This window comes from Ictidomys tridecemlineatus, chromosome 4 (assembly GCF_052094955.1).
Source record: "Ictidomys tridecemlineatus isolate mIctTri1 chromosome 4, mIctTri1.hap1, whole genome shotgun sequence".
Lineage (NCBI taxonomy): Eukaryota > Metazoa > Chordata > Mammalia > Rodentia > Sciuridae > Ictidomys > Ictidomys tridecemlineatus.
This window is the reverse complement of record NC_135480.1, coordinates 102,546,510-102,686,181: the sequence shown is the minus strand read 5'-3', so window position 1 is coordinate 102,686,181 and position 139,672 is coordinate 102,546,510. Positions and strand designations below refer to the sequence as shown.

The 139,672-nt window shown below is 51.0% G+C and overlaps 5 protein-coding genes and 2 long non-coding RNA genes across 19 annotated transcripts; 4 read left to right on the top strand and 3 right to left on the bottom strand.

Moving 5' to 3' along the window:
* Positions 1 to 19,643: 19,643 nt before the first annotated feature.
* Positions 19,644 to 33,724, bottom strand: LOC110598450 (uncharacterized). Of its 2 annotated transcripts, none has more exons than XR_013437941.1 (4): positions 33,480 to 33,724; positions 29,433 to 29,581; positions 23,837 to 26,132; positions 19,644 to 19,988 (listed from the first exon to the last, which is right to left on the bottom strand). It is a non-coding gene; the product is annotated as an uncharacterized LOC110598450 (long non-coding RNA). The 2 variants fall into 2 exon arrangements; XR_013437942.1 differs by having other exon boundaries at positions 25,718 to 26,132; positions 33,480 to 33,720.
* Positions 33,725 to 74,494: 40,770 nt separating this feature from the next.
* Positions 74,495 to 80,554, top strand: Thy1 (Thy-1 cell surface antigen). 2 transcript variants are annotated; one of them, XM_005328377.5, is made up of 4 exons: positions 74,495 to 74,649; positions 77,899 to 77,953; positions 78,442 to 78,780; positions 79,275 to 80,554. In XM_005328377.5, exons 2-4 carry the CDS (start codon positions 77,917 to 77,919, stop codon positions 79,385 to 79,387), a joined length of 489 nt encoding a protein of 162 aa, XP_005328434.1. In that variant the 5' UTR covers positions 74,495 to 74,649; positions 77,899 to 77,916; the 3' UTR covers positions 79,388 to 80,554. The 2 variants fall into 2 exon arrangements, with proteins under 2 accessions (XP_005328434.1, XP_040141307.1); XM_040285373.2 differs by lacking the exon at positions 74,495 to 74,649 and adding an exon at positions 74,867 to 74,979.
* An 11,546-nt stretch (positions 80,555 to 92,100) lies between these two features.
* LOC144377206 (uncharacterized) lies at positions 92,101 to 110,643 on the bottom strand. The gene is made up of 2 exons (XR_013437940.1): positions 110,378 to 110,643; positions 92,101 to 94,594 (listed from the first exon to the last, which is right to left on the bottom strand). It is a non-coding gene; the product is annotated as an uncharacterized LOC144377206 (long non-coding RNA).
* Positions 94,447 to 120,201, top strand: Usp2 (ubiquitin specific peptidase 2). Of its 7 annotated transcripts, none has more exons than XM_013360004.4 (14): positions 94,447 to 94,583; positions 102,092 to 102,927; positions 114,313 to 114,363; positions 115,212 to 115,335; positions 115,541 to 115,652; positions 115,748 to 115,858; positions 116,048 to 116,112; positions 116,558 to 116,661; positions 116,749 to 116,829; positions 116,961 to 117,039; positions 117,598 to 117,705; positions 117,881 to 118,001; positions 118,453 to 118,532; positions 118,852 to 120,201. In XM_013360004.4, exons 2-14 carry the CDS (start codon positions 102,133 to 102,135, stop codon positions 119,031 to 119,033), a joined length of 2,013 nt encoding a protein of 670 aa, XP_013215458.2. In that variant the 5' UTR covers positions 94,447 to 94,583; positions 102,092 to 102,132; the 3' UTR covers positions 119,034 to 120,201. The 7 variants fall into 7 exon arrangements, with proteins under 7 accessions (XP_013215458.2, XP_077903288.1, XP_005328431.2 ...); XM_013360003.4 differs by lacking the exon at positions 94,447 to 94,583 and adding an exon at positions 96,616 to 96,722; XM_040285372.2 differs by lacking the exon at positions 94,447 to 94,583 and adding an exon at positions 99,273 to 99,370.
* A 7,011-nt stretch (positions 120,202 to 127,212) lies between these two features.
* Mfrp (membrane frizzled-related protein) lies at positions 127,213 to 132,175 on the top strand. Of its 4 annotated transcripts, none has more exons than XM_040285370.2 (13): positions 127,213 to 127,493; positions 127,607 to 127,709; positions 127,818 to 127,931; positions 128,021 to 128,173; positions 128,301 to 128,514; positions 128,887 to 129,017; positions 129,141 to 129,266; positions 129,512 to 129,588; positions 130,157 to 130,305; positions 130,750 to 130,880; positions 131,012 to 131,146; positions 131,297 to 131,466; positions 131,951 to 132,175. In XM_040285370.2, the coding sequence occupies exons 1-13, from the start codon at positions 127,440 to 127,442 to the stop codon at positions 132,173 to 132,175; spliced, it is 1,782 nt and encodes a 593-aa protein (XP_040141304.2). In that variant the 5' UTR covers positions 127,213 to 127,439. The 4 variants fall into 4 exon arrangements, with proteins under 4 accessions (XP_040141304.2, XP_021584163.2, XP_077903290.1 ...); XM_021728488.3 differs by lacking the exon at positions 131,297 to 131,466 and adding an exon at positions 131,708 to 131,859 and having other exon boundaries at positions 127,216 to 127,493; XM_005328372.4 differs by lacking the exon at positions 131,297 to 131,466 and adding an exon at positions 131,732 to 131,859 and having other exon boundaries at positions 127,218 to 127,493.
* A 694-nt stretch (positions 132,176 to 132,869) lies between these two features.
* C1qtnf5 (C1q and TNF related 5) lies at positions 132,870 to 134,803 on the top strand. Of its 2 annotated transcripts, none has more exons than XM_013359954.4 (3): positions 132,870 to 133,012; positions 133,301 to 133,557; positions 133,907 to 134,803. In XM_013359954.4, exons 2-3 carry the CDS (start codon positions 133,344 to 133,346, stop codon positions 134,422 to 134,424), a joined length of 732 nt encoding a protein of 243 aa, XP_013215408.2. In that variant the 5' UTR covers positions 132,870 to 133,012; positions 133,301 to 133,343; the 3' UTR covers positions 134,425 to 134,803. The 2 variants fall into 2 exon arrangements, with proteins under 2 accessions (XP_013215408.2, XP_005328427.3); XM_005328370.5 differs by having other exon boundaries at positions 132,873 to 133,012; positions 133,284 to 133,557.
* A 1,601-nt stretch (positions 134,804 to 136,404) lies between these two features.
* Rnf26 (ring finger protein 26) lies at positions 136,405 to 139,214 on the bottom strand. The gene has a single exon (XM_005328369.4). The coding sequence runs from the start codon at positions 138,611 to 138,613 to the stop codon at positions 137,312 to 137,314; it is 1,302 nt and encodes a 433-aa protein (XP_005328426.1). The 5' UTR covers positions 138,614 to 139,214; the 3' UTR covers positions 136,405 to 137,311.
* Positions 139,215 to 139,672: the final 458 nt, after the last annotated feature.

The following is a 139,672-nucleotide window of genomic DNA, read 5'->3' as shown; positions in this document are numbered from 1 at the left end:
ACGATCACCAAGCCATTGAACCTTCTTGGGTCTTGACCTTTTCATCTTTTTTTTTTTTTTTTTTGGGTACAGGGATTGAACCCAGATGCATTTAACCACTGAACCACATCCCCAGTCCGGTTTTTTTTTTTTTTTCATTTAGAAGTAGGTTCTCGCTGAGTTGTTTAGGGCCTCATTAAGTTGCTGAGGCTGGCTTTGGGCTCACAATCCTCCTGCTTCAGCCTCCCAAGTGGCTGGGATTACAGGTGTGCGCCACCATACCCAGCATTTTCATTATTTAAATGGAGATAAAGATATGTCCCTTCATCAAAGCATTATGGTGAGAATCGAATGTGACAGTGCTTGGAAAGGTGCACACAGCGTGTGAATGTTAGGTGTGGCATCTGTTGTAATAATCCTTAAGCATGGTATTACCATACCTGTATGACATCACCCAGCTCCCACACACATCCACTTTCAGGGGGTCCTCCGACCTAATTGCCCCTTCTTGCTTCCCCTCCTCGGGCCTGGGGAGGGACAGGAATGTGAGTGGGTGCCCCTTGGGAGTAACAACCCGTCACCCACAATGGATTCCCCAAGTAGCGCCATCACCTTCAGCCCCTGCTCAGCTCCCCAGCTTCCACAGTGGCAGCAACAAGCTCCTGCCTTGTCAGACAAGCCCGCATCTCCCTAGAACATGCTGTAAGCATAATTACTCATCGGGGAGGTGCAAGGCTCCGCCCTCACCACCGAGCTGCTGCCACCACCAGATCACTGTGTTATTGCTGCTACAGCAGCTGAAGGCTGAGCTGCCCTGGGCCAGGAAGCAGGAGCAGCCCTCTAGCTAAATAAGGCCAGGTAGGGCCAGGTGTCACAGACCACAGGTCCTAGCGGTGAGTAGGAGCCTCCACTGGAAACCTGGAGAGAAGGGATTCCACTGCTCAAATAAACACAGAGCCCACCTCTTCCCCTTCATCACCCTCCAGCAGCCCCCAACTGCCACCTGGAGGGCCCCCAGCCTCTGGCTCCTCCACTCCCTCATGTGGATGGGTCCCTTATAGGCCTTACCATCCGCCTCTGCCCTTCGGGTGTTACCTGTATCTCAGGTGTGATACCAGCCCCAACCTGGGCATGTGGCAGTGCTTGGAGGTGCAGACCAGCAGTGGGTGGGGCCCTTCCCCAGAGCCAGGTGCAGGGCTGGAGAGCTGCCACCTCCCACACACTGCCCCAGCACCCACCTGCATTCCCAGGAATCCTCTCCAAACAGCCCTCCAGGAAGGTGAGTTTCCCTGCCTTCCCCTCCTCTCACCAGGCTGCTGGCATGATTGACTTCACACCACAAATGCCATCTCTCCCCGCCTCGGAGTATTTCCCAAAGGAAATGGCCACATCCTGGGCCCAGCAGAGTCTGCTTCCTCCAAACACTTGTTCCTAAACGGTGACCATTTCTAGGGAAAGGTGGGGACACTGAGCTCAAGAGATGGGGACACTGAGCTCCCAGTCAGGCCCTGACTGCTTTCCTCTTCCTTTGGGGGTGGGCATAGTCAGTGGTGGGGAGAAGCTGAGGCTGTTGGGAGTCCCTGGGGTGCAGCCCTTCCAGCTGGGCTGCAAAAGGCAGCGAGGTAGCCTGAGCTGCTCGGCTGCTTGGCCTCCAGGAGTCTTACCCTCACAGGGAGCAGAGGCTGGGGAAGGAGGCAGATTCTTTTTCCTCTCACTGTGTAGAATAATCACCAGGGGAAAATGGAGTCATGCCCGTCCCCCTCTCCGCCCCTCCTCACACCCTACCCTCTGCTGGGCTGGGCCCCATGATGACAACTGCCAACGGGGCCTACAGGATGGAGCTGTCCTCTCTGTCCTCTCATGAGCCAAGGTGCCTCTTCCCAAGCACTTCCAAGCCTGTTCTGGAACCAAGACCCCTGCCCCCAGAGATTCCCTGTTTGGTGGTATCTCAGGGCGATGCCCAGACCCAAACCTGACCCATCAGTTCATCAGTTCAGGACTAGAGGACACCTACCGCAGGGGCTGGGCCCTGCCTCTGAACCCTGAATCCTGAGCCACATCGCCCTCCTCCCCACAGAGTCCTGCTCTCAAAAGTGTGACCGTTCGAGTGGGCAGGCTGCATTGAGACAAACGGGGCTGTGATTAGCCTGCCATCAATATCTCTTAAAGGCCCATTCTCTCAAAAGCTGGCAGGCCCCTCCAGCTCCCTCACCCTCCCTGCGCCAAGCAAAGACCCCCTCAGCAGCTCCAGGCTCTGTCTCTCTTGCCTTCGTTTCTGCTCTGGTCATATCAGCCAGATGGATTATGTCTTATTTCTCTTGGATTTGGCTGCAGGAACCAAACAGCATTTAAGGCCATTGATTGTTCAAAAGGCCAAGTGTATAATGTACCAGAAAATTAGTTTGGAGTGCCCAGCAGGGGGGCAGCTCTGCTCAGGGCTCAGATTTATTCTGCTTTGATGGGCCAGGAGGGGGGTGGGGTGGGAGCAGCCTACCCTTTAGTCTCTTCGGTGCTGGAGGCCGTCCTCTCTTGTGGCCAAGCAGTGGCCAAGCACGGTTAGTTCACACAGGTGAGCTGCGGTGCGCAGCGCCGCTCCTTTGTGTCAGCCCCACCCCACAGGGCACACTCACAGGACACACACCGTGTTAGGAAAACATGCCTACACACATGCACGTACTCAATGACAGCGCGCACCTACCCTCCTCGTATGTGTCCATGAGACTCTGGGAATCCAGATCAAGGGCCTTCCCTACATGCGAGGAAACTGGTGCCTAGAAAGGTGTGCGATGATACTAACCACCCAGCCAACTGTCTGCTCAGCTAAATGGGTGCAGGACCATGGACAGCTCCCCAGCTCCTCCCCTTCCTCTCTGAGGTTGGCTAGTTGAGCCGCCCCAGCTCCACTCACAGCCTGCTGGAGTCCCTTGGGAATTACAATAACCGCTTTCAATTCTGAGTGCCTAGCTCGCACCACTCATGAGCCAAACTCTTTGTATGAATCATCTCATGTGGTCCTCACAACCTCCCAGGACGGGCATTACTAGTCCCACTCTACAGATGACAAAACTGAAGTTCCCGGAGAGTAATTACTCAGTAAAACTGAGAAATCTCTAAAAGTTTTCACTGAGCTTGTCTTAAACCACAGAGGGCACCTCCCCCCAGAGCCCACATTAAGTTGTATATACAGAGTATAATATGACTATAATTTCACCAGATAGGTTTCCAACCGCCACCTAAATAAATAAATGCATGCATAAATAAATAAATAGCAGAGGAAGAGAGATTGACACCTGTCAACCCACCCCAGCAATTCCTCAGCGTCAGCCCATTACCCACTTCCTGTCTCCACTTGGGTCAGCCCCCACAGGTGTGATGGAGACAGGAAGTGAGAGCTCAGCTGGATCCTTAAAAATTAAGTATTTCTGCTTTTCACGTTGTGGTGCCTGCAGTGAGGATTTCTCCACTGTTACTTGCAGCCATGTAGTCCAAAGGCCTGCTGTGGTCCATGCAGGTCTCTAGACACAAGAAGACAGCCACAGCCATGGCACATGGCAAACGGGACAGTGACCTCAGTGAGATGAACTGGCCCCATAACATGTGTCCACTGGAGACGCCTGAACTCTGCAGGCTGCTATACATGTTTTTGGAGCCTGTTCTGCTCCTGGGCTGGGAGGGTTTGCTAATGGAGACGTCTGTGTGAGGGTGGCAGTGATGTGGCCCAGATTTATGCTGTCACTATCCATCTGTCATTCCATCTCCAAAGCCCTGGTGGCCTCTTACCTGAAATATGTGAATGAGGCTTCCAACAGTGAGATCAAAGGCGTCCCATCCAGAATTAGCAGCCCCCGCTGGAGCTGCCACCACACCCACACTCATCCCCATCACTGAGTCCCAGAAGGGTGAAGGTTCTGGTGCCCATGCTAGCTACGAAAACTCCTACCAAGAAGTCCATCTCAAGGATCGGGGTTCACTTTTGAAATAAGCAAGGTGGGATTTAGGGCTCTAAAAAATAGGAGTATTTCTGATGACTTAAGTTCGAGGTCAAACATTGGCAAAGTTAGAGGAACTTGCAAAGGGGAACTTGGACAGATCAAAGATGTGGTCCAAGTGAAACAACATGAAAGACATGGGTTGTGACAAGCTCACCAGGTAAGGATGGGAGGAGAGCCAGGGCACTACCTGTTGCAACCGTCCAGCTTCTTTCTCTTCCCTCTTTGGGACCAATGAAGATGTTGAAGAAAGTCAAAGACTCAGTTGGTTGAAGGAGACAATTAGCAGTGATAACCATGGCAGAAGAGCACAGCATGGGCAAGAAAACAGAAAAGGGTTTTGTAAAAAGGTTGAGCCTTGCTCATGCGCAACACACAGAAGAGAGGGCAGCTGCATTCAGTGAGTTTTCCAGGTAAAGCCAGGCCAGGGAACCACTGATGCCCTAGCTTACCTGAGACCAGGGAGCCAGCCTCTGCCAGGGTAGCTCAACTCCCTAGGCCCCAAAGTGGCTTCAAACACGAGGAAGAATCCTGGGTCCTTTGGATCTAAGTGCCAGTGTCCCCTTTCCCCCACCTCCACTCCCCATGAAATAGCCAGGCAAGATCCAGAAACACTCAAGAATTATCTGCACAGAAGCAGAGACTCCTGGTACAGTGCGTGTGTACTATTAAGAAATCTTTTTAAAGTTTTTTTTGGCCCAAAGCAGAATCTCCTACTCTGATGCCTCATTTTATTCTCCAGACTTGAATCCAGATACCTTTGGGATGTTAAAGACACAGTCCAGCCTGGAATAATAAACATTTGCCAACATTTAGGACCGTGTGCCAAAGGGGGTTCTGAAACTGCCTGGACAGTGGACACCAGACTTCCCAAGTGAACCACATTAAAAGAAACAGTCCTCACTCAGATGCAAAAGCTCCAACATGGGAGGAAAAGACTGAGTCTGACTTTTTTTAATATATATATTTTTTTTAGTTTTAGGTGGACACAATATCTTTTATTTTACATATATGTGGTGCTGAGGATCGAACCCAGTGCCTCGTGCATGCTAGGCGAGCGCTGTACCACTGAGCCACGACCCCAGCCCCTGAGTCTGACATTTTTTTTTTTTTGTACCAGGGATTGGACCCAGGGGCACTTAACTACTACTGAGCCACATCCCAGCCCTTTCAATTTTTTATTTAGAGATAGAGTCTTACTAAGTTGCTTAAGGTCTCACTAAAATTGCTGAAGCTAGCTTTGAACTTGTGATCCTCCTGCCTCAGCCTCCTAAATCCCTGGAGTTACAGGCGCACTCCACCACACCGGCCCTGAGTCTAACCTTTTATTGTCATGTGAGCAGCTGGCCATTAGAAGTGCATCCCAGCATCCTGTCTGACATTTAGTGAATCATTGCCCAAAGGAAGTGAGATGACAAGATGGCTTGGTGAAGTACATCCCGTCAGGACACCTGGGCTTGAGACTGGCTCTGCCTTTTATTACATGGGCCACCAAGGACCTGAACTTGAGGCTGTTTTGTTTTCATTCATAAAATGGTAACAGCAAGGTTATATGTGGTAGGAGACCGAGTCTGGTGCCTGCCACGTGGTATGTATTTAAAATATGTTAGTAGATTTCTTGGAGGGAAATGTGTCAGGGCTCCTGGGTTAGGGCCTGCGAGTTATTCTGAAGCCTTCAGAGAACAAGAGTGAAAATGGGCTTCAGAGAACCAGAGAAGAAGGACTTAGTAGGGGAAGGAGCACACCTGACCTCAGGCAAATGCTTTGTCTGGGTTACATCTTAATCACAGAGGTACAGGAAGGAGGAGGGGTTTCATCATCAAAATTAACCTAGGAGCCAAACTCAGCAGGAGAAAGACAGCATAGCATTCTTAGACATTCTCTAGTATCATCAGTACTTGCTGCAATACACTGCAGCAAATAGCATAGTTAGACAAGAGAAAGAACTTCCACAGAGTCTACTAAATCCTTCAACAGTCTGGTGAGAGCAGCGCTAGAGGTCTGCAAAGCTAGAGGAGACAAGAAAGAGTGTGGAGGCAGGGGAATGGATGAGCTGAACTCATCGGGAGCTTACCTCTTCCATCCCCGAGATACAGCAAGTCAGATCTATCTTAAGAGCAGCTTCCCAGCGTCAGGAAGGGGCTCTGTGAAGCCCCGGGAAAAAGCCACTGTGGCAATTTAGTGGTGAGCAGCAACACTAATGAGTGCCAAGAATAACAGTGGCTTCTTAATGGAGCCCTTAATGAAGACTCATTTCGGGTTTTATTAACGCAGAGAAAAAGCACACACTCTTTTTTCTTGAGCTCTCAGAAAGTGAGCTAAATAAAGAGCAGCCCAAACACAAGGCTGAGCCCATTTCTCCGGGTGCTGCTTGGGATGCCCGAATAGGTTTTGGGGAGTGGGGTAGGAAAGGTGGGCTCCAAGCCCTGAACCCCTCTTGGCCCTTTGGATAATCTCTGAACCTCTAGATCACACATGATCTTAGGGGAAGATCTCCAGCTAGACCAGGTTCTGCAATTCCATGGCAAGCTACAAATAAGAACACAAAGGAGACCCATCCCCAAGGTGGGGGCGGTGATTTTAACAGACAGATGCTTCTCATAAAATATTTAATTAGAAAGCAATCCCTGCAGGACTTTCTCATCATGAAAGACCAAAACCATGCAGCCCTCCACAGTAAGATCTAGGCCAGGTCACCCGGCTCAGTGGGGATCCCCTATCACCAAGTATGGAATCTCCATCGGCTTTAAGTACAGCAAGAGGAATTCAGGTTGGAGCTACCAAAGAACCTAGAGTTCTAGAAATACAGAACTTTAGGACTCGTAGATGACCTTGGGCGTCTAGTCAAGTCTCATGTTTTAAGAGGAAACTGAGGCCCAGAGAAATTAGAAACTCATTCAAAATTCAGTTGGTTGTGGGGCTGGGGCTGGGGCTCAGCACACTTGCCTGGCATGTGTGAGGCACTGGGTTTATTCTCAGCACAGCATATAAATAAAATAAAGTTCCTATCAACAACTTTAAAATTTTAAAAAATAAGAAAAAAATTGGTTCGTTGTGGCTGAGCCATGCTCCAGCACTTCCCTCAGAACACCGCCCGTACCCCTTGCTGGATTTCCATTCCCAGGTCTACAGAACCTAATAGTTATCCATCCTTGGGGGCTGAGCCAGCATAAGCAAGATGGCCTCATGGGGTACATCTGGGCTGGTGTCTTGAAGCATCTCTGATGTTCTAACATTGGCCCAGAACTAAAGGAGGGCCTTGCACAGAGCAGGTGCTCAGTCTCCCCTTGCTGAATAAAATAGGAGATGCCCATTTTGTAGATCATTGACTCCCCTAAATTCACATGGATATAACACAAGGCTATCATCCCCAAAGTGCTCCACTGTTGTCACAGCCACACTTGTAAGCCTTCCGCCAATAGATCATGCACAATTGCTAGGTTAATAAAATGAATAACCTGGGAGCCTTTGGGGGGGGGATTTTTTCCCATTTATTCCCTCCAGAATAGAAACTGGGTCTGCTTGATGCTTAGGGAAACCCAGGACAGAAAGGAGCCAGTCTCTACCTAGGAGGACCCAGGCAGATGGGGAGTAGCTACCCACCACCACTGTGCACACATGCACACACACGCACACACCCACACACACAATAACAGTGCAATTGCAAGTGAGTGCTGTGTTCACACTTTTCTAGGTTCTCAACGCACTTATTTCTCATTGAATTCTACAACCTCGTTGTAAGGTAGTTATTATTTTGCATTTCCTAACAGAGCAGGAGAATGAGACATGAACAGAGACACCAATGTCCTAAGCTAATTGTCCAAAGTCACAGAGCAGGAAGCTGGTGGAGCCGGGAGGTGAAGCAGGGCTGCCCTACTTGGCTCATGCACCTGTAAGCTGTGCAACTCCGTATCCAGGGGACGCCAATCATTGCTACAGTTGGGCAGGGAAAAAATTCTGGAAGATCTCCCAGACAAGGTTCCCTGGGGACTGAGAAAGGTGAGGCATAGCTGGGAGGGCCTCACTGAACAGTGGAGAAAGTGCCAGGAGAGAAGCTGGCGTTTAGGCGCACCTGCTGCATGCCGAGCTCTATGCCACCTGGCTCCCTGAGCATCTCATCCTCTGAGGTCAGAGTTCGGATCCTAAAGGATCTGGTTCAGAAAGGGCAAGTGACTTTTCCAAAGTCACACACCTAGTAAATGGAAGATTCAGGATCTGGAGTATGCATGTCTCCAACAGGAGAAGACAAAGCCACTGGCTTGACTGAAGGGGACAGCAGATGCTAGGGACAGAGTAAAACCAGCACAGAGGCCACCACTGGAGACCTCTCTTTCCTAGAAAGTGCTTGTCTTGGGAGTCTCGGTTTCAGAATGTCAGGAGAAGGGGTCAGATGTGCCTAGACCCATAGACACTTCTTCCTGCTGATTCTGCTCCTCGTCACCCAGGAGGGCACATGAAGATGACTAAGGAACCCGCAGATAAAATTCCATTAACATGCAAGGGGACTGCTCGGCTTTTAAGCACCACCATGGCCACTTTAATCTGTTTTCCCAGAGAGGTTTATGCCCCATCTGCTCACAGAGCCCCTGGCACAGCACCGCTCACCAGCGACTGCTGTCCGTGTCCCCACCAGCCACCAGGCACAGCCTGCCAGCAGCAGCAGGAGCTTTGGAAGGCACACAGATCGATGTGCGGCTCCCCCAGCTGCCGCCTCAGCCTCCTTATACAGAGCTGGTCATGCCTGCTGCCCGGACTGCCGCAGCACTGGGGAGCCGGTGCCCGCTCCCTTCGAGACTGCCCTAAGCCAGATCACCACGTGGCCCAACAGCCATTTCACCTCCAATCAGCGAGGGAGGAGAGTCACTTGGGACCTGGATCTGCACCCAAAGAAGAGAGGAGCTGGTGAGAACTTCATCTCTGGGAAGGGCCAGGGAGGGGAGGTCCTGGGGAAGGTGGGGAAGGTCAGCGGCTCTGGTGTCGGGGTGGCTTGGAAGAGGCGGCGAGAATAGCCCAAGGAGGTCCTGAAGGCAGAGGGACAACAGGGCCTTTTGGGAGACCAAAGTGGCAGTTGCCAGGAGTCAGATCCCCTCTGCATCAGCAGGACCTGGGAAGATCCTCCAGCCTCCCTGAGCCCTTGGTGGGGAAATGGAAGCCCTTGGAGACAAGGAAAGCTCTCCTTCCTAAAGGGCCCCAAAGGAGACAGTGACAAAGGATGGAAATGCCCACACTACATCCGCTCAAGTCCTCAGTGTGCTATAGGGAAAATGGCACCAGGGTGACAAGTACATACCAGGCACTCGCTCTGCCCCCTGCAGCCCCTCCCAGCCCCCCACAGCCCCCAGGACCCTCCCTCCTCTCCAGGCTGCCATCTGTCCCTCCCCTGAAGCCTCCTGTATGAAAGTCATTTTCCTGCCCAACCCCCAAGCCCCGAAGGGCAGGACAGGGCCTGGTGACCCCCGTGACCCCAGCACACACAGCGTAGAGACTGGCAAGTAGCAGGTACTTGGCGCCTGTAATCTCAGCAGCTCAGGAGGCTGAGGCAGGAGGATCATGAGTTCAAAGCCAGCCTCAGCAACTTAGGGAGGCCCTATAACAACTCAGCAGGATCCTGTCTCTAAATAAAATATTTTAAAAGTCTGGGGATGCGACTCAGTTGTTAAGCACCCCTGGGTTCCATCCCTGGGACCAAAAAAAAAAAGTAGCAGTTGCTCGGGAAATGCCTGTGACTAATCACTGAGAAAACTTTGTTCTTCTTCCCCCCTCGCCAGAAATACGACAGATGACCCAGGATCAAACTTCGAATGGTGTCTTTGGCAGGGGATTCCTCCTAGTGTCTTTGCTCCCATGAAAAGGAAGACTTCACCCCTCTGTTTGAAGTTCTTAAAGGGACCCCTTTTTGGTATTTCCTCCCCTCCTTCTTCCTGCCAATTCCAAGACAAACATCTGCCTCCTTGCGTGCGGCATCCCTTCCCCTGGGCCTGCCCGCCCCTGCCCACCTCCCCAGCTCCCCTCGCACGCACGCACGCAAGCCAGCCTGTAGCAGGGAATGTAATCAGGCCTTTCCCAGGACGACACCCCCCTCTGTGCAGTTGGGCTGCCCGTCCAACGGGGGATAATTTATGGAAATGGGTAAAGGTGTTTTAAATTATTCAATTTAAATGTAAATAGGGGAGATGGTCTCTCTGAATAAATTGTCTTATTTATGTTCTGCCCGACTCCCCTCCCAGGGAAATACGGAGCAATCTGGAGCCCTCTGGAGCTCAGGGCCCTCCTTTCTCTTTAAATAATGGGGAACTGATCCACGCCCCTGGGGGACAATGATTTGAAGGCAGAAATATCCCTGACAACCACTGCCCCAGCTGGGGTCATGGGACATGTCAGGGCTCCCCAGAGGCTCTTACCCCCACCCTGTCCCAGGTGAACTGGGATGGGCCAGGCCACGTGTGCAGAAAGCAATGCCCCATCTTTGTTTGTCAGGGAGTGGCCCTGTCCTAAAGGGCTCTGTCCTCCTCCTCTTCTGTCCAAGGCCTCTTTCCATCTGTATCCCAAGTGGCAGATGGCAGCTGCTCTGCCCCTCCCTCTTTCACTGTGGGTCCCCTATTCTTGCAACACTTCTGTCCTAAACAGAGACTCTAGACACAGGGCTGCCTTGAAAGGAAAGCCCTTCCTTACTGAGCCTCAGGGATTGTTTCCTGTGCCCGTGGGAGGGCATCTGAGGGTGAGGAGAGGGACCATTCTTTATTTAGCCCCTTCAGCCTTGAGGCGGTGACCACCACACACATGAGCAACCAAGGATCCCGTCATTGCTTGTGGGTACTCAGGGATCAAGGGCAGAAGAGCCGACAAAGTGGCTTCCATCATGTGGAAACTTGCTAGCTCTGGAAACTTGCAGGTAGGGCAGAATTCAGGGCTGGTGTTATCTAGCACCTGGTTTGTTCTGGAGAGATCCTTTTTATGACTAGAACACAAGGTGGCTGGGGCAGGTAAGGGCCTTAGATTGACCCCTAGTGATGTTCAGAGAAAACTGGAGGAGCTCAACACTCAGAGGGTCTTTCAGAGGTGAAAAAGAAGTCTTCCTCCACCCCCAACAAAACATTCTGCTTACGTCATGTTGGTCAGTCTTGACCAATTGCTGCAAGGAGTTTAGACCGATCAGGTTGTTTAGGCACTGCGGATGGGGCCAGGGCAAGTGTATGGAAAGAAATGCCCTCCCAGAAGCCTGGGGAGGTCTTGGAACAAAAATGGAGAGGAGCAAGTGGGACTGGAGGCTGGATAAACAGCATCCACTGTATGACCCCTGAGTAAGTGTGTCGGGACGATTGAAATCAACACATCTTTTCATCATTAGCCCTGTTTGTTTCAACCCTCCCTTCTTGAACTGGGTCTCAATTCTTTTTGCCTAATTCCCCCCACATTCCCCCCACACACTGGAGCAGAAAATCAGACTGATGGCCCAGATTGCTGACTATTTAGACTGGTCCACACAAGGCACAAAGATCTGTCCAGATGCCCTAAATCATTCCCAAGATGTCCATAAACTGTCTACTTTGTGACAAACATGGCTAAGTGCAAGAGGTTCATTGGCACCAGAAAAAACGAATAATAATAATAATAATCCTGGTCCCTAGTCTGTGAACTTACCATCCTTGTATTGGACTTTTCCATGTTTGTTATTGATGCTTTGGCAGAAAACGTCCTTGCTGTGTTTGGCAGCTTCTATTTTAAGAGTCACACCCTCCTAAGGTGGAAAGCAGAAGCTCCATTACCCAACCTCCTTTGCAGCTGGAACACAGGCACATGACTCAGACTCTACAATCAGACCCACTCATCAGAGACGTGGCTCCATAAGGGAGGAATGTCAGGAGGCGGCCATGCCCAGAATCCATCATGCTGACAAGGGTGGTGATGGAGGTGGTAATGGGGTAGAAGCGACAACAGGATTAAATTTCTGGAAATTTAAGCAAAGAGGGAGTGACAATGTGGGCAGAGGCTCCTCTGATGACTGAAGGGACAGCAGCAGCAGCAGCAGCTGTGAGTTCCTAATCAGCCTGGTTCTTTGTAGTGGGCATCCTGGCTGGAAACTGAGCTTCTGCTCTGGCTTGCCAGCCCTCCCTGTGGGGAAGTGAGACGTGCAATATTCTCCTAATAAATTCCTTTTCTGCTGTGTCAGTCAAAGTCAGTGCTACTGCTATGGTGACAAACCTTGACTGTCTTAGGGCTGCTGTAACAAAATATTATAGACTGGGTGATCTATAAACAACAGGAATTTATTTCTCATTGTTCTGATGACTGGGAAGTCCATGATCAAGGCCCCAGCAGATGTGGTACCTGGTGAAGGCTTTTGTGTTCATAGATGGCATCTTTAGCAGTGTCCTTACATGGTAGAAGGAGCAAAGGGTCTCTCTCGGGCCTCTTTTATAAAGACACTGTGTTAGTCAGCTTTTTGTCACTGTGACAAAATACCTGGGAAAAAAAGCTTAGCAGTTGCAGAGGTCCATAGTTGAATGGCCCCATCGCTATGGGCCTGTGGGGAGGCAGAACAACTTGGTGGGGAGGGTATGGGGGAGCAGAGTTGCTCACCTCATGGTGGTGAGAAGCAGAGAGAAAAGGAGGAAGGAATGGGGACAAGATATACCCTTCAAAGGCACACCTCCTGTGACTTAATTCCGTCAACTGAGCCCCACCTCCTAATAGCCCATTCATCTATGAACTCATCAATGGATTAGAGCCCTTATGTCCAGTCACCTCCCCAAAAGCCCACCTCTGAACATTGCTTCATTGGGGACCAAACCTTCAACATATGAGCCAAACTCTGACAGGCACCAATCCCATTTTTTTTTAAGACCCTGCATTCATACCTAATCAGCTTCCAAGTCTATACTCCAAATACTATCACCTTGAAGGTGAGGACTTCAACATATGAATTTAAGGGGTACCCATTCAGGCCATAACACTGACTGATGCAGGAGCATGCCCCAATCTTGGTGAGAGACATTCCTTCCAAAGACCCAGTCCAGCCGGGCAGGGTGGTGCGTGCCTGTAATTCCAGCAGCTTGGGAGGCTGAGATGGGAGGATCTCAACTCAAGACCAAAGACCCAGTCTGCGTGGCCCCTTATCCAAATTTTCCTGAGCCCAGGTATCTTGTTCATGCCACTATTTGGGGAATCCTCTCTCCCCCTTCCTCTCATGCTAAACTACACTGGGCTCCTTGAGATCTGAACCACATCTTTTCCATCACTACATCTCAGGTCAGGTCTCATTCAGAACCTGGAACACAATAGGTGCTCACTATAATTTTTTGCTGATGATTATTGCCACTGTATTTATTATGTGATATCAAAAAGCCCACATAAACTTGGCTCTGGATAGAACAATATAGAGAGCATCCCATACCCTGTAAGTCTACCTTCTCCAGAATTGGCCTCTAAGTTCACTTCCATGGGCTCTATGCACTGCAGCCCCCCGTCAGAATGTCTCTTAAAATACCAGAGCAGGTACGTGCTCTGCCCCAGGCCCAGTTCCCAAACCATCTCTGACAGAAGGCCTTGCACTGGCTCCTTCCATCCAGCTTGTCCTATCTCAGTCTTCCCCAACCCAGGCAGCCACAGACATGTCTGTCTTGGACATGGTGGTCTTGTGCAGAAGGCCCCTGGAGAGACATACCCAAATGGGATATGTTGCCAACACAGATGCGTCCCTCATCCTGGCAGCCCTGAACACACATCCCCACCCCCTCTGCAGGAAGAGCCAGAAAAAAATGGGCATGTTTTCTGGAATCAATTTCACGCCCTTGGGCATGATAAACCACCACCGAGCAGAGAGCAGCCCCAGGGAGGAGTTCCCGGCCTTGGGTATCTGAGCGGTGTGTCACTCTGGGAAAAAGAAAACCTGACTCGGACCCTCTGCTCCACACGCCTTTCCTCCGTACTCTGCTTTGCTTGTTGCAGACTCACACTAAGCCTGGCCGCACCTTCCTGGGCACCAAGAAGCCAGTGGCCCTTCCACTCACCCTGGCAGCACCCGGTCTCACATCAGCAGAGGAGCCTGGGCAAGCCCAAGGCAGAAAGCCACCGGCCATGACCTTAGCAATAAGCACTAGACCTCAGATGGAGCCAGACCACCTGGGTTCGAATACAACTCATGGCTTCTCACTCTGTGTGTCCTTGGGCAAGTTACCTAAGCAGTAATGACTGCCTGAGATTCTTCTCAGGATCAAACAAGACACTGCTGCATAGGGTTTAGAATGGCGCTTAGTGCCTAGTAAGTCTCAATAATGTTAGTCTTTATGATGATGAGGATATTATTGTGGCTCACTGCAGGCAGGAAATTCTTGGTTCATCTAATCTGAATCCTGCCCACTGCCTTTTAAGGCCATTCCAGCTTGTTCTATTCCCCATGGTTCTGGAACTCACAGGTCCCCAGGGCGATGTAGGAGGAAGAATAATGGTCTGGTAGCAGAAGAGTTATGTTCAAGCCTCATCTCAAGTCTATTAGCCATGATTCTTTTTAAATCCAGCTGGCACAAGACAGATCCTAAATACATGATCACTAGCTGTGTAGACATGCATGTGCGGCTCTTCTCCCACCCTCGACTGAACAGCAGAACACCTTCCCACAGAGCCAGGGTGAGGATTAAGTCTGACGATAGCATCTAAGCCGAGGTCGTGTGGTTGGTCAGGGATGCTATTTTGACGGGAACCTGCTCTCTGGGAGAGCAATACTAGTCCCCCAAGGCTCCTCCCTCTGAGGGGAGACAGTGACTCCATTTCTACAACCTCCACCAGAAGTCTAACTCAGTAAAGTCCATGATGCTTCTTCAGCCCAAACAGCATTTATCTATGGTGGGAAACCAACATCAGATATTTCCAGACGTGAGTAAGATCCCTGAGTCCCCAAGATGAGAGCAGCTCTCCACAGTAGAGCGGTGGTCTAGGAGGAGATGGGGACTCTAACATTGACATGTGCACCGTACTCTACAGTTACAAATGCTTTCTCCGTGGCTCACCAAGTGCTTTGACACCCAGTTGTGCTGAAGGGGAAAGTAGCCCACACTGGGGGCCAATCTGCAGAAAATGGTAGCGAAGGCCGTGAGTTTATGTTGGAACCAATCTGCTCAGTCCCGTCCATCCCATTATGGACTCCACAGTCCTCCTGTGATGGTGTGAAAGGCCCTTACAGACCTTCTAGCCCGATGCTAAGCATAAGGCTCTGAAGGGGCAATTTCCCAATAATAGCCATCTCATATGATCATCAATTCTAATCCAACTACTTCTTTCCACCAATGGGAAAACTGAGGCGGAGAGAGAAGTAGTGAGTAGCCCACAGTCACCCAGCTCAGGTGATACAATGGACCTGCTCACAGAAGAACATGAGCTCATCTCAGAATACCAGGCCAGGAAGAATCCTAGCAAGTCATATGGTCATACCTTGCCAAGTCCTTTCCTGGCAATCAAAGCCAAGTGCTCATACTCAGACCTCAGAGGACAGGAGACAGAGACATTAGAGGTGGGATATAGCAGACTGATTGCAGAAATGTCTTGTATTAATCAATTCTTTGTTACCACAATGAAATATCTGAGAAAAGCTACCTTAAAAAGTAAATAAGTCTTATTTAGCTCACACTTTGGGAGGCTGAACATGCAAATGCCCCAAACGCAGGTTTTGGCTAGGGCTTCCCCCTGAACTGTGTCACTTCATGGTGGATTGCAGTGGCGTGTGCAGGAGCAAGTGGTCCCTTTGCCAGAAAGGAGCAAGAGAGCTGGGTGGGGCAGGCTTGAGCTTTTTGTCACAACCCCACCCTCCTAGGTCAGGGCCCCCCATGACCTCCCACTAGGTCCCACCTCTTAAAGGTCTCACCACCTCCCCTTACTGTCACCCACATTCCCATACTGTCACCCACATTCCCATACTGTCACCCTTGGGATGAAGCTTCCCAAACATGAAACTTTTAGGGAACAACCAAGCCATTTCCTAATTACAGCAGTCCCCAGATCTTCCCTCCTTTGTCACATCCCTCTAGCGGTTGGGGTTGGCTCAGGGGTGGAGTGCCTCCCTAGTATGTGCAAGGCTCTGGGTTCAATCCTCCGCCCTGGAAAAAAGAACGAGGAAACCACTCCCTTAAAAACCAGGCAGCAGCCCTCTGCAATGTGGCTTTGCAGCTTCTCCCAGCAGAAAGGGAGTCTGTTTCTTCTGCTAAGGAATCGGAGCTGCCTTGTAACTGGCTGGGACAGTGAGCCAGTTCCAAGGCTAGACCACCAGAAGCTTGGTGGCCTTCATTCTGACTAGGACCCATAGTACCGTGTGAAGAGCCTGAGTTAGCCTGCTGGAGGAGGAGGAGAAACCGGGGAGAGGCCCGCTGTCCTGATGCATTCTGTGAAGGCCGTGAGTTTATGGTGTTGAAAAGTGTCCCCCACAGCCCATGTGGTAAGACCTGGTCCCCAGCCCCTGGTGCTATTGGGAGGCAGTGGCCCCTTGAAGAGGAAGGATCTAATGGGAGGTTTTTAGATCACTGGGAGCATGTCCTCGAAGGAGACATAGGACCCTGGTCTGTCCCTCTTTCTCTGCCTTTGGTTCAGGCCATGGGGGGAGCAGCTTCCTCAAGCACATGCTCCTGCCAACAGGGCCCCAAAGCAATGAGCCAACCAACCAGGGTCTGAAACCTAGAAAATTATGAACCAAAATGAACCTTCCCTATCTTTCAAGGTCCTATTTCAGGTATTTTGTTCTAGTAACAGGAGCTAACACCCCACCCTCAGCCAGCCCATGGACAGTTGACCCCAAACCCAAGAGCCCATCCTAGATCAGCATAGGTGCCCCCTCACCCCACAGCCAACCTCAGGTCCTTGAAAGATCCCAGGTAAGACGAGAAGAACCACCAGTTAACCCAGAGTCTCTTGAGGAATCAGAAATCTTCCTGTTTTAAATAACTGAATTTGGGGATGGTTTAAGTACTAGTAACAGTGGTACTTCAGAAGAGGCCCAAGCCACAGCCCACAGGACCTTGAAGGAGGGGGACATTCTCTGCCAAGAACCCAATTGAGCTTCTGCCTCCGCTATCCAGTTGCTAGTCCTGGGACCCCCAGGGCAGGTAGGGTCCGTTCTAACCTCAGCCCCACTCTCTCCACCATCTTGACCCCTGCCATGCCAACACTTGGCAGTTCCCAGGTCGGGGGAGGCCGGGAGCTGGGCGCAGGAGAGCAGCCCTGAGCGTGGGGCCCTTCACAGCCAGGAAGAGCTCCCTCACAGACAAAGCCCTGGGTGGGATTTCCGCAGTGGAGAAGCATCCAGGGCCAGACTCCCCCACCACCCAGAGGGAGCAATCAACCCCAGGAGCCGCAGCACGGCCGCTTGACATTTGATGGGAGTCATTATCAGACACTTATGCCCAATCAGGCCTCAAGTGCCGCCAGGCCCCTCTGCTGCCTCCTCCTTCCAGGGAGCATTACTGGGAGGAGGGGAAGCGGCAACCCACCCAAGGTTGGGTGGAGGTCCTCGGCACCCCTCCTCAGACTCCAGCCCCTCCTTTCCTGCTGAGGCCCCCAGGGGCAGAGTCACCAGAAGCCGGAGGAGGGTGACTCCAGAAGAAGGAGGCTCAGCTCCCAGGTCTTCAGCAAGGCCAGGCCACAGCCAGGCTCAGAGGGACACACATGCGGTCAGAACTCGGATGCCTGCTGGACCCAAGAAGGGCACCGCCTCCCAGGCTCATGCCTCTGGAGGTCCTGAGCCCCCCGACTGCCACCTCCCCTCAGCTTCTCCCTAGAACACTTTCCAGAACCCACTCGCTGCAGCCACAGCCCTGTCCAAAAGAACCAAGGCTTGGGAGTCTGATGGCCAGGACTCCCGGATTCCCGGAGGAATGGTCAGGCAAGACACCTCTTTTGCTCTGAAAAGAGAACAGCGATCCCCACTCCCAGACCTCTCTCTGCTGGAGGCTGTCAAGAGAACCATTTTCTTTAATGTACAGGAAATCACTTGATAAACTATAAAATTAGTGTTGGGTACAAGCCCTAACTGGATAGCCACAATATAGGCAAGTTCTAGGGAACCAGGCGCAGGTGTGGGGGTGCCTCTGTGTGTGTGAGCGTGTGCGTGTGCATGCACACATGTCTGCATGGGTGTTTTACTTCATGCCTCACAGCCCAATACCAGTATTTCTTGGTTTGGAACCACCTGTGTCTCTGTTTTGGTAATGAACCCATTGTACTGACGTGTTACATCCTGAAGTGTTGAGCTTCTAGAATAAAGGAAGTCCAAAAGCTCTGTCCTGGGTCTCGACAGTGTCTGTAGGAGGCACAGAGACATGCACAACTCTGCTGTGTCAAAGAACCGAAGGACTCCAACAACCAAATGTGAAATATAGAGAAAGAGACAGGAAGAGGGTCATGAAACAACAGATCCTGAAAGCAGTCAATCCAGAAGGCTTCCCAGAGGAGGTGGTAAAGTCAGAGCTGGATTTTGGTGGGAAGTCTGTGTGTGCAGGTGGTAGGAGAAACAGCTTTGGAGTAGAATAAGAATAGATCCATTTTAAGTCTTCTATTTTCAAATAACAGTAATTCTACTTCAGCCTTGTAGAGAAATTTAGGATTTACAAGGCTTTTCCATGTGTATTTTCACATTTGAATCTCATTACAGTTGCTTAAACTAGACAAGTCAGTTTTTTTTTATCACCACTTTATAGATGAGGAAACTGAGGTACATACAAATGATTTCCTTGATGTCTGGAAGCCAAAGGACAATGGATCAGAGTCTGGGGCCCTTTGCATGGTCTATCCAGGACCCCACCCCTCCAGCATGTCTGCATTATGCCCCTAATGTCTGGGTAATGGACTCTGGGTACTTGGGAAGGTTGTCAGAAAAGGGCAGTGGTGGCTTCAGAGTCAGAATTGAGCTCAGACCCCAGCTCTGTGATTTTCCTTGAGTTTATCTTGTTTTATTCCTCTTTGAGCCTCAGTTTTCCCACATATAGAATAGGTTATATGAAGGGTAGAAGAGAGAATGGCTTCGAAGCACATAGCATTTACTCAATTAACAGTGACTCCTATCACTAACACCACAGTTGTTAGCTCATTATTGCTAATCAGAACACTTTCCTCCTGTTGTTCTCACCAGTTTCTACCTTGCAGGACACATGGGTCATTCGACACCACATTGTGACCTTCTGTTTCTATTTTGACAATTGGTCCCAGCAAGTGCAGGCAATGTTCTTCCCCCTCTGTCCCCCACCGGGGCCCAGGTATCTAATCCAGACCTCACATCCTGGGGGACCTAGAACACTCCTCTACCAATTGGTGTCAGGCTTGACCCCCCCCCCAGCGACCTGTTGAAATCCATTTCAGTCGCCAGAGCTCTCATTTCTATTAAAACTCCATTTGCCAAGAAAGCGGAAAGGTAATTATGAATCCTAGTCTTAAATCACTCCGCCGCTGAATTATTAAAGGGAAGAATTAAAAATAATCAGGCTTTTTCATTATACTTCATAGCAGGGAAATTAAAGGTGTAAGAATGTATTTTTTTTCCTCGAATTTAAGTATTCATTTTGGAGATTTATAGGAGAGTTGAAATGATTCCCTGCATACCCAGCTCTCCTCTTTATAAAAGGGGGAGAGAGGAAAAAAACCTTGTAAAATTAAAAGGGAGATAGAGCGAAGAAGGGATTTAACATAAAGAAGTACAACTGAGTGTTTTGCATTTTAATACATTTTTTTTCCTGCACAATTACCCCACTGAGTGATATGGCAGGGAGAGATTAGGCTGCTGCTAATTTCAGACATTGGGTGGTGAGTGGCAAGGGGGTCTCACCCGTTGCCGGGTCAGAAAGGCACGCAGCGGCCTCAGGGCTGGCCCCAGAGCTCAAGCACTGTTTTGGAAGCCATGTTCCTAGGTCCTCTTTCTTCAAGGGCAAACAGGATGAGGGCCACCTCCTTTGGCCAGGCAGAAAACCCCAAGCACCATGGGTGGAAGAGCAGCAGCCGTGGACCCAGGAGGAGGAACACAGAGAACTTTTCAGTTGGTTGTCGGGTCTGCAAGAAAGTGGGCAGAAAGGGAAGGTGAAGTGACTCTCCATCAGCATTCCTCACTGGCCTGGCCCCTGGCCACCAAGGAGGACCAACACAGTACCGCCTGGAGTTAGGGGAGAGACAGGAGGATTCTGGAAGGCCTTGGTCCTCAAAACGAAACCCCAAGGCCCCAGATGGATTGATAAGGCAAAGGAATTTCGCCTCAGCCTTCCCTGGTCCAACCTGGCAGGAGCAGGCAAGCCAGTCACCCCTGGCTCAGGTGAGAGAAAGGTGTCAACACCTCATCTCCCTGGGACCAGGTGCAGAAGGGAGGAAAGTCCAGCATGAGCAGACTTGGAGGGGGTTCACCCGGCGAGGCCCTGGGGGGGAAGGGAGCAGAGAGGGTATAGAGACGGCAGCCTAGGAGAGGGCCCAGCTGGGAGTGCTGCCCTCCTACTTACCCCCCCACACACAGTATGAGGACAAAACAAGAACTGCATGTGCCCTAACACACGGGCACCATTGGCAACAGCTGGGGAGTCCCAAATCAGGAGAGGGACTGAGAGCAGGCCAGGCCCATCCTCCGTGAGGATGCCAAGCTGGAACATCCCTGTCCTACGCACACTGCAGCCGCTGAACCAGGGACAGGGTGGGGAGACAGGTGGCCCCTCCCCCATGGAGCTGGGCTGCTCGGCCTCCTCCCCCTCCCCCACCTCCCCATGGTAATGAATTGCAGGGAAACACTGCTGAGAGGTGTCAGAACAATTTCTATTAAACATAATTTCCTAATGAAAAGGTTACGAGGGAGCCCAGTGGAGCTAATCAGGATTGAATGCTCACTCCAACCACTCTGAGGGAGGGGCCTCGAGGGCTGGTCTCTGGCTCCACCTGGTCTGGGCTGGAGGGAAGAGGCCCTGGGGCCAGGTGAGACCCTAAACAGCTTTCTGAGGCATCCTGCTTAAAGTCTTGTGTGTTGTTTTTTAGGGCTTGCAGGTGCCAAGCACCGTGCTGGTGCCCCTGCAAAACTGATATCATCATCCCCATTTTCAAGAGGGCAAACCGAAGTTCTGAAAGGTCACATGACTTGTCCAAGGTCAACCCTTAGACACGAGGAAGCAAAGGCAGGATCCAATCTGGAATCCATCTGATTGAAAGTCAGATGGCTCGGCCACCCTCCCTTCCCACCTCCCAAGGCCCTGCCCACTAAGGGTACCTTTGAAGGCCAAACACAGCTCTAGACCCCAAGCAAGACTAGGACAGCACACAGCAAGGAGAGTCTGCACAGTCCTGTACCGGAACCCGCTCTGTGCAGACCCCATCCTCGCCCAGACTGAGAATTACGATGTCTGTGAATAAGAAATCCAGAGTCACCAATGCAAAATGGTTCTGTGACACATCAGAGGTTGTCACGGGCCCCTACAGAGCCCCAAAAGGGCACGTTTGTCACTGCAGCCAACTCCAGGTGCCCAGAGCCCTTTAAGGCTATACCAGAAGGCCCTGGGCCTACACACCACCCCACTCTGCTCCCAGAAAGGGCCCCCAAGCCTTGTATCTGAGCAGGGACCTCGCCCCCTTCACTCCCCAGCACCCTGGATCTCAGATGCCAAATTCCTACATCAGCACTGTGCTGAGGGTGGCATCATGCATGTAAGACTAAGGCAAAGGAAGGTGCTGTTTTAGGAAAGTTCAGAGATTCTTCCCAAGACCTCAATTATAAGCTCTTTAGAAAGGGCCTTGGTCCCTGCTGGGGGAGGTCGGGTGGAGGATGGAGTGGGAAGAGGCAAACAGGGTGCAGATCTGAAACTGAATAGTAATGAGCCCTATTCTCTGGTGATTTAGAGGCTCTCAGTGCCACCAGAACCCAGTTGGGGACAGTTTCAGGAACCTGGCTTTGCTTTGCCAGAAGCTTTTGATAGTATTGAAATGTCTCTCTGGAGGGGAGGGATGTCCCAGAATTACCCTTGGGGGTGGAGGCAGGCCCTTAGAGACAGCACTGGAAGATCCTCCAGGCATCTCACCACTACCCTGCATGCTGGGGAGAAGGGGGTGAAGCAACAGGAGGACCCAGAGCAATAGCAGATTCTGCTCCATCTTCCATCCATAGTCACAGGGGCCCCCTGCCCTCCCCATCCCGCCCATCCTCCTACACCTCTGAGGAGCCCCTGCCTCTGCACCCCGACCCAGCAGGGTGCATCTCCCCATCCCTCATTAGGATGAAGCTGTCACTGACTGCGACTGTCACGCATGAGCCGGCCTTCCTGGGACCTTCAAAGCCTGGAACAACATGAAATATGCAGCCGCCTTCCTGCTCTGCTCCCTCCCTCTAATTGCTCCACGCAGATAAACTTGAATGTCGAAGCTCTGGCTGAGGACATCCAACACTGAGATGGAAGTGGAGGGCTGCATTCCAGGGTGTCTGAAGTGCTGCTCCCCACTCCACCCCCATTCTTCCCAGGAAGCCATCTCCACTCAGCCCCTTTAGACTGGAAGGGCAGGCAAGGATTTTGCTGAGAGCAGCAGCGGTTCTCAAACTGTGGTCTCCGGACCAGCAGCATCAGCATCACCTGAGAACTTCTTAGAAATGCAAACGCTCAAGTCCCACCTTTTGTCTCTTCCATCAGTAATCGGGGGGTGGGAGCCAGTAATTTGGAGTTTAACCAGACCACCAGGAAACTCTGAGATGGGCTTAAGTTTGAGAACCGTTGAGCTAAAGATGGACTTCAGCAACCTGGAATCAACATGATGGGGCTCTTTCTGGGTGCCCAGGGCTGTGCTATGGCAGGCAGGGAAAAAAGATGCCACTTCCCCTGCATGGGGTTGGCCAGCTGTGACTAATATGGGGAGGGGGACAATGAGTAATTTGCAGGCTGCAGAGGATGACAGCAGCAAACGCAGGGAACAAGGCTCCATTGTAGAGGGAATTTAAACTCAAATGTAAATAATTGGGGCCAAAATTTGGGCAGGAAATGGGGACAATAACTGCAACAAGCCCCAGGTATTCGGTACATCTGTTTGCCAAGTACTGGCATATTCTATGTCTCATTGGGAAATGAGCAGAGCGGGAACAATCATCCCTTTTTACAGAGTTCAGCACAGAGGAGAAGAGCCCAGGCCCAGGTCTCAGCCAGGAAGTAAGTAGACAGCTGGACCGGACTCAGCCTCTTCGACTTCCATTCCAAGGACCGGGAAGCTGCCCGATGGCCTGAGCCTGGCAGGTAGCAGCTGCTCAGGAGCTGAGGGTGGCAGGGGAAGCCCTGAGGGCCCGCAGGGAGCACCCTGGTGTGCCTGCGGCCCCTGCATCGCTGTTCATAGTGCTCCCTTTGGCTTTAGTAGTGTCTCAGCTTGGGCAAGCTTCAGGGATCCAGAAAGCCAAGGAGAAGGGTGGGGTGGAATTTGGCAGGGAAAAGATCTCAGGAAGATCCCTCTGGCTGTGAGCAGGAGGGAAGACATGGGGTCAGGCACAGCCTGGTCCAGGATGGTGGCTATGGGGAGAGAAGAAGGGAACCTGGGGGCAGTGAATGGAGAGTCAGTCAACCAAGACATGGGGGCCTTACCATCAACCCCGAGAAGGCCACATGTCCTCTTCTGGTGCCATTCCCCTCATCCCCCTTCTCCATCTCATCAGAGAACAGGCCCAGCTGGGGAACCAGGCAAGGAGGAAGGACTGCTACTCCCCTAGGCATGTCCTCTGCTCCCTCTGAACTGTCCCCGGTGACTGACCTTGGACAGAGGCCAAGTCCAGACAGGCCACAGAGCATTCATCCATTCCGGGACGAATCTCTCTTCAACTCCCTCCTCAGCCCCAAGCCTACCCCTCCTGACAATGGCCCTCAGCTGAGAAGTCCCTGTCCCCTCCCCTTCCCCAAACTCACCTCCTGCAGGAAGTCTCCTCCTTGGTCCTCTTCAGCTTCTAGGACTGGCAGCCAGAAGGATTTATTCAGTTCCTAACTCTTCCACCTACTATTGTTGTGATCAGAGGCAAGTCACCTAACCTCTCTGGACCTTTGACTTTCTCACTCCGTTCAGTGAGGGTGTGGAGATCTGTGAGGGACTTGCCATGGTGGGCACTCTGTGCCTGATACTTCCTGCACTAGTCAGGACTCCTCAGAATTTTACATACAAACAAGGTGGACTGTGTCCCCCTCTGTTCTATTGTCCCTGGGAGAGGAGAAGCTCTTCTCTTCCTCCCCGCACCTGTGCTACATGTACAGTGGCCCAAAGGCTCTGGGATGCAGAAGTCATGGACACGCAGCAGGGGCAGAACCGTGGCAGAATGCAAAGCACTCCATAGTGCACTCCGCAGCCCACTCCCTTTGCCTTTGGGAAATGATGGTGGCATTTCCTCTGAAGACGTTCTTCTGGGAGAATGCTACCTATGCTGACACTGACCATTGTTAATGCCTGGGCTCCTCCGTCTGCCAGCGAGTGCAGGAGGAGCACACAGCCAAGGTCCTCAAGAGAAAGAATCATATAGGACATACTTCTGTACCCCTCCGTGCCTGCCACAAAGGCTCAACCATGATCACAGTGACCAGAGAGGGGAGCTGAGGGAGGGAGAAGCCAGTGCTGTACCCAACCCCAAGTTCAAATCAATACTAGGGTTGAGGTTGGAAGTGATGCTAGTGATTGAGGAAGGGATGAGGGGTAGAGCTGGGCTTCAGATCAGCATTGGGTGCAGGCTGGGGTTAGTGATCAGGATGTCTGAAGGCACTGGTACTTGCTCAGGCCTCAGCACTGAGGACTGGGGTGGGAGCTCTGCCGGTGACAAGTCTGGCAGAGCCTCAGGTTGGAGGGGGCAGGGGTGGCCAGTCAGGCAGTGCCAGGAGGGAACGATGGCCAGCACCACGGACAGCTCCACAGAAAGCTCCACAGAAAGCAAAGGAGCCCTGTGGCTTTCCCAGCTGCCTGTCCCCAGCCACCCAGTCCTCCCCTCAGGTAACAGCCTCTGAGCCCCACCACCCAGGACTGACCCTGAGAAGACCCGAGACAACACCATCTCCTCCAGGGAGCGTGGGGCTCTCAGTTTGGATTCGAATTAAGAAGCCTCTGCTTTGGACCTTTACAAAACCATCATCAGCAAGTTTCACTCAATTTCCAGGTTCACTCTGCTTTACATGACTCCTCTTACTCCTTTGATCCCTCTTCCTCATGGGGAAATCAGGAAGCTCCCCAAATCCGTGGCTTTCATCTCCTATGTCATCTTCCCCTTATCTTCTGAGCCCTGAAGGGACACTCGACAAGCGGTGTACCCATTCTCTGGCCTAAGATTTCCTCTTCCCCCTCGATATTCCCAGACATTTCTACCACAAACAGACAAGCCATCAGCAGGTACAGGTTTGAGGGCCGTGGACACTGCACACACTCAGCCTCATGTCCTTGTGAGTCATAGGTAAAGACTTCCTAGGTCTTCATCCTCAGAACACCAATCCAGCCCCCAAGGAAGTTGGGGGGAAAGGTCACCATCATAGACTGAGCACCTACTGTGTGCCAGATTGGGTCAGCTTTTTCTAACTGAGTCATCAAACCAACCCAGGGTGGCAGGTGAGACTGGACCATTTACAGATGAAGTCTGAGGCCCAGGGAGGTCAATAACCTGCACAGGACACCACACTATGAAACAGCACACCTAATGGAGAGGCTTTGGGGGAGCTGCAAGCAGGGCCTGGCTCCCCTCTGCCCCTCTGTGGTAATGAACAGGCCTTTGTTCCTGTCCCTGATCTGTTGACCCAAAGCCTATACTTTTCCCACTGTACCTTCAACTCTGGCTGCTAAAGAGGCCTTGAAACCAGCTTGGCAAGTTCTCTCCACCGTAGCATCAGAAGGCCTGGCCAGTCACTAGCTCCGGCCTGGATCTCCACAGGTACATTCTCATCTCCTGGGCATCCAGAAGGTAGAAAGAGTGCCTGGGGTGATCTCCTCAAGGCTCTGCAGGTTCAGGTGGGCTGCCTCCTCCTGCTCAGGCAACAGCCAAGCACTCAAGCAATATGCTTCCTCCAAGCTCCAGCCCCCAGCGAAGCAGCTCCAGATGAGGGATCTTCTTGGGCCCCTTGGGTGCAGCCTGAAATTAATCCCTGGGGAGCGGAGGTGGAAAATGTCCCAGAGCCACTAGCGCTGGGGATCTGCCCGATGCACTCCGCAGAAATCACCTGGGCTGAGGCAAAGGTGAACCTGGGAAAACAGGAAGGCACGGTCTGGAGAGGCTTTGGGGGAGCTGCAAGCAGAGCCTGGCTCTCCTCTGTCCCTCTGTGGTAATTAACAGGCCTTTGTTCCTGTCCCTGATCTCGTCTGGCAGAGCCTTAATCATCCTCTTCCCTGCAATGAGCAGCCTTCTCATTAGGGCCTTAAGAACCTCTATTATAAACATGTAAATGGAACTCAACGAGGAGGGAAATATTTGACTGCTCCAATTTCCTTTGTGCGGCTGCCAGCTCTGGGCTGCGCACACCCGCGATTTCATTGCTCAGCAGCCCGGCGCCAGCACGCTGCCCCCACCACCCGGTCGTCACCAACCGCTCCATCTTCTCCTATCGGAATTTAATTACTCTCGCTGGCGAATGTTTGGAGAACCTTTCTCCATCAATTGATTCTGAAGTCAGATTTTTATTTCAAGATACTTAATGGCACTTGAGCCATTGATGGGAATCTGGGAGCAGGTGGACCTGGGCCATGGGAAACTTTATAACAAGGTTAAGAAGGGTCATCACAGTTATCCCCCTGCCTCTGTGCAGTGAGCCCAGATGCAGGGGAGTCTCTCTTCTTCAAGGTCTACAGAGAATCAGATTCCTGAGCCTCCAGCTGGTCTAGACTGGAAGTTCCTTCTGATGTCTGCCTCATGTTGGATGAAACTTTGGGGGTGGAGGGTAATGAGATTGGACCCAGGGGCACTTTACCATGAGCTATATCCCCAACCCTTCTTAGTTTATTTTTTTTTAATATTTATTTTTTAGTTTTTTCGGCGGACACAACATCTTAGTTTGTATGTGGTGCTGAGGATCGAATCCGGGCTGCACACATGCACTATCGCTTGAGCCATATCCCAGCCCCCTTCTTAGTTTACTTTGAGACAGGGTCTTGCTACGCGTGGCCAAAGCTGGTCTTGGACTTGTGATCCTCTTGCCTCAGCCTCCCAACTCCCCAGGATTAGGCAGGTATCATGTCCAGCTGAAACTTCTTTGGTGGTGCGGGGGATTGAACCCAGGGCCTTGTGCATGTGAGGCAAGCATTCTACCAACTGAGCTAAATCCCCAGACCCTGAAACTTCTTTTAATCCCAGTTTAGTCCTTAAAGAAAAAGGAAGAGCCCCATTAGCTGGAAACCCTGTCCACCATCTGAGAAAGAAAAAGCTAATGGTGGATTTGCATCCCTCTCAATGGGACAATGAGACAAGAGGGATGCTCTCTCCCTGCAGGCCTCTGAGAGCTAGTGTGATGGGGGCTCCAGTTCAGTGAGCCCGTCACATGCATGTCTTCCTGCGCCTGGGCCTTCTTGACACTAGGGTCCCAGAGATGCCTGTCCCCACCTTCCTCCCTCTCCCTTTCCAAGTCCAAGTGTCCACTCTGCTCGTTCATCAAAGCCCAGACCACTCTCCCTCCTCCGGAAGCTCTTCTATACCATTAAGCAATTTGCTTGTGCATTTAAGGGATGTCACCTGTGTGACAGGCCCCTGTTGGCCCATAGCTAGTCATAGGCGTTGGTTGCAGATGTTGCAGATCTGGACAAATCACCCCTGAGGGCCTCTCCTTGAGGGTGAAGACCATCCTTCCACGCTCTCCCACTCTCCCCGTCACCGCCGAGCACAGTGCCTGGAGTGGCCTAGCACCTGCGCCAACGAGGCTCCAGACGGTGGGCGGGTGGGTAGACGCCTGGTTGGTGGGTGCAGGCGTGTTGGTTAGAGGGTTGTGGGCTGGTGGAGTGGGAGGGAATGGGCGCCCTGTGCAGGGCCTTCTGCCACTCAGCTTTGACTCCACCCTTCTTTGCCTGGCCAGGGAGCTGGGCCCTGGAAACCCTTCTCCTTTAATGCCTGGTTCCTAGCTAGGCTTTGTCAGCACAGGGGCAGGAAGGATGCTGCTGAGGAAATGGCTTCTCTCCCAGTCCCTGCATCAGGCATCAGCAGCTCAGGGCAACCAGCACCGCAGAGGGTGGCCTGCCTCCTGCAGCACAGCAGCAAAGGGCTGGGCATCCTGTGGGCCGGGCTGTGCCTTCTCTAGCAAAGGCTCAGGGGTCAGCCTAGGAAGGAGAGTGGGGCGCTGGGGACACGGAGACAAGCCCCTGCCCTGTCCCCTGTATTTTTTTTTTTACTATTTTTTTTTGTAGTTGGACACAATATCTTTATTTTATTCATTTATTTTTATGTGGTACTGAGGATGGAACCCAGGGCCTCGCACGTGCTAGACGAGCGCTCTACCACTGAGCCCCAGCCCCAGCCCCTTGTCCCTGTATTTTTACAGCAGGTAGTAATCCCCTGCTCTAGTAGGTCATCTCTCATAATTAACAGTTCTTTATATTAAATCTTTTCTGTCAATAATACCGTGCCATGTCTATCTCTGAGTGGACAGTGGCGTGATGAATTAATTGGTGAGTTGGTCAATAGGCTAATTAGTGGGGTGGTGAAAGAACTGGTTGATTAGCAGATCAGTGGGTTAGCAAATTGGTCGGCTGGTGGGTGATCTGGTTGGTGAGCTGGTCAGCACGTTGCTTAGAGGTTGGTGGCGTGGCACGGCGAGGGATGATAGGTTGGCTGGGGCTGGATGGATTGGCGAGTGGGGTGATGGTCTAATGGGCAGGGTGGCGGACATGATGGATTTGGGTTAGTAAGAGGATGGGGAATAGGTTGGTGCTTCAGGCCTTGTAGGTGGCCTGGTCCACCCCCCAGCCAGAGCCACCAGGACATTTCCAAATTGCATTTTTCGAGAATCAGAAAAAGAGATTTCAGAAGGAAATTGCTTTCTCTCCTGCTCGGTCCAGATGGGGCTATTTTTTACTTGACTTTTTTTTTTTTTCTCCATTACAATCTCAGTAAAAAAAAAAAAAATGAAAACATGGCTAAAGCTTATCCCCTTGTTTGGGCCAGGCTTTATCCTTCCTGAGATCTGCAGAGGCCTCGAGATATCAGAGAGGCCATGACTGAGGGGCCAAGGCGGCACCTGGGTCCCACTCCTGCACAGAGCTGTCCCCCAGGGGCCAGGCCCAGGGAGCAGAGGGGGAGGGCAGATCAGGGGACCCCATAGCTGAGAAGAGCAGGCAGGGTGGGGGCAGGGTGGGGGCTTCACTCTGTGTCCTGATGCCCCTCCCAGCAATGCCCCCAAGTCCCTGTAGGTCCCTCCAGGTTTCAGGTCAGAGACAAAGCACACAATGACCCCCATCCTGCCAGGAACAATGGCCCCCTGTGCCAGGCCTCTAGAGAGAGCCAGCCTGAGCCAAGTTCACAATACTTGGAAAGTCACTTCTCCCCTGCCACAATCTTCTCACCTAGGAGGGGGCTTAATGGGCACAGTCACCTCTGGAGTCCAAGCCAGGACCAGCCTCGTGGGCGTGGGTGGGGGCCTGGTGTGGTGAGTCGACTCCCTGGACCGGCCCCCATGCTGTGCTGCACACTGTGGTGAAGAATCTTTCAGAGTCTGTCATTACCGAAAGAAAAGAAAGTCAAGCTCAGAGAGGCTGTAGAACCACCTGACTGTCACCCAGCTAGCCAGACCTCAAGTCCCTGTTCTTAACCCCGACGCTGTGTTGTGAGGTACTGACCCATGTTTCTGAAAAGGAGTTTTGAAAGTGCTACCATCCCAAAAAAATAAGCAGAGGAAGAATTTCAGGGTGAGAACGTGTGGAAAATATATCGTGTGGAGGATTTCTAGAATTCCTCGTGTGATAAAAATGGTGGGTGATACCTACCGAGGACCCTCTGCACGCAGGCACCCTGCTGGATGTTCTATTCTATTAACTCATTGAATCCTTACCACAACCCTCTAAGATATGCACTATCATGACTCTGATGTGCAGATGTGGGTACTGAAGCACAGAAAAGTGACTTGATTGTTGGAAGGCGCGGGCCCTATCCGCTGTTGCGAGGTACAGCCCCAGCCAGGGCACCGAGGGAGCTGCTTCCCTCCTGACTAGGACATGTCAGGGGGTGGGGACAAGGAACAAAGAAGAGGTATAGGCAGAGTGAGAGCCCAGACCAGGGCCACAGGGACAATGAGGGTGCCTCTGCCTCTGACTTTCAGGCCAAAGTCCCTTTCTGTCCTTACCACACCCCTGTCCCCCACCTCAGGCAACTAGCTTAAGGCCACAGTGCTGAATGGGGGGTGTGGTTCCTGGAGGGAGAGGAGGGGAGGTCTTTGGCGTGTGGCTGTTGGGCTCTTGGTCTACCTGCTTCTACCCAACATCTGCAATTTCTTCCCGAGGGTCCCCACCTCCAGACCTTGGCCAACTGCTGCTCTCCACTTCCAACCACCCCTTTTGCTGGCACTAAACATCAGATGACAAGAGTCACCCAGTCACTGTGGTGGTAACAGGGAGCCAGGGACACAATTCCCCTGGGAATGAGACAGAAATCCAAGGTGGGCTGGACGTGATGGCAGGTTGGTGACAGAGTACATCCCGACCCAGCAACTGCTGGGCTGTAGGTGGGCAAGTGACATTGACTCTTAGCCACAAGGAGCTGTGCCCTCTAAACTTCCTCTCCAGGGAATCCTCCATCTGTGCCCAGCCCCTCCCTCCACAGCCAGCCCCCACCAGGCTCCTGCACACACTCGCATTCATCTATAACAATAAGCTATGCACATTTTTTGCTGCCAAAAGTTTTTGAAATAGTTTAACTCATGCACAGTGACACACAGCTGTAAGCCTAGAGACTCAGGAAGCTGAGGCAGGAGGATGGCAAGTTCGAGGAGGCCAGCCTCAGCAATTTAGCAAGGCCCTAAGCAATTTAGCAAGACCTTGTCTCAAAAATAAAAAAGGTAAAAAGGTCTGGGGATATGACTCAGTGGTTAAGTGCCCCTGGGTGAAATTCCTGGTACAAAAACATTTTTTAAAGTAGCTTAAAAGAATGTATATAATATTATGAGGTTAAATATCTAAATGGATAATTTCATCAAAGCAATAGTAGGAAAGCAGATCCGTGGGCTAGAGAAGATGGAAGCAGGTGGCAGAGACAGAGGGGAGGTGCAGAGGTAGTGACTGAGGGAGAGACCAAGACAGCTTCCGTCCCCAGCAGCCACTCAGGGTCCTGGCCCAGGTCCAGGGTCCCAGTCCAGGTCCAGGGTCCCTTTCCTATTAAAAACAATCAAGACACAGGGAAAAGGAAAGTGGGACAATGAGATGAGATCAGAAAGGACATTTTTATACTCAGAAAATTTCACTAAATTAGCTCTGGGTGCAGGGCAGCCACAGCAGCAAAGAAAACAGGACAAGATCCTCAGAACCCATGAGACAGACAGACACCAGCAGAAAATAAGTAGGCTGCCTATTTTGTCCATCACACTCTTTACAGTATCCAGGACGTTGTCTGGCACACAGTAGGTGCTCAATAAAAATATCAAATAAATAAATGAACATCAGCTTTCCAAGACAAACCCAGATTTTTTTCTGGCACTTAGGCCAGAGGAGAAACCATAACCCATGGGTCGTCCTAAGCAGGCAGCCCCTTGGTAGCCAGCATTGCTACAGATGAACTGGTGGGCAAAATACAAACTTCCTGACTTCGGGGAGCTTTCGCTGTGTTGGCAGGGGACGGAAGGTGCCCGACAGAGACACCTGAGGAGCTGGTGTGCCAGCAGACCTGCTGCGGTAGTGTGTAGGAACTAGAAGGTCCACAGGAGGGGGTGGGATTGGGCCTTAAACAGGAGGCAACACCTCCGCGGAGCCTGGAAGGAAGTGAGGGAGCGAGCCAGCAGACACGGGGGAGAGCAGGGCCGGGGTCCTGGTCCGGTGTAGCCTGCGGAGGTGTCCAGGGGCTGCTGCGGCCCCTGAGCAAGGCCCGGGGCGGCAGGGCGGTGGAGGCGGCAGAGCAGTGGCGCGCCGGCTGGCTCTGTTTGGTGGCCTTTGAGAGCTGGGCTTTCCCAGGAGCAAGATGCTGGGGACAGCTCCACAGAGAGCTGGAGACAGGGTGGACGGACCAGCTGGGTTCTGGGTCTGTCTGCACGGTTCACGGCAGGATTCCTGAGGCGCCAGGCATAGGGGTGAGGACAGGAGCAGAAGAGCCTCTCAGTGCCCCTCCCCCCTCGGTGCCCCTCCCCCCTCGGTGCCCCTCCCCCCTCGGTGCCCCTTCCCCATCGGAAGCCTCCGCCCTGCACACTAGAGCCGGGTGTGACACGGCTGCCTCCAGCCAGGGCCCTCCCAACATCCAGGGCCAGAGCAACGCCCCAGATTGTGACCTGGCCAGCTGGCACCCTCTGGTCACCAGCCCAGCGCAGAGAGAGAGGGTAGCTGCCAGCTCGGGAGGGACCGCTGAGCCCAGCCGTAGGCCAGCTGTGGGTTGCTCCATCAGGGGCCTCCAGCCCAGGATGGCAGCAGGTTCCTCCACAGCCCCAGAGCCTCCCCAGACCAACACGCTCACATACTCAGACACTCACACTCGCTCTCACTCACAGGTTCACACACTCACAAATGCACACGCCCATTTATCCGTAATGCCTGTATTCACACGTGCCCCTTGCAGGTGGCTCCTGTGCTTATGATCCCGTTAGTGCTCTCCCTTCCACATTAAAAAGAGGAGATTTGGCCTGCCTGGAATACCGTGTCTATTGCAGGGGGTGTGGCTGCGTGATAGAGCCCCGGCTCCCCAAGTGCAAGACCCGGGTTTCAACCCCCAGCACAATAAAGGGGAAAACATCTAAAATATAGTATTTGTGACCTTTTGTAGTTCATTGACCCCACTGAGACTCCCATAAATGCCAGGGACCTTCCCCCAGGAAAAAACACCCATTCTCCCTGTCTCTCTTTCTCTCTCTCTCTCTCTCTCTCTCTCTCTCTCTCTCACACACACACACACACACACACACACACACACACTCCCAGGCACACTTAATACTCTTTACACACAATCACTTTGTGAATTCACACACAGTTGCATATAACACTCAATTTTGCATTTCAGGGGTGTATGCCAGAGGTCCCCAGGGACCTTGGTTGTCAGCCCTGAGTCCCTCCAGATGTGAAGTCCAGCCCTTGGGTGTGAGCACCTACTGGAGGCCTGAGGGTCTAGAAGCTAAGGGGCTGAGAAGGACGAGAGCTCCTGCCGGCTCTGTCACTTCCCTCCAGCAGTCACTCCTTCAAGTGCTTAGGCACCAGGACAGAAAAAATGAACAAGACACCTGGTCTAAAGGGGGGAAGAAAAGTGAGCACTTACTACATGCAGGGCCTGTGCCAGGTCCTTGGCAACCCTCATCTCCAATCCTGACAACTCAGCCAAGATATGCCACCAAGAAAGCCTGTCCCTGGGGGGCTCCAGAGACCCTGGGACTCGACCTCACTCCCTCCACCCGCAGCTCTGCCTCCCCTGCCTCTCCACTCACTTACTCAGAAAGGCGTCTGGGCTGGGCCCTGGTCTGCCAGCAATGCAGGAGAGGACAGGTCAGGGGCCCACCAAGGCAGCCTGCAAGTGACTCCTGGGTTGGCCAGCATGCCCAGCCCTCTGGGTCCTAGAGCCAGTGGAAAGCAAAGAGGAGGGAGCCGGGAGCTGGCGAGCTGAGCAAGATGAAATATTGATGCTCGTGTCCTGGTAAAGCGGAGAACGCTGCTTGTCCATGAATAAAAGATAAGCTGGAGGAGCAGGCCGGGCAGCGGATTAATTAATCTAAGTGAGCGCTCGCTCTGCTCTGCGCTGTGGGGGAGGGGTGTGTCTGGAGCAGACACACTGTCCCAGCCCAAGGACCCAGATGCAGAGAAGCCAGTCCTCAGTGCCAGGCAGACAGCTGGGGAAGGCCGGGGGCAGGCCACGGCACCAAGCCCAGGCCTGCAGGAAGAGGGACAGAGGTGGCCAGCCTTCCAGGACCAGCCTGGGCCATTGCCCAGTGCCTGCGGGGACCACCCAAGATGACAGCATCCCTGGCAGATGGGGACCACAGAGGCCAGCTGCTCTGGGGAATGAGCCTGGCCTGGCACAGAGTCCCTGAGGGTCCAGGCCCCAGGTCCTTTCCTGCAGCCTCGCCTTCCTCAGAGAGTGTGAGGGAACCAGGATAAGAGGGGACAGTGGGAGAGGGTCACAGACAGCAGGTCAAAGCCTGGCCCCAAGCCAACCATGTTGACAGGATGTGGCCTCCGTTCCTGAGGGGAGGAGGACAGGATGGGGTGACGGACACTGGGGCCCTCTCCACACGCAGCCGTGGCAACCCAGGACCGACCCTGAAGGTCTCTGGGAAACCCACTGGTGGAGGTGAGCCGGCCAAGGCTTCCGGGACCGCGGTTGTGGGGTCTCACTTGGAGACGGGGTCACTGCCTGTTTATTTGTCATCCACTGGTGTAGGGGCTTCACAGGATCTTAGCAGTTTCATGCTTTCTAAGGGTGACATTAGGACAGAATGACAAGTCTGTCCTCGTGTTTCCCATCCACAGGGTCCCGAGGAGGGCATCAGCTCCAGGCTCTGAAGTGTCCTACCCCCCAGGGCAAGCGCACCCGTCCTCAGCCCCCTCCTCCAAGCCATCCTCAGTGGACGGGGTGCCCTCTGCACCTGCCCTGCGTCCATGAACAGACACCCCTCTTTAGAACTGTTCCCTGGGCCAGGGCCAGGTCAGACACCAGGTGGCCTCAGCTGGTGTCAGGCACATCCCCAGCCAGGTGGCAGGACACCTCCGGCTGGTCCCTCCTTTCCGTCCTGAACCACAGTTCATGGCCAGGAGCAGCTTCTGGAAACCAGCCCAAGACCAAGCCAGGGGGGAAGAGGGGCATCATGCCAGGACGGTTCCCTCCACAGCCTCAGCCGTGACCTCAGCCTGCCTGCTGTTCCCGGAGCCCACTGCCATGTCCCTGGCCCCACACCCCGTCCCTCTGGCCAGCTCACGGGGTTTCCCGTATGTCCTGCCCACTGGACCATCTATCATGAGCAGCCGCTGACATCTCTGGGACTTTGTCTCCTATTTTTTTATTTCTTTTTTTTTCATGGAGGTTAGTCTTGCCTCTCCATCCATCTTTAGCTTTGTGAACCTAGGAGCAGACTTTTGGGCCCTTCAGTCCCCTGAGGCCCTGCACAGCACGAGGCAGGTGGCAGACAGGTGGGAGACGCCTTGCAGAGGTGTCTAAGGACGCCAGGGAGCAAGAGCCAAGAGCCGCTCCTGGCTGCCCTCAGGCCCAGCCAGTCCTCACCCTGCCCCCCACCATGGGAGCTAGCACTTCTGAGGGCACCAGCTCCACGATGGCCCAGAACCAGAGGGTGAGTGCTCCCCTTCCCACAACCTTCAGGCACTCCTGTCTCTCCCACTGGCCAGACAAGGCAGAGGCTCAGAGCACTTGGCTGAGGTCACCCAGTGGGAAACAGCAAAGGCAGAACAGACTCTGGCTGGGCTCAGAGTCCCTGCTGTGCCCTCCAATGCTGATGGTGGAAGCCCAGGATGCAGGGCCGGGGCGCAGTCCTTATCTCCCACAGAGGGGAAGAAGGACACTCGCGGTGGCTGGACAGAGTTTGAGAGCCCCAGGACAGCAAGATAGGACCCAAGACTGGAGCAGAGGAGGCAGGACTGTCCCAAGGCTCCATGAAAGATTCCAGAAACCTCACCGTCACTTAGACCTGGAGCTGGCTGACATGGGAGGTGGGGTGGGTGACCTTCACCAGTCCAGAAGTAATCACAGGTTCTCTGGAGTCCTTCCAGGAGACAGAAGCAGCCAGCAGGCGGACCTGGGACGCACATACACCCTCACACCACATCCTGCCATTCCACCTCTGAAGCAGGGATTTCTACCCCAGTGGATTTCTGAGAAAAGGGGCTGGGGACCCAGGGCCTCCCATCGCTGTGGTCACAGTGCCACCTGCTGGCCATCATTGGCATAGCCGGGAGGCTGCTCCGCAGCAGGATGCAGGCATCTGGGAGAACTTCCCTCTATTGGCATCCATACATTCATCCCGCAAGTATCTATTCTGTGCTTACTGTGTAGCAGGCAGCATTTTAAGGGCTGGGCAAACCAGACCAAAAGCCCTGCCCAGAGCTCGCATTCAAATGGGGGACATGCATAATAAACAAGGCCAACATGTAAAAGGCACAGCAGGTCAGGGGTGTAAGCACCAAGGAGAAAAAAGACAAGAAGGGGTGGGGGGATGGCAGGGGCAGGGGGTGTGACTTTACCAGGGTGGCCAGACATGGCTTCACCCAGGCAGTGACATTTGAGGAATATCTGGAAGGAGATGAGGAGAGAGTCCTGCAGATTTCTGAGCAAGAGTGTCCCAGACAGGGGGACAGTGAGCTCGAAGATCCGAGTTGTGCTTGGTGTGTCTGGGGACCAGGGAGGAGCCAGCGGGGATTACAGGGAAGGACCCAGAACTGCAGCGTGACCCGAAGCCACCGCAAGGGCTCCACCTCCCAAGACAAAGCTTTGCTGCCAGGCTCTGGGCAGAGGAACCGCACGGACTCGCTGGCACTTTACAAGGATCTCTCTGCTCTGAGCTGAGAACAGACTGGGGTCAAGGGTAGACGCAGGGACACCAGTTAGGAGGCCTCCGCAACTCCCGGGCAGAAGGTGGCTTGGCCCCAGGGGGAGCGGAGTGGTGGGGAGAGGTGACCGGGCTTCCTGGGGTAAGAGACAAAGAGGAGCAGAGAATGACTGCCAGGCCTGGGCCACAGAAAGAACGTGTCCCCTCAGCTGAGACGTGGGACTGGCAACAGGACGGGAAGAATCGGGCCTCGACTTGGGATTTCTCAGGTCAGAAGCGCAGGGGAAATGCCCAGGGGCAGCGGGGGCCAGAGTCTGGAACTCAGGGGGAAGCCCTGCCTGGAGCCACACTCGGGTCATCAGCACTTGGTGACACATAGTGAGACTGGCCAGGCACAGTGGCACACACCTGTAATCCCAGCAACTCAGGAGGCTGAGGCAGGAGGATGGCAAATTCAGAGCCAGCCTGGGCAATGCAGTGAGACCCTGCCTCAAAATAAAAAGGGCTGGGGGCGGGTAGCTCAGTGGGAGAGCACCTGGTGCCATCCCCAGCACTGAAAAATAAAAATAAAATACAAATTTGTGAGACTGGAGGAGACCCCAATGCCCTGAGGGACCAAGGACTGGACCCCGAAGCTCCTGACATCTCAAGGTCAGGAAGAGGTCAGGAACAGCCAAGGAGAGGAAGAGAGGGGAGGAAGGAGAGGCAACCAGGACCAGTGCCTGACCCAAGTCAGAAAAGAGAAGGGACTGACCAACTGCACAGGAGGCCACTGACCCTCGGTCAGGCCCAGAAAGGCCTCCTGGGGCCAGCAATGCAGAGGTCACCAACCTTGACCAGTTTGGATGACACGGTGGGGATAAAAGCCTGACCCAAGTAAGTTCAAAAGAAAATGAGAGAAGAGAAATCGGGAACCAGTTGAAAAAATCCTTTTGTGAAGTTTGCTATAAAAGAGAGGAGAGAGATGGTGAGGGACAGGAGGAGGGAGATAGTGAGGGACAGGAGGAGGGAGATAGTGAGGGACAGGAGGAGGGAGGTGGTGAGGGACAGGAGGAGGGGGATGGTGAGGGACAGGGAGGAGGGAGGTGGTGAGGGACAGGAGGAGGGAGGTGGTGAGGGACAGGGAGGAGGGAGGTGGTGAGGGACAGGGAGGAGGGAGGTAGTGAGGGACAGGAGGAGGGAGATGGTGAGGGACAGGGAGGAGGGAGGTGGTGAGGGACAGGAGGAGGGGGATGGTGAGGGACAGGAGGAGGGAGGTGGTGAGGGACAGGAGGAGGGGGATGGTGAGGGACAGGAGGAGGGGGATGGTGAGGGACAGGAGGAGGGGGATGGTGAGGGACAGGGAGGAGGGAGGTGGTGAGGGACAGGAGGAGGGAGGTGGTGAGGGACAGGAGGAGGGAGGTGGTGAGGGACAGGAGGAGGGGGATGGTGAGGGACAGGGAGGAGGGAGGTGGTGAGGGACAGGAGGAGGGAGATGGTGAGGGACAGGGAGGAGGGGGATGGTGAGGGACAGGAGGAGGGGGATGGTGAGGGACAGGGAGGAGGGAGATGGTGAGGGACAGGAGGAGGGGGATGGTGAGGGACAGGAGGAGGGAGGTGGTGAGGGACAGGAGGAGGGGGATGATGAGGGACAGGGAGGAAGGGGATGATGATGGACAGGGAGGAGGGGGATGGTGAGGGACAGGGAGGAGAGGGATGGTGAGGGACAGGAGGAGGGGGATGGTGAGGAACAGGGAGGAGGGAGATGGTGAGGGACAGGAGGAGGAGGATGGTGAGGGACAGGGAGGAGGGAGGTGGTGAGGGACAGGGAGGGGCAGTGGGACAAGAGAGCTCTGATTTGTTCTGTTTCATGGGGGGGTTGTTTGTTTGTTTTAAGGTGGGAAAAATAAGAGCCTCTTTGCATGAGCCTTGTGACTGGGGTAGAGGGGAAGCTGCTAGGGGGTGGCAGGGGAAACAATGAGCCCAGGGTCCTCAAGCTGAGAGAAGATGGGACCATGCTTCCAGGTGAAGTGCACCTCACACCTCAAGGATGACTACAATGAAAAACAGATAATAAGCCAGGCGTTGTGGTAAATAGTTGTAATCGTAGCACCTTGGGAGGCTGAGGCAGGAGGATCACAACTTTGAGGAGGCCAGCCTCAGCAATTTAGCAAGACCCTAAGCAACTTAGTGAGTCCCTTACCAAAATTTAAAAAATAAAAAGGACTAAGGATATAGCTCAGTGGTAGAACATCCTGGGTTCAATCTCCAGGGCTAAAATATCAATCAATCAAGCTATGGGCAGATAATGACAAGCATATAGAGGATGTGGGGAAATCGGAACCTCCCTGCTGGAGGGAATGTAAAATGCGACTGGCATTTCAGAAAACAGTGGCAGCTTCTCAAAAAGTCCAACATGCAGTTGCCACAGGACCCAGCAGACCCACTCCTAGATACCAGCCACACAAAAACCGAAACAGAGCTGGCACTTGCCTGTAACCTCAGCAGCTCCGGAGGCTGAGGCAGGAGGATGGCAAGTTCAAAACCAGCCTCAGTAAAAAGTGATGCGCTAAGCAACTCAGTGATACCCTGTCTCTAAATACAATACATTACAATACAATACAATAGGGCTGGGGGTGTGGCTCAGTGGTGGAGTGGCCCTGAGTTCAATCCCAGTACCAGAAAGAAAAAGAAAGAAAAAAAGAAACGAAGGGAAAACCTGAATAATCATCTGCTCTCAGTTCTTAAATAAACCCTTTAGATGTCGCCTGTTGTAATCACAGGCATTTCTACACCTCGCCTACCCACCTGCTCTTCATTACTCGCTTTAGTTGGCTACATGTAATATCTCCTGTGTGGGGGTCCTCCATCACCTCCCTTCATGCGTCGGTCCACAGTATCCCCAAGCTCCATCCTTGGGGAGGCTGATTAGAGACTTGGGTCTCCATCGCCTCACACTTGGCTGCCTTATAATAGAACTCCCTTTTGCAGAACTCATTGTTACTATGATCTATACTCTGTGGGGCAGGCAAAACAGGTCTTATTTGGTAACAAAATCGCACACATATATTCATTACAGCATTATTTTTAATAGCCAAAAAGTGAAAACCACCCAAATGTCCATCAGCTAATGAGTGGATAAACAAAATGTGGTCTGTCCCTACAGAGGAATACTATGCAGCCATAAAAAAGGAGTGAACTACTGACTAAGGCTACCACATGGGTGAGCCTTTAGAACAATGTGCCAAGCAAAAGAAGTCAGTCACAAGAGACGGCGTGTTCTGTGATTTATATGAAATACCCAGAAGAGGTGAACCTGTAGGGACTCGACTTTTCCATAGAGAGTAGATGTGTGATTGCCAGGAACTGGAGGAAGGGAGAATGAGGAATGACTGCTGATGGGTGTGGGGTTCCATTCTGGTGAATATGGTCTGCAGTTGGGGAGTGTGGAAGGTCACCCAACTCTATGAATACTTGTTTCTGGTTTTCGAGATACTGGCAGTTGAACCCAGGGCCGCTCCACCACTGAGATAGATCCCCAGCCCTGTTTAATTTTACTTTGGGACACAGCCTCCCTAAGTGGCTAAGGGTGGCCTCAGATTTGCAATTCTCTTGCCTGGGCCTCCCGAGTTGCTGGGATTACAGGAGGGCACCATGGCGCCATGCTGGATTGGGCACCCTCGGGGTGCCCTTGATGGATGTAAGCTGTAGCCCTGTACTGCATGTTTTTAAAGATTCGATGGCGGGATGGGGAGGGGTAGCCCCAGCCCAGAGGGACGGCAGAAGACCCCGACCTGGGGTGGGTATGTGGCAGAACCGTGGACAATCTTTTTCCTTGGCTTTTAGGTTCTCAAATGGGTAGTGAGGTCATCAGCAGGGAGGATGGGGACTTCAGGGGACAGCAACGATGCAAAATGGCTACCTAGCAGCCAGAGGAAAGGAAGATGACGGAGAGGTGTGCTGGACCATCCATGGGAACCAAAGGGAGGGGAACCCCCCACCCCGCGAGCTCTGCGCCATCACTGTCATGTTATAATGGATTAAAAGCATCAACCATCAGAGGCACAAGACATACTGCCCTGGATGTCACCTTGTTTGCCCAGCCCGGTGACATCCAGGGCAGTATGAGGACAAAGAGCCCTGATGCTGCAGACCGTAAATGGAACCCAAGGCCAGGGGCAGATCCACACTGACCTCAGAGCCGCTGCCGGGAAGCTGTGCTTGTCACCGCCCCCCCCCCTCTGCTCTGCTGCAGCTCTGGGTCAGGTGACTTCTGATGGCCCCTCCAGGGCCAGGCTGTGGCATCCCTGGCACAGAATCCCAGCCCCCAACACGCCTGGCACCCACTACACGTGTGTGGAATTAACTGTTGTCACCTCTGCCCCCAACAGCAGTGTCCCCTTGGGCTGTGCCTTCCCCTCTGGGGTTGGTTTCCACATCTGTGAAGTGAAGGGTGCGCTCCCCCAGGCCCGACACCGTGCTGGGCAGCACTGCCACAGGGGAAGGACCCGAGGGGTGACTCGGGCGGGGCAGGGGCAGCAGGGGGGCGGGGCGGCCTCTCCTGGGCTTTCAGACCCCCACCTACAGGGACAGACAGGCACCTCTCGCGATGGCCTTGGGGGGCAGTTCCTTGCCCAGGCACTACTCTGTGGGCTCACGGTGGCTGCACCTGCCCAGCTGGGTGTCCAGGGGCCTAGGAAACAGCTCCTGCCCCCAAGTCAAAAGCGTTGGCACAGGGGTGGCCTCAGGTCGAGATGAGCAGAGTCATCTGGGCAGGAGATGGCATCCAGGTGGCTCCGAGTGACTCTGCGGGGTGCAGCCTGCCAGGCGAGCCTGTCTGTAGGAAGGCCCTGGACGTGTCCCCAGGAGTCAGGGCAGCCTCCTCTGGTCCTTGTTTGTCCAGCCTGGTGACATCCAGGGCAGTGTGAGGACAAAGAGCAACCCGAGAAGGAAGGGCAGGGTGGGCAGAGAAAAAGGGGGTGGGAAAGGGACCACCCCTCCCTCCAAACGTGCCAGGCACTTCCACACGCTTCCCCAGAGGGGCCCACAGATGGGGAGACTGAGGCCCAGAGAGGCCAGTGACAGAGACACGGCCACCAGCAGGGACCTGAGCTCACTCCCGGGCCCACAGCCCATGCCCCTTCCCCTGCAGAGGGTCCTAAGCCGGAACTCCCATGGGCCCCCAGCCCTCCTGCCCCAGCCCGCCTCAGAGCTGACCCTCAGTCCCTCAGTCCCAGGCAGCAGACGGAGAAGATGATGAGCAGGCAGCCCCTCCCCCGCCTCCTGGGCCTGTCGCAGGGCCGGGCCAGAGGCCAGGAAGAGAATTTTCCGGGAATTTCTGGGGCCTCTGGCACAAAGATGCTGAGAAATCAGGGAGAAGGGAGGACAGGCAAGGAATGGGCCGGGCCGGCGCGGGGGGGGGGGGGGGGGGGGCTGACCCACGTCCTCACTGACAACTCCCAGCCCCCACCCCTGCTCGGAGCCTCCTGGGCCCACTGCAGATTAACAGGGACCTCCTCTCCTGCTGCAGCGATCCGTGGCTCCAAACCCACTGCATCCAGCCCCCCTGGCTCTCCACCTGGGCATGGGTCAGACGTGGGTGCGGGGTCCCAGCCCATTCTGTCTTCTTAAAGTCACTTCCAACTTTCCCAGTAAAGTCCCAGATCAGTCAGGGAGCACAGGGACCCACGAAGGGCCTTGGGAGAGGGGTGTGTGTGTGCGCGCGCGCGCGTGTGTGTGTGTGTGTGTGTGTGTGTGTACATGCCCAGGGGTGGACAGATTGCTATCCCCTGGAAGCAGGCCAACAGGCAGGACAGTTGCCCGGAGCCTCTCGAGTATAGACAGGAACAACTCCTGGGCATAGAACCCCTGAGCTTTTGCTTCTGTTGGATCCAGCTCCCTGCCCTGACCCCGCCAGCCTGGCTGTCCAGGAGCAGGGCTCCTCCCAGGCTCACCTCGACTCCTCTGCCCTCTGCTGAGCTGGACTTCAGCTTTTAGCCTTGCAACTGCCCATCCGTCTCCCAGTGTCTTAGAGCCTTCCAGCCCCCCGCACCCTCCCCCCCCAGTGCTGGGACTGAACCCAGTAGGGCTCTGTCAGGGGGTTACATTCCCAGCCCTTTCATTTTACTTTGAGATAAGGGCTCACTAAGTAGCCCAGGCTGACCTCAAGCTTGTCATCCTCCTGCCTCAGCCTCCAGAGTCCTGGGATTACAGGTGTGCACCATCACGCCCAACTTGGCCCTCCTCTTGATGCTTAAGTCAGCAGAGGAGTGGGCCCCAGTGACCTGTCCCTGTGGCCAGACCCTGCTCCCCCCTCCCAGCTTACTTACTGCCCATCACTTGGCTACTTCCACCCTGGGACACAGATGGGCTTGCATTCCACGAGGCACGAGGCCTCCTTCCGTCTATCACCTTACCTTCAGGGACCCCACCAAGTCCCCTGAGGGCCACTGTAGGTTCCAGTTTTTAGATTGGAGCCCTCTGTTCATTTTCAGAATCTGGAGCAGAAAAACATCTCTTCTAACCAGCAAGAGCTCACCCGGCCAGCTCAGAGGCAATGCTCCGTCTTGGCCAGCTCAGAGGCAATGCTCCGTCTTCCTGGCCCAGCCGGGACTCCCACAGGGCAGATGTTTCCAAAGGCAGTTTCCCATCCCCCGTCCCTACATCCATCCAACAGATGTGTGTTTCCTGATGTGATGACCCTTCCTCCTCTGAGGAATGGAATGCTCCCCAAAGATTGTTCAAGACAGCACTGACGGAGGGAACTTGTAATAAAGCTGATGTTCTGTGTCCACACTGTTCACTAGAGCCAGTAGTCACTGACCATATGAGACATTGAGCAGCTGGTGTGACTGAGGAGCCATTCCTGTAACTCAGGGAAGACTTCCTAGGAGAAAGTCTTTCCAAGGTAAGGCATCAGGAGTAAACCCTTCCAAGCCGCAGTGAGCACATGCAAAGGCCCTAAGGCAACAGAAAGCCCATTGAGGACTGGGGAGGGTAAGAAAGCCCAGCCCTGTGCACAGGCAGCAGCTAGAACAGCCCCATCCACTCCCAGCTGGTGGCTGCTAAGCCCTCCCTAAGAGGAGGCAGGACAAGCAGTTCAGGGTCCACTGTCAGCACTGGCCAGTGGCCTGAGCCAGCTTGCTCATTCTTCTCCCCTGACACCCACTGGAATGCCTCTGCCAATCCCATAACATAATTTGGAAAATCTTGTCTCAGTCCCCAGCTCAGCGGGCTCCTCTGCCCTTGTGCACCCTCTCTAAGGTCACTGCTGGGTGGAAACTGGCCCTTATCCCCCAGGAGCTCCTGACTCATTCTGGAACAAGCAGCAAAGCCCAGTCTTTCTCAAGAACCAGCTCCAACAACAGGAGGGCAAATGTGACCCAGGGACACAGGGATAGGGAGGGGGGCAGGGAGCAAATCAAAGACAAAGAGAAAACCGAGAACCCGGCGGGGTGAGACAGAGACTGATGAGGATCACAGGAGACATCCCAAGCCAGCAGGACAGATGGACAGATACACCAAGGAGAGCAGCCAATACAAGACAGAAACAAAGGCACATGCCACACAACTGTAGCAGACTAACAGGTGACAAAGACAGTTCTGGACACACAGGGCCTGGAAAACAGACGGAAAGGCAACCTGTGATACTGGCTCACCTCGACTCCTCTGCCCTCTGCTGAGCTGGACTTCCAGCTGGGGTGGGGTCTCCCAGGGCAGGTCTCCACTCTTGGGCACATCCACTGTCTGCACTTGCAGAAAAGAACACAAGGGGGCGGCATTGCTCCAACCAACGCCCACGAGCCAGGAGCCAGGCGTCCAGCTTCCAGAAGATGATGGAGCCGGACTCTCAGTGGCTGGCAGCAGACACCGCCTCACTGACAGGTGTGAGAGCCTGGATGGGGGACTCCAAGCATCCACAGTCCCTCTCTCCTGACTTGAAGATCTCAAATGTGTCCCTTTCTTCCCCATTCCCAGTCTTGTTCTCTTTTCTGATGCCCACCTGGCATCCCCACTCCCAGCTCGATCACCCCCTCTTCCTGTCCCCTGTCCCCACCAGGACTTCACCTCCCAGCCCTGCTCTTCAGCCCACCCCCTCTCCCCAGGCCATGCCACCACTGTCCTTGACCTGCACCAATGATAAGCTGCTCCCTGCTGCTACTGGTGTCCCGGACCCCACAGCCAGAGCTGTCTTCCAAAACATAAATATAATTGTGTGTCATCCCCTGCCTAGACCTTCCGGTAGCTTTGTATTGCTCCTGGGACAAAATCTAAGGTCCTCCGTGTAGGCTCTGCACCCCAGGTAAGCAGCTTCCTCTCCACTTCGCTTCCTGCCCACAGCCACCTGCTCAGAAGCCTCTAAGAATTCATCAGTGGGCTGGGGACGCAGCTCAGCAGCAGAGGGTTTGCCTGGCGTGTTTGGGGCCCTGTTCCATCCCCATCAAAAAAAAAAATATATATATATATATATATGGGCGTCATTGGAAAGGATAACAATGAACACAGTTTTATTTGCATGGTTTTGGGTTTTTCCCTTTTACACTGGATCTTGATTTCAGTGGAGTGTCTCTGGTGGGGCCCCTAGTAAACAACACCTTATTTGGCTTCTGAAACAACTTGAGAAATAAAATAAGAAAAAAAAGAGAGAGAAAAAAACCACAAACCTATAACAACAGGGACCTGGTCCCCACAGGAGGGGTCCTAAAGAACCTGTGCTGCTACTGCAGTGGGGGGGGGGGGAATGCCCCCAGTCCAGGGAAACCGCCTCACACAGGAGGGTGAGGCTTCGGGCCTGGGCCTCCCGTGACCTCCTACGTGGGCCCGCCCGTTTGGTGTCTGAGGAACTTGGCCTTTGGGGGTCCAAAGCAACGCTCCAGCCCAGAGACAGGAGAGTTGGAGGAAGGTGACTCAGCCTGGAGCTGGAAAGGAAGCCAACCTTGAACCCGGTCCCCAGGCTGGTCTCAGGCCACTGTCGTCCCGAACGCATTCTGTTGAAGACCTCATTCTTGACTCAGCTGAGGGAAACCAAGGCCACCATCCCAGACCAGCCACTCAAGGCCAGTGGGGAGAGGCCCAGAGCTCTTTGGTGAGGGGCCCAGGGGAGCCATGTCCAAGCTGCAGGGGACAGTCCAGCCCTGGGAAGCCAGGCTCCGGCTGGACTCTGAGTCAGCAGCTCCTGTGCAGGGAGCCTCCCACCCAGCTGCTCCCTGGCTTCCGCCCAGGGGGGCTCCCAAAGACCATATCCACAGCCTCCTTTCCTCCATACTCCCAGGGGAGGCAAGCACTCCGCCTGCCCCCCATTCCATTGTCAGGAAAACCCTCCCTTCCGCCCTCCAGCTCCGCCCCACTGTGCCCGGGAGCAAGCCTGCGGTCATCCATCCACACGTGATCATAAGCCAACGCATTCCTCCCCCAAAGCTTTCCCACCATGGAATGGGTTTGTGCCAAAAAGGTTATATGGGGAGTGTGAACTGGATTTTCCGGCCCACTTCCATTAGGCAGGCAGAGATGGGCTTCTCTCCAAGAGAGGAGGGCAGAGGAGCAAGGATCTGGCAGTGGGAAAAGGAGCAGGGCTCCGTGGAGATCTCATTCCCCCCAGGATGTGGTTTTAATTTCATATTCGCAACCTCTACCCTACCCTGTTTGTTAGAGGCACCAAATTAAAAACACAAGATGCGAGCCAGGCACAGTGGTGCACACATGTAATCCCAGCGGCTCAGGAGGCTGAGGCAGGAGGATCGAGAGTTCAAAGCCAGCCTCAACAACAGCAAAGTGCTAGGCAACTCAGGGAGACCCTGTCTCTGAATAAAATACAAAAAAGGCCTGGGGATGTGGCTCAGTGGTGGAGTGCCCTGATCAGTCCCCGGTACCCAAAAAACAGAACAAACAAACAAAACAATCAAGATGCAATAGCAACACAGAGAGATTCAGGCTCAGTATCCAGAGACTGTTGAGGATAAAAAAACAAAATATATAGCCGGACACGTTGGCACACGCCTGTAATTCCAGCAGCTCAAGAACAGCCTGAGGCAGGAGGAAGGAGCTGAGTTGTTCCAAGGGGCACTGAGGGGCACGAGTTCAAAGCCAGCCTCAGCAAAGTAGCAAGGCCCTAAGCAACTTGGGAGAGAACTTGTCTCTAAATAAAAATATAATAAAAGGACTGTGGATGTGGCTCAGTGGTTAAGCGCCGCTGGGTTCAAGCCCCAGTACCAAAAGAAAAAACGGAAAATCACCCAGACTACAAATCCAGGAGGAAAGAAGCAGGCACCCCTCAGTGCCCCTCGGAACAACCCAGACCCCGCCACTGGCAGCTGCCCTACCTCCGAGCTCAGGGAGGGCTGACCAGCCACAGAGTCACCTCCAGCCCCAGGAGCAGGGCTGTCCACTGCCGCCCCCTTCACTGCATGCATGCCCTGCACCCTTGGGTGGTCTCTGCAGCTCACTCTCTCTCCTTCCAGCCAGAACATTCCCTCCTCCCAATGGGCCACCAGGCTCGGGCCTATCTAGAAACCTTTGTTCCAAATTCCCCCTCCTCATCCTAACCCAGAATGCCCTCGAGCCCATTTGTTCCTTGTTTCGCTCCCCTTCAGAGATTGTCAGGACCCTCGGTGGCCCTCCTGAGCCCCTCGTCTGATCCTTGTCACGCAGTCTTCTGCTCCTGGCTCCTCCTCCTCCCTACCCCACACCCATGGATGCCACTCTCAGGCCAAAGGCTCTTCCCCACATACACATGGAACCGGCAAACCTCAATCCATTAATAAAATAAAAAGCTGAAAAGCACCCTCCCTGTGACCCTGAATCTGTTCAACCACCTACCCAGCATCCTCCAGTCCTTCCTACCCCGGCCACACCATGAAAAGCACCTTGACCTTCTGGGGCTATCCACTGGCACCACCAGCACTGTCCTTGCCACACCCTCATGACTTCATGAAGTGGCCTCTGGTAGCCTGCTGCCCTCCACATCCCTTCTCTGACTTCCTTCCAGGCTGTTCTCCTCAGCCGATCCCTCAAATATGCTGTTCTCCAGAAATTTGTCCTAGACCCTCTTCCCTTCGCAACGCCCCCACCCGGTCTCCAGGGGCGGCCTGAATCCACCCCCTGCTCCACCATCACCCACATGCTGGCCCGAACCTCCATATCCACTTATTTGCCTGATGCACCAGTCCTCACCCCCACGGTGCCCCAGACCCTCCATCCACCCCCATCCTCCTCACAGTGCCCCCAGTCCACCATCCAGGTCTGGAAAGACGGCCATGCTCCAGCCCCTGCCCGAGATCCTCCCCTGTCTCCCCTCGCTTTGCCCACCTCCTGCCATAGTCATAATAGCTAAGGATGAGAGGGACTCTATTTTATTGAGGGTCACTGGGAAACGGGCACTGTGCCAAGAACTTTCTCATATGCCACCACATTTCATCTTCCAACAACCCTGTATGTTAGATACTGGTATCCCCATTTTATTTATTCATTCATTCATTCATTCATTCATTCAGTACCAGGTATTGAACCCAGGGTTGTTTAGCCACTGAGTCAAAACCCCATCCCCCTTTTTTTAAAAATATTTTTTTAGTTGTAAATGGATCTTTTTTATTTATTGATTTATACACTGAGGCTCAAACCCAGGGCCTCACACATGCCAGGCAAGTGTTCTACCACTGAGCCACAACTCCAGCCCCGCCCCCCATCCCTTTTTATTTTATATTTTGAGACAGGGTTTCACTAAGTTACTTAGGGCCTTACTAAGTTGCTGAGGTTGGCCTCCAATATGAGATCCTCCTGCTTTATCCTCCTGAGTCACTAGGACGACAGGCATGTGCCACCATGCCTGGCTATACCCATTTTATTTATGGGCCTCAAGTGAGGTTCGGAGAGCACAAGCAAATTACTCCAGCTTCAAGTCACTGGGGCAAAGCCTAGTGCATTTGGAGCCTATGTCAGCGTGATTTCCAAGCATTAGCCTCATCCATTTCCTACTTACTCCCCCAAATGCAGACCTGATCACACCAGCCCATCATTTCCTCATTGCTCTGGGGGCGGGGGGGGGGGTGGCAAATGGGCCCAGCACTCAAGGTTCCCAGAACACTGTCCCACCCACTTCCTCCCCCAGCCAGATGGGACGGCCACACTGACAGGCCCCATCTCAGCCCCCATTGAGGGTTTGGCCCAGAAAATGAACCCAGCACTTGTCTCAGTGCTACTCCACGTGTCAGCAAACACGTGACAGTGTGGCTATGTGGTGCAACCTCGAGGCTCCTTTCCCATGTCTGCCGACAGGCTAACTGCCACCCCTCTGCTTCCCTCTGCTCCACTCACTTCCTGCTCCCAGTCACACCGGGCCACACTGGGCACCGCAGGGAGCTCATTCCTAAACTCTTAGCTATTAAGTCCCAATTTCTACCTGCCACAATGAGACCCTCAGCCACTCTAGCACCAGATCATGTTTACTGGTTGGTTGGTTGATCAGTTTGGTTTTGGAGAGAGGATCCCTAAAGACCTCTACTTTGTGAGACCAGTGTCACCTCAAAGATGGCATCCTATATGGGGTCAAATCATAGTGGAGAAGAAGCACCTCTCAGAGCCCCTCGTTGTCCTGGCCCTGGTCTGTTTCAGCAGCTTCCCATAATTAAAGGGATCTTCTTATCTCCACCCCATGTCTCCACCTCTCCAGGGCTATAAATTCAGGATTGGAAAGGAATGTCATTTTTGGGTCCCCTCAATTGCCAAAAGAACACAGCTGGGAAGGATCGAGAAGCACAGCAGGACCACCTTCCAAGCCTGTCTTCCTCTAAAGTCATCCTACCTGGACTGACTACTCCCAGGATCGCTGTGGAATTAAAAGGGAAGACAGAAGTGAAATCTTTGAAAGCTGGAAAGATCTCAAATTTATCGGAAAGTATTAGTAATACCATTTATTACTAAAATTAACCACAAGGACCACAGACACAGAAAAGATGGAGAATCAAACTCTTCACCTGGTCCCTAGGTTTCCTGCTTTGGCAATGGTGTGGAAGCATGATGGTAGCCAGTTCCTCAAGTGCAATTTCACAGTTTGATTTCGTAACCTAGGGCACGTACTACTGCAGATATTTCTTGTTTCCAAAGAAAGCTCTTGGGCTGTAATCCCCCAAGGAAAGACTAATGGATTTGTTCCTTTGAGCATAAAGTGCCCCATTCTGTCTCCTGCCTTGAATAGATGCACTCCACTTGTTGAATTCACTCCATTATAGAAGAGTTTCAATTTCATCCTGATGAGTAGGGGAAGTCAACTTTTTCAACATATTTTACTATAACTCATGGTAACATGTACCATTTACACAACAACTCAGTCCAAATATACCCACAAGACCATTTTCACAAAATGATCCCTACCTCATTACATATAACGTACATTCATATTTTCAGTTCTATCCTGTCTTACGCAATTATAGTCTTTTTTTAAAAAAAAAAGTTTATGATCACAACACACTAGCTGATTTATACCTTGAAACACTTAGAGAAGTGACAAGAGGAGCAGCTTGTCTGCCTCCCTCAGGATCCTGGAGAAAGAGATGAACTTCTCCCCTCCCCCAGTCTGCAGGTGTTATGTACAGTGTAGCCCAGATCCAAGGGCTTGATTCCTCTTTCTCTCTGAAAAAGTGATGCTTGTCTTTCTTCCTTTCTTCCTTCCTCCAAAATATGTATTGAGTGCCTACTATTTTCTAGGCACTGCGCTAGGTGGTAGGAACATGTAGATAAATGACACTGAAACAACCCAGAGGATTCGTACCCTTCCAGTGATGAGGTTAAACCTCCTCATGAATAAAAGAAACCAGGGAATCCAGGGGCCAGGCTTCTTCCCCTGTCCTTCTGCTCCTTGCATGTGAAAGGAGTCCCACAACTCTACACCCCTCTCTGCCCTCCCAGATACTCCACTCCAAAGAGGTGGAAGAACTTGTCTGATTGGAAATTTTAGAAGGAAACTCTGGTACATGCCTTCCTTTCCGTCCTCCATGACATCTGACTCCTGCATGTTTCCTAAATAGATTCCGTGACAGTGACATGGCTCTCTTCTCAGAGTCCTGCCAATCCCTATTCCCCAGTGCCTACCCTCCCTCACCACAGGACACAGCAGGAAGCTTTTCTAAACACAAGTTCTTTCTAAGAGTGATCCCACTGAAAGTTGGATTTCTAAGAATTTTTACTCCATTGGGTTTTGTCATATGGTGTTAGGGGCATGTGAAGTGTTGTTCTCTGGAAATGGGAAGGGTTTGGCAGGGAACTGAGAGTAGAGGCTACGCAGGTCCCACTGTCTTGCTCTTTATGGAGATAGTTTTTGAGCTATCATTGGTTTTTTCTAAGGCTTCTCTCCTTGGCTTGTAGACATCTGTCTTCACATGGTCTTCCCCCTGTGCACACACATCTGTGCCTAAATCTCTTCTTATAGAGACACCAAGCATACTGGATTAGGGCCCATCTAAAGACCTCATTAAAACTTAACTGCCTCTTTAAAATCTTTATCTCCAAATACAGCTACATTGTAAAATGGAAGGGCGTAGGCCATTGGCATTCAAACTGGAGGTGAGGCCATCACACTAATCATATATTTTGTTTTGCTTTGTTTTCTGGCTTCTGGTTTCCGCTTATGGAATACATTAGGTGTCCTTAAAAGACTTGCTTAGGGGCAGGGCACAGTGGCACACACCTGTAATCCCAGAGGCTTGGGAGGCTGAGACAGGAGGATCACAAGTTCAAAGCCAGCCTCAGCAAAAGGAAGGGGCTAAGAGACTCAGTGAGACCCTGTCTCTAAATAAAATACAAAATAGGGCTGGCGATGTGGCTCAGTGGCCAAGAGTCCCTGAGTTCAATCCCAGGACCTCAATCCCGGGACCTCAATCCCCAAAACAAAAGACTTGCATGGGAAGACTGAGGTTCTTTGGCACTAAAAGGAGATTCTCCCAAGCCAAAGAGGTAGGGAGGAAATATTGTCAACAGTGGGGACCCCAGCCTGATCCCAGGTAAATTCCCAGTGATGACCAGATTCACAGAGAAAGGCCATCATCTCCAGCCCAGTCTGAGTCCCCCCCACCAAGCCTGTGCCCAGCAGAGCCAGGCAGAGCAGCCTGAGGGAGCCTCAGCACCTTGAAGGCCAGCCAGCCTCCCCAGCCCTACCGAAACCTGGAACTTTGTACCACCCAGGGCTGGGGGCCCCAGGAGAGGCATTTCCCACTGCCATGATTTAAATGTCCCTCCAAAACTCAGATGCACACACACGAAATGCTATTCCAACTGTGTGGCGAGCTGGGACCGCTAAGAGGAGAGGCAATCAGGTCATGGGGACTCTGCCCTCAAGAGTGGATTAATGCCATTATTGCTGGCGAGGGTTAGTTATTGTGGGAGTTGGCTCCTGGTGAGAGGTTAAGTTCAGCCCCATTTTCTCTCTGTCTGAGCATGCTCTCTTCCTTCCTTCCTTTCTCCCTTCCTTCCTCCCTCCCTCCCTCCCTCCCTTCCTTCCTTCCTTCCTTCCTTCCTTCCTTCCTTCCTCCCTTCCTTCCTCCCTCCCTTTCTTTCTTTCTTTCTTTCCTGCCATGTTATAGTGCATCACAAAAGCCCTGACCAGATGCTGGTGCTATATTCTCAGACTTCCAGCATCCAGAACTGGGAGTTTATAAACTTTTGTTTATAAATTACATAGTCTGTAACATTCTGTTAGAGCAGCAGAAAATGAACTAATACCCTCACTCAGCCAGCAAGATGACTTAGAATCTAAATCTAAATCTAAATGGGGTTGCCTTAAAGACAATAAAGAAATGTATTCTTTCTTGCATATCTGAGTTAATTAACTAAAATTGGTACATTTGTGTCCCCCAGCGCCTAACATAGTAACTCATATAGAAGAGCATGTCTGAGAAACATGAAAAGGGGAAGGGGAAATGAGAACAGAGATGGTAAACACAGAAGAGTTGGCCCCTCTTCACTGAGCCCCTCTCCACGTTCCCAGAGGGACTCGGGCTTCCCCTCCTCTGAGATCCATCTGGCATTGATCGCACACACCACCTCCCTGTGCTTGTGTGTTCTTGCTTTAAAATCCCCACAAAGGATAAGCAGCTTCCAGAGAAGAGCCACGCCTCGCCCATCCCCGGCCCCACCCACCCCCACTCCGGGCAGGGACTGAACTGGTGCTTTCTAAAGTGGAATAAAATGGGCACTGAGTCAAGACAGAGAAAGCAAACCAACCCAGAGCTGCTCAAAGGTGGAGGCAAGTGGGGAGAGCTCGCCGCAGCAGGGCTCTGGGATGAGGAGGAAGATGTGGTTCAGAGCGCAGTGGAGGGAGGGGCCAGGCACAGGAGCAACAAAGTCCCCAGCCTTTCAGGAACTGGCTCAGACCTGCAAAGGAGACATCACTGTGCTGTTTCTTCCTGGTCATGATTTATTCAACTAAGCTGTGTCTGAAAATACCCTGGCCGGCAGTTGCTCTCCCAGCATGTGGGCGACCCGGAGTGCAGCTTTCAGACACCGTTCCCAGCTACACTGGGTGTCTCCCAGCTCGGAGAGGCCGGAGGGGCAGACACCAGCCCATTACCCAGAGGACAACACTGAGGCCTGAGAGCCAACAGACTTCACCCAGGGTCACACAGGTCCAAGAGCTGCTGAAGGAGAAGGGAGGACAGCAGCACGACCCCCGGAAAAAGAAAGCATTTGTCCTCTGAGCTAAGGAGATGTAAAGGCTTCAGTGGCCTAAGTGCCACAGCCCCACCTCCACCCACTGCCCCAGCTTTCTGAGGGGGTTCCAGGTGCCAGGGGAGGAAATCCAGGAAGGAAGCAGCTGCATCTGGAGGAAATGGAGGAAAATCATGCAGAAGCCCAGGCTCTGGAGTCCTCTCGTCACCCCTGACATGCTCAGGAGCCAGGGAGCAAAGCTAGACCATCTGTGCTACTACGTCCCCAACTCTTCACATAGGGCCAATATGTCAGCTGTGTTTCTGTTACAAAAAGTCAACATGGTATTCTGGTCCTGGGGCCAGAAACAGTCAGAAAACATGAGAATGAATCCATGACTCATGCCTACATGACTTGAGCGAGCCTTTTGAACTCTGTGTGACTCAGTTTCCTCATCTGTAAAACGGGCATACTATGCCTCCCAGAAGGCTGCTAAAAGGGTCAGATGAGGTAGGAGAGCCTGGGCTTCAGAGCTTGGGAAACTTCACCCTTGCCTAGCTTCATGCACACAGACCTCCTCGTCTCATTCCAAGCCATTGCCCTTCAAATGAAAGATTCAGCAGGGGAAAAGGTGCATTAATCATAGATAATGAACAAGAATAGACTTCAAAGAGGCTGCTCTAAAGCACACTTTGCTTCAGGGGCAAAGCTGTGCCATGAACAGGATGCTTTAAGGAAAACCTCACCATGGACCAGACACCTGAGCTGAGCCAAAGGATGGGCAGGAGTTCACCTGGCAGAGGGGGAGAGGAAAGGCAAGTCCTCAGGACAGAGTGACAATGGCTTGATGCAAGGAGGAACTTGGACAGCAAGAAACCAGCATAGCCCAGAGCCCAGCGAGGGGAGCTTCCCAACACTCTTTGAAGTAAAAATCCCCTTAAAAAAATAATAGACTTTATGTTGTACAGCAGTTTTAGATTCACAGCAAAATTGAGCAGAGAGTTCCCATAAGCTCCCTGCCCGCACAGAGCCTCCCCCACCATCCACATGCCCATCGCGGTGCACAGTTTGTTTTACAGAGGATGAACCCGCATGGGACATCGTTATCACCCAGAGACCTAGTTTACATCAGGGCTGGCCGCGGAGGTCCATGGGTTTTCACAAACTGACGCCACGCATCTACCCTTGCAATATCACACAGAATGATGGCACTGGCCTAAAGTCCCCTCCATGTTCTGCCTGTTCATCCCTCGCTCCTCTCATCCCCCGTAGCCCCTGATCTTTTCACTGCGTCCATAATTCTGCCTTTTCCATGTGGTTGGAAGCAAACAGCATGCTGTCTTTCAGTTTGGATTTTTTTCACTTACAGAAATCCACCTAAGGTTTCTCTGTCTTTCATGGTAACACGCAGTGTGGAGGCAGGTGGGGGGTTTGCCTCATGAATTCAAAGAATGAGATTCACCGACGACAGTGGGTGAAAGTGAAGTATAAGGACTTATTAAAGCAAAATGAAGCAAAGCCCTCATCGCTAGGTTTGATTGTTAGGGTTTAGCTGTGGTGTCCCCCAAAAGCTCACGTGTGAGACAATGTGAGAGAATTCAGAGGAGAAATGATTAGGTTGCGAGAGCCTTGACCCAATCAGTGAATTAAGCCCTGATGGGAGTAACTGAGTGGTCACTGGAGGCAGGTGGGGTGTGGCTGGAGGAGGTGGGAACTGGGGCCATGGCTTTGGGGCATATATTTGTATCATGCGAGGGGACTCTCTCTCTGCTTTCTGATCACCATAGAGCTGCACTCTTCCACCATGATGTCCTGCCTCACCTCGAGCTCTGAGGAATGGAGCCTGCTGTCTAGAGGCTGAGACCTCTGAAATCATGAGCCCCTAAATAAACTTTCCTCCTCTGGTTGGGTCCGTTAGTCACAGCAGTGAAAGAGCCGACTAATGCACCAGGGATGGCTATTGCCTAGAGGTTCCTGTGGATCTCCAGGGTGAAGGAAGTCAGCCCCCACCAATTCTGGGTAAGGCGCTCGGTGTCTACAAGGTGGTCATGCAGTCTCTAGACCAATCAAAATATTGATCAGGTTTTTCTTTCTTTGGAGAGGCCATGAACTCCAAATTGTCCCAATTTAAAAACAACCTTTTTGCAAGTTTCTCAGCAAAAAACCTCCAGCTGCCTGTTTGTGCTCTGTTGCTTAGGAAGTCACCAAGGGCCCATTTCCCTATCTACACAGCCTTATCTCTTCCTCCTGACTTCGTCATGACTGAGAGCTCGTTTCTTTTTGGTATTGAATAATATTCCAATGTCTGAATCTGAGTCCCCCTCCCCCTTTTTTTTAAGAGAGAGAGAATTTTTTTAACATTTATTTTTTTAGTTTTCGGTGGACACAACTCTTTATTTTATTTTTATGTGGTGCTGAGGATCGAACCCAGCGCCCTGTGCATGCCAGGCAAGCGCACTACCGCTTGAGCCATCCTCAGCCCTCGAGTCCCTTTTTAATGCCAAAATAATTTCAATATCCCACCAACATAGCAATCACATTTTTAGAATCCACAGACTGAGGCTACGATGAATCCAGCAATGCTTTGTATGGATTATTAGTTATAATGATCTCTGCATCAATTTTTCACATCTCATATTTTTCGTGCTAAATAAAAGGCCAAAATGACACTACTGGATGCATCCACGACAATGGATGCCAGGGGTGGGTGACCTAAAACGAGGACTGCTGCAGGAACTGGACGGCTTCCTAAGAAAGAGGCTACCTAAGGATCTTCTGTGGGGCACATGACTAGTCAGATCTGCATTTTGAAAAGATCACTCTGGCTTGCCATATCCTAGGATGGATGCCAGGACTCTCTTCCAACATCCCCAGGACAACTCTCCAAACAAGACTATAGCTAGACCCAGTTGCGCCGGATTCCCAGAGGTGCCATTGAAAAGCCTTGTTGATCTATTCAACCAAAACCTTACCCAGGTTGTGCTTCCAAACAAAACCTGGCTTTAGAAACCAACACTGAAGAGTCTAAAATCCAAATTTTAGCTTCATAGTCAAGGAGCTGAGCACCTACACCAGAGAAAACCAGAGCCTATCGAGGCTTAGAACCAGGCCAAGACCATAGACAAAAATCACCCTGAAGAGAGGATTCGCGGGAGAGAAGCCAGATGGTGTCATATGGCGCTCACTTTCTCCCAGTTACACACCCTCCTCAGGGTCTCTAGGAACAACTCCTACTTTAGCATTGATCCCAAAGGACAGCTCGCTCAAGAAAGTGGGCTTCTGGAGCCAAGACTCAATTTTGTGTTTCAAAAAGGAAGATGGAGGTTCCTGGTTGTGATGGTTGATCTTTGTTATCAACTTGGCTGGATTGGGAAACACCTAGAACATTAGCCAAGCACACGTCTGGGTGTGTCTGTGAGGGTGTTTCCACATACCCTGGGCATGTGGATTAGCAAACTGAGTGAGGAAGAGCTGCCCCGAATGCAGCCAGCACCATCCAGCAGGCTGGGAGCCCGGGGAGAACACAAAGTGGAGGAAGGGGGAAGCTCGGGGTCACAAGCAAGCTGGACTCCTCTCAAGTGGGAGTGGATCTTGCTGCTGCCTTTGCCCACAGTCATCTGACTCCAGATTCTTCAGCCTTTGAGTGCAAATTCACACCAGCCACTCTCCAGGAAGCCTCGGGTTTCAGACAAGAGCTGCATCATTGGATCCTCTTGTCCTGAGGTTTTTAGCTTCTTGGATTGGCAGCTGCGGGTTTCTCTGGTTCTCCGGCCTTCAGAATGCCCTTGTAGGACTATCCAGACTTTGATCACGTAAACCCATCTAATAAATCCCCTCTCACAATTACCTACACGCTCTGTTGGTCCTGTCCCTCTAGAGAACCCTAATATACCAGCTCAGAGGAAAAAACAATCTGCAGAGGCCTTCAACAAGAATAAGACTGGGGACACATCAGAGGGTTCAAGGTGCAGAGGCTGCACAAATGGCCCCAGCCTCACCCACAACCCCCTGGTTTACCTGGAGCCAGGAATGAGGCCCAGAGGCAAGTTCTGTGGATCTGATGTTGTCACCCTGGGCCCTAAATCTCTCCTTCACTCTTCCTGAGTCTTCAGCATTGTTCTGGAACTCCACTGGAGCCTTCTGGAGACGGTAGGCCAGATCAGGAGGCAGAGACAGGGAGGGGTACGGCCAGGCACCTCACAGCTTCCGTGACCCAGTCTGGCTCTGGAGTTCACAGAGTCAAGGAGGATGCACATCTAATTGACACAAACCATCTTGCCATCGTCACAGTGGTTGACTGAGACAAAAATCACTAGCCGACGTTAAAGCCTACAAGGGAACTTTGATGAATAATGAGACAGACATCACCTCAAAGAGTCTCCCCACAGATTTCTTATTCATTAGAGAAACATGGGTGATCTTGCCATGGAGAAGCCGGGCAGACCCCACCCTTACCAAGTGATCACACTTCACTGGGCTAGTGACAGCACGGGGCTGACAGGAAGTGCCTGCGGTGGGCTGGGCAGAGGGCACAGTCGCTTCTGTGGTGTTGACAGCCTCCAAAGCATAAGCCAAGTGTGATCATGAGGAAGCGTCAAACCACCCCACAGCGGTGGCAGTCGACAGAGTGCACTCTTTAAAGATGAGGTGCAAATGACAAGGGCTGCAGTAGTAGTTCCTCAATTAGCCAGCTGAGGAACGTTCCAGAAGGGAACCTTCCATCTGCAGCCATGAGACCATCTCTCTGGGGGAGCCTGTCAGAGGACTGGTCCTGCCTAACAGGTCTCAGAAGTGCTCAAGAAATGGACACGGGTGGTCTCTGCTCTGCTCTTCACAGAGATCTCCCCACCCTACTTGAAGTTTTAAAGTCATTTAAATGCGTCAATTAAAGATTTTTTTAAACTAATTTTAAAAGGTAGCTCTCAAGCATAATATTAACTGGAAGAAGGCAGACACAGGGGGCGCCTATCACAGGAGTCCACTGATCCAAACTGCTCAATGAGGCAAATTAACCCATGACTCTCAAAGTCAGACCAAGAGAGTCTCATAAACCAATCTCAAAACTTGCTTCAAAGCTACACTAACCAAAACAGTGTGGTTCTGGCACAGGATAGACAGTCACGTAGACCACTGGAATAAAACTGAGGGTCCACAGTAAGTATAACCCGTATGTCTAGGGCTAACTAATTTTCAACAAGGGGGCCAAGACCATTCCATGGGGGAAAACAGTCTTCAACAAATGGTGGTGGGACAACTGGACATCCACACGCAAGAAGGAAGCCGGACCCCTACATCACACCAGGCATAAAAGTTAAATCAAATGGGTCAACAACCTGGGCTGGGGTTGTGGCTCAGCGGTAGAGTGCTCACCAAGTACATGCGAGGCCCTGGGTTCGATCCTCAGCACCACATAAAAAAATAAATTAATAAAACAGAGGTATTGTGTCCAACTACAACCCAATAAATAAATAAATAAATAAATGGGTCAACAACCTAAATGTAAAAGCTAAGACTATAAAACTTTTAGAAGAAGCTGGGTGTGGTGGCACAGACCCATAACCTCAGCTACTCAGGAGACTGAGGCCAAAAGAATTGTAAACAGCTAATCAAACAAGCAGTTGTACTGAAGGTTCACAGAAGCACTATTCACAATAGTCAAAATAGAAACAACTCAAATGTCTATTGACTGATGAGTAAATGGAATGCACTATGTGCACACAATGGACTATTACTCAGCCGTAAAAAGGAATGGGATGCTGATACATGCCACAAATGGATGAACCCTGAAGTGCCGGGTTTCTGTTCTCGCGACTAAAAGGCTTAGGGGTCACTCTAGTTAAACTGGGCTAACTGGGCTGCACGAAATAACCACACAAGAGACACAAATACCTTTTTCTTTGGGGTTGCTGTGACAGCTCCTCTGACCTTAAGGGTCCACAGAAAGAGAGAGAGAGAGAGAGAGAGAGAGAGAGAGAGCACCCGCTGATCCCTTTTATTGAGGAGAAGCTATTCAAATGAGGCAAGGGGTCAGGTTTCAGGGGGCTGAGTATCTTCATGAAGTCCACTGTCAGCAGGTTGACTGACACCTGGGTAGGCCACACCCAAGGGCACAGTAAGAGGAGGGGACACACACAAGGCACTTCCATGGAAGATTCTATCCTAAACAAGGGATTATATTACAAAGGAACAGGTGAGCATAGCTTCACCCATGGGGCTGTAGCAAGACACACCCATTTCTGTGACTAAGCGCCTCAGCACCCAGCTGGGGAGTGTAACTCAGTCACCCATAAGGTTGGCCTCCCACACTGAAGACATTATGCTGCACTAAAGAAGTAGAGGCAAAAGGTGATTCCATTTACATGGAATAAACAGAATAGGTAAATCCCTAGAGACAAAACACTGATGGATCTTGCCAGGGGCTGGAGGCAAGGAGAATAGAAAGTAAGTGTTCAATGGGAATAGAGTTGGGGTTTTGTTTTGTTTTTATGTTTTAGGCACCGACTGAACCCAGTGGCTCTACCATGGAACAGACAGAGCCTCACTAAATTGCTGAGGCTGGCCTCAAACTTGTGACTCTCCTGCCTCAGCCTCCCAGGCTTCTGGGATTACAGGTGTACGCCACCACACCTAACTTATGCTTTATATTTAAATGGAATCATTTCGAGACAACACTGTCCAAAAGAAGTTTCTGATGAAAATGTCATATATCCCCCCTTTCCATACTGTGCCGTTAGCCACAACTGCCTATTGAGCATTGGAAATATAGCTAGTGTGTCTAGGTCACTGATCTTCTAATTTTAATTAGTTTACATTTAAATTTATTTAAATAATCACATGTGGTTAATGGCTACTGTATTAAATACTGATCTAGATAGCATTATGCAAAGACTTTATTCACTCAACATTAACTGGCAAAGTCTTTCCAGTTTGATAGGCGTACTTCTCAAACACACCTGCTTCACTGATCACGCTGATAGGTTAGAAAGTATAACTAGATCACAATCAAAGGACAATCAAGAATATGTTATTTGGACAAGTTTTTAAAGACAATAAATGACCCAAATAAACTCACTAAGGTTTTTGGATTTGTTTGGATATTTTTTTTTATTGGTTGTTCACAACATTACAAAGCTCTTGACATATCATATTTCATACATTAGATTGAAGTGGGTTATGAACTCCGAATTTTTACCCCAAATGCAGATTGCAGAATCACATTGATTACACATCCACACTTTTACATAATGCCCTATTAGTAACTGTTGTATTCTGCTACTTTTCCTATCCCCTACTATCCCCCCTCCCCTCCCCTCCCATATTCTCTCTCTACCCCATCTACTGTAGGTGCCGGGGATTGGATCCAGGCCCTTTTGCATGCTAAGTGAGCACTTTCTCACTGAGCCACACTCTCTGCCCAAGCCACTGTTGCTATTTTCATTAAAAACAAAACAAAACAAAAAAACTCATTATAATAATAATACTATTGTGACTCAGCAATAGAGTGCTCCCCTAGCATGTGGGTAGGGGGCTGGGTCCGATCCTCAGCACCACATAAAATAAATAAATAAAATAACAGTATTGTATTCAACTACAACTAAAAAATAAATATTAAAAAATAATAATAATACTATTTAAAGGCATTCAAATTCTAAGAAATTGGTCCTGCAAATAGAACAAATGAGTAAAATTACATTTGTGCCAATCATTCATCGAAGTATTGCTTTGTAAGAACATAGTTTGTCAAGCACCTAGAGGACTGATTAAATACATTGTAATAGGTCCATAAATGGAATATTATACAACCGATTAAAGAATAAAGCAATTTAATATGCCCTAATATAGCACTACCCACAAGAGACATTGGTTAAAAAAAAAAGATAAAGGTATATAATAAAATGTATAACAGACTACAATAGTGTGTTCCCCATGCCCCCAGGAAGAGAACAGGGTTTGCTAACACTGTTACATGCATGGAATATTTCTGGAAGGATACAAAGTTGCTAACAACTTTAGTAATGGTTAAAGAATGGGAGCTGAAATTTTTACTTTTTACTCTTTGTTCTTTCACACCATTGTATTTGGAACCATATGCATGTATGACAATTTTTAAAAATGTGTTCTTTTAGGTATACATGACAGTAGAGTGGCATATTATACATACATGAAGTATAACTTATTCTAATTAGGGTCCCATTCTTGTGGTTGAACATGACATGGAGTTCCACTAATTCACATGTGGACATAGGAAAGTGATGTCCAATTCATTCTACTGTCTTTTCTGTTCCCATCCCCTCCTTTTTAAGTCAAGTCAGCCCTCTTTACCCACAGCTTCTGTGTCCATGGATTCAACTATCTTCCAAATGAAAGTGTTTGGGAAAAAACTGTGCCTGTCCTAAACACATACAGACTTTTCTCTTGTTATTACTCTATAAACAATGCAATCCAACAATCATTTACAAAGCATTTATATTGCATTAGGTTGTATACATAATCTAGACATGACTTAAAGTATATAGGAAGATATCCATAGGTTATACACAAATACTACACCATTTTATGTAAGAGACTTTAGCATTCATAGATTTTGGTATTTATAGGGGTCCTGGAACAAATCCCCACTGGATACTGAAGGACAAGTATGTAATTTTTTTTTTTTGGCAGGATTTTACTATGTTGCCCAGTCTGGTCTTGAACACCCGGGATCAGGCAATCCTCCTGTCTCAGCCTCCCAAGAACCTGGAGCTACATGGAACTATAGGCAGGCACCACACCCAGCTTCATTTAAAATTTTAAAAAAATTTTAAAAAGTGGTTTAGGAAAAAAGTTACTCTGTGGAAGAAGAGACTAGAGCAGAATGACATCTGGCAGGCTACTGCAATAGTCCAAGCAAGAAAGAAGATGAGCAAACCTATAATACCAGCAACTTGGGAGGCTGAGGCAGGAGAATCAACTCAGCAAAGCCTGTCTCAAAATTAAAAAATAAAAAGGGCTGGATGTAGCCCCTGGGATCAATTCTCAATATCAAGGAAAGAAAAGGAGGAAAGAAGGAAGGAAGGAAGGAAGGAAGGAAGGAAGGAAGGAAGGAAGGAAGGAAGGAAGGAAGGAGGGAGGGAGGGGCGAGGAGGAGGAAAGGGAGGAAGAGAAGGAAGGCTACACAGCCAGAGCCGTGTCAGTTAAGTTGGAAAGACTCCAAAGCTCATTTTCCAGACAGAACCCAAACTAGGATGAGTAAATGGATAAGTAGGTGAAGATGAGGAAGGACGGCTCCCAGGATTTTAGCTGAGGAAGATTTCATACTTGGGGTCACTCACTCCAGGTCTGTCCCTTCCTCCAGTACAGGACAGAGATCTGCCTGGGTGAACTGAAGAGAGAGGTAGGTGTCCAGGGCTGAGGGTATACCTGCGAGAACAGAGAGTCTGACCACTGACCCTCCCCACCCCAAACACGTCATCTCCTCCCCCTCTCCCCCCTACACACACACACACACACACACACACACACACACACACCACACACACACTCACCATCATGTGGACTCATGGGCTATTCCTCATGCGCTCACTCAGATAAATTAAAATTATATACTCTCCTACACAGTGCACTTTGGGGGAAAAATACCCATTAGCATTATTCTTCCTGCCCATGAGCAGCAGAAATGCCTCCAACATAAAGAAAATACTTGAGGTTTTTCTCCTCCTCCCGTCTGAAAGTTGCCTGGCCCTCACTTTGGCACAGCAGCCAGAGGAGCTGCCCGATGCTGTATTTGCATGCTGCTGCTACTGGCTGAAGCCAGCTGGCAAGGGGTGCTGGGAAAGGCTCCGCCTCTTCCCAAGAAGTTAGGGATCTGGTGAGTGTGTAGGGTGAGCGAGTAGATCAGGAGAGCCGCTTGCTTATAAAGAGGTTTTGCCAGATGGACCTGACTGTGGAAAGTGGAGGTGAAAATGACTCTCACCCCAACTAATCCAGCTACCTCGGGCAGACCTATATTTTTTCCCAAAAAGCAATTTAAAAAAAAAAAATTTTAAGTTACTCTGCTCACATTCCACAAGGATGAGTCTTGTTCATTCTTGGGCATAGTTATCCCTTCCAAAAAAAAAAAAAAAAAGCTACCAATTTATTTTCCTTTATCTGGAGAGACTGAGTCAGGACTTGGGCAGCTGTTCTCACCCCTGGGGCAGCCCTTCCTGGCCCTCCCCAGCTTCATGCAGACTGAGAACAGCTGAGCTCAGCCGAATCAAAACCCTGAGGTTGAGGCTGATGGTCCAGGCAGCCTCCCAGAGCATGTTGTCTTGTCGAGGATCTTTGCCAGGAGCTGCAGCCCAGCAGAAGATCTCACCAGAAGCAGGTCTCGGCCTCCCATATGACTCTCTCAGTTCCTGCACTGTGGTAGCCAGAAACCCACCTCCCCTGGCCAAGCACCCCTGACAGGAAAAGGGGCCCAGGGGCCTCCACCAGCAGCCCTTCCTGGACAAGGTTCCTCTTTGCTTTACACTTTTGTCCTGTCCCCCTGCCCCTCCTCCATCCTCCACCACATTGGCCATGTCTCTGTGTTCTGAGGCCCTGCCACCTGGGGTGACTGCCTCTCTCAGGACTAGCCAGTTCCTAAACAGGAGACTCCCACCCCAACTAATCCAGGGCCCATACCCCAGTCACATTCTTTCTTGGGGTTCCACCCTCGGGGCCATTATCACCAACCCTATTCACCTCAGGGCAGCTACCAGACAGCCAGGGACCATGCCTATGCCTTGGAGCCCACTGAAGTGGTTCAGACCAGCCGACCCTGGGAGGCCGTCCCATGCTATGACCAACGGGTTTTCCTCTCCTGATGGGTTGAGGCACTGTCGCTGCTTTTAAGTAGCCAAAGATGGTAGCCCCGACCTTGAGAGTAGTAAGAGTGTCTTCATGCGTAGGCGTGCCTTCCTGCAGCCCCAGGGATCGAGCTATGCTCACCTATTCCTTTGTGATATTACCCCTTGCCCTGTTTGGGATAGAATGTTCCATAGAAATGCCCTTTGTGTGTCCCCTTCTCTTACTCTGCCCTTGAGTGTGGCCTTCTTGGATATCAGTCCACCTGGCAGCAGACACCAGGAAGCTAGACTGAACCCCTGAAACCTGACCCCTTGACTCATTTGAATGGTTTCTCCTCAATAAAAGTGGTCAGCATGCGCTCACTCACTCTCTCGCTCTCTCTCTCTACCTCTCTCTCTCTCTCTCTCTCTCTCTCTGGACCCTTAAGGTCAGAGGAACCGCCACAGCACCCCCCCCCCAAAAAAGGTATTTCTGTCCCTTGTGTGGTTATTTTGAGCAGCCCAGTTCCCCTCGAGTGACCCCGGGTTTTAGTGGAGAGCAACGTGACGGCTAACCCCAAACCTGTCCACAATGCCTTGCTCACTTCTTCCCCAGAGACCAAAAGAAGGCTCTGGCCCCCAGTCTCCTCCTCTGGTGTCTGTTGCTTCCCCCTGGGGAGGCGTGCGCCTCCTCTGGAGATTTGTGAGCATAACACATTATTTTTCAGTGGTGGCCACCTCTCATCTGTTGGCCTTGCCATTTCCAAATAATAATAAATTTATAATAATAAGAAGAAGAATTTATTATTTATTGTAATGTTATGATATATTATTCATAATAATATACGATGAATAATAAATGATACCTACATTATAAGGAAATTATAATAAATGATTTTGAAACAATGACCTCAGACTTCAGCTCCCGTCCTCTCCTGAAACCATCCTCACCAGACGGCCACACCTCCTGATGGCCAGGTCTGATGGGTACACTTGAGTACACCATAGCACTCCCCACTTCCTCACTGAAGTGCCCCTGTTTCTGTGGTGTCCCTCTCTGGGGTCCTACCCTTCTGGCCACTCCTTCAAAGACTCTTTTGCTGGCTGAAACTCCCTTGAATATGGGGACTTGCCCTGCGTCCTGTTTTCTTCTGGTCCACACAGGCGCTCCAGGTGCTCATAACCAACTGTGCAACCACCACTAGACACCCACCTCGCTCCTCTGCTCCACACACCCCTCAAGCTCGACACCACCGACACTGAATTCATGATCTTTTGCCCCAAAGCTGCCTTCTTTCTTTTCACTTTTCAGAGCAGCCTCACCAGAGACCTGGGAGCCTGCATGGCTGACGGTCCAAGCGCCAGGGAGTGCCGAGGTGATACGCATCCTCCGCCCCTCATCTCCACTTCTACTGCAGCTGCCCCACATCAGACCCTCACCCTTTCAACGGGGCTCCAGCCCTGGGCTCTGATTTCTCTGCATCTACTCCTATGAATCCCTCCAACTGCACGCTGTTGCCCCCAAATACTTCCTCGTACATCTCCACTTCTTTAGGGCCCTGCATGGCTCCCCACTGCTACCTGGATAGTCTAAGCTCTTCAGCCTGATAAATCTAGTCTTTTTTTTCTTTTTTCTTTTTAGTATCAGAGATTGAACCCAGGGGCACTTAATCACTGAGCCACATCCTCAGCCCTTATTATTTTTTATTTAGAGACAGGGTCTTGCTGAGTTGCTTAGGGCCTTGCTAAATTGCTTTGAACTTGCAATCCTCCTGCCTTAGCCTCCAGAGCTGCTGGAATTACAGGCATGCGCCACAGCGCCCAGCAAATCCAGTTTTTTGTGACTGGTTCTTCTCCCTCCCCACTTGCATCTCAGGCCCTCTCCTTCCCGCACCCCATGCTCCAGCCACAAGGTCACCATGCGCACTGCGACAGTCCGGGCACCCTGCACACCTCCATCCCTTTGCTTCTGAGCATCCCTCAACTGGGAATGCCTTTCTTCCCCTGTCCAGAAATCACCCATTTTTCCCCCAAACTCTCCTTCAAAGTCCCTGCTTTTTGCCTCATATGCAGCACCTACAACACTGGTTTGCTCTCATTTCTTATTATGGTCATTCAAAAATATTTCTTGAGAATCTACTTTGTGCCAGGACCTGGCAACCCCAGAGACAGCAATAACCAAGACAGACATGACCTCAAGGAACAGCTTTTCATGCCTATCAAGCCATCTTCCTCCCCAAAAACCACCTTGCCTGCCTCCCCTGCCCTCCTCTGAACAGACTGCAAGACCAAAGAACCGCCCCCGGGGAAGGAGAGGGTACAGCTGGCCTGCAGTTGCCTGCCCCCTCCTCCCAAAGCCACCGTTGTGAAGGGTCTATCTGGCCGTTTCACACCCTCCCATAAACCTTCCATGCCTCCCCATTACCAAGTCCAAACAGACAGGGCTTCCTCGCAGGCTCTTCCCCATTTCTCCGGGGTCTCCTCTCAACCCAAATGAACTGCATTTCCTATCTCCATTTGGCTTTATTTTTTCTCCACGACTTTGCTCCTTTTGCCGCCTCTGTCTTAAATTCCCTTCCCTCTCCTACCTGGTTGTCTGTTGCTGTTTAACAAACTTCCCCAACCAAGAACCAAAGGCACAATTCTGGGGGTCAGCAGTTTGCTCAGAGCTCAGCTGGGACAGCTCATCTCTGCTTCCCGGAGGGTCTCCCTGGCAATCTATCTGGCAATTGGCGGGGCTGTCAGCTAGCGCACTAGTTCATGTCTGCCCATGTGGCTAGCTGGGGCTCACGTGGCAGCCAGTTTCCAGGAAGCAAGTCGTAATGGGCTGGCACTCAGGAGGTCTCTACTTCCATCATGTTATCTGGAGTCCCACCATGGCCAAGCCCACAGTGGATGTGGAGTCGATGTGGAGCCTTTAGTGTAGCAGTCTACACAGTCCACCCTCTCCTCCTAAAGAGGTGCAGCCCTCCTACGTGTGAAATGTCCCACCCTTCCCAAAATACCCGTAATATTACCCAATTATGCCATCGGGCTCCAAGTCCAGGAGTTCATAATATGAAGCCGGTCTGGACGTGGCTGAGTCCTCTTGGGTACACTCCTCAGATGTGCCTCCTCTTGACTCAAAAACCCCTGAACTAAGACAAGTTATCTGCCCCATGTGACTGGTGTTCAACAATGAAGCAAGAGTAGGCTGCATCCAATAGGAGCTCCAGTAAAAAGGGAAGAAACGGGAGGCGTTAGCAAACCTGGGCCAAAGCAATTCTGAACCACAGTCAGGCCCAAGTAATCAGCACCACTACTCTAGTGGCAGGGAGTGTTACTCAAAGAGGGTGTGGTTCTGCCAGGCTTTTAGTTACACCCTTTAGAGTCTCACTCCTGTCCTTGGAGAGGCCTGTCTTTTCCCTAAGTAAAAAAAACATGTGTATATGGATCAGCTTCCTGCCCAGAGGAGGCTGGGGACCCAGAGGCTTCTTTTTCATTTCGAACTGTCTCAGCACCTTTCAGTCCAAACTGCTGGAGCTATTGCCAATACAATACTCTTTAAAATTTTATGGGTTTTCTGTGAATATTATGGGTCCACTTTGTGGGCAAGATGCCACATACATGGTTAATTTTAAGAGGACAGTACTTCAGCTGTGGAACAATATCCTTAATATTCTTTGAAACACTTTTGTTTTGTTGAGAAGGTCTACTAATTATCACTTAAATCTTCCTGGCATCTCAACAAAGGTTCTACAAACATACCCTTGAGTTACCCTTTCTCTTTAGACCAGTTCTCTCTCTCTCTCTCTCTCTCTCTCTCTCTCTCTCTCTCTCTCTCTCTCTCTCTCTCTCTCTTAGTACTGGGGATTAGACTCAGGAGCACTCAACCACTTAGTCACATCCCCAGCCCTATTTTGTACACAGCAGTGAGAACAGTGTGATCTCACTGAGCTGCTTAGCACCTCGCTTTTGCGAGGCTGGCTTTGAACTCACTATCCTCCTATCTCAGCCTCCTGAGTTGCTGGGATTCAGGCAGGCGCCACTGAGCCTGGCTTAGGCCAGTTCTTACATTGAGAATCCACTGCCTTACTGCCTGCTGAAGAGACTGGAAATGAGAACTGGTTTTCTTTTCCAAACTGGTTTTCTTTTCCCATTTAGCTCATCTCTCTTTTATTATACTTTATCATGCCAGGTATAAGCACCCAAATAGCATTTCATCTCTAGATTCCTTTAACCAAGTCCACAGATTTTTCAGGTGCTATCTCAATCCATTTTGTGTTGCTATAGAAAATACATGAGGCTGGGCAATTCAGAAAGAAAACAGGTTTATTTGGCTTACAGTTTTTGGAGGCTGCAGATCCAAGATTAGTGACCGTATCTGGTCAGTATCTGGTGAGGGTCTTGTGGCTATGTCACATTGTGGTAGATGGCATCACATGACAGAAGTGCAGAGGAGAGAGATCATGTGGTGAGAGAAGAAGCAATGGTGAGTTAAGACTAATCCAGTCCCAGGAAACCTGAGCCACTAACCATACATGAGGGTAGAGCCCCTTTGACCTAATTATGCTCCACTAATCCTCACCTCTTAAAAGTCCTGCCACCTCGAAATTGTGATATGCTGGGTACCAAGCATCTAGCACACAAACTTTCAGGAGACTCACTCAAACCATATCCAAACCATAACAGGCATATTTTCTATCATATTTTTGCCAATTGTTCCACCACCACATAACACAAGTTGCCCTTGTCCCAGCTGCTAAGCAGTTTTCTTACTCGGGAACAGCTGGGAGCCATGCATGGTAGCTACAGGGTAGGCAGATGTTTTACATGCTGACTCCAGGAGAAAGTACCCCTGCAAACAAGGTCAAAGCTATATGACCTTCTGAGACCTACATGTAGAAGACTCTCAGCATCACTCTGCCATACTCTAGTAGCTGAAGCAGTCCCAGCCCTGGAGATTCAGGAAGAGGAGACATAGACTTCACCTTCTGACAGGTTGATCTGGCATGATTCATTTGTGTTCTATGTGACATCAGTTGGAATCACACGTGCTTCTGTGATCATATGGCAAGTCAACTGGGAGGTGGCTGATCCCAAATGGTGACTGATGTGAACTGGGACATCTCAGTTGTCCATGTGGCTAGCTCAGACTTCCTCACACAGCAACCAAATTCCAAGAAGGCAAGTCCCTATGTACAAACACTTCTTAGCTTCTGTTTGCATCATATTTGGTGATGGCCTGTGGGTCAAAGCAAAGCCCATGGCCACACCCAGAATCCACAAGGAAGGGGATCACATGAAGGGGTGGATACCAGGAGGCGTGATGTGGCAATTTGCCATTTCTGGGTCACTCCCATTCATAGATGAAGACTCAGTTCATGCCTCATCTCCTCCAGGAAGCCCTCTTTGACAGACTAGACCACCTGCTGGCCCTTTTTTAGACTCCCACAGTACCATATCCACACCTCCTGTTTTCTAATTATCTACATAACCTATCTATTCATGTCTCTCTCTCACTTTGGAACAAGCCTTTGTCAATCAACAAATATATGAAAAAAATGTTCATCATCTCTAGCAATTAGAGAAATGCAAATCAAAACTACTCTAAGATACCATCTCACTCTAGTCAGAATGGCAGCTATTAGGAAGACAAACAACAATAAGCGTTGGTGAGGATGTGAGGAAAAAGGCACACTCATACATTGCTGGTGGGACTGCAAATTTGTGCAGCCAATATGGAAAGCAGTATGGAGATTCCTTAGAAAACTTGGAATGGAACCACCATTTGACCCAGCTATCCAACTCCTCAGTCTATACCCAAAGGACTTAAAAACAGCATACTACATGGACACAGCCACATCAATGTTTATATGCAGCACAATTCACAATAGCTAAACTGTGGAACCAACCTAGATGCCCTTCAGTAGATGAATGGATTAAAAAATGTGGCATATATACACAATGGAATATTACTCGGCAATAAGAGAGAATAAAATCATGGCATTTGCAGATAAATAGATGCAGTTGGAGAAGATAATACTAAGTGAAGTTAGCCCAAAAAAACAAATGCCAAATGTTTTCTCTGATATAAGGTGACTGACTCATAGTGGGGTAGGGAGGGGGAGCATGGGAGGAATAAACCAACTCTAGATAGGGCAGAGGGGTGGGAGGGGAAGGGAGGGGGCAGGGGATTAGCAATGATGGTGGAATGTGATGGACATCATTATCCGAAGTACATGTATGAAGACATGAATTGGTGTCAACATACTTTATATACAGAGATATGAAAAATTGTATTCTATATGTGTAATAAGAATTGTGATGCATTCTGATATCATGTATTTAAAAAATAAAAGCAATTTAAAAAATAAAACAAAATAAAAAGGAACAAGCCTTTGAGGACAGATTGTTCTTTTAATCTTCATATTTGTAGGGTTGAGTCCTATCCTGAAACATTGTTGATGCCAATATGTCTTTTAATTATTTGATGAAGTAAACATCCATGAGTAAAATTTTTAAATAATACCTGTTGAAAATTAAGTTCTAGCTCCATTGGTGCTTTCTCCTCTCAATTTATGTATGCTCTGAATCCTAAGAAATAATCTTTATTTTTTATGTTCTATTCTCAAACCGAACAACCAGTCTTTGGGGAGCTGACCTCACCTAGAATTAGGAGGTGGCAGGGTGATGAGCAATAGTTCCAAGAGTTTTTAATTCCATAGACTATATTTCTAGAGGAGATTGAGTATCAAATAAAAGTAGCTAATTTTCTTTCTCCCCGCCCCCAAGTAAGGACATTAAAAATTTATATACCGGGCTGGGGCTATAGCTCAGTGGCAGAACACTTACCTAGTATGTGTGAGGCACTGGGTTTGATCCTGAGCACCACATAAAAAAAAAAAATGTTGTCCACCTACAATTATAATTTTTTAAATGCACATAACATCTACCATAGCCACTTCAGAAAAGTGGAAGATACAATCTTAGAAATGAATTACAGAAAGGGCAGGTATGGCCAGGTGCAGTGGTTCATACCTGTAATCCCAGCAACTGGGGAGGCTGAGGCAAGAGGATCCCAGCCTCAGCAACTTAGCAAGGCCCTAAGCAACTTAGTGAGAACTTGACTCAAAATTTTTAAAAAAACAAAAAGTTAAAAGGGCTGGGAATGTGTCTCAGTGGTTAAGTGCCCCTAGGTTTGACCATCCCTGGTAAAGAAAGAAAGAGCAGGTATGTGGTATCAATTAACCCAAAACTGGGTGTAGACTTGACAGCTAAAAAAATCAGGAGGGCCTTAAATGTTTTGACATCTGACAAAATCAGAAGGGAGGGCTAGGGTTGTGGCGCAGTGAAAGAGTGCTCACCTAGCAAGCACAAGGCACTGGGTTCGATCCCCAGCACCACATAAATATAAAATATTGAGTCCATCTAAAATTTAAGAATAAATATTTTTAAAAATCAGAAGAGAAACGCAAGTGCTCCTCCCCATCTGTTGATAAGACCCCTGCTCAAACAATCCTCTTTATTAAGAGGACCAGGCACAGTTCCTGCTTATCCTTGAATAGTGGGCTTCATTTTTCTACCTGCCTTTGGAATTATTCGAACTGCCAATCACACCCTCCAGGAGGAAATGGGGGACATCCTAACCTTTTTGATACTACAAAGCCTGCCTCCTGCACATGCTATTTCTGAGTGCAAGTCCTGTGTGATAATTCATGGTGTCTGATGTCCTCCTCTGGACTGTGAGTAAATGTGACCTACAACTTGCTATTGATCTTACCTGTCTAGGGTGGTGTCATGTATTCAGGCATCCCCATAACCCTAGGGTAAGGACCTTTCCCCTATCAATAGGCTAAAGAGGAGGGGATCCAAACAAGGGTAACCATCTAACAAACATGCCCAGGGTGCCCCACATTTTCATACTGGACCAGTGAAATCAGTCTAGTAAGGTCTGACGACCACCCTGGGAGCACTGGGGAGCGCTACGCATGAAGTCAGGAGATGAGATCCATAGGCCTGGCTCTTTCCCAAAGTATGTTGTCTGACTTCTGACAGATTATTTCCCTTCTTGGGGTGACTCTACCACCTCCATGGGTCTACAAGGACATTCTGTGAAACCTGTGAATATGAAGAGGGAATGGCTGGCCATATTTGTTGCCCTAAAGAAATCTAGCTGGGGCAGCAGGAGATAAGAGGGAGAAGGGAAGGCTAAGGAAGCAGCCAGGCAGCCCCAGTGTAGCAGGAACTGTTGCTTTGGCTGGATTCCCTCTTGCTTTTAGCACTCTGACTATCCATTAGGAAGTGGAAGTTTTAAAATCTCCTCCTCCCCTTTATCACCCTGGGTCTGTCCCCAAACCTCATCTCATCCCACTTGAATCTTTCACTCCGTCCCACTGGAGATCTTGTTCAGGCAGAAGCACAGTTACATGCCCTAACAGGCCACTCCCCCTCCCCTTCCTGAAGGCAAAATGCCTTAGGGACTCAGAAAGTAGGCCAGGTTCTCTTAACTTTATCAAAGTAGCACAGCAAGGCCTTGTGCCCAGCAAGACGAGGCAGCAGGGTGGGAGATGAAGCACCAAGGGCTTTGGCCAGCCAGAGACATGATTGGCTGGACCACTGGGTATGGTTAAGAGATCTCTGGGTATTCCCATCTCCAGCTGTGGTGTGTGTGTGTGTGTGTGTGTGTGTGTGTGTGTGTGTGCGCGCGCGGAAAAAGAGTTAGATGCCAAATTGTGTTCTAATAGGAAAAATCTCTGATTTAAGAATCAGAAAACTGCCAAGTAGAAGGAAACACCCCGCCATGGAGGGACAGAGAGGAGGCCAGCATGTCAGGAATGCAGCAGGAAGATGAACAGGAAAGATGGGGTGATAGGGGTCAACAGCCAGAAGCCAGGCCATTCCAGGGCCTAAAAATTTTCCCTATGGACAATGAAAAACCAGGTAGACTCATCCTTGCAAAGGGGTTGCCTTAGCAGACAAGTGTTTCATAGTCTGAGACCCTGCAGAGCTTGGGGAAAATGCAGACTAAGAACTACAGTGAGAGGGGCCTAGGTGGGGGATGGGGAACTGCAATTTTCATAAAGTTTCTGTAGTTTACCAAAGTGAAATCACCCGCTTTGGACTGGGCTATCTGCAAGGCTCATTCTAGTTGGAGTAGTTCATCACCCTAAGCTCTGGAAGACCACCTAACTGCTCTCCAAGGGATAAAGAGGAAAATGAAACTCTCACTTGTGTGACAAGGGAGAGAGTCCAACAGTGCCTTTACAGTATTGGAAACTACAATGAAGATGCCAGAGCTGACTTCTATGAAGAAACAGGAGAATGGGCAGGCAGAGAGCTGGAGGGCAGGGTCAGCTCACAGTAAACCATGTCCAGAATTCACACAGGACAGAAGGATCAAATCAATCAAATAAACTTTTATTTTTTTAAAAAAATGTATTGGCATACTTGTGGGTGGGTGGGCAAGTCATCAGCACCAGATGTGAAAAAAGGACTCCTGGTGACACCACATTGATGGGGTAGCCAGGCCTGGTGGTGCACACCTGTAATCCCAGCTACTCTGTAGGGGGAGGCAGGAGGAGTAGGGGGAGGCAGGAGGATTGCGAGTTCAAGGACATCCTGGGCAAATTAGTGAGACCCAGTCTCAAAATAAAAAGTGCTGTGAAAGCACCTCAGTGGTAAAGTACCTCTGGATTCAATCCCCAGTACTGCGGGAAAAAACTGATGAAGTAGAAGAGGTACTCCAGGAAATCAGAAGCTAGATCTCGGCCTATTCTTTTTCCAGATTTTTCATAGTCTCCACCCCTTTCCCAGAGTTCTCCCTATTTCCTCTCCCACTAGGCTGCCCGCAGCAGAGTGGAATGGCTCAGCACTGAGGGCTTGGGTTCCAAGACCAGCAACTGGCCAACCCAGAAGTGGGATTGCAGGGGCGAAATGTGACCATTATGTAAAGTGCCCAGCACAGTGCTTGGTAAAAAACAACACGGGTTTGTCTGAAGACCTGACAGTTTCCACAAAAGTGAGAGAAACCTACCAACCCTTTGGTTGGGGAGGTGCCAGCCCAGGAGGGAGACAGGAGTACCAGACAGCAGAAATAACCCGCAGCCTCCACTGGAGTACCGGAAGCGGGCTGGGCTGGGCTAGGCTGGGAACCAAGGAAGGGTGCAACCCCTACCTTCTTCCAATGGGCTTTAGAGACTGGGACTTTCCCACATAGAAACCTCTCACGGGTGGCTCGGGAGGAAGATGGCCCCAGCCGAGAAGTCAAGAAGGAAGTGTAGCCGACCTCCCTCCTGTATTCCTTCCCTTTTGGTTTTCCTACTGATTTCTGAAGACCGTGTCAGAAGAAAGGGTTAGAGCCTTAAAAGGAGAGAATCATTGCGGGGGCTCGGGAAGCGGCTAACGTTTTTTGGGAGGGGCTGCCCCACCCTGATCTCAGGGTCCAACACTGTCCCTGGCCAAGCCAGCCAGTCACAGGGCTGAGGACCCCCCCCCCCCTTCTGCAGCAGTCAGCCACCTTCCCACACCAAGACCCAACCACCTCCTCCCCCCTTCTCTGCCCGCCCCCTCCATCCTTTCCCCTCAGCCTCTGATTGGCTGATCCCTGAGGCCCTCCCTGCTCCCCCTTCTCCCACCCCTGATGAAAACTGCGGGCTCTTTGCAGGGTGCAGCAACTGGAGGCGGCGGTGCATCCAGAGGAGGCTGCTGCAGCAGAGCAACAGAGCGCAGGTGAGAGCTAGAGCCAGGCTGGACCTGGGTCGCAGGGAGAGCCACCAGGTGCCCCTACAAGCCTTCTCAGCCCAAGGCTTCGGGAAACTGAGGGCGCCGGGGAAGGATCTGCTTCCCAGGCCGGGGCGGGAGTGGGACGCGCTTCAGGGTAGCAGCCACGCCGCAGCCCGCCTTTTACAGAAGACGCTCGGTAGTTTTTACTGCTGGAAGACTGTCATCTGGGGCTGGGGCGCTGGAGAAGAACCGAGAGGAAGGTCACTAAAGACAGCCTTTGGTTCTGCTCTCCACTCAGACTCTCCACTGGCTCTCCACCGAGCCCAGTTCGCAAAGGTGGGAACGGGGCAAAAATGGGGGGAGAAGACAGGGTGGCAAGCTAGAGGGAATCTCTGCAGGATGACCTCGCCGCCGGCTGGGTGTGGGGCACCAGAGGTAGGGAAACCGCAGTGCCGCGGGCGGGGACTGGATGGAAGGCGGGCAGACGGGGGAGGGGAGATCTGAAAAGGATGAGAGAGGGGGAAGGGGGACCTCAATTGGAAAAGGAGAGGATTAGAATACAGAAACCAAAGAAGGGTGGGGCCAGCCGAGCGGGGGCTGGAGAGGCAGCGCAGGGCTTCTCTGGGTTTGGACTGCAATGACACCCAGCAGAGGAAAAAAAAATAGACTGCCCCTCCTTAACCACTCTCTACCCTCCCTTTGGCTTTACATCCCCCAGCCCCAGCCCCAAAGAATTTCTTCCCTTTCTTTCTCTGGCCACCGCTCCCCTTCCTCTGCTAGTTCCCAAGCCCATACTCCTCCTCCATAACCCAGTGCCCTCAAATCAAAGACCTGCGCCAGCCCAGGCTCCTCAGCTGCAGAGCCCCAGGATTCGGCACGGGGCGGCAGCCGTACCCCGGAAGGAGAGGGCACCCTAGCCTCGCCCGCCCAGGGGCTGAGTGGCAGGTATCCTAGGCTGTGAAAGGCGCTCCCGGAGCCCCCGGGCGCAGGGAACCAACGCAGGGCCTGAGCGCTTTCTCAGGCGCGCGCCCCTCCAGTGACCTCGCGCCCCTCCAGAGACCGCTCTCAGGCTAGCCCTGCTGCGGACAGTCTAGACTACCATTCCTTGTCACCTCGCGAAGATGCTGGTCCAGCCTAGGCTGGAAAAAAAAAATTATATATATATATGTATATATATATAATTATATATATAATTTTTTTTTCCTTAGCTTTAAAAGATAAGGCAAGGAGCCTGTTGAAGCCAGGCTAGAAAACTGCAACCCCTGAAATCCCAGAGCGCTTGAGGTTTGGAAGCATTTTTGGCTCGTGTACAGAGAACACTGTTTCTTTCCCTTAAACACATGGGGTAACACCTTAACTGAGCACCCAGTGGAAGCCTATCTCGGAGCTCATTGACCAGACACACCTGACAGCATCCCTAGCCATTAGCCTTTCAGGATCATTCATGCAGCAATGTGCTGCCAAATGTTTGTCATTTTTCTAATCCTCACCAAACCCCATGGGTATCTAAGGCTCAAAAAGAACCTCATTTCTTCATTCATTCAATAAGTATCTTCTGCCAAGCCCACGGCTGGTAATCCCAGTGGGAGGCTGAGGCAGGAGCATCGCAAATTCAAAGCTAGCCTCAGCAATTTATCATGGCCCTGAGCAACTCAAGACCCTGTCTCTAAATAAAATGATTTTTTTAAAAAGTGCTGGGGATGTGAGTTAGTGGTTAAGCGCCCCTGGATTCAATCCCTGGTACCAATAAATAAATAAATATCTTTTTAATATCTGTTAATATACCAGGAAATATTCTAGATATTGGTAAAAAAAATTTTCGAACAAATGGAAATAAGTCTCTGAATGAGGAAATTTTGTTCAATTGCTCATTAGAGTTTTCATTTTGAAAGACAAAAAGAGTCCTGTAGATTTGGTTACACAGCAATGTGAATGTACTAAACCTTAATGAATTGAACCTTTCAAAAAATGGTCAAGCAGGGCATAGTGGCATAAACCTGTAATCCCAGAGGCTCAGGAGGCTGAAACGGGAGGATGGCAGGTTCAAAGCCAGTCGAGGCATTAAGCAACTCCTGTCTCTAAATAAAATACAAAATAGGGCTGGGGATGTGGCTCAGTGGTTGAGTGCCCCTGGACTCAATCCCTGGTACAAAAAAAAAAAAAAAGGTCAGGAGGACTGAGGATGCAGCTCAGTAGTAGAATGCTTGCCTGGCATAATTGAGAGCCTGAGTTCAATCTTAGACACCATGAAAAAATTAAAAATTGACTAAGAGCCTACCACTATGGTGCACATCTTTAATCCCAACAACTCAGATGCTGAGGCAGGAAGATTACAAGTAGGCCAGGTAGGCAACTTAGTGAGACTCTGTCTCTAAAATTAAAAAGGGGAAAAAAGCCTGGGGGTGTTGCTCAATGGTAAGTACTCCTGGGTTCTATCCCTAGTATACCACTGCCAAAAATGGTTAAGATAGTAAATGTTATATATATTTTTTTATCAAATTAAACTTTTAAAAAATTAAATAGAGAGTCCTGCCCTCATAGGTCTTACATTCCTGGAAAAAAAAAAATAGTAAAGAGAAATTCACCTAGCTGGGTACAGTGTAATCCCAGCAACTTTCAGCTGAGGCAGGAAGATCACAAATTCAAGGTTGCAAGTTTGAGGCCTGCCTTGGCAATTTAGTGGGATCCTGTTTCAAAGTAAAAATTTTAAAAGGGCTGGGACTGAACGAAGTGGCACACACCAGTAATGCCAGAGATTGGGGAAGAGGAGGCAAGAGGATCGTGAATTCAAAGCCAGCCTCAGCAACTTAGCCATGCTCTAAGCAACTTAGGGAGACCCTGTCTCAAAATATAAAAAGGGTTGGGGATGTGGCTCATGTGGTCGAGTGCCCCTGGTTCAGTCCCTGGTGGGGGGCGGGGGGCTAGGGGAGTAACTCAGTGGTAGAGCACCCCAGGTTAAATCCCCAGCACCACAAACTTAAATAATAAAGTCAAAGATGGAAGCTCTACTAGGAAGTGCTCGGTGGTCAAGCACAGACACACCATTCCAGGTGCGTTCTCCTGCCTCCTTGCTGTGCTTGAGGGGGAAAGAGCAAGGCAGTTCCACCTTCCGAGAAAAATGGGGAGAGGAAGAGGGATGGAGGGAGGGGCTTAGATGTCCACCATGTTCCCCAGGAGCCCATGTCCTAGCAGTAAGTATGGGCACACTTGCCCCATCTCTTGGCTGATTCCCATCTCGTCCCACCCCATATCCAGGACTGAGCTCGTGGAACCATGAACCCGGCCATCGGCATCGCTGTCCTGCTGGCAGGTACTGGGCAAGGGACAGGGCTAGCATTCTAGGCATACTGGCTTATCCTTCAGAGAAGCTAATATCTTTCTTGCAACCTCAGAAAGTGCAGGTGACTGAAGGACAGAAGGCTCTTTTTCATCCCAAGTCACTCGACCTAGTGACCTGCGGACTGCCAGAGGTGGTCTTCAGAAACATCCATTGAGCCCTGCCCCATACTAGTGAACTGGACTCTCTGATGAGGAATAAGACCCTCACTGGTCCCCCAAGACCTCCTGTCCTTGAAACACACACACACACAAGACCCAGGGCTCACACAGACTAGGGAGGGAGTCTGGAGTCTGGCAGAGTGGACTGTCCCTCTAGGACCCCTGGTTTGGGAGGAGGCACTCAATGAGTGACCCCTATGTTCTGCTGAGCCTGGCCCATGTCTACTCTTAATGTGGGTGGGAGGCCCCCTGCTCTGTCAGCTCTCCCCCAATTCGAAGGGGGGGCACTGCTGGTGCCAGTCTTACAGGTATCCCGAGGGCAGAAGGTGACCAGCCTAACGGCCTGCCTGGTGAACCAGAGCCTCCGTCTGGACTGCCACCATGAGAATACCACCACCTCGCCCATCCAGTACGAATTCAGCCTGACCCGTGAGAAAAAGAAGCACGTGCTCTTTGGCACCGTGGGGGTACCCGAGCACTCATACCGCTCCCGGACCAACTTCACCAGCAAGTACAACATGAAGGTCCTCTACTTAGCCGACTTTACCAACAAGGATGAGGGGATCTACTCGTGCGAACTCCGCCTCTCCGGTCAGCCTCAAAGCATGCCCCAGTCACAGAATATCTCTGTGCTCAGAGGTGAGACAAGTCCCCAAACAAGGCTGAGAACAACCAGGCTGGTGAGGACAGCAGTTAGTGTCCTTAGCTAGCTGGAAAGGCAAGGAGCCCATAGCTCCCTTCCACTCTCCTTACTGCTGCCTTGTCCCTTGGGGTGCCATTGCCTTCAGTGTGGATGGGAGAAGAGCAGCCTGCCAGCCAACAGAGCAGTGTAGTAGCCACTTCTACTGCAACTACAGACATTTGGCCTCCCAACCCTTTCCCCCACCTGGAAAGCAGAAATGACCTTACCTCCCTCACCTAGTTTTCTTGTGATGATGTTTACCAAGATTTTCATAAGATATGTGTTCAAGGGGCTCAGAAATCTGCAAATGGGAAAGACAGCTGATTCTTCTAGACCAGTTTGGTCTAGCTAACAATCATGGCACCAATTCCTCTGAAGGGAACACACTCTTACTTTGGGCCTTTGCCTGCCTGAGTCCTGTTCCCTCCCCCACCCCATTCTCTCTTCACAGACAAGCTGGTCAAGTGTGAGGGCATAAGCCTGCTGGCTCAGAATACCTCATGGCTGCTGCTGCTCCTGCTCTCACTCTCCCTCCTCCAGGCCACGGATTTCATTTCCCTGTGACTGGTTGGGCCCACGGAGGACACAGGAAGCCTCAAGGCCTGTGCAGAGAAGGTCCTGCTTCTCTGAGTTGGCTGACCCTCTCCTCCCAGTCCCTCTCACACCTTGGGGAAACATGGGGACCCCACCCCTTGTAAGGAATCCCAGTGCTGCATGCCATCATCCACCCACCTAACCCACTGCCACTTCACCCTCTCCGCACGCCACTGGCTGTCTTTTTGTACTCTTTGTTCCAGAGCTGCTTCTGTCTGGTTTATTTAGGGTTTATCCTTCCTTTTCTTTGGGAGTTTGTGACAAGGGAAGCCAGGGTAGGAGACCTGGTGGAGAGTGAGGTCATGTGACCAGTAGAGGGTACCAGTCTCTGGGTGAGTCTATCCACACCCACCAGAACCACAGGCCTGGGAGAGACCTGGACAGGGAGGAGGTGAGGTATGTCTGGGTCTGGCACCTCAAGACCCCGATGTGAGGGCACCACCCAGCATGTGTAGCCATGGCTGAGGGTGAGAACTGAGCGTCTCCAGGAACATTCTCGGGCACAGCAAATAAGCCACCCTCTTGCCACAGCAGAAGTCTCCTAGGGACATTGGGCCAGAGGCCTGATCCAGTGGAGATGCAGAGTCGGCCAGGAAGCAGCAGCACAAAATGGAGGGGTGGAGAAGCGGGTGGGAGGTAAGGGCACATCACCCCTCCACAGTGAAAGACGCTGAAATGTGAGGCTGCTGTCCCTCACTGCTGCAGCCTGCAGTTGTGAGGGTGGCAGAGGAGGACAAACCCCTTCCTGGATTGTCCCAAGCTCCCAAGAGCTTCCAGATCACTAACCTGCAGGCTCTGCAAGGAAGAAGGAGAGAGTCCCAGAGCCACACAGCTTGGCCCAAGTTCCTAAAGGAGGCTCTTCTTTCCCTTGCCCATAAGTGCCAGCCCCTGCTGGCTGGGCCTTGAGCCCCCAGACAGCCCCTGCCCCACAGACTTGCCTCCTCCGGAACCGAGGGGGGCCCAAGGCAGGCCATGGAGTGAGACCCTGAAGTTGCACACTCCTTGGGAGATGGCTTTTCCCAACACCCAGCTCCCCACCCGGCAGCTCTGCCTGTCCCGTGACTGTGTATAGTGCCACAGCTTAATGGCATCTCATTGAGGAAAAAGCAAACTGCACAATAAAACCAAGCCTCTGGAGTCTGTCCTTGTGTCCACCTCTTTTGCGGTCCCCGGGCTGCTTCCTCCCTTGGCTGGGGATCTCCGTGGGCTAGAGATCTGAGGAGACCCTGGGGGACACAAGCCCTTCCTCTGTCCTTGTCTTCTCCCCTCCGACCACTCTGCAAACCCCATCCTCAGGGACAAGCCTCTGCAGGCTGGGCTTCTTTTCAGAATCACTCTAATAAGACATATTTGCCCAGAAAAATGGAAGTTCCCTCTTTGCTGACTCACCTGGCTGCAACAAGGGACCCACCTGCCAATGTGTGGGCCGAGCCTCGCGACCCTGGCTCTGCAAGCAACTTTGCATGAGCAAGCGCTGAGGCATGCAGTCTGCTTTTTCTTCTCACCTTGTTTGTTCAGAAATGCCCCCTGAGTCCCATTTACCATTGAGAAGGCAGACACTGGAGCACAGGAGGGAGGTTTGGTGGGAGATGTCCATGCCATCAAGGTGACAGGACCCGCGTGAATTCTTCAACCCAAAAGGCAATAATAGCCAAAGAAAGGGTGGGAGCCAAATACTGTCCCCCTGAATTGGAAAGGTAACAAAGCCTCACCCCTGTCTCCCACCCCTGAAAGTAATGAGTAAAATACGAACAAGTATCAGGGTCATCCTGGGACTGGGGCTCCATTGCTGTGAGTTAGCGAGGCAGCCGCGCCAGCCTGCCCCACTCTACCAGGGAATGTGGGGGAGGAGGCTGACTCATTTGATATTTAGCACTGGCTAGGATGGTTCTCTCTGAGCATTTTTCTTAAAGGCTCACGTCTAAATTAATGCCACTTGCTCCCACTCTTCCACTGCCTCCCGCCCACGCCTCTGCCCTGCATTGGCCCCTCTGGTGACCATGTCCAAAATAAAGCAGAAGAAACTTCCCATCACAGAACACGAGACTTCAGGGCAGTCAGTTGATGCAGCCAGCCCTGAGCTCTCTGGGGACGGGACACCCTTGTGACCCTGGTTCTTGCTCAGCACTCCTGGGGCTAGGAAAGAAGACTTGGTGAGAAGAGACATCAAGGGGGAATGGAGTTCAGATGCCAAGTTCAGGGTAGTGAGAGATCAAACTCAAACGTCTTTCAGGAAAGAATTGGGAGGCCAGGTGTGAAGCCCCATCTGAGAGGCCAGTGTGTGACCCTGGCACCTGCATGATGCCTCCTCTATGCCCTTTGTCACACCTGACACTATCTCCCTGAAGCTTAGCGATACTTAGACAAGGGCCCCAGGGATGGGACTGCCCGCTGCAATCATCTCAGGGGAGCATCCCTGAGGCGTGGAGCAGGTAGGGTTAGCCTAAGGAGGCCAGCAGAGGACGATGGACTAAAGGCAGGAAAGGTGAAGGAAGAGGTCTTCAGACCTCGCAACACAAACCAACCCAGAAAGACCAGGCCATGAGCAGGTGGCCACAGGCTTTTAGAGGCAGGCCTCTCTGATCAGGCCAGCAGGTCTGTGGAGGCCGTGGGACAGTATTTAGAAAGGACATGAAAACTGCAAATTTAGGGAGGAGATGGACATCATTCCAAGGGAGCAGGAGGATGTTTGTCACAGGTCCCCTGATGCTGTGCAGATTTCTTTCTTTTTTTATATTTTATTAGTTGTTGTTGGACCTTTATTTTTATGCAGTGCTGAGGATTGAACCCAGTGCCTCACACATGCTAGGTGAGTGCTCTACCACAGAGCCTCAACAGTAGCCTGAGTGTAGATTTCTTGGTTGGCCAGTGAAAATCCCCATGTCTCATGGAGACACACATTTGCCAAAGACATGGCCCCACCCACCTTTTTTCTGCTCCTCACCTCTTTCCCACCTAGCTCTTCAGCCACATTATTTCCTACCTTATGGTCTAGAATTCTTGCCCAAGAGCATCAGATGCCCCTCTGAATCCCCAGTTTGGATTGGACGATTCACTGACGACAGCTGCACAGGGTGCCAGGGTAGGCTCTCCCTGACTTCCAGGAACTCCCTTGGGCAGGGAAAGGGATCTCCAGGAGACATGGGGAGACTTTCACTGGACTACCAAGAAATCTGTACAGCATCAGGGGACCTATGATACACATTCTCTTACTTCCTTGGCAGGACATCTGTCTTCTCCCTGAATTTACAGTTTTCATACTGGGGAGGGCTTATGTGTCTTCACATGTGAAAGAAGCAAATCCTGAGTGAACTCATTTCCTCTTTCATTGGTACGAGAACACTGAGTCTGGATTCCTTCAGATTCCTGGCAAGGTGTGAGGGCTGTTGGCTCTCTTCTGCTCCATCCAGGAGGGCTTTGCAACAAAGGTAGGACAAATTTCCTGCCCAGATTCTTGGCCTCAGGAGACTATTAGGCCCAGAATGACCCCCACCCCTCAAGGGGAAACAGCTTGAATAGATTTGGTGGGAGGTTTCTCTCCTGCAAAAAGAAGGCCTAGAAGCAGGAGGAGGTGTAGAATTGGATGCAGTCTATGGAGGGCAGGTGGACCAATGGCAGAGTACCATGAAGGCCGCGTGGGGCTCCAGGAAGAGCCTGCCCAGCAGTGGGGTCAGGGAATCCTGGCAGTGGGTATGGCCTGGTGAAAGCCATCCACCAGTTATGCATAAAGCAGTTTCCTAAATTCAGTGGAACTTGAACTGGATGACACTAAAAGATCCTAGTCACTAGGCTTCAGAACTTCCTTTCAATAATTATTAAAATAAGATGGTTGGGCTGGAATTACTTATTTATGCAACCTGAAATGCACCTGCTTCCATGCTCAGGGATAAAAGATATCCCCTGGGGGGCTGGGATTGTGGCTCAGTGGCAGGGCACTCGCCTAGCATGCATGAGGCACTGGGTTCGATCCTCAGCACCACATAAATATAAAATAAAAGATATTGTGTCTACCTAAAACTAAAAAATAAATATTTTTTTAAAAAGATATCCCTTGACTGAGAGTCCAAACTCCAGAAAGCGAGGAATTGGTTTCAGTGCAGTGACCAGTGCCTTGAGGCAGGGAAGAAATGGCAAACACTGGGGAAGAGAGGATCCCCAACATGCCTTCTCTTCTTTCTCAGCAGTAGGACCTACAAATTAAAACTGAAATATGTGGCCCAAAATGAAGACCACATCTCCCAACTTCCTTGCTGCAGGATGAACCTATATTGCTAGGCTCTGTTCAACGGGACATAAGTACAAAATAAGTGTAATTTCTATGAAGTGCTCTAAGAGAGAAAATTTGCCTTTCTCCCCATACCAGCAGGAATGTATAACTTGAATAGCCATCTTGAACTTTGAGATGGCAAACTGTGTGTTACAAATGATGAAGCATAAACAGGAGCCTGGTTCCTTGGTGATAATGAACCTTCTTATTTAGGCTACTATTATTTGAGGTTTTTCTACACTCACAGCTAAACCTAAAATTACCTTTAAAAGAAGCCACTGCTTAACACCACTGAACTGAACACATAACTGGGTGTATAGTTCAGTAGTGGCTAGCATGCATGAGGCCCTGGATTCAATCTCTGGTACTGGAAAAAAAAAAAAATAGCTACTTGAACTATACACTTAAAAGTGGGTAAGATGTTCTACTACAAAATAAATTAATTAATAAATTTAGAAAAAAAGTGGGTAAGATGGCAGATTTTGATTGAAAAAAGGAAGCCTAAAGTCAGATTCCTGGAGACAAAATGCAGAATGAAAGTTGCCAGCTGGGGATGTGGCTCAAGTGGTAGCACACTTGCCTGGCATGTACGTGGTGCTGGGTTCGATCCTCAGCACCACATACAAATAAAGATGTTGTGTCCGCCGAAAACTAAAAAATAGATAAAAAAAAAAAAAAGAAAGAAAGAAAGAAAGTTGCCAGGGGTTGAGACGGAACAGAAATGGGGAGTTATAGGGTTCTGTGGATGAACTGTGGTGATGTAATATAACAATGTGAATGTATTTAACACTGCTATACTTTATTTTTAAAGAGAGTTGAGATGGCAAAATTTTTGTTAAATATGTTTTATACAATTAAAAACTATACAAAATAAACAGAAACTCACCTTGAAGAGGACAGTGGAACTCTGGGCACTAGTGGGACCATAGACTGAAACCTCTGAAACCAAAATGAGCCAAAATAAATTGTTCCCCTTTGTAGGCTGTTTATCTTATTTGGTTATCTTATTTTGTCACAGTGATGAAAAGCTGACTAACACACCCAATAGAATTTATTTTCCTAGTGTCATGCTGCACCCCTGTAACTCTAGCAACTTAGGGGTCTGAGGCCAGAAGGCTCTCTCAAGTTCAAGACCAGCTTGGGAAACGTAGTGAGACCCTGCCTCAAAAAAAAAAAAAAAAAATGTCTTTAAAAGAGCTGGAAGTGGGTTCAGTGGTAAAGTACTTGCCTAGCATGCACAAGGCCCTGGGTTCCACTCCCAGCACCTAAAAAAAAAAGTAGGGAATCTTATACTCTAGACTGGGAAATGGACATTAAGCAAGAAAACCAATAAATACATCCAGTAATTATAGATTCATGCTTTTTTTTGATTTGCATCTTTTTTAAATCTTTAATTAATCTATTTATTTTTCTGTGGTGCTGAGTAAGGATCAAACCCAGGGCCTCGCCCAGGCTAGAGGAACACTCTAGGCTATGCTCTACTGCTGAGCCATAACCCCAGCCCCCCCCCACCCATTTGCATTTTTAAAGACTACTTTTGCTTGTGAAGAAAGTGCTGTAGGAGTGTAAGAAAGGACACCAGCTAACTTGCTGCAGCAGTCCAGGCCAGAAATGATGAGAGCTTAGACTAGAGCTGGCCTCGGTAGCTGACAAGGCATGATGCAATCCTATTTTGAATATATTTTGAAATAGAACCAATAGGACTTACCTACAGATTTGATGTTGAAAAACAGATGACACTTTAGTTAGGGTAATCAAAGAGAGCCTGAGGGGCTGGCCTCTGAGCTGAGGCCTGAAAAAGAACAAAAAGCCAGCCACTAAGGACTGCTGGAGGCACAAGGTGGAGGGAACAGTCAGGGTCACTCAAGGCCTGAAGACAAGGAGGGGTCTGAGTTGTCATTAAAGAGGGAGACACTGCTGGGTACAGAAGCACATACCTGTGTCCCAGCCACTCAGGAGGCTGGGACTTGAGGATCACAAGTGCAAGGTCAGCCTGGGCAACACAGCAAGATCCTGTCTCAAAAATAAATAAATGGGACTGGGGTTGTGGCTCAGTGGCAGAGCACTTGCCTTGTATATGTGAGGCGCTGGGTTCAATCCTCAGCACCACATAAAAAATGAATAAATAAAATAAAGATATTGTGTCCATCTACAACTAAAAAAAATTATTTAAATAAATAAATAAATGGGCTGGGGATATAGCTCTGTGGTAGAATGTTTGCCTTGCATCTGCAGAGTTCTGGTTTCAATCCTCAGTACTGCAAAAAAGGAAAGAAAGAAAGAGAGAGAGAGAAAGAGAGAGAGAAAAAAAGAAAGAAAGAGAGAAAGAAAGAAAATAAATAAGGTAGAGAAAGAAAGAATAAAATAAGGAGGTAAAATAGCCAGATCCCACAGGGTCTTGGAGGTCATTAATGAAGAGTTTGAATTGTATTCTAAGAGCAACAGGAAAGTGTTAAAGGACTTGATCTACTCTTGGGATTAGAAGCTGCTTCTTGCTGCTATGTGGAAACAGACTGGAGAATAGCAAGAAGTCAGGAGGATGCTGCAGTAGTCCTAACAGAGATGTGGCAGCTCAGAACAATGTTGTAGTGGTAAAAACAAAGGGAAGTGGTAGCTTTGAGAGACACAGAGCTAAAACAGAGGACTGGTGAAATCTGAGTAAGGTCCAAGTATTATATCAGCATTAGTTCCCACCTTAGCTAGTGCACGGCAGCTGATCAAGATGTTACCACTAGAGAAATGGGTAAGGAATACAGGAGGCCTTGAAACTGTTCAAGGGTACAAACAGGACCTCCTGCACTATTTTTGTAATTCCTTATAAATCTGTAATTATTTAAAAATTTTTAAAATATAATTCTTAACAAAATCCCCCCAAAATGGCAAATATTCACTCCATAGGGAAAAATGATAACCATAGCCCATTACATGGTTTATCTGCAAATAATATTTATATAATCGTATTAATATAAATGCTTGCTAGAGCCTGAATGTTTGTATCCCTCCAAAATTCCTAGGTTAAAATCCTTAACCCCCAAGGTGACAGGATTTGAAGAGGGTACTCTTGAGAAGTTTCAGTGTTTGAATGTACCCCGAAAAAGTATGTGTTGGAAACTTAATCCCCAATTGTTGAATAGTATTAGGGGTGGGGCCTAATGCGAGGTGTTCAGGTCCCGAGGGCTCCATCCTCTTGTGTGGATTCATGCCAACTGTAGAAGGGATGGGAGGGTTCTTTTGCTCTCTTGCTCTCAACAGGCATACCTCCCTCTCTCCCTCACCATGTGATGCCTTCTGCCATGTCATGATACAGCACAAGAAGGTTCTCACTGGGCTGGAGTGTCCACCTAAAACTAAAAAATAAATTTAAAAAAAAGAGAAGGCCCTCACCAAATGTGGGCCCTCAATCTTCGACTTCCCAGACCATGAGAAACAAACTTCTATTGTTGATAAACTACCCTGTTCATGGAACTTTGTAATAGCAGCCTAAATGGACTAACACAGCATTAGGTAATGACTTTACTAAAAATTGTGATAAAACTATTTGGGAAGCAATGGAAAATGATAAGTGAATATATTTGGTTGTGGAAGAAATGGGCATATTAAAGTGTTAAACACCATTAAACACCACATTTTCCATAGTTGAAAGTCAATATATAATACTTAACACTAGACAATTAAGAAAAAACATACCTATGAAAATTTTAAGTAGAGAAATAAATAGCAAAAGAAATAGCTAATTAACTGGGAGTATGTTTTTTTTTTTTTAACATTTATTTTTTAGTTCTCGGTGGACACAACATCTTTGTTGGTATGTGGTGCTGAGGATCGAACCCGGGCCGCACGCATGCTAGGCGAGCGCGCTACCGCTTGAGCCACATCCCCAGCCCAGGGAGTATGTTTTGATGAGTGAGAATGTAAGATAAGGTCACAGATCACTTTTATATTCTTTTTTTTTCTACTTTTTATTTATTTATTTGGTACCAGATCAGGGGTGCTTAACCCCAGCCCTTCTTTATATTTTTTACTTTTGATACAGGGTCTTGATAAGTTGCCTAGGGCCTCCCTAAGCTGCTAGGGCTGACTTTAAACTTGTGATCCTGCCTCAGTGACCCAAATTGCTAGGGTTATAGGCATGTGCAACCAAGTCTAGCTAAATGTATTAATTTTCTAAACAATCAAAATCAAAAATATTTGGAGAAATATATTAAAGTTCTCCCCCCCACACATACATACACACACACACAAAAAAAAAAAAAAAACCAGGACTTGCTTATTGGAAGTTGGGGAGAGGGGGTTAAGAGTAGTGAGACAGAATCTAGGATCTAGATGGAATCTGGTATCCCCTGTGTGTTTGCTTAAATATGAGAGAGCAATGATGTATCTGTTGAGAGAGAACAGACTGGAGGATGTGGAAGTGGAGAGCTGGATGTATTAAGTCTGAATCGCCACTAGACTTCTACACAGAGCTATCAAAAGACAGTGGGGCTGGGATGCAGCTCCACTGCAGAGCATTCGCTCAGTATGTACAAGATCCTGGGTTTAATCCCTAGCAATGCAAAAAGAAAAAAAAAAAGCAACCTAGAGGACATGGCTCTAATGGTGTATGGCTCACATCTGTAATTTCAGCTACTCAGGAGACTGAGGCAGAGGATTGCAAGTTCAAGGCCAGCCTCAACAACTTAGCAAGACCCTGTCTTTTAAAAACCGGTCATGGATATAACTCAGTGGTAGCACACCCTTGGATTCAATCCTAGTACCCACGCCCCCAAACAAGAAGACAGCTGGATGCATTAATTTAAAAAATAATAACAGAAGAGTGATGGTGGAGTAGAGCAAGTAGATGGGGGAGGAGGAGGGGAGGAAATGAAAGATACTGGAAATGAAAAAAAAGAACATATACACACAATATATACTTGTTTGCCAATCACTATGTATGGTTAATAATTTATATGTGGCCATATAAATTATTTATTTAATACTAAATAGTATTTAAAAAAAATGACTTCTACTCCCCAAAAAGAAGACAGACTATATCCCAGTCCTGAGCACAGATCAGAGGTCAAAGTTAAAGGTAATATCTAGCAGAAGAGAGCATTTGTACAGTCAGCATTGACTATAGGACAAAGAAGAGGGTGCAGGAAAACACTTCAGAAAAATAATTCTTCAAATGATTCTAGAATTCTAAGCCTAGAATTTGAAGTTGTCGAAGTTTTAGGTTTCAGCAAGAGAAGGAAAGGAGATGGAAGAGCAGCAGTGAGAAAAGAGAAAAGCCAGGGGCCTACGGAGCCGGAGAAGGGAGAGATTTTGGGGGAAAAAAAATGTTCAACCAAGTCAACTACTGTTAAGAACTCAAGTAAGATGAGGACCAAGTTGTTGGTCACTGTAGTAGCAATCCGTGAAAGATGGCCCCCTAAATCAACTGCACTCTTGTGTAATCCCTTCCCACTGAGTCGCACGTGCACTGTATCTTGCTTATGCCCAAGAGTTTGTGGGGAAGTGAAGCTGCATGACTACATGATTAGGATGAGATGGGGTCATGAGGTGGGACCCCAGGATGGCATGCTCTCTCACCATGTGTGGGCCTCTGTCGTGTCATGAAGCTGCAAGAAGGGCCACATCAGATGCCAACACTCACTCTTGAGAAGACTTGCTTCCAGCGGGTTCCCCTAGAAAGCCCTGAGACACTCCCTCTTAGAACCCAGCTGCCATTCTGAGACGTGCAAGTTACGCAGAGTACGCACGGAGGCCCTCCAGTCACCAGCACCGGCTAAGCTCCCAGCCAACAGCCAGGGTCAACTGCCAGCCATGTGTGAACTGCCTTGGACTTCCAGCAAGGCTGAGCCTTCAGATGACTCCAGTTCCAGTCACTGATTGCAATCTCACAAGAAAGAGACCCAAGTGAGAATTTCCCAGCTGAGCCCAGCCAACCACAGAAGAATGAGACACAACAATAAATTGTTTTTTAAAGACACTAAATTTATGCAGGGATGATAACTGGCAGAGCAGTTCAATGGAGTGGTGGTAACAGAAGCCAGATTGGAGTGGGTGCATGAGACTGAATGGCTAATGTAGACTTTTATTCAGGAAGTGTGGCTGTGGCTGATGTGGGAGGTAGAGTCCAGGAGCATTTGCTTCGTTTTTTTTCTTTTCTTTTCTTTTAAATTTTGAGACAGGGCCTCACTAAGTTGTCCAGGTTGGCCTCTAACTTGTGATCCTTCTGTCTCAGCCTCCTGAGTGGTTGGGATTATAGGAGTGCACCTCTGCACCCATCTTCATTTGTTTCTAAGACAGGCAGTACTAGAGCATGGCTGTGTGTTGCTGCTGAGGTTGTGGAGACAGGGAAAGGCTAAGGAAGGAGAAAGAGAAGAACATGAAAAATGGGAGTCATTGGGAAAGCAAGAGAGGAGGGATCTAGAGTCAGGAAAAAAAACGACAAAATCGGTGTAGAAGGAGGAGGTTTGTGACTCAAAGTTTTGGGGCTTACTATGGTTTAAATGTGTCCCCCCAAAATTTCATTTTGTAAACTTAATCCCCAAATATGTTAGTGGTAATTGAAAGTGGGGGCTCTGAAGGTAGTAAGGAGTAGATAAGGTCATGAGAGTGGGACCCCATGATGGCATTGGTGGCTTTATAAGAAGCCACACTTGCTCTCTCACCCTAAGAGGGCCTCTGACATGTCATGATGCAGCCAGAAGGCCCTTCCCAGATGACAAGCAGATGCCGGCCCTATACACTTGGATCTCCCAGCCTCCAGAACCCAGAATCAAATCAATTTTTTTATTTCCTAGTTTGGAGAATTAAAGTCATAGCAACAGAAAACAGGAAAGGACAGGGCTTTGCATATGAGAAGCCACAATTTTCTCAAGGAAGTACATGAAAAGGTCATCAGCTGAACCATAGACACTAAAGAGATGGAGGGATGTGGGGGCATTTTGAAAAAAGGAAGTAATACTCCAAGCAGCATGGGCAAATGCTTATTTCCAGGAGTCAGAGAGATAGCTTCAAATCCTGGTTAAGTGACCTTAACCTCTCAAGGCTCAATGCTCCCAAAATTTTAAGGAAATAATAGAAACTCATCATATCAGAAAGTCATAGTGGTAGCAGCATTCTAAAAATAGCCTTCCATGATCACATACCCCTAACCCCTGGAGTCTGGGGATCAGATCTCATCTGATCCCCGTGCTTTCTAGTGTGTATGGCATACTTAAAAGGCGGGGATTATCTGGGTAGGCCTCATCCAATCACATGAGCCCTTAAAATCAGAGCCCTTTCTCTGGCCAGTGGTCTAGGAAAGATCAAAGCACAAAGGTGATTCAATGTGCCACAGCTGGCCACAGAAAGAATACTCCTAGCCACTAGGAGCAGACAACAGACCCAGCTGGCAGCTAGTGAGGAAACAGGGCCTTCACCCCTGCAGTCCTCAACTAGGTCCTGCCAACTACCTGAACAAACCTCCAGACAGGATCCAGCCCAGCTGGCACCTTGATTTTGGCCTTGTGAGCGCCTACCCAGAGAACCAGCTGAGCCCACCAGGATTTCTGACCTACAGACTGTGAGGCAACAAGTATTGTTTTTTTAAGCCACTACATTTCTGAGTATGTGATATGTGGCAATAGAAAGCTAAATTCAGTGGGAAAATAATCATAGCAGCCAGACATGATAGAAACACTGGGCAGCTCTATGTCCATCTGAGATTTGTCATTATAAATGTAGACCCTGTCTCAAAATTTTAAAATTAAATAAAAAGGGCTAGCTAGGGTATAGTATCTCTGGATTCAATCCCCAATACTGAAGGAGGTGAGGAGACCTTTTAGAGTCCAGACTGGGTAAGAATGTGAAATTGTTCTTGGGCAAGCAGATGACACATAGTGAGAAAGGGGGGGATCAGGGGCCTCGCAGGCTGAAAGGGAGACTGAAATCACTGAGAATGATGAGGGAGAAGGGTGGAAAGATACCATGTGCCCACAATTGACAGCCACAAGTAAGGCTGGTTGTAGCATGACCAGATGCCAGGAGCTTCAGACAGCATGGGGCTTAAAAGAAGGAGAGGAGCTGGGTGTGTTGGGGCTCATCTGTAATTTCAGCAACTTGGGAGGCTGAGGCAGGAGGATCTCAAGTTCAAGACCAGCCTCAGCAACTCTGCAAGTCCCTATCTCAAAAAAAAAAAAATTAAAAGGGCTGGGGATGTAGCTCAGTGGTAAACCAAGGTCATCAGAAGGACCTTAAGGTCCTCCAAGGCAAGCCCATCAATTCCTCATCTCTTTGGCCTCATCTTCCACTCTCTTCCTCCCCACTCCATCCCCATGCCCCCTCCCCCTCTATCTCTATCTCTACTTGTTCCAAACATCTAGGTCCCAGTGTTTGAGGATTGGCCCCAAGTTGCTGTGAGACTGAATAAGAGAGCAGACAGATCCAGGACTGCACAGAACCAATTTATTGGGGGATTTACTGACAGAGGCTGGTTCTGAGAAGCATCAAGATCAGTTGGATTCTCACTATTTGGGTCAGCAAGTGGGTCATATTTAACAGGACAAAAGTAACTGGATGTAATGTACCTGGTTTCTCTCTTTTTTTTTTCCTTTTTAATGGTACATCATAACTATACATAATGGTGAGATTGTTACATATTCATATAGACACACAAAATAACAGGAGTTTTTTTCTTTTTTCTTTATTTTATTTTTTGGTAGATGTGGGGATTGAAACCAGGGGCTCTCTATCACTGAACTATATACTCCAGCTTATTCATTCATTCATTCATTTTTGAGACAGGGTCTCACTAAGTTGCAGAGGCTGGCCTCAAATTTGCAATCTTCCTGCCTCAGCCTCCCAATTAGCCAGGATTCTAGGTAGGCACCATCATGCCTCTCAAGATTTCTTTTAAGATAATACCAAAGAGTCAGGCATATCCCTGGAGCCAGAGTCCTATTGTAAAGCCCCACATGTGACCCTAATGGTTTCATCTATTTATGGTCTGCTGGGAAACTACAAGGGAAACCAGCTAGAGTTACTCAGGGGCAATCCCAGCAGTTATGACTCAGGATGGCTGCAGTCATGTCAAGCTGTATCCAACATACAACAATCTTGTTCTTCCTCAAAAGTTGCAGGTAGCTCCCACCTCAGGACCTTTGCATTTACTGTCCCCTCTACCTAGAGCAGTCTTTCTCCAGATGGTTCATTCTTCACTTTCTTCAGACCACTCAAATGTCACCTTCTCATTGGGCATCTCAGACCACCCTCTACACACTCCATATCCCCCTCTCTGCTTGACTGGCCTCCTAAGCCCTTAGTGCCAACTAGCACACTATCTTGTTTTAATATTTATTTATTTATTTTTAGGTATAGATGGACACAACACAATGCCTTTACTTTTATGTGGTGCTGAGGATCGAACCCAGGTCCCACCCGTGCCAGGCGAGCGCTCCACCACTGAGCCACAATCCCAGCCCCTAGCACACTATATTACTTTTTGGTTATTGCCCTCCTTCTTCTACTAGAATGTAAGCTCCTTGAGGGCAGGGATTGTGCCTGTTCTGTTCATTCCTGTATCCCCTGGTTCACCTACCTGTAAAATGAAGCAGTGGAATGAGGGCCCCAAGGAAACAAAGATTTGAGACCCAGAAGGGACTCTCTTGGGCCAGAAGAGAGACAGCTCTTTCACTACTGCTGGAGCAGATGGATTCAAATGTGTTTATAGGTAGAAATGTAAGTATTCCCCTCCTGGTTGCCTCTAATTTCTTTGGGAAATACAAGAGAAAGACCTTGAGGGTTGTGGTGACTGGTGACATCCACTCTTAGAGAAAGGAGGAGCTAAGGGCACTGGGAAGGATGGACAGTCCAAGTGAAGATGAAAACCTGGATTTGCCTGGACACCAGCTTAGCTGGTAGGGTGGTTTTGTATTCCAGCCTGCAGGAGATGTGGGAGGCTATATACTAAGAAGGGAAGCAGCAAAAATTCAAATTTTGTCTTAGCTTTTTCTTAAAAGTTCAAAGAAAATTCTTTCCACTGACTGGGTGCCTCCGTTTACCCCATCTGAGCAGCCATCACTAACCCCTGGTCCCCTGGAAGTGAAACTTACCAGAGGAAAAGAACAAGTGTGGCGGTGCAGGACTGTAATCCTAGCGACCTGGGAGACTGAGGTAGGAGGATTACAAGTTCAAAGCCAATCTCAGCAATTTAGCGAGGCCCTTAGCAATTTAGAGACCCTGACTATAAATTAAAATATAAAAAGGACTGGGGATGTGGCTCAGTAGTTAAGCGCCCTGTAGGTTCAATCCCCGATACAAAAAAGGCGAGGGTGGGGGTAGATAGTAGAGGAAAAGAGAAGAGGATCAAGATCAGGACCTCCCTCAGCCCGGATGGGAAGAAACAGAGAACAAGAAGCCTTCTCTAAGATCTGAAAGTTGTTATGCCCCGGGGCTCAAGTTCCAACCTTCTCCAGTGACCCCGCTTCTTTTCCAATACCTTCCACCTGCCACATCGTGTCACATTCCAGTCCACTTCTTTCCGTGCTCCACGCCCTCCAAACTGGCGTGCTTTTCCTCCACGTGGTTCTCTGTAGATATTGGTTGCCTGGGAGACCCTAGCCAGGCGGGGCTCTAGTGATGTCACAATAGGAACAAGCCAATAGCCTTGACGTTGGTCAGTGACGGGGGACGCGGGGTGTGGCTTTGCCGGCCCTGGCGCGATGAGGCGGCTGCCCGCTGGGTGGCGCCGATTTCCCGGGGAGGTCCTTTCTGGGCCCCCGGCGGAGGTGGGGGAGAGGCGGGCAGGAGCCGAGGCCAGGGAGCCCTCTGCGTCAGCTGCTGCTCGCTGCGCCGCGCCAGTGCCAGCCAGGACTCACCCGCAGCTCCATGCTTGTGCCCGGTTCGACTCGTCGTCCATCCTCGGAGAAGAGGCAGGTATGTGCCACCTGTCGGAGATCCGGGAAGAGGGATGTGGGGGTCACTGCCGGTTTGAAGCTCATAAAGTGAGGTGTCAACGATAGTCTGGGCAGAATGGACATTAGAAATGTAGGGCGAGGGCCAGCTGTGCGGGGGAGCTCCAGCTATGGGTCCCACTATGTAAGGGGGGCTGCCAGCTGACAGCCCAAGGTGCCAGGAAGAGCCATCTGTGCACAGATCAGTGTGTTCTAAGGAAATGCTGCTTCGGAGGGTCCAGGTCGCTGTGCCCAGTGTAATATGTGGCCCGAGAGTGATGCCTGGACGCTGACGACCCCCCTCCCCACGTGTGCGTGTAGCTCACTTACTACCTGCTCCTAAAGCTCCTGGGGGCTGTCTCCGGTCAGTTTGCCAAAGGGGGGAGGGGTTTTGGGGAGCGCAGCAGTTAAACGGAAGGAGAGATTTTCCACCAATCCCAAATCAGAAAGAGGCAACTTTGAAATTCTCCTAAATCCCAAACCAGAAGTGGGCATGTGGTGCTCCAGGCAAGTAACTTAACCAAGGGACACCCAAGCCAAACCATCCTTGCTCTCCTCTGAGGAGAGTCCTAGCTCTTAACCTGGATGCTTTTAAAACAGGGCTGAGTTGGAAAGTTGTAGGGGCTGCTCATCTCCCCAGGACCAAGCATGAGAACACCCCCCAAATCCACCCGCAAAGCCAGAGGAAAGGAGAGGATTGATGATCTAGTGTTGGGGCATTCCCCTGCTCTTTTGATGCTGTAGACAGATGCATGGTGACTGGAATGAGGACTGGAATGAGGGCGTCCTCTGAAGTGCATCATCAGGACCCAGGCTGAGTCAGTGGCCTGTGCTGAGACAGGGTGGAGGCACCAGCATGGGTCCTCCCAGTCCTCAGGGAGAGCCATCGAGAAACAGGAGACTCATCCTGAGAGCAGACAGGTGCACCAAGGCCAGAAAGGCCAAGAACCCTGCTCCTCCTTGTGACCCTGCCCAGCACAGCTCTGCGGCCCAGGAATCCCGAGCCCTCCAGCAGGTAGAGTGGAACCACTCCAGAGGGGCCAGAGAGTCTCCTAGCAGTCTGGGGGAAGCTACACTTGCTATATTTTTCTAGATAAATGGGGAGGGAACCCAAATGGGCTTGTCCTGTCTCACTTTGGTGGACTGGACATCTGGGAATATGACAACTGGCATTTGCCCTTCCCACTTTTGGGATGTGGGCCAGTTCAGAAAACCACAGGGCTATTCTCTGGCATTAAAACAGAGCACTCCCTGAGGGGCGGCCTGAGGCCTTTTTCTTCTAGGTTAGGGTCCTCTTCTAGGAAGGATCACCAACTGCTACTACTAATACTGCTGTTCACTAAAACAAGAAGTGGAAGTATTCAATACAATCATCGTTTTCTGAACTCTTACTATATGCCAGGAAATTTACAAATATTATTTTATTTCATCCTCACAACTTTGAGGTATACTATTATTATTGTTATTATTATATTTTATTAATCATGTTTTACAGACTAAATGAGATTCAGAAAGCTTAAGTGACTTGCTTACTGACTCAGATCCAATAGGGAGAAGAACTGGAATTCAGGCCTAGTCTTAGAAGTCTATCGTAAAAAAGTAGTGAACTGAAACCTGAGTACTGGTCTTGTCTGCCTCTAGCTGTCTGTGTGCCCTTGAGCTAGGTCTACTCCATCTCAAAATTCCAGGGGCTGTAACTAGCAGTAAGGCTTCTTCCTGTTCTCTAATTCTATGACTGACAGCTCCACAGAATCCAGCCTCTTCCTATTTTTGTCTCAATTTCCACCCCAGTCCTCTACCATCCAGTTTCCCCTTGAATTCCCCCACTGTTCCACTTTAAAATGCCTCCTCCCGAGAGTCTTAGTAGGACTCCTTGGCTGGCACCAGTCAAACCAAGCGGCCCATGAAGAGTGGGCATGCCACTGCCCCTTTAATTCTCCCGGGGCTTGGAATGCAAGTTGCCTTCTCTGGGAGGTCAGATAAGATACTATATATATCCAGCGTAACCTGAGCTCCGGATTACCCAGCCCGGAGTCAGACTCCAGCTTCTGGGCTCTCCACTGCGTTCTCTGCCCTCCCGGGGAGGAAGCCCCCAGGTCCCATCCAGTGCCCCTGGACACAGGTCAGTAGCGGCCCCTTTGGTGTCTGAGCTTTGCCTGGGCAGCTGTCCAGATGACAGACATGAATGAGTTTGGGGGAGCTCATGAGAGGCCACCGTTGGGCCTGGTGGGTGCAGTTGGCAAGACCAAAAGCTCCTCAGGAGGTGAGTAAAGAGGACAGCTAAAGTCCTAGAGGAGAGAGAGGAGGACAGAACTCTTCCCTGGGGAAGGGGCACCTGGAGAGTGCCTGGGCAGAAGTAGGTGCAAAAGAGAATGTAAGGACAACAATACTGTCTGGAGCCCATTTCTTTGCCTTTTCTTGGACCTGTAGATGCCCAAACCCAAGTCAAGAAGCACCCTATAGAGATGCTGCCCTGGGCCCACCCACTTATTCTCCACCAGTCAGGATGCTTGCCTTAATCTCCAATCTCTTTATCTCCCCTCCCACTGCCACCCCCTGGACTATTACCAGCAGCCAGAAAGATAGAGATGAATCCAAATTCCCTTGGATGACCCCTTACTATGGCAGATAAGCTAGTGGGTCCCTCGGTGCTAGCTCCTGATAAGGGAGAGCTGCTAGTGACAGGTTAGAGGAGGGGGTATAGGTTGAGGCTCCTGGGGCCTAGAAGTAGACAGTATGGGCACATAACTATGCCCCACCCCCATCCTCAACCTGCATCTTCCCCACCTTCCAGAATTGGATGCTTGTATCCAGACAGGGGAGCAGGGGACCAAAGCAGCCAGACTAAGAATCAGAGAGTGTAGGTGGAGGGAAACAGGGCCCCCGTCTCACCCCCCTTAGCCTTCAGGGTCAGCACATTCTGATGCGGTTAGCAAGCAGCTTTCGGAAGCTCTGAGGTCATCACCACCACGGAGGCTCCCGAGCACCCAGCAAGACTAACTAGAACTCCTCACTCACCTGCTCTGATCACCTGGGTAGGAAGGAAGAGACTTAACCCTGTTTAGGTGTGACCCTGAAGCTACTTGGGGCTCTGTGGCCAGGAAGCCAACATATCTTCACTCCAGAGAGCCAAGCAGATCTGGGCAAGTGAAGATTGCTGGGATGTGGGGCATCACCCATCTCCTGCCCCCAGGGCCAGGAGTGCCTGGGATTCTTGGGGAGCAAGTCCCTCCCCTGGCTGGGCAGGTTAGGGAGCCCTTCACGTGAGCTACAGGAAATGACAGTGGCTGACGCAAGGAGATGGCTGCCCCAAGGGGACAGGGCTCATTAACCCCTTATTCACCTAGCATAGGTACCTTGGGGAGTGGGCTGAACGGCAGTCAGATTAGGAGACTGGGGGACATGTTCAAACAGCCAGGGGGCCAAGGACCTTGAGCCGGGGTAGATGCTGGTGCCAGGGGACACATAGAAATTTGGCACCATGAGTGAAATGGAGGCCTCCTAGACCATCTCATGGCCAATCAGTATTATTCTGGGGCTCAGGTTGCACCTGGCTTCATTTTCATTCGCCTGCAGGAAAAAATACAGAGGGCTGCTCCTGTGAGAGTTGGTAACCCCCATTCTGTTGCTGGAGAGTGGACACCCAGATCCTACAGTGGTCCTCTCCCCACGCCCACCTCACAGGTCCCTAGCCCTACCTCAGCCCAAGAAAGTATCAAGTGGGGGTCTCGGCTTCAGGGTCCTAACCCGACTCTGTGACTGCTCCAGCAAGGCTCTGGGACGGCCACATCACTCCAGGGATCTTAGTTTCCTTGTCAGCAAATGAGTATCGTAACAACACCTCTTGCTATTACGTAGCCGGAGGACCACGTCAACACTGTGCCCCAAGTCTTAATGCCATTTTAAGCTTTAATACCTTCACAAATATAATGCTAAAAACTTCATTTGAAAGTTTCACTTATTAAATTTCTTGTACATTTATTTTTGAATTGTGAATAAATTCTTAATTTTTTAATAATTTGACCTTTCCAACAATGTTTGTAAGTGTGAGGCAGCCCTCTGTTTGAAAAAGTTCAGCTCACCCCTGCACTGAGACTTCTGGGGTTCTGCTGATAAGAACGCTCAGAAGGCAGCGGGACGCATGGTGAGGGCCGCATGTGTTGGTATAGGGCTGCCGAGAAGGTGAAATCAGAAACTGCAATATGAAGTCCTCAGTGTACTTGGTGCCTGGTCCATAGGTGTAGAGCACCAGCTGGCCAGGTGACAGCTGCTTGGATCAGATGTCCCCTACAGGAAGCTGAGTTCCACTGTGCAGAGGAATGCTAGTGCACCTCTCAAGAGGGGTAAACTGATCAAAGTGATAGGGAATCTCAGAGAAAGGAAGAGCTGGGAACCTTGGAAAAGAGGGCATCAAGGAGGAGTGTGGGTATGGGACTGCCCCTGTTGTCCAAGGTGGCGGGCACCTGGGGAGGTGCTGCCTGAAGCCGCATGCCTATACTTGCCAGCTCTGGGTAAACAGTGAAAGGAGCTGGGCAGCAGGGGCCCCACACTGGGTAGGGAGGAGTACGGGGGATCCCAGCCAATCGGCTGGCCTCCCGCTGCCCCATGAAAGGGCCATTCAGTCCAGGCTGTTCCTGTGGCAACAGGGAAACTCGCAGCCATGTGAGTGCCCGCTCTGTCCCTGTCTTGCGCAGCAAGGCCACCACCAGGGCCCCAGCCCAAGCTCCCGCCCATGGTGCATTCTGCAGCCTCCAGGGACAGCAGTGCCAGGTAATGTCAACCCAAGCTGTCTTATCACATGGAAAGCGCTGGGACTCTTCTGAAGAATGAGACTTGGGTTTGGTGAGGGTAGGGGGATGTGTTCAAGCCCCAGTAAGGACCCTCTCCCTAGACATGAGAACTGTTCGACAGATATCAGAGCTGAGTGGCAGCTTCTAGGGGGTGTTAGTGATGGCATGTCTCCCAGGTTGCTGGGGGAGGGCGGAGGCCTGGCAGTTGCCTGCCAGATTAGAGAAGTCAGGAGAGCCAGGATCTGGGATCCCTCCTGGGATTCTTTGGGATAGAAGGTATGGCTCCACCTCCATATCCGCCCCCCCCCCTTCCAGGGCTGCCTGTTCCTATCTGCTGTACCTTGTTTGGCCCAGTACTTCTGCGTCATCAGCAGGGCTGGAGAGGTCATGGGCTTAAGGCACTGCCGCAGAATACCAATTCCCCCGGGAGTGTTGGGGAGGGGAGGGTGAGCTGTTAAAGACTAGCCATGAGCTCATGCCCTGGAGGTGAGGGAATATCTGATTGGTGGCAGGGTGTCCAGAGCCCAGCTCCAGAGACCTGGAGTCTCTTTGACTTTGCATTATTGATGGAGTTCTCCAAAGTGAAACAGCAGGTCTGGTCCTCTGCCCTCACTCCTGAGCCTCTGTCTCTCCCATCATTTCCCTGGATGAGATGGTCCCCCAGTTACTTTTTCCTAGATAAGAGTGAAAGTTGTGCTGGAGGTGGGAGCCAGGGGACAAGGGAGAGTACATGAAAGGTAGCATGGGTTTTGTGGGCCAAGCAAGTAAGGGCAGAGAGTAAGGTGGATGGGCCTTCCTGAGGCCAGCCTGGAATTAAAACTGCTGGAAACATCTAGCAGAGTGATTTTCTGGGTCCTACATGGAAGTCACCACTTGCTCATCTCCCACTCCTACACCTATCCCAAGTCTTGCATGGATTGGATTTCTAGAGATTTCTGCCAAGCTTTAAGCATTTGGGGCTTGGCACCAGGTCCTCTCTGCTCTAATGAGCTGGGTTGCTGGTCTAACGCAGGCAGGCTGTGGGCTGCCTGAGCCAGTGTCTGTTCAACAACTAGGTGTCTGCCCACTGCCCACTAATCTCTCTGGGGGCTGCAGGAGGAAGCCTGGTGCCTAGGCTGAGGTCAGGAGCCAGCCAGGCTGGGAGATGGCCAGTCCTGACATTATTATTATAGGGAAGAGCCAGGCTGCCTGGCAGGGGCTGGGAGAGGAGATAATAACCAGTCATTGTTAGGGGCTTTCACGTGTTATTATCTCATTTATTCCTCACAACAACCCTGTGAGATAGGAATCATGATGATAATCATTATACTCATTTACAGGTGAAGAAATTGGGCTCAAAGAGGTTAAAAGAGTAGTAAAAAAACTGCCCAGCTAGTCTGTCATGGGGAATCAAAGCTGGCCCCTCACACACACTACCTTGAGAGTCTTAGAAAGGTCTTCATCCCCACACCAAGGGAACTCCCCAAGAGCCCCTGAGGATCCTTGAGGAAAGGGGCGTGAGCCTACTTGCTCCTCTCTCTGAAGCATTCCTGCCACTCCTGCTAAAGTGGAGATGAAGCCTGCATGCTGGGGTGATGGTGGCACTATAGGTATCCCCAGCTGAGCCTAACTTTGAAGGGGGAGAAAAATGGAAAGAATGCTGGGTCACATGCTAAAAGACATGGATTCCAATCCTGACTTTGCCAGAGTGTGGCCTTGATCAAACTAACATCATTTTTCCTATCTGTCCAACAGAGAAGTTAAAATGCATGATCATTTAGGGACCTCCAAGCTCCACATTCTGTGATTTCTGTGTTCCTTCATCAGATCCACTGGCCAGGGAGGAGTGGTGTCACCTGCAGTGCAGGATTTTGGCCTCTAGGGGGCCCCTTTGCCCAAATCAAGTTTTAACAGGAGCAATTTAGCATCCTTGTTGGGAGGAGAATCCCTGGGAGGCCCTGAGGCCCTAACTCCACAGAAGGCTAAGCTCAGTAAAGAAGGTGGGTTTGGCCATAGCAGTATCCCCACTGCAGGACCAAGCAGCAGGTTTCCATTCTCAGGGAAGCACTCTGGGGTGCAGTGTGGAGACTGATGTCCAGTCCCTCTGCTGAATGCTCCCTCACCACCTCCCCTGCCCACTGATCCCCATCACTTCTTCTCAGGAGCCTTTTTTCCTTGTGAGAGATCTCACCCCATGATCTTCAGATCATCACAGCAGACAGTCTACAATGCCAAAGAGCTCCTGCTCATTACTTAAGTCAGAGGGCAGGAATCCATGGTGACTCTTGAAAAAAGTCCAGAGTTCTCAGTCAGGGGGTGGGAGTGGGATTTCTCCAGCTTCCAGACCTCACATAGCTATTAGATCTCAGTGGGCTACAGGCTAGACCCCGGGAAACCTAGCATTCCCAGCTCAGAAGTTTCTTCAGAATCTGAGCACAGGAACCAGATAGGATTTGGCTGGAGAAGGGTGTGTGGCTTAGAAGGTTGCAGAGGTGAGGACAGGATAGCAGATGCTGATTTCTTTTGTGAATGCATGAATGTTGGTGTGACTACAAGGGCACACCTGAATGTGTGTGTGCGTTTCTTGGCAGCCAGTAGCCTCTTGTGGACTGGATGGCCCAGTTAAGCCCTAACGTCCTGGTCTATCTGGGATAGATGGTAGGCACAACGGAGGGCCGGCACATGACAGGGCCCTTTGACAACTGCTTTCCTTGTCTTTCAGCCCATGAGGCTCCCAGACCCCACTGAGTGCCGCCCTGAAGGATGTCCCAGCTCTCCTCCACCCTGAAGCGCTACACAGAATCGGCCCGCTACACAGATGTCCCTTATGCCAAATCGGGCTATGGCACCTATACCCCCTCCTCCTATGGGGCCAACCTGGCCGCCTCCTTTCTGGAGAAGGAGAAGCTTGGTTTCAAGCCAAGCCCCCCCACGGGCTTCCTCCCCCGTCCCCGCACTTACGGCCCCTCCTCCATCCTGGACTATGACCGGGGACGCCCCCTGCTGAGACCTGACATCATCGGGGGTAGTAAACGAGCAGAGAGCCAGACCCGGGGCACTGAGCGGTCTTCAGGCAGTGGACTTAGTGGGGGCAGTGGATTCCCTTACGGAGTGACCAGCAACTCCCTCAGCTACCTGCCTGTGAATGCTCGTGACCAGGGGGTAACCTTGACCCAGAAGAAATCGAATAGCCAATCAGACCTGGCTCGGGATTTCTCCAGCCTCCGGACTTCAGATAGCTACCGGACCTCAGATGGCTACCGGATAGACCCCGGGAACCTAGGCCGCAGCCCTATGCTGGCCCGCACACGCAAGGAGCTCTGTGCCCTGCAGGGGCTCTACCAGGCAGCCAGCCGCTCGGAGTACCTGACGGACTACCTAGAGAACTATGGTCGCAAGGGCAGTGCACCTCAGGTGCTCACGCAAACCCCTTCCTCACGAGTCCCTGAAGTTCTCAGTCCCACCTTCCGACCCAGTGGCCGCTACACGCTGTGGGAGAAGAGCAAGGGCCAGGCCCCTGGGCCCAGCCGCTCCAGCTCACCAGTACGAGAGGCCTTGGTGAGTTTACCCTTGGGGACCCAGTGATGGGCTGGGGAGACAGCTGCTAATGCAGAAGAGCCAGGTTAAGGTCAGGATTCCCAACCTAACTGATGGTGGATGGCAAGCCTAGTGGAGACAGCATGTCTAGTGCCCTCCTGTCACACTGCCAGGGTAAGAGGGTTCCTGCTCTCCCAAGGACCTGTATGCTTAGAGGTGCTTCAGCATCACTCTCCAAATGACCTGGCTACTCCCCAAACACACACACACACACACACACACACACTGCTATTCTCCACCTATCCTGTTCCGGCCAAAATGCCAGGGAGCTAGATGCTGGAGCCTCCAGACTACCAGGGCTCCTTGTGGCAAACAGGTCCTGTCTGCTCTGGCTGCATCTCTCTTGTTCAGGCTTTACATCTGGGCCTAAGACACCAGAGGAAGAGGAAGTTTCCTCTGATGGACACTAATGGGCTAAGGCCCAGCATGTCTGGACACCAGGACTAAAGTACCTTTGGAGAAAATTGTGGAGACATTTTTTACTAGGGCTTGAGACAATCTAATACCTCTATATTCCTGTGTGGGTTGGAACCAAGAAAGCAGCTTTGCTGGAGACTGAACAATTGACTAGCATGGTCTCCCTTGTATCTAATTCCTAAAAATACCTCTCCAGAGGCATTAACTATATTCCACCTTTTCTGTAGTTATTAGTGTGCCCATTAGATGGCAAGTTGTCAGAGACTGGAAAAGATCCTGTCTCTGGATCCCTCTTGTGCCTCATAGAGCATGGAACTCAGCTGACCTGCTGACTGCATGGATGGATGGATGGATGAGTGGGTGGGTGGGTAGATGGATGGAGAGTTGGGTGAATGGATTCATGGAGAGCTGGATGGACAGGTAGATAGGCACACAGGCAAACATACAGGCAAGAGGGCTGGATGCTGTGTGAGCTCCATTACCTTATTTACTCCCTCTCATAGGTCATGTGCCTTTTGTGAACAACAGCTGTGCCACAGCAAAAAATGATGCTTAGAGCTCTTGCCTAGGCAAAGGGAGTAAGGGTCCAGCTCTAGAGACAGAGCACTGTAAAGTGTGTCATAACTAAAGATTTGAGAAAACAATTCTGATGGCATTACTTAAGAGAGCCTTGGCCTTGCTGGGCCATCTGGGAAGTACCAGGGAAGACAGATAAGCTGGAGTCTCCCAGGTCATTTAGACCCCCACAAGGCAGGGTTGGCTGTACTAAAGAGCTAGTAGAACTAGTAGAGCTAGTGTAGAAGCAAGTGTGAGACTGTGTCAGGAGAGCTGACCCGGAAGAGAAACACCTGCTCTCACAGAACTGTGCTTAAGGTATGCTTAAGGTGGAGCAGGATTCACTTAGACAAGTCAGATGTTGTTCAAGAGGTGGCATAGGTCCTAAAAGCTTCTGAGGACTGCCTCCCTTTGCTCAAAACAGAACATTCCGGTAAGCAGTGTTTCTCCAAGAGGAGTCTGCAGATTACCCATATCAAAAATCACCTGCAGGACTTAACAGTGTATCCAGACCCACTGGCACAAATTCTATGGAGATAATGGCTGGGAATCTGCCCTTGTCACAAGTTCTTCGTGTGATTTCTAAGCATGTTCAAGTTGAAATCCTGCTCCCCAAATACTGAACTATAGACCCTACCCCAATACCCTATCATGAGAGAGCAGGGTGTCTCAACTAGGAGTCAAACTCCACTGGGACTTTGCCTCCTTCCTCACAGCCAGCTCTCCCTGGAGTCTGCTGCCCTTCCCAAGGGCCCAACTGGCCCCACCCCAACCCCCAGGACCAGGGAGAGAGAAGCTTTGAGAGAGTTCCTCAGAGGAATGGCACACTGCCCTGTGACAAACACAGTGGCCCTAACATCCTTCCCCTCTGCCCCCATCCAGAAGCAATTCACAACACTCTTAAGTGGTCAGGGATGCCCTACAGTGACTTCAGGGGGCTCAGAAGCCTAAGACCTTTGTTTACCTCACTCCTTTTGTTCTCACTTCTGGAAGCTGATTGTGTCCTATACAGGTGAGAACAACCCGGCTCATGTGGCCTAGTCCACTTCTTTCTAAAATCAGGTCCAGTTTCTCTTTAGATCTCCATTTGGGGTGTGGGTATCTTTTCATCTTTTCATCCATTCATTCATGCTTACTAGCCCGACACTCAATGCCTAGTACTGAGTGCTCAACATCTAGCTTACTTGAGTAGGTTTCTTAACTTCTGAACCTGTTTCCTGTTCTGTAAAATGAGAGTGATCCTAAGTTCCCACTTCATACATTTTGTGAGGAATTAACAGTAATGTATGTGAAAGTGCCTGGCACATTGTAGGTGCTCAGTAAATGTCAATCCTCTTTGTACTCTTCCAGGTGCTTTGGAAGGCAAGAGATGTGCAAGCCATTGGTTTGCCTTTGTTGTATTCACAATTCACTTGGAGAAATCAGTTCTCAAATAATAACAATAGGAGGTTGTCCTGGGTGTGTTTAAGTGCAGTCAGTGGTGAGAAAGGAAGAGGTCATCTGAGGCTGAGGCAGGCTTCCCATGACCTCTGGAAGGTACAGTTTGTAAACCTTGGACACCTATCAGCTGAGTTGTATTTCCTCATCTATAAAAGGGAATGATCACACCTGCCCTGCCCACCTCACAGGAATGCCACGAGGCTCAAAACAAATAATGAATGTGGGGAATCTAAAATCAGTAAAATGTTATGGAATAGTTCATTCAAACGTAAGAGGCAGGGCTGGGGATGTGGCTCTGTGGTAGAGCACTTACCTAGCATGCATAAGGCCCTGGATTCCATCCCCAACACCAAAAATAAACTTGAGATGGGATGGAAATGATAAAGGGGAGGTGTATTTTGCAGTGGGGAGAGGCCCCCCTGTAGGAGGAACAAGTGAGAAAATGTGTCCTATACCCCAGGACTCTCAAAGGGCCAACCTGACCTACAGTTGGTTTTCAAAGAGAAAGGGAGGTCAGACGCAAGCCCTGAGCAGGAATAGAACTGTTCCAACGAGACTCCTTCCCCTAATTAACAGTAACAGCCATCAAGAACTTGGAATATTACAGACTCCACTGAGTATGAGTAAAGAACTGGTGGGGAAGAACATGAATTCTGAACAACCCCCTCCCCGTGCCTGTGCAGGCACCAACAAAATGCCAGTCTGTGGGGTACAGCACAGCACTAGGACAATGAGGGTCTGCCCAGAGGCTTCACCTTCGGCTAAAAATGCAGACAGGTGAGCCAGGGCAGTGATGGTGAAAAATAATAGCTGGTTACCCCCAGTGGGGACTACAAGCCAGCCCAGGTGGCTAGGCCCTGCAGAGCCAGGAGCTGGAGCACCGACCCATCATCTCCCCACTCTGCCCCACCTCTCCTGTTCCTGGGGCCTGTAGAAGGACAAGCTGTTCCCACTGAGCCCTGCCAGGCTGCGCTTTAACCCCTACAATCCTTCCTAATCCTCCTCCGCTCCACCCCTCCAGCTGCTCCTTGCCAGCCCTGGCATTCTGCCTGCTGGCATCAGCCGTACACTTGCCCCTCCCAGACTCCCCTCTCTCCCCAAGAAGAGCCAGGGGTTGGCCCAGGGCCTTCCTGAGCACAGTCAGCAGGCTGGGCACCTGCTCCTCAACAGAGAGTCAGAGACCAAGGCTCGGAGTCTGACCCAGCCTATTCTCCTGCACACCCTTGTTCTCAGTTTAGAGTACTGTTCCTATGATGGAACCTGAGTACCTGGGTCCTATTTGCCCCTGGGGCTGCTGACTCATCTTCTGAGGCCTTGGGTTCCAGCTGTTCAATGACAGGGAGATTATATAAACTGAGGTCATGTGATTTTCCTCTCAGGTGGGACTTTGGACTTGAATGCTGCCCTGCAGCAAGTGGTGGTTCTCCAGGGAGAGCAGCTGAGGATGGCAGGACTGCCCAAGAGCTCCTAGGTGAGAGAGAAGCTGACCTTCCTCTCTCATCCCTTACTCCTGTTGACTTGGCCACATTGGACTGCATCCCTGCTGGCTAGTCCAGCTTGGCAGCTTGAGACCCTGGGGCCCATCCTCACCCATACCCACCCCAGGCTCACTCAGCTTCCCTGAGGAGATCAGAATTCCAGAGGACTTGAATCTGTGCTGCCAGCACAGGAAGGTCACTCAGGGAAAGCATTAATGGAGAGTTCTCACAGCCAGGGAGGGCCAGTACTAGCTGCTGAGAAGGAAAGGGCAGCTAGTTTGTGGTTTGATTAGAATCAGCAAGATGCTGATGTCTCCATTCCTTGAAGACTGGCTGTCGGCTGTGACCTGGTTGGTGGCCTTAGCACTGCCAAACCCAGGTTTGATTTCTCAGTCAGTGACCAGAACCATCCATCCTCCCTGCCTTTTCCTCTGCCCCTACCCCATGACATCTTCAGGAGTTAATGTGGTGCTGGGGTGGGGCTCAGCAATGCAGAAGTTAATCCAAGCCTGGCAAAATGTTCCCTGCCCCTGGGGGAGCCGCTCCACTGACCATCGGCTTTAGAAATAAACATCAGGTTCAAAGCCCAGAGCTGCACACGTGGCTCTTTGCCTGCCCCCCTTACCTCAATGGATAAGTAAAACTGGCACCCCGGACAGAGGTATAAGCAAGAGAAGGAAGTATATGGGCTTCAGGAATCCAGCTGGTTCAGGCCAGACTGCCTGGGGCTTAAAAGAGTACAGAGAATTATCTTGGCCTCTTGTGTGTGTGTGTGGGGGGGGGATCCAAGTCATACAGGGACACAGAACTTCCTCCAGCTAGTGAGGGAAGCAGACTGACCCTCCTCCCAAGGCACACTGTGGACTACAAGCTCAACCCCTAACAAGGATGCAGAGCCTCTACCTTTTCATCTGTCAGTCAATCAGACCACCAGTCTATCTATAGCAACTGTAGGTACTTGCTAGGAACCAGGTCACTGGCCTTGAGACATATGCCTAAGCCCAAGCAATGTCACCAAACTCTGGACCAATATACAGATCTGAAAGAGGACAATCTTAGGTCCTGGCCTCACAGAGCTAACTCAGAGTTTAATGTATTCATACTCCATCTCTTGCCAGGAAGGATGTGAGGTGAAGAACATGACATCCTACATGGGAAGCAGGCAAGTCCAAGTTTTTGAGAAATGGGAGTATTGGTCATCAGGAATGAGCCCAGCTCAGATTATCTTGATATACCTAAGCATAGAAAGTCACAGAGCCTAGGCCACACACAGATCCCAAAAGATGATCTCCTTTGTGCAAAGCCCACTTCAAGAAATGGCACTAGGGAAAAAGGGTCTCCCAGGGACTGGGCTAGTTGAGAAACAAGCTATAATTATTTGTTGGCTGTGTCTGGGAGCAGCCAGACCTTCTGGATAAGACTGAATCCTGTGTGAAGTCTTTCTACTCACCCCAGACTTCTCAAAGCACTCGCATACTAGAGCTTTCCCCATCTGGCCCACCCTGGTCCCGGCGAGCTGCTCCCTGCCAATCTCCTGCATCCCAGGAAAGATTGAGAATGTTCATGGCAGAATGCCAAGGTGTCCTGGGGCAGGAATGCTCACGTCACTGGCTCTAAGTCATGGGGACACAGGCCAAATGCTGCAGTGGGTGAATACTCTTGGGCAGTGTCCCCCCACCCACAGCACACTTGCTCAACATGCAGAACCAGACTCACACCCCACCCTCTGAGGCTCAGTGGGACTTGCAGGATTCCCAGCAGAGCCTGGTCTGACTGTCTTCATTAAGACCTCATTAAGAGAATCCACAACCCTGCCCTTGAGGAGGCTTCGCATGCTGGCACAACCAAGACAAACCACACATAATCTAAGACCATTTACGAAAGTTTTAGAGACACTTATAAAACAAAAATAAACACATTAAGATAAATTAATAGCATGCAAACTGAATGCTAGTAGTAGACTGAGGATATGCAGTAATGGGGTGTTTAGAACTGGGTGGAGTTAATTAGAGAAGACTGTGGAAGATATGAGTTTTGAGCAGAATTTACAAGTAAGTAATTGACAGAGAGCAGAAAGGGCATCCCAGAATTTCCTAGCAATTGTTAAAAGTGCGAGTTATTAGACAGGTCTGGGCTCAAAATTCCAGTGTCATCATTTATTAGCCTTCGGATCCTGGCAAGTCATTTGACCTCTATGGGCTTCATCTGTAATATAGAGATAATAGTTACTACTTCATCATGTAATTATGGAAATTAACTTGGATAATATACATAAAGCCCTTAGAATAGTGTCTGACATTTAATAAGGACTTAATCAGTGGCAGGTCTGTTGTTGTTTGGCAGTTTTCTTTAAGCAGAGAATAAGAGCAGTTCAGTTGGTGGTAGGGAGCAGAAAAGCAGGAGAATGGTGACAGTGGAGGGAGGCCATGGAGAATGGCCTTAGGCATTACCTGAGTCTTCCCAACTGGATGTAAGACACTGTAGTTGTTTCAGAGAAGACACAATGCTATTGAATTCAAGCTTTGTGCAGACAATACAGGACCTGCTCTAAAGGGTGTAGCTGGAGAGAAGGAAGCTTGGAGGAAAAGGCTGTTGCCCTGTCCAGGTTAGGTCAGAGTCTGGAGATCACACTCCAGACAAGACTGCCCTCAAGGATCACAGAGCACAGCAGCCTTCGGTTCCTGTCACCTGTCCCCTTCTGCTGTCACCAGTACTAGAAGAGGTCATGGTGACGATACTCTCCCTGCTCCCTCCCATTATCACTAAATTGCTGTTTTGTGGGTGGCCTAGCCCACACATGTGTCCCGGGCCCAATCTCCATGTGTCTGTGGTCATGTGTGCAATGCTCGTGTACATGTGGGGATGAGCACGCCAGGAGGAACAGAAGGAGCCCACAGATGAGTAACAGCACACACTGCTGCCTCTCAGAGTATTTTTAAACGCTAAAGATACTGGCTAAAAATAGCCAGCAAGCTCCAAACAAGATACTTTCTCTAGGCTGATTCGTGCACTTCCCTGTTAGGTGAGGGGGCGGAGCATAAAAAACCCGCCCCTCAAGACCCCCTGGTTCTTCCAAGTACTGCTGCACTTGGGGTCAGAGCAGAATGCTCACCCCCACACCAGCTGAACCCTGATCTCCCCATCTCCCACAAACGACTCAAATTTGAGATTCTCAAAGAGATGGAGTTGAGTAATTGGGTACCCAAAAAAGGTTCTTTCCTGGAGCCAAAAGGGCCGGTGACCTATTGTACCTTATAAAACGAGTACTGCCTCTCTTGATGATGGGCCAAACTAAGCTTGGAGGATGGAAACTCAGTGCCAAGGCCGTGGAAATCTTTCTTCTTTACCTGGGCCCATCCACCCACACAGATTGAGGGCCTGGGTCCCCCTGAATGCTGAACACAAGTTTATGCCATCTATGCATTTTGCCCTGAAAATAGTAGAGAGCTCTCGTGAGGGTCTCGAAATGATCTGCGGCACCCAAAAGTTCGGGGTTCTATGCTGCCTGGGCGGAAGCTCACCCGCGTGACGCTGGGTCTTGAGGAGGCGTCCTCTGCGGCCCCCAACGACAACTTGTTCTGAGTTGGGGCTGCGTGTTTCGGTTTCGCCCCTCCGGGGGACCTGCAGCCCTTTGCTGCTGGCGGACCCGGACGGGCCGGGTCGGGCCGGGGGTCACCTAGCTGCCCCGCGCGGAGCAGACCGGCGAGCTGCGGGGGGCAGGCCCGGCGGCCTCGCTGGTGTCCGCGTGCCGGGGATGGGCGGGGCTTCGGACCTGGCTCCGCCCTGGCGCTGACGTCGCGGGGCCCGAGGCGCCGGCGGGGCTGGCAGTCCGCGGGAGCGCGAGAGCCGAGCCGGGGCGGTTGGCGGCGCGCGGTGGGGAGGTTGAGGTGGAGGGGCGCGCGGTCCGTCCCGCGGTAACGGTTACCGCCGGGCGCCGCGGACCGTGTCCTGTGGCAGCCTCGCCGGCCTTGCTGTGCCGGCTGTGGCACCGCGCGGGGACTCCCCGTGCCCCCTGGACCAACGTTAGACGTGGGGCCGAGCCCGCCGCCCGCCCCCCAGCATGCGCACCTCGTACACGGTGACCCTGCCCGAGGAGCCCCCGGCCGCCCCCTTTCCCGCCCTCGCCAAGGAGCTGAGGCCGCGCTCCCCTCTCTCCCCGTCCCTGCTGCTCTCCACCTTCGTGGGGCTTCTGCTCAACAAAGCCAAGGTACGCGGGCCCCTTTCCGGGACCCCCCACGCCAAGGGTCTGGGGTCCCGCCTCCTCCCCAGGATGTCCCCGGATCGCCACGCGCCCCTCGGCGGGGGGGACGGATTCTTCCCAGCCCCCACCCCTCCTTTCCCATGGTCTCCCAGCAAGGAATGCCCCCTCCCCAGGTGATCACACTCTTACTCGCGGCCCCCTCCCCTTGTCCAGGTCCCAACTTCCGAGTCCCCCTTACCCTCCCTGTCGGTGACCTGGGCACCAGGTGGCTCTCGGTTTCTTAATTCCGGGCACCTATCAGGACAGGTGCAGGAAAGCGTAACCTTGACTAGGGCTGGTGTGTGAGGGAACTGGCAGCACACTGGACTCTGCCGGGTGACTCCTCCAAGGCCAGACCCCAGCAAGGAAGGCTGGTCCAAGGGGCCGCCTCCCACTCTGTTCCCAAAGGGCTCTCGCCCAGGGGTTGGTGACGGGGTCCTTTGACCCCGTGAAGGGCAGAGGAGTTGCAGACAGGTAAAAGGGGGCAACTTCCTTTCTCTTGCAGGCCCTCCAGGTGTGGGAAGTAGGCAGGGGATCCCTCAATTGAAGCAGCTGCCCTGAGTAATGCTGGGACTGAGGCTGGGCACTGTCCCCTTGGGGAAGGGAGAAGGGGCCTGAGCTTGACAGGTCTTATGTAACAGGCAGCAGCTCCCGTGTTGGCAGTGCGTGTCCTGCCCCGTGCCAGGGCCACACTGGGCTCCTTGGCTGTAGCCAGGACTCATGGCTGACCCTCCCTGCACAGGTAAAGTAAGCGTCTCCAGTATGAAGACTGGGGTCTCCAGTATGAAGACAAAAACCTCAGTAGGCCCCATACCCAAGATGACACCTCTTCATTAACCCAGGCGACAGCCCTGGCTCCTGCCCTGGGAAAGGAGTGCTATTTACCAACTCTGGAGGTGGCATCTGCTCTCTAGAACAGAGCTTGCTACAGAGTCAAAACTAGGTTTGTTGATGGCTTAGTGTAAGGGAGCACAGGGTCCAAACTTTCTCAACTCTTTGCACATGAGTCTCAGCATAACAGCTTTCCTTCTGCTTTCCCTTTAAAAGGCTGCCTCTACAGGGTCTCTATCCCACCTCCTCAAGTTCTAGCCTCTCTCTCCCTGCCAGGCTGAGGTAGGATTGTTTGCCCTGTAAGAAAGGTCACTCCTGGGACATTTTGTTCCTCTCTGGAATGGAAAGTGCTGACTTTCCCTAGAGCTCCTGATTTCCTATTCATGGCAGAAGAATATCTGGCTGGGCATAGAGCAGCCCTGATCTCCCCTAGTCTCTTACCCCTACTGCTACCCCTCACATTCCACACAGAGTGCTCAGAAATTGGCATGCAGTTTTAAACTCAGGAAATTTTAGACAAAAGCACAACTCCCCATCCTAAAAAAGAAAAATTAAAATTAGCAGAGGGGTCTAGTGATGCCTTAAAGGATCCTCTCTCCTTTCCCCACCCCAAGACCACAGAAGTATTAGATCCTTAGGAATAGTAACCATGAGAGATGAAACACCCTCCTTTACCTCCCACTGCTGGGTCAGAGTGAAAACAGGAGTGCCTCTGTAGGCAGATGACTCTGGTGTCCCTTTCCCCACCCCCACTAGTGCTTGGTGTGATATTGTCTCAGCTGAGGGCCTGCTTTGGTGTATATGGACATGGTCCCCAGTGGTAGAATGCTTTGCATATACAGCCTGTTTAGACAGATGTCGTCTGAGGCACAGAGGATAAGAGCTAATAAAGCACTGCCAAAAATAGGTGTAAGAGTGGGCATTCTGTGTGGGCACACTTAACATTTAAGTTTGGTTCCAAATGGGCAACATGGAGACTTCTGTAGCCTTTTTGTTTTTGTTGTTGTTGGGCCCCCTGGGAATCTTTCATCAATTCTGCCTGAAAATGCTGATAAGATCTCTGTCCTGGGGAATCATCTCTGGTGGCCCTTTTCCTGGAACATTGGGGTTTAGACTGTCAGTGAGGTAAAATTCAGATTTTGTTTGTGGCTGCATCCTGCCATCCCCAGCAAGCAGGATGCTCACACCCCACCTGCTGCCAGTAGGCGTTCTTTCCAGCCCCAGTTTTAAATCAGGTCTCTCTTCTGGGTGTATTTTCTCCCTTACCTGTTAGGATTGGACCTGACAACTAGCCAGGGGAGGGATCCTCTTACTTGTGGGATGGGCAAGGCAGTTCTTGAGAAAAGCCCTCCTTCAACCTGCTCCTCCCCACCCCCCCAACTGACAATCTCATGGGCTTTGAGCTGCTGACAGCCTATGAGGCTGTCAGCACATGGCATGAGTAATTTTAGCTGAGTTATTTCAGGCTCCTGTTCTGATCAGGGTTGAGCTGGCCCCACGCATGCCCCAGCCAGTGTTGCTCCAGAGTTGCCTGCTCCCAGGTGCCCTTCCTGAAAGAGGGAGCGGCAGACTCACCGGCAAACTGTTTCTTTAACCCTTTGGGCTGAAGGTCTTCTGATTCCTTTGGAGGTATGCCCAGGATTAGCCAAGATCCCTTGACAAACAATGCTCAGAGTCCGCAATCTAGCACCTGCTCTCTCTCCAGCCCCCTCACCAACCTCCACAATAGAGACAAGAGCAAGAGTGGCACCTTCAGCCAGGTGCTCACCTCGGCTTGGCTGCAGTATGCCATCAGAAGGATTCTCAGTCAGTGGCCAGTCAGGATGTTGAAACTGGAACCAGGCAGGGAGGATTCTCCCAGCCTTTCATCAGCCCTTAGGAGCTGAGCTCAGCTGGAAGGAATTCCACCTGTCTCTGGCAATTCAGACTTGAGTTTTTCCCAGCTGAATATCGAAACTTAATTGGGTGTTTTGTCATTTAACTTTTCATAAGCTCCTTGAAGTGCCTGTTAGGATAGCTGCTTTCTATATTGGACATTTAGTCTAAATGTAGGTCATTTGAGACAGGCCTGGATTTGGGACTTAAATACCCTAATATATGAATTCCTAGTCTGTAGTTCGAATCTCCAGTCACTACAATAACATAAAGATGGGGAATATGTAGTGCATACAAGAAAGAAAACCCCTGAAGAACATTTTTTGTTGTGTATTCAAATTAAGCCGCCTTCAGCCCTCTTTCCTCCAAGGTACAGGGACTAAGGTTGAAAAAGAAAACAGGTGTGGCCTGCTGCTATGGCTCCAGCTGGCAGACAGTTGCATGAGAGAGCCCAGCAGAGGGCCAGCCACTTTGCCTCATTCTTACATATTTTGTGTTCTTTGCTTACAGAATTCTAAGAGTGCCCAGGGTCTGGCTGGTCTTCGAAACCTTGGGAACACGGTGAGTTCTTCCTAGCCTACCTTTTTCCTGGGGCCACTCCTATTCTTCTGGGAAAATTTAACCAGAGTCCCTTCCTGGCTCCAACTGACTCCCTGCCCTCTAGGGCAGTTGGTACCTGTCCTTCCTGGCGAGTGTTTCATGGAATTGCTAGGCTCTGCCTCACCCGCCCCCAGCAGGAAGCACTGCCAAAAGGAAGTTCCCCTTTTAACTGTCAGCTTGCTCCTCTCCTGGATCCTTCTCCTTGAGGATACCCATTGCTTCCCACCCCTTCTGTCCAGCGTACCCACTCCCTTTTACTCACCTCAGTTGTAAACAACCAGTTATGTCTCCTGGGCCAATAGTAGCAATTTGCTTTACTTCACCCCTTTCACATAGAAAAAGAGAAACTTGAGGCTGTAAGAAGTTCATTTCTGAGTAGATGAAAACAAAGAGCCTTTGGTGCTAAGTAATAGAAATGCCACATAAAAGTTTGATCTCCCCCACTGTATAGATAAATATATACCAGAGATAAATTAACTTATAAAGACAACACGGTTTTTGGCTCACAGAGGTTTCAGTTCATGAACAATTAATTGGCCCTATTACTTTGAGCTTACAGTGAGGCAGCACATCATGGCAGGAACATGGTAAAGCAAAACCACTCACCTCATGGCCAGGATATGAAAGAGAAAAGAGACTGGGGTCCCACAGTCCCCTTCAAGGGTGTATTCCCAGTGACCTAAAGACCTCCCCTAGAGCCCCACTTAAAATGTCCAGCACCATGGGCTGGGGTCCAAGTTTCTAACCTTTGGGGGACATTTAAGGTCGATACTGTGGTCCCCGCTGATTTTCTGGATCATCTCTTGCAGTGCTTCATGAACTCGATTCTGCAGTGCCTGAGCAACACCCGGGAGCTGAGAGATTACTGCCTCCAGAGGCTCTATATGCGGGACCTCAGCCACACCAGCAATGCACACACAACCCTCATGGAAGGTGAAGAACCGTGCATGGACATGGCCCTGCTTCCTCACTTGATGCTTTTTCCACTCCACTCGAATAGTGCAAATAGTTGTGTTTTAGAAATACCTCTCTACTTTTCTGTCTTTGCCTACTTTTTGTTGGGATTCTAATTTGAGTTTCTTATAGAAAATATCTCGCCTGCCCTCCACACCCTTTCTCTGCTCTCTTCTTCCAACAGAGTTTGCAAAACTAATCCAGACCATATGGACTTCATCCCCCAATGATGTGGTGAGCCCTTCTGAGTTCAAGACCCAGATCCAGAGATATGCACCACGCTTCGTTGGTTATAAGTAAGGGTCCTGCAAACATGTCCTCCCAAGGTGGGTGGCAGCAAGAGCAGAGTCTTGATACAGAAGTGTTGCTCACACTTTTTTCTCTGGGTTAGTCAGCAGGATGCTCAGGAGTTCCTCCGCTTTCTTCTGGATGGGCTCCACAATGAGGTGAACCGAGTGACAGTGAGGCCTAAGTCCAACCCTGAGAACCTTGATCATCTCCCGTAAGTAGGGGAGGATGCTATAGGGAAACAAAACTTTTGTGAACTTGAATTTTCAGCCTGTTTCTTTGGGGTAAATTATTTTGGGGAGAACCAGATTTGCTTTTGAAGATCAAAGATCCACGTTGACATACCCTTAAGCTTAACATAGTTAGAGCTCTGACCCAGTTTTCTTCCTTCTTTGGTTCCCAGTGATGATGAAAAAGGGCGACAGATGTGGAGGAAATATCTAGAACGAGAAGACAGTCGGATTGGGGGTAAGTGCACAGACGGAAAAAATGGCTGCCTTATTGTAACCTGTTTCACCTGAGCGGAGCATGAAAAGCCCTGAGTATGGGCTGGGGACGTGGCTCAAGCCGTAGCGCGCTTGCCTGGCATGCATGCGGCCCGGGTTCGATCCTCAGCACCACATACAAAGATGTTGTGTCCGCTGAAAACTAAAAAATAAATATTAAAAATTCTCTAAAAAAAAAAAAAAGAAAAGCCCTGAGTAGATCTGAGGTCAGCCCAGTGGGGGAGCACTTGCCTAGCACGTGTGAAGCCCTGGGTCCCACCAGCACTGCAAAAAAGAAAAGCCTTAAGAGTCATTCTGCGGGGAACTCTGCTTCTGCCCACATCCAACAAACTGAGGCAGGAACAGTGAGAAGACTGTGTGCACCCCCCCCCCCCTGTGTTCAGCATCTCCTGACCTTCTCTTCCCAGATCTCTTTGTTGGGCAGCTAAAGAGCTCCCTGACATGTACCGACTGTGGTTACTGCTCTACAGTCTTTGATCCCTTCTGGGACCTCTCACTGCCCATTGCTAAGGTATGCACTACTGTTGCCCCACGTTTGGAGCTCCCTCCTGTCCTTCCATGTCATCAACAGCTGACCTATACTTTTTTTTCTCTCCAGCGAGGTTATCCTGAGGTAACACTAATGGACTGCATGAGGCTTTTCACCAAAGAGGATGTGCTTGATGGTGATGAAAAGCCAGTAAGTCATCCTTTGACAGCAACAGCATATTTCCATGAGACTTCTCTGGGAAAGGTCCAGCCGAGGAGTTACTAGACTTGCCCTTTGATTTCTCCCACAGGTTCTTTAGCTCTGTTTATCTTGTCTTTCAGACATGCTGTCGCTGCCGAGCCAGAAAAAGATGTATAAAGAAATTCTCCATCCAGAGGTTCCCAAAGATCTTGGTGCTCCGTATCCTTAAGGTCCCTGGGCCTTGGCTTTTTTTTTTGGGGGGGGGAGTACTTGGGATTGAACTCAGTGGCACTCAACCACTGAGACACATCCCCAGTCCTATTTTGTATTTTATTTAGAGACAGGGTCTCACTGAATTGCTTTGCATCTCACCATTACTGAGGCTGGCTTTGAACTTGTGATTCTCTTATCTCATCCTCCTGAGCCACTGGGATTACAGGCTTGCACTGCTGCACCTGGCCCTAGCCCTTTTTAAATTTTATTTAGAGACAGGATCTTCTCTAAGTTGCTGAGGCTGACTGAAATTGCAGTCCTCCTGCCTCGACCTCCTGTGCCACTGTACCTAGCAGGGACCTGACTTATGAGAATGACTGATGACAAAGAGATCATCTAAAATCACCAAAATTTTGGTGAGAGGAGCAGAGTAGGAAAATTTGAAACTTTTAGACTTCCTTGTGTTTGCTTTTCTGCTTCCTGAGGAAGGTGCAGTTGCTTGTGTGGTCTCATCTAGTTGCCTCTCTTCTTGCCATGCATCTGTCCTTAACTCATCAATCCCAGACCTGAAGCGGTTCTCAGAATCCAGGATACGAACCAGCAAGCTCACAACATTTGTGAATTTCCCACTAAGAGACCTGGACTTGAGAGAATTTGCCTCAGAAAACACCAGTGAGTATCTTTAAGAAGTGAAGAATCAGGGCACAGTGTCTAAGATACAGATGAGAAGCAAGGAAATGACAGGAAGCTAACATGAGTTAGCAAAAGATTGGGAAGAAGAGGCAGGAGGAGGGAATAGGGCGGTAGAGAGTGCCCCCGGACTCAATGCCTTGCATTTCCTCCCCAGACCACGCTGTTTACAACCTGTATGCTGTGTCCAATCACTCCGGAACCACCATGGGCGGCCATTATACAGCCTACTGCCGAAGTCCAGTGACAGGCGAATGGCACACTTTCAATGACTCCAGGTGGGAGAGGGGGCTCAGGCAGGGCTCCTGGCTGTCAGACCACATGTCTCTCAGTGCGTGCTCAAAAGCTACTTAACACACACAAGTCTGCCCGTTCTGAGGCTATCAAAAGACACAGAAGTTGGGCCAAGCCTGGTGGCGCATGCCTTGTAGTCCCAGCAACTTGGGAGGCTGATGCAAGAGGATTCCAGGTTTGAGGCCACCTTAGCAACTAAGGGAGGTCCTGTCTCAAATTTTTTTAAAAATTAAAAAGGGCTGGGGATGTGGCTTAGTGGTAAAGTTCCCCTGAGTTCAACCCCCAGGATTAACCTAACCAAACCAACAGAGTTTGGCTGTGGGTGTGTAATAGAGAAGTGAGAGACAGGGGCCTCACACTTCTTCAGCCACTCAGCTCTGTGAACCTGATGACCTCCCAGGCCAGGACTCTGACTTTTCCCTGCTCTCTTCACAGTGTCACGCCCATGTCCTCCAGCCAAGTCCGCACCAGCGACGCCTATTTGCTCTTCTACGAGTTGGCCAGTCCACCCTCCCGTATGTAGCAGCAAGGAGCTACAGCCCTTCCCCCTTCCCCGTGGTGGCCCCACACCCTAAGTTTTTTAAAAAGACAAAAAAAAAAAAACAACAACAAAAAAACCTGACAAATAAGAGAAAAATAAACTAAAATAAAGCTGCTGAGCAGGAGTTGATGCAGCCTGGTCAGGGTCTGGAGCAAGGAGCTGGGTGCCCCCAAGCCATGGCCTGGCGGGAAGATCCACTGGACACAGAGACCGGAGTCAGCACAGTGCTCCCTCGGCTTCTCTTGTTTGCATTTTTAAGCTTGTGGTTTTTTCCTGTGTGTAATAAACAACAGCAGTCTGTGGGGAGAAGATCTTCGTCCACCTGCCGTCCTCTCCAGCCCCTGCGCCTCCTGGGAAGACAGCACCCTCTGGAGCCTTCTGGGAGCATCATTGCCTGCATCATGGCACCGTTGAGGAGCTGGCGCCTGTCTCTACCTGGACCTGCTCACCAGTCCAGAGCAGGAAGCACCCATGAGCCAAGAGCCCTCTTAACGCTGCTAACTCCAAGGGCACAGGCAAGGGGACATCTTTGAGGAAAGCTGGTTTGGGTTTTTTTTTAAAGCCCAGATTTTTTTACTTACCGTAATGAAAGTGTTCAGACTGGAGACCCTCTCCTCCACACCCCTTCATAGCTGGCATGTTGGGCTGGTCCTTTTTGTGTAATTCTTCAAGTAGAACTTTCCCAGTGCTAGCCCCCTGTGGTGCTAGGCGGGGTTGGCCAGGCCCAAGCACACCACAGTAGACCTGGGATCTAAACAAGTTTTTGTTTGGGGTTTTTCATTTTGTTTTGGATGGAATCTAGTTGCCTCCAAGAATTGTGCCTTATAGCATTTGGGGACCAGGGGGTAACTGCCCCTCCCTGAAATATCCCTCAGTCCCTTCCCTTTTCCCCAGTGCCATGTTCAAACCCACTGGGGGAAATAGGGTCCCGCCCTGAGCCCCTGGTACGTTGTGCATTGCAGTGAGGCTAAGAGGGAAGTAGGTAAAACGATTTCTTACGATAGTGTATCAGTCCTTCCTGTCCGCCACCTCTTACCTACCCTGGTCTACTCCCTAGCTGTTTGAAGGATAGCACAAGCCCCCTGTCCCTCAAGCTTCTCTCCTTTAATTTATTCTCTTTTAACATCCCTTTCCCCTTGCCTTCCTGCCACCTGCCCCTTCTCAGAGCCTCCTAGACACAGGCCCTCTGGACCGAGTTTCTCAGGGATGCCCATGCCACCCCTCAGCTCCTCTTGGTGTTGGCCTTTGGTCCTTCCTTAGGAGCTGGAGCCTGGGTGTCTGGGGACATCTTGCCTCTGTTGTATGATTCCTGGGTTTTGCCCTAAGTTGTTAGACAAAACTCCATGCCATCCCAGAGAGCAAAGTTGTTCAGCACTGAGGCATGGAGCACTGTGCACTTTGCACACTCCACAGCTGGGCCCAGCCTGTGCCCCAGGGAGCCTGGACCATCCCAGAGCTCCTGGGACCAGGCACTAGAGAAAGACACCCTGAGTTTTACCTGGCCTGACACCCTTTTCTAGGGAAGACCTGTGAATCTGAGCCCAAGGGCTGGTGTACACTTGTTTACTGTGTAAGCAAGAGTAGAAGAATGTCTAATGTACAGTGGAACCTTGTACAGAATAAATAATAGCTTTGAGAAAGAAGCTGGTAAGTGGTGGAATCTTGATTTGGGAGGGGTGTGAATGCAGGAAGGGCTCCAAGCATATTAAGGGCCATGTAATTCATTCTCCAAGTAAGTTCTGGAAAAAGTTATTGTTAAATTTTTCAATTCTATAGAAAAGCTGAAAGAGTGCATTTTGAACACTATATTATTCATCAAGATTCACTGATTACTGATTTTTTCCTGCATTTTTTAAATTTATTTTTTAATTTTATTTTTAGACGTACACGTTACCTTTATTTTATTTATTTTTATATGGTGCTGAGGATCAAACCCAGTGCCTCACATATGCTAGGCATGCACTCTACCACTGAGCTATAACCTCAACCCCTTATATTTGTTTATACATCCTTTATTTTGGCCAAAATATTTAGGGGTGAGGTGTCCATATCACACTTCTAAAGATCTCGGCATGTCTTCTTAGATCATTCTCCTTCATGACACCTTTTTTACACCTGGGATAATTACCTAACACACCTTCAAATGAATTTGCTGGTCTGGGTACACAGTTCTTTGCTGAAATGTATGGGGCCCATGCAGGCCTACAGTGAGCTAAATCAAGCCTCTCTAGTGGGCATTGAACACAGGACAGCTCACTCTTGGAGCAGAGTGGCTTGACCTGAAATGATCCGGCCTGGTCCTTGATAAAGACCTCAGCTTCTTTCCCCTTTAAAATTGAAACAGCTGTGCTGGAGATGTGGCTTAAGCCGTAGCACGTTCGCCTGGCATGCGTGCAGCCCGGGTTCGATCTTCAGCACCACATGCAAAGATGTTGTGTCCGCTGAAAACTAAAAAATAAATATTAAAAAAATTCTCTCTAAAAAATAAATAAATAGATAAATAAAAATAGAAACAGCTGCCTTTATGTTAAAGGTTTGGTTCCCTGAGGGGCTTTGTTTTTACCTTTTTTGTGGTGCTAGGAATTGATCCCAGAGCCTTGCACATGCTAGGCAAGTGCTTGTACCCCTGAGTTTCAGGAGCCAGTCCCCTAAAGGTTTTTGTTTGTTTTTTTTTTCAAGACTTTGGATTTAACCCCTTAAAAGGGATTAACTCCTTGAGGCACTCAGAAACATTCTCTATTTTTCCCCCTTTTTGGTGTTCGTGTGTATTGGAGATTGAACCCAGAGGTGCTTTACCACTCATCTGCATCCCCAGTCCTTTTTTTCATTTTGGACAGGGTCTCTTAGTTGCCCAGGCTGGCCTCAAACTTTCAATCCTCCTGAGTTGCTGAGATGAAGGCAAGCTCCACCATATCTGACTTTTTCCTCTTGATTATTCTTGCTATTCAGCTTTTCCATTTCTGCTGATTTTAGAACTAGGCAAATGCTTTGTGTGTCATCTGGGGATTGAACCCAGGGCCTTCAATATGCTGGGCAAGAGCTCTACCACACCCCAGCCCTGATTTTAGAATTAAGAAGCTGAAGTCTCTAGGTAAGTTTAGCATTTCATGGGGATTCTTCCTGCCTTCCCTGCTCCACATACTTGAAAACCCACAGCCTATCTAGTCGATCCTCATTGAGGCAAGCACCAGCTTGTGTGGAGGCCTGAGTATGGCTGTTAAACCCACTTCATGGAGGGGGCACTTTTCTGGGCATTGTCCAAGAGTGCAGAAGGCAGGATTGGAAGCAGTAACTCAAATCCTGCAACTTCTCCTCCAGGGACCCAGATTTCCCTGGTCTCCATCAAAGTGGGTGGCCCAACCCAGGATAATATTTTAAAGCTGATGACTTCCCCCTAGCCACAGGTAGATAAGATCCTCTTCAAAATGGAAACAATAGGCTTGTAGCCAAGTGGATGGCCCAAAGAACTGTAACTCTTGCCTATCCCACTAGCTTCTCACCAGAGGTAGAAGCCACCCAGTGCATTTTCCTTATCTCCTACTGGGGAGCATATGGTAAGGAAGAGGTAGGTACCCAACTCAGGCCCTCGCCTCTGCTCCCTGCTCTCCACTTTGTTTACTGTGCTTTCTCACCCTTGTGGCAGCAGGCCCTGGTGTTACACAGACACCAAACACAAACAGGTCTATCCCTGTGTTTGGCATCCTGCTTTCCCCTTTAGTAACCTGGATTTCTTCTCCCATTCTTTGCTGGCATTCCTGCAGGCCTTTCCATAGGGGAGGTGCTCCATGTGCAGTTGCTCTTGTGTGACCTTGAACTGGGTCTTAACATACCAATGGTTCCCCGGTTCCAGTTTGCAGAATTAATTTAAGTGAATCAATGCTCAAAAAATTTCTATTTCTATGAAGATTTAGAATTAGAGAACTGGGGTTGTGGCTCAGTGGCAGAGTGCTTGCCTAGCATGTGGGTTCGGTTCTTAGCACCACATATAAAGAAAAAATAGAATAAGTCACCCTTGTCCATGATTTCATTTTGGCAGTCTGCTGAGCTCTCAGAAGGCCTTCTTAAGGCCACCATTGCCTATCAGTGGCAGAGGCAGGATGAAACCCCATCAGTTCTCTTCTCATCATAGTTTTATACCTTTTGGTGGAATTATCAACAGTGCTTTGCAGGAATTTTTCCTACTCTGCATCATTAGGAATTTAGCTAAACAGCAAGGTTATGTTCACACGTGTCCAATAGAAAAACCAGCATAATCCACCTGAGCCCTGCTAGGTTTGAGCTAGACACCTCTGAGTGTCCCCATCCTTCATCACTCTTGAAGCACAAACAAGTATCTGTGTGGGATACGGAAGGCAACAGAAAAGGACTAGTGAGTATCGTCCAAGCAAATTATTTAATCTCACTGGGCCGGGCTTGGTGTCGCATGCCTATAATCCTAGCAACTTGGGAGGCTGAGGCAGGAGGATCACAAGTTCAAGGAGAGCCTCAGCAATTTAGCAAGGCCCTAAGCAAATTCATGAGACCCTATCCCAAAATAAAATATAGAAAGGGCGCCGGGCGTGGTGGTGCACACCTGTAATCCCAGCAGCTCAGGAAGATGAGACAAATCATGATCATGAGTTCAAAGCCAGCCTCAGCAATGATGAGAGACTAAGCAACTCAATCTCTAAATAAAATACAAAATAGGGCTGGGGATGTGGCTCAGTGGTCAAGTGCCCCTGGGTTCAATCCCCAGTACCAAACAAAAACAGTATGGTACATAGCAGGTAATCAACAAATGTCCATTTCCCATCTGAGCCCCATTTCCAAAACTCAACCATCAGAGCTCCACAGAGATTCTCCTAGCAGGTAATCCTCAGCAAATGTTTAATTCCCTTGAGAATACTGAGTACCACCTTTCTTCGAATCGCACATTGACAGAGGTTTATATTTAGAGCCTCTTCCCAGCTCAGGGATAATCCTAGGGATGCATAGTAGACATAGCACTGCCCAAACTGGACAGAAACTGTGTGCCAAGGTCACTGGATGGGCATTCCAAAACCAGGGCATGAGCTTCCTTGATCTCCTGATATTTGGAGTGATCTGCCTGCCTTTTGGAGTTGTTGGTGAGCCAGGGCCACTAAGCTACTGTCTTCTAGGCCCCTGAAGACTAGGGAAGAGTCAAGAACCAGGGGATGAAGGTCAAGACCCAGGGTGGCAGTGAGCAAGGAGAAGGAGGAGTCCATTTGGAAGGTTTGGCAGAAAAGGAGGGGGGCACTGAGCACATTCCTTATTATAATGGTGGTCCTGTAGCAAGGAGAAGGGAGGCCATTTCCAATTGGAGGAAGATGGACAGGCAGGATGAACACAGCCTGTTCCAGGGACAGAGCAGAGGCCAGCCTGGTTGGAGTGGAAGGTTTGAGCTGGAGAACTAGGCACAGAGGAAGCTGGAGAGCTGGAGTCCTGCAATAGAACAGGACCACAAGTGGCTCACCCTACCTGCTGCTCGCCCACCGACCTCCAGAGGGGAGGAGAGTGAACCACGGAGAGATGAGCACGAGGGAGCCATAGGGAGCCACAGGGAGCCATGGTCTCAGGAATGAAGACACAAACCAGGGGAGCCTCTGGAGGTGGGGTCTCATGCAGGAGCCACATTAGCATGCCATGTCCCCTGTCTTGTTAGCATACAATGGGCCGAGGGCACAGCGATAGGCAGGACAACCCATGAGGACAGCTTTACAGCAGTAAGGGACAGAGAGCAGGAGGGATGGAGTCACTGCTGAGACAGGTTGAGACACCAGTAAGAAGGAAAAGGCAAGAAGGTCAGGCCCTGGGACCTGTAGGAAGGAGGAAAGGGACTCCCAAGAGACAGCCAGACAGAAGCAAGAAACCTCCCACCTCAGGCCCCAGGCCAACCTCTTCACACAGGCACCAGACAAGTGTCCCTGCTCACAGGTCTTCTTGCTCTCGGCCCATTGTACAAGTCTATAGGAAGGACATGGGAAATAGCAAAGAAAATGAGAAAAAAAAATATGGGCAAAAGAATGTAAAATTGAAAACCAGGAGTCCAATAGAGCCAGCTCTGATGTTCAGCCCGGCTCTTTGTACAGCTGTACAACTTTGGGCAAAAGCACTTAACTTCCAGGGTCTCGGAAACTGTGGAAAATGGGATCCTTCTAAATACTTCCCTGGGCCCCACTTTAAGGCCTTATATCCCAGGACGAGTGTGAGGGTCAAATACGATGATGATTTGAGGGGTCTGCCTTCAATTTCACTCATATGGGGCTTTTGTGTTTTCATTTTCTTTCATTTGTGGTGTTGGGGATGGAGCCCAGGGGTTCTCTACCACTGAGTCACATTCCCAACCCTTTTTATTTTTTGTTTCAAGACAGAGTCTCGCTAAGTTACTGAGTCTGTCCTCAAACTTGTAATCCTCCTGCCTCAGCCTCCTAGGATTACAGGAATGCCCCACCATGCATTTTTAAAATACTTTTTACAAAACAAAAAAAACATACTAAAAAGGGTAGCATTGTTTTACACATTTGCAAATCTCCTTAACATCTGGTCTAACAGAAACAGCTGGACTCTCATCCCTTTTGCATTCCACCCATCACCAAATCACACATCACAGAACATCTGGAAAACTGCATTGAGGGCAGAAACCAAGAAAGGCAAATAACATCTTAGTGTCATCAGGAAAACACTTCTGACCTCTCAAACCCTCTAAATAATTCCCTGGGCCCCACTTTGAGGACCACCACACTAAACCAGGAGCTGCTTGAGACAAGGACAACTGTCATCCTGTCAGTGCTACTCCCAGCCAGGCCTGGCTCTGCAACCTCTCAATGAACGTCTCCGGGAGCAGACCCAAGGGGCGTGGCCCTCCAACTCCACATCTTCTCCTCCAAGCTCAGCACAAGAGCTCTGGCCCAGGCTCTTTGTGTGGTAAGGAACCCTACTTGGTCTGATCCAACCAGTATGATAAGAAGAAAACTTGCCCCTACAGTGACCTTACCTAAAGCTGGGCACACACACTTGCAATCCCAACAACTCAGGAGGCTGAGGCAGGAGGATCACAAATTCAAGGTTAGCTTGGGCAACTGAGCAAGGCTCTGTCTCAAAATAAATGTTTTTTTAAAAAATGGGGAGAGCCAAGCGTGGTAGCACATGCCTGTAATCCCAGCAGCTCAGGAGGCTGAAACAGGAGAATCACAAGTTCAAAGCCAGCCTCAGCAATGATGAGGCACCAAGCAACTCAGTAGTGAGACCCTGTTTCTAAATAAAATACAAAATAGGGCTGGAGATGTGGCTCAGTTGTCGAGTGACCCTGAGTTCAAACCCCAGTGCCCTCCTCAAAAAAAGATGGGGAGGCCAGGAGTGTCACTCAGTGGTAGAACACCTGCTTCAGTCCCCATTGGTAGAAAATTTTTTTCTTAAAGATCAAGTGCTGCTGAACTCAAGGGTCCTGGAAAAGGTCTGACCTCCCAGACAGAAGCCCCTCAGGCCCTCAAGAGGGTAGATGAAGAAGACTGTAGGGGTGGGGGAATCCCCTCTCCTGAATACAAGAATAGCTGCCTTAGGAACACAGAATCTGTGTTGGTTCTTCTGCCCCTGCTAGTTTCCTCACTTTGCTCCCTTCTGGTATTCTCTGTCCCCTATTCTTTCCAAACATGCCTCATTCTCACCACAGGACAAAAGCAATATGTCACAAAAAAAAACATGCATTTGGTATTTACCCAGTCCTAGTAGATGCAACTTTGTTCTCTATATCTCATTAGCTGTGTGACCCTGGGGAAGTTACTTAACCTCTCAGAGCCCTAGCACCATCATTTGTAAAATAGTTATGTTACCTCATAGAGTTTGAAAGGAAAGAAATTGCACGTAAGACCTCTTGCCCTAAAACATAGAAGACATTCTACAAATAGTAGCCATAAGAATTAGTCTGACTCCACACCCCTCTGCCCTGCCCAACTCAGCCTGAGCATGGCTAACACAAAACAGATTAGCAATCCCTTATTTTCCTCCCTTGAGGACAGCTGGGCGAGACTGGATTTTCCAAAAGAACTTCACTCATGAAGAAGAGACATCAAGTGATCTCATTTTCAGTGTGGGCTTCCCACCCTGCAACAGCCCGATGACCCACCCCAGCCTGCGCAAGGCCTTGGGCACCTACCTCCCCATTCTCTATCCTGCCTCCTATCGGCTGAGGGGCCCCCGGGAGGACAGCCCCCTCCAGTTCACGCCATGCTTTCTATAATGGTTCCCTTCCTTGTCCTGGTCACACAGGTAATCTAATAGGGACATTTCAAAGACCCAGGCTTGGCTAATGCCCATCACCCAGACCAGGAAGACTGGTGGGCAGTTGGCTTTGCCCAGGGCCAGAGGTCTTAAAGCAGCCAACCTACACCCAGCTTCTCTCTCTCTCTCAGACCCCTTGAGTCTCCCTAATATCTGCAAAGCAGCCCCATGTTTTCTTGCCGGCACCCCAGGAGCTTCCTCAGCCTGGGGTGAGGTGGGAAAGGGGTGGCGGGCTTGCTCACACGTGCCCACTGGGTACCTGCTTCCTCCACTGGAAGCTTCCTCAGCCACTGCCTGTGCCTTTAAGAACTGCCACCCTGTGCCAGGGTCTTGCCCTCAGCTCCTCAGCTGAGTTGGATTAAGGGACCATTTCGTGCCTCTGTGAATTCCTTCTGGCTGCCATCCCTTCCCCCACATGGAGACAGAGTAGCCATAGCCCCAATCAGTCAGCCAAGTGCAGCCCAAGAGCTGGTCTAGCCAGACAGCCTTTGCTCTCCGGGAGTAAAGGTTGCCCCATTTGGGAGGGAGCTGTGGCCAGAGAGGGGGCCCTTGGGGGTCTAGGGCTATTACAGGGACTCCAGAGAGCCATGCAGAGCTTTGGGCCATGAAGGAATACTCGGATGTCATCCTCTGCATGGAGGCGACAGAACTGAGCAAGGTAAGGGCCACGAGGAACCACCCCCCCCAGACCCAGCATCCTCAGGCTGCACCCCCTCCTGGGGCCACCAAGAGCCCACTGCCTGCCCTCAGCCTCGAGCCTCTGCCTTCCAGACCGAGTTCTGCAATCCTGCCTTCGAGCCTGAAGCTGGGCTACCCGGCCCTTCAGCAGCCCTCCGGCAGGATGCCAGCCACAACATCCAAGCTCCCTGGCACGGTAACCCTCTCAGGGGTGACCTGGGGGTAAGACAGGGGCCCAGAAGCTGAACACCGTGTGAAGGAGGCCGAAGGGCAGGGGGCTCTAAACCCCCCCTCCTGCCCATAGGCCGGCGTCCCAGAGGCCTGCAGCCAGACTGCCACTTCTCCTGGCTCTGCATCCTCCTGCTCGCCAGTCTGCTGCTCCTGCTACTTGGGCTGCTCGCGGCCATCATCCTGTCCCGTGAGTACCTGGACTGACTCTGTGGGCCTCTACCCACCTCCTATGGATCCAGCTCCTCTGAAGGCCGCCTCTTCATCTTCCTCCTCTAGAGTTGCCGGCTGCACCCCCACCCGGGGCCACCAAGAGCCCACTGCCTGCCCAAGGCCTCACCACTACTACTACCCCAACCACCAGCACCAGCACCACCTCCTCAGCTACCACAGGGCAGCAGGGGGCAGACGCAAGCCCCGCACACCAGGCCAGTGAGTACTCAGCGCAGCTCTCTAGGAAGGCCCAAGATGGCAGCTTGGAGGGGAAGCCAGAAAGTATTGCCTTGGGGGAAAAGGATCTCTCCTTGTGAACTTTGAACTCTACCCTCCATTCCTGCAGCCTGTGGGGGCCTCCTTCCTGGTCCAAGGGGCTTCTTCAGCAGCCCCAACTACCCAGATCCTTACCCACCCAATGCCCACTGCGTGTGGCACATCCAGGTGGCCACTGACCATACGATACAGCTCAAGATTGAAGCCCTCAGCGTGGAGGGCGTGGCCGCCTGTCTTTTCGATCGCTTGGAAATCTCTCCTGAGCCTGAAGGGCCCCTCCTCAGGTGGGTCCCTTTTCCCCCAGGAGAGCCCCCCCCTGGAAGCTAGGGGGAGCAGGGCAGAACCAGGAAGCTGCAGGGGAGGCCTGGGAGAGACTGGACCACTGGGCCCCACTCGGCCACCACCCTGCTGTGTGACCTTGCTTCCCCTCTTTGACCTCAGTTTCCTCATCTATAAACAGAGTTCCTATCTTTCCCACGTAAGTCCCTGTAAGGACACGTGCAGGAAAGCCAAGAGTTTCCTGGAAAATTAAAGGAGGCTTTCATCTTATCAAGACTAGCCCTGGGGTTGAGGAAACAGGCCACACACTCAGGCAAGCCCCAGTCTGGCTCACCCTGACCCAGGAGGCCTCCATCACGGGACCTGGCTTCTTGCAGGGTGTGTGGGAAGGTGCCTCCCCCAACACTGAACACCAACGCCAGCCGCCTCCAGGTGGCCTTCGTTTCTGACAGCAGTGTGGAAGGATCTGGTTTCCAGGCCTGGTACCAAGCTGTGGCCCCTGGGCACGGTGAGTGACATCCCCACCATGTGCCCAGCTGCCTATCGCCCATTCCTTGCCTCCAGTCACTCTCGGCACTGGCAAAAGATCTGGAGACTCTGGAGATTTCTGACCCCAGATGCCCTCCACCAGGGAGCTGTGCCCACGAAGAGTTCCACTGTGACCAGCTCGTCTGCCTGCTGCCTGACTCAGTATGTGACGGTTTTGCCAACTGTGCCGATGGCAGTGACGAGACTAACTGTAGTGCCAAGCTCTTGGGTATGGATCCACCAGGTGTGGGGAGGTACTGTCTTCAGGCAACTGCCCCAGGTTCAAGCTGGGCTCCCCAACCTTGGCCCAGCCCCAAATCTGTATTCCTACCTGCCAACGTGCCCTGCCTGGTTGGCCGGAACTTGCTTGCCTGCAGGCAGGGCCCAAACTCTTGCTTTGCGGCCGCTGCAGGCCCTATTAGACAATGGAGGCACAGGCCCTGGCAACTCATGAGCCCTTCCGCCTCCCTACAGGGTGTGGGGGGAATCTGACTGGGCTGCAGGGCACCTTCTCCACGCCCAGTGACCTACAGCAGCACCCTCACCAACAGGTAAGTGTGGTGCCCAGGGGAACTGGTAGAACACCCAGGTTAGTGTGACTGGGAACAGCATGGTAGACACTGCCTTGGACTTGGGAAAGTCATTACTCAAGCAGACCGAAAGGGAACATTATTAAGTACCTACTGTGTACCCAGATATTCCTATGTTGGGCAAACCTATCTATTGGTGAGACTAGCCACATTAAAGATCCTTCCCCTTTTAAGAGCCTCAGTTTCCTCATCTATAAATGAGGCTCCTGTCTTTCCCATGTATGTCCCTGTAAGGACACATGTGCAGGAAAGTCGAGAGTTTCCTGGAAAATTAAAGGAGTTTTTTAATCTTATCAAGACCAGCCCTGGGGTTGAGGAAACACAACCACACACTCAGGCAAGCTCCAGTCTGGCTCACCCTGACCCAGGAGGCCTCCATCACATGGACCTGGCTTCTTGCTTTCCATTGGGAAGCTGGGTGGGCAAAAGCTTGTGCTGGGCTAAGAAGTCCCTTCTGAAGCTCATCCTGGATGCCCAGAGTGGGACAGGAGAAGGGCCCATGGGTTTCTCCATCTGCACCCTCCCCCAGCTTTGCACCTGGCATATCTCCGTGCCTGTTGGACATGGCATAGAACTCCAATTCTGGAACTTCAGCCTGGAAGCACAGGACGAGTGCAAGTTTGACTACGTGGAGGTGTATGAGACCAGCAGTTCAGGAGCCCTCAGCCTCCTGGGCAGGTACGGGAGCCAGGGTAGCTGAGCAGCTAACCCATCCTCCACTGCTGACACACCAGGCTCCCTACACATGGGCCCAACTTACTCCCCAACTTCGTTTTCTTCTGCCACTCCAGGCCATGGGTCTCTACCTTCACCCTAAAAGGCTTGTGCATGCTTATCTCAAAGCCCTCATGCCTGCAACTGCCCCACCCCAGGAAGTCCTTTGGCAAGCCCCTCTCCACCCTGGGGGGCTATTTCCATTCCCCTACAAGCCCTCCTGAAGCAACTCAAGCCCAAGTAGTTTAAAACTTTGTCTCCTGACTCTGTATGTCCTCCTCACCATACCCTAAGTTCTGATAGCAGCAACTGTTTCCAATCACCCCTGGCAAGTCCCAGAGCCCCAGCTCAGAGATGTAGCAGATGGCCTGGGGTCACATGCCCAGAACAACACTCTGTTGTGGGCAGGTTCTGTGGAGCAGAGACACCTCCACATCTCGTCTCCTCGCATCATGAACTGGCTGTGCTCTTCCGGACAGATCATAGCATCAGCAGCGGGGGCTTCTCCGCCACCTTCAAGGCCTTCAATGCCACAGAGAGTAAGTACCCTTGGGCGAGTGGGTTGGGCAGTAGAGACACCTCCACGGAACAGAAGAGGGCTCTGGACCTGGTCAGGGCACCCTGGAGCGGGGGCAGTTCCAGGGTACTGCCATACCCCCTGTGCCTACAGACCCCTGTGGACCCAGAAAGTTCTTGTGCCAGAATGGAGGGTGTAGGGATCTGCAGTGGATGTGTGACTTGTGGAGAGACTGTATAGATGGCAACAATGACAAGAATTGCAGCAGTCCCTTGCTCCCACCCCCAGGTGAGAAGCCTGCACTGACACCCTGAATGGGCCCCCATCCTGAGCAGGCTGGGTGTCCAGCACCTTCCCCAATATTCCTTTCCCTCCTCCCTGATTGGGATTGGGGGACCAGTTGAGTATTACTCTCCTGACTGTGGGGCTACTTCACAGAGTCCTGGAGAGACTCTCAACTGGTGGGGGCAGTGGTACTTAGTGTCACGCCAAAAGGACCCAGGAATCTGGGAATCAATGTTTGGGGCTTCAAGAATCAGCCACCTTGTCACACACAGTCCTCTCCACAACCCACTTCAAAGATGAAGATGAGATTTTACACAGAGTGGGTGAGTTTATTACAGATGCCCAAGTAGTTCCTGCAAATATGAGCACCCCACATTCCCTGAGATCAAAGAGGTGGCTGCGTGATGCCCAGGATTGGCAACTTGCTTGGAGATGGCTCTTGAGAAGAACAGGAATCCCTGATGTGTATAAAGCCTCTCTCCTTGTTAACTCTTTGGATTTTCACAACAATCTCCATCTGACCTATGTAAGGACCCAGAGTAATGAAGTGACTTGTCCCCACAGTGACCCCTTCTCCCATCCCTGCAGAGCTGGCCTGTGAGCCTGTCCAGGTGGAGATGTGCATCGGTCTGAGTTACAACACCACGGCCTTCCCTAACATCTGGGTGGGCATGGCCACCCAGGAGGAGGTGGTAGATGTCCTCAGAGGCTACAAGGTGCTCTGGACAGAGACAAGGAGGGAGGCCACAGGAAGGGGAGGGAACCTGGGGAGCTGAGCACCTGAGGGCTGATCTCTTCTTCCCACAGAGCCTAACAAGCCTTCCCTGCTACCAGAATTTTCGGAGGCTCCTTTGTGGGCTGCTTGTGCCCCGCTGCACCCTGCTGGGCAGTGTCCTTCCCCCTTGCCGCTCTGTCTGCCAGGAGGCAGAGAGACAGTGCCAATCTGGCCTGGCACTACTGGGCACCCCCTGGCCCTTCAACTGCAACAGGCTGCCTGAGGCAGCTGGTTTGGAAGCCTGTGCACAGCCCTGACCCTCATGCTGGCCCTGCCTCTGCCTGCCCACAGGCTTTTGCCTTTATGGGCAAGCAGGCAGAGGACAAGGGAAGAGGGGACCTTTGTATAGGACTCTGTCCATCCTCTCAGTCCCTGGCTAATGGAGCCCTCCCACCTTCACTCTCCTTCCCTGTTCCTTTACTTGCCAAAGGCTGCTGACCTGGCTTCACACTGTGCCACTGGACAATCTAGAGGCTTTCCATGCAGGGTTTCCTATCTTTTGCTTTCTCTCTTCCATTTGCTTTTTCAGGTTCTCTGTCACCTGCCCTGTGTTTTTTTCATTTAGTCAACAAAACTGTATTGAGTGCCTATAGATTCAAAGGCCCTGTTCCTGCTGGCTCTCAGTCTCTGGAACTCTCCACGCTCTGCTCTTCGCTGGTCCACTTCTCCATGGTCTAGAGTCTTGTCCTTGGTCTCTGTCATTGCACCATCTTTCCCTCCCGCTCCTGGGAACCAGAGCCCTTAGCGTCTGGCTCTCACCAATTGCCTCTCAGTGCCCTGCTCAAATTCTCTCTCCCCCCTCCCTTCTCCTCCCAAACTTTGGCCGACGGCCGGGCGACACCACGAGTTATTTCCCTGCTATTTCCCGGCCTGGAGCTCTTGGCCCTTGAACAACTGGTTTCCTCCTGGAGTCTGGGAGGAGCAGAGCAGAACCGACCAGGAGCGAACCAGGACCAGGGGAAGGACGAGGACAAGGGGGTACCTGGGTAGGGTGAAGTGCAGGGCGGGAGCAAAGCCAAAAGGAGGGTCCAGAGTGGCGACTGTCCCAAAGGAGGCCATTGAGAGAGCCAGCAGCGCCGGGGAGCTGGGAGTGGGTGAGTCTGGCAGAGGAGGGGGAATGGGGTGAGGGAGGAGACTGTGGGAAAGTCTGGGCGCCGGCTGGGGTGGGAGGGAGGGAAGGAGAGAGGGCTGGCCTCCCTTTCCCTCTCGCTTGTGTTCTCCAGCTTCTGAGTTCTGGGGAGCCCCTTTTTCCATCCTCCAGCGCGCCCGCTCAGCCTCTGGGGCATGGCAGTGGGGTGGGGACCGGTTGGGCTGAGCAAGGGTGGAGAGCGAGGCGGGTGCCAGAATTCTGGGTTCCGACTCCAGCCCTGCCCGACCCACAGACGACGAGAGGACACCGGCGCTCGGGCTCCCGGTGCCGGCATCATGAGGCCTCTCCTCGCCCTGTTGCTCCTGAGCCTGGCGTCCGGCTCGCCCCCACTGGAAGATAACAAGATCCCCAGCTTGTGCCCGGGCCACCCGGGCCTTCCAGGCACACCGGGTCACCATGGCAGCCAGGGCCTGCCTGGCCGCGACGGCCGCGATGGCCGCGACGGCTTGCCCGGGACTCCCGGCGAGAAAGGCGAGGGCGGGAGGCCGGGTAAGGAAGCACCTTTGTTGAGGTCCAAATGGGATGTTGGAGCCATTGTGGTTCTCCTGTGCCCTCGGGTTCGGGGCTCCCTCTAGGGGGCGCTAATGCTCAACCACTCAGGTCGGCGGGGCGGGGCGGGGCCGGGCACTTCTGAGACCCTCTTTGCTCAGCCGCTCAGATCTACCCCAACCCCTGCAGAAAACCGGGGCAGAGACTGGGGCGGAGAGAGGAAGCGGCTTTTCGGAGGCTCAGTGAGGCTGAGCGAGAGTGGAAGTTCTTGAAGTCGCCCTCCTGCACCCGGCTGCGGGCTGATCCCACCGCAACAGCCACCATTCTTAACCCTCCCCCTCTCCCGCAGGACTGCCGGGGCCGCGTGGGGAACCCGGGCCGCGAGGAGAGGCGGGACCCATGGGGGCAACCGGGCCTGCAGGCGAGTGCTCTGTGCCTCCGCGCTCCGCCTTTAGCGCTAAGCACTCTGAGAGCCGGGTGCCTCCGCCTGCTGATGCGCCCCTACCCTTTGACCGCGTGCTGGTGAACGAGCAGGGACATTACGACGCCACCACCGGCAAATTCACCTGCCAAGTGCCGGGGGTCTACTACTTCGCAGTCCATGCCACCGTCTACCGGGCCAGTCTGCAGTTCGATCTGGTCAAGAACGGCGAGTCCATCGCTTCTTTCTTCCAGTTTTTCGGAGGGTGGCCCAAGCCAGCCTCGCTCTCCGGGGGTGCCATGGTGAGACTGGAGCCAGAGGACCAGGTGTGGGTGCAGGTGGGCGTGGGTGATTACATTGGCATCTATGCCAGCATCAAGACAGACAGCACCTTCTCTGGATTTCTTGTCTACTCCGACTGGCACAGCTCTCCAGTCTTTGCTTAGTGCCTACTGGAAAGTGAGCTCCCGCTCTCTTCTACAAGAGAAGGGTGTAACACTGACAGCGGCACATTCGGGAGGGCTGGCCCCCCCGGAATATTGTGAATGACTAGGGAAGTGGAGTAGAGGCCTCTCCGTCCTGTGGCAAGAAATGGAGACCCAGGCTGTCTGAGGTCTGGTGCTGGCAGCATGGGGCAGTGGCTGGATTTCTGCCCAACACTAAAGGAATGTACTGCACTAGCAAATGTGGGTCCCCCTGGTTGCTCTGGCCCAAGGTGGGGTGCTCTTTTCCTGGTCCTCTGCTTCTCTGCATCCTCCTCCATCCCTCCTGCTTCAGGGACCAACACTTTTCTCAGAGATCATTTAATAAATTTAACAAACCCTCTTACTGGCTTCAGCCTTTCTTTAGTGGTGGGGATACTTGTTTCTGAGTATCATGGTGGGCTGTGCAAGCAAACTGGGTGCTCTTGGATGGGATGGGATAGGAAATGCAGGAAGCAGGCCCAGAGGAATGACAGCCTGCTTCACAGAGCTGTCACATGGGTTTCAGAATTTGTGAAAAGGAGTATATGGGGTGTTTGGGGGAGGGGGTACTCTCCTGCTGTGGGGCCACCCAGAGAAAGGGGTGTCTTTTCTGACTCAAAGATGCCAAATCAGATGGGCACTGCCCTCACCACACATACCCTGCCCTGATCCAACAACAAAAGGCTAAGGTTTTCATTTATGGCTACTCTGGCTGTTTGTCTGGTCCCTGGATTACTAGAAAGTTATTGCTCTATCACCATGCTAGGTGAATGATGTTCTTGGATGTCAAGATAAGTTATTTCTTTGGAAACCACAAGGGGGCGCCCCAGTTTCAGAATGCAACAAGCATTGGTAGCTTGAGCTCAGTCAGCACTTCTGGGGTGATTAAGGAGAGGAAGGGTATTAAGGTCTGCCAAAGGAGTTCCAGATGAGGGTGGAGGAAATGGGGTGCTTTACTTCCATCTCAGGAAGTTTATCTTCCCTCATAAAATGTTTATCCCCACATTAAACAGAGACTGGAAGGAGCCAAGTCTCCCCTTGTTTAGCTCCCTCTCCAGAGTTGGGGGAAGGGAAGAGAAAGAGCCATACCCAGCCACAAGCCTCCCACCTCTGATGTAGGTGGGGAACTCTCCCCCACTGTGCTGGGCACAGCCTGGGTGGGCCAAGCCACTAAGTCTGAGGCTGAACACAAAGCCCCTTGGAAGCTCCCCTCCTCTGACCTTGAGAGCCCAGCCTCAATCTAATGACTAACAAACCAGAGCTTGCCAGTCCCAGTCTGCTCAGCCTATCAACCTAGAGAGTGGAGGGGCCTCAAACCAGTTTCTTCAGGACCCACCTACCTCCTCCCCTTCCAGAAGACAGTCCCAGGCATTATACTCTTAGAGGGAACATACAATTATGGGGGAGTGCCCCTTCTCTCTGGTCATGTGAGGGCAGCTATGATCATGGGCATTGGGCCACACTGGAGCCAGAGATAGGCCTCAGGCCTCCTGAGCTTCAATTCCCTGCTCTCCACCAGGAGGCCCCACAGCCCTCCTCCAGCCCATCATAGCACTAGTCTCTGTGCCAAGAAACAGAGACAAGCCCCAGCTCCTCCAGACATCAGGACCCCAAGGCCCCTCCTGGGAAGGATGGCACCAGAGGGAAAGCTGAGAAGGTAGACTTAAAGAGTAAGAAGTTCACATTCAGCTCTACCAAGACTTAATTCTGGCAGAAATGGAAGACAGGGAAGGTTTTCCTAGAAACTTGTGTGTGAAAGGACTAACTGGAAAGGGTGAGAGCTAACCCAGCCACACCTGGCACAGACACTCCCTATTTCCCCTCTTCTCCAGGGGCCAGTCCAAGGCCTGGTCCACCAGAGAACACACCTGCCTGACTCTAGCAGGACTGAAAGATCTTTCTGTAGCATCTGTCACCCTGATCAACTATTAACTTTTGCAGAGATGCACACAGACGCGGTCAGAGCTGTCAAGAGAACTTTATTCATTGGAAACTGGGCAAACAGACCCCTCAGGGAGCTGCATGCCCCTAAGCCCTGGCCCCTTCTGTTTGGACCCTAGTGAAATGTGCACAGTTGCCCTCCCTAATGTCAGGGAGAGACAAAGAGGAATGCCATTTTTTCTATGTAAAGTGAGGAATAAAAGGGGAATGAGTAGAAATCTGGTTATCCCTCCTGAGGCTCCCTGTGGAGCTGGGGTGCCTGAGGTTACATGGTCCCCAGATCAGGTGCAGATGCACACCCCTCCCAGAGGTAAACTGATCCCAGCTTTTGGATCAGGTTGGGAGAGAGCCTCTTAAGATCATGACAGGCAGAAGTGGCTCTAAGGGCACCTGAGAGATTCCACCCCCAAACCTACCAGGGCACAGGGGCTCTGGTTGAACACAAAGGTTCAAGATCATTCCAAGGCCCCTGAGTTGCCAAAATATCCAAGTGACACTCATGTGTTGTGCTGCAGAAGCTGGGGGGAAAGTGGGAAAGAGGCAGGGGGAGTACCTACAAATCTCCAACAGGAAAACCAGAAGCAGAGACAGGTAGCCCCAGAGGCTGGTATGTGGGTGCGCCTGGGCAGGTTGGAGGAGAACCCACAGCACACAGTCTCAGGACCTTTGCATAGTGACATACTCACCACCCTCAGCATCAAAGGGACCCAACTGGGCACAGAGAAGCTATGTTGCCCTGCCCCCCCCCAGATCAAAGATGTCCATCCATAGTGTCCCATCTCTATGTTCTGGATGTATGGCTTGAGGCTTAGCAGGACAACCAAAGGACAGAGGATTTCAGGCCAGGACCCAGCAGTGAGGTGTTAATTCTGTCCCAGAGCAGGTGCCTGTGTGGAGCGTGGAGAGTAGACAGGCAGGGAGGGAGTCTTCAGAGGTAGACATTGAGGGTCTGCAGGATACCGCGGCGGCAAAGCGGGCAGTTGCGGTGGTAGACGGGGTGGCGCATCAGGATTTCAGTGCAGGCCTGGCACAAGCACAGGTGCCTGCAGGGCAGAAGCAGCACAGTCTTGCTCTGGTCCTGGCAGATGACACACTTCTTCCGCTCCTCTTGCTCCTTTAGCAACTTCCACGGGTCTTGCCCAGCTGTAGACTCTTCCTCATTGAGCCTCTCCCGGCCCCGGGCAGGTGTCACTCTTATGGTACTGGCCTCCTCCTCTTCTGCCTCTGATCTGGGCCCTGCTTCAGGAAGAGTGTCCTGTCCCTGGGTCCTGGTTGAAAATACCCTCCTAGGGCCACCCTGAGGGGCCCCTGGTGCCCCTCCCCGGTATGGCCAGCTCGCCAGCTGTAGGCTGCGGCTCCATACTTGGCGCCAGGCCTCCAAGCCCAGGGCAAGGCGAGACAGCCTCACAACGTCCTCTCGCAGTCGATGGTATGATGGCCAGGTATGAAGCTGACTGAGTGCTCGGGTGACCAGTCTCAGGGTGAAGTCTGGGTGCAACACAGTCACTGTCACTGCAACCACACAAGCCAGTAACACCAGGCCAGTGAGATTGACAAGTACAAAGCTGGCCAGGAGTCGGGCAGCTGAGGCCAGCAGTTCCAATACTAGTTGGCAGGGGGTCCAAAGGAGGATGGCCATGGCCACAGCACTGCTGGAAATATGGGCCAGGAAGGTAGCCACTACATCCGTCATCCTCCACAGAGGGCCCGTAACTGTATCCCAGAGGGCCAGCACCAGGGAGAAGAGGTTCTGAGTGCCAATGAGGCAGATGTTGACCAGGCTGTTGATCACATAGGCCACCAGGCTCATAGCAATAGTACAGATGTCACAGGCCTGGCGCAGCAAAGAATGGCCATTGGAGACCACATTGAGGATACCCCTGTGCAGTATTTCCCGGCTCCGTAGTGCCCCATGAGATGCCAGGTGCCCCAGGAGCTTCAGACTCTCAAGGCCAGAGCAGCAGCTATACAGCAGAGTACACAAGGCCTGCAAGCCCCCAAAGGTGAACCGGACCAAGGCTTCCATCAAGGCCAGCAGTGAAAGCAGGACACCTCGGCCCAAGTGCAGAAGACTAGTCAGTACCGTGTGCGGCAGGTTGTAGATGAAGGCCAGGAGCCAGGCCAGGGAAGCCAGGAGGGAGGACACCAGCAGGAAGTTGAGATCCAACACCAAGGTCAGCACGTCCAGCACCAGGCCCACCCCATTCACTACCAGGTACACAGCCTCCATGATAGGGATATGGAGGTCAGTCCAAAAGAAAGACTGGCTCCTCAGTTGAGGGCGCTGTCAAGGTTGTCAATATTTTGGGAGATCAGGAATTAATTTGGAAGGGAAGTGAGCAGTCTCCAACTGAGGGGGAACGAAAATCTAAGGGAAAAGTGGGTTAGAGAGAAGGGGAGTCTTAATAGAGGGAAAGGGGGCCAGATGCCGCTCCAAGAGTCCCGGTTTTGAAGGCGGGCTGGTTGGGAGGGAAGAAACCAAACATCTCTGAAGTGAAGGTGAGCACAGTCTGGAGGAGAGACCTCGGCTTTGGAGGCCTGGTGTGGCGTACCACCGCCAGGCAGTGGGTCAGACCGGGAGGAGACCGGGAACCGATGGGATGGGACCGGATCGGGCCGGGCCGGGGCCGGGTGGGGGCGGCGCTAGCTGGGCGCGTCTCGCGGTCCAGCTACGCAGGTGCCCCTGTCCCCGCCCGGCCCCCGTCCTCCCGCTCGCGGCGCTGGACGCCCAAAGAGGGAATGGGAGAGGGAGCCGGCCTCAGCAAACCCCAAGCGCGGCCTCTACTTCGCTGGGCGCAGCCATCTTGTGTGCGAAGGGGTGGGACAAGAGGCGTGACAAGGAGGGAGGGAAGACTATATCCGACCAATCGGTGAGGGTCCAAGCCAGGAATGTCGAGCGTTCATTGGTCCGTTTGAAGGGCGCCTAAACAGTTGTGCGTTCCAAAAAGAGGGGCGGAGACCTACTAACATCCCCGCCCCTTTGAGGTGATGATTGGTCCATTGACGGAAAGTGTCGGAATACGCCCTTCCAGCCCCGCCCACTAAAAGATCCGGCCTGGAATGAGGCTACATTCGGTTGTTTTTCTTCTTCCGGGAGTTGGAGAGTGGGCTCTTAGGCTAAAGTCGTAGGTCGTCTCTTCTGGGCTGGGCTCTAGGGTAGCATCGTCTCCGCATCCCGCTCATACCCACTGCCTCGTCGTCTTATTTATTCATAAGACAAGAGGAAACATTGTTCCAGGAGATTCCAAGATTGCTATTCCAAATTTTCTCATCAGGTTTTCCAATGTCC

Bases quoted from the DNA above. Each gene is read 5' to 3' on its own strand.
- Thy1 (XM_005328377.5), top strand. From the start codon at position 77,917: ATGAACCCGGCCATCGGCATCGCTGTCCTGCTGGCAG. The intron at 77,954-78,441 runs GTACTGGGCAAG...TGCTGGTGCCAG, and splicing joins CATCGCTGTCCTGCTGGCAG to TCTTACAGGTATCCCGAGGG. The intron at 78,781-79,274 runs GTGAGACAAGTC...CTCTCTTCACAG, and splicing joins GAATATCTCTGTGCTCAGAG to ACAAGCTGGTCAAGTGTGAG.
- Usp2 (XM_013360004.4), top strand. From the start codon at position 102,133: ATGTCCCAGCTCTCCTCCACCCTGAAGCGCTACACAGAATCGGCCCGC. The intron at 102,928-114,312 runs GTGAGTTTACCC...CTTTGCTTACAG, and splicing joins CACCAGTACGAGAGGCCTTG to AATTCTAAGAGTGCCCAGGG. The intron at 118,002-118,452 runs GTGGGAGAGGGG...CTCTCTTCACAG, and splicing joins CACACTTTCAATGACTCCAG to TGTCACGCCCATGTCCTCCA.
- Mfrp (XM_040285370.2), top strand. From the start codon at position 127,440: ATGAAGGAATACTCGGATGTCATCCTCTGCATGGAGGCGACAGAACTG. The intron at 129,018-129,140 runs GTGAGTGACATC...GCCCTCCACCAG, and splicing joins AGCTGTGGCCCCTGGGCACG to GGAGCTGTGCCCACGAAGAG. The intron at 131,147-131,296 runs GTGAGAAGCCTG...GCTACTTCACAG, and splicing joins TCCCTTGCTCCCACCCCCAG to AGTCCTGGAGAGACTCTCAA.
- C1qtnf5 (XM_013359954.4), top strand. From the start codon at position 133,344: ATGAGGCCTCTCCTCGCCCTGTTGCTCCTGAGCCTGGCGTCCGGCTCG. The intron at 133,558-133,906 runs GTAAGGAAGCAC...CCTCTCCCGCAG, and splicing joins AGGCGAGGGCGGGAGGCCGG to GACTGCCGGGGCCGCGTGGG.
- Rnf26 (XM_005328369.4), bottom strand. From the start codon at position 138,613: ATGGAGGCTGTGTACCTGGTAGTGAATGGGGTGGGCCTGGTGCTGGAC.